Consider the following 144,179-nt stretch of genomic DNA (forward strand, 5'->3'; position numbering starts at 1 on the left):
TACTCTGCATATAAGTTAAATAAACAGGTGACAATACACAGCCTTGACGTACTCCTTTCCCAATTTAGAACCAGTCCATTGTTCCGTGTTGTTTCTTAACCTGCATACAAGTTTTGCAGGAGGCAGGTAAGCATGCTATCACATACTAAGCACAAAAATAGGGCTTGAATGGGAGTCCTATTGCATACTTCATATAAGCAACAAAATTTTTGAAAGCAGAAAGTTGGTACTTTGTCTCAATATACTTTAGGAAGGAGAAGAGACAAGAAGGAATAGAGTTCAAGGTCCTGGTTAAGGTATAAACCAGATTTCTGAACTTCCTAATATTAAGAATGGCATCTGCAAATTAGACTCCTCTATTCAACTTCCTACTTGACATAACTGTATGTTTGTCAAACAGGGTAGTATAACATACGTATACCTGAACTTCTTGATTCTGATCTCAAACTCCCAAACTGACTTTTCTCTCAGTCTTCCCATCTTAGTAAATGCTACCATTATATACTTAGTTGCTCAAGTAAAAAACTTACAAGTTTACACTGTATGCAAAAGTTAACCTCAAGTCAATCTTAGATTTAAATGTTGAATGCATGATTATAAAATTTCTAGAAGAAAACATTGAAGAAAATCTGCATGACCCTGAGTTTGGTGATAAGTTTTGCAACTACCAAAAATATAATCCATGAAAGAAGAAACTGACATTAGATTTTATCAAGTTTAAAAGTCTGGGGACTTTCCTGGCAGTCCGGTGGTTAAGAATTCATCTTCCAATGCAGGGGATGCAGGTTTGATCCTTGGTCGAGGAACTAAGATCTCACACGCTACAGGACAACTAAACCCACCGGCTTCAACTAGAGAAGCCCACACACCACCACTAGAGAGCCTGTGCCCCGCCATGAAGAGCTTGTTCACCACAATTAAGACATAGCGCAGCCAATTATTTATTTACTTTTATTGAATAAATAAATAAAAGTCTGCCCTGCAAAGACACTATAAAGAGAATGAGAATATAAGCCACAGGCTGAGAGGAAATATTGCAAAACACATATCTAATAAAGGATTTATACCCAAAGTCAAAAAGAACTCTTGTACCCAAAATTAAAAAATAAACTCTTAAAACTCAACAATACAGAAACAACCAAATTTAAAAATAGGCAAAAGATCTGAGCAGACACCTCACCAAAGAAGATACATGCACAGCAAACAGACATATGAAAAGATGCTCATTACGGCAAACGAAAACAGAACTCCAGCAGCAGATATTTCAAAATATTTATTCTTCTAAGTGGTTTCTATAATAAGTCATGAATACACTGAAACAGTCCCTTTTTAATTTTTCATATTTATGCTCTTACAGTTCAGAAAAAAACAAGAATTGAATTTTATTGAGAAGTTTTTAATTGTCCTTCTGCCTTTTGCTTTATACAACTGAATTCAATATAGATGGTTTTTTGCTCTGAAACTGAATTTTTTGAGAATTTCAGTTTTTCTTATGCATCCCTCAGATATTTTTACTTGCTTTACTGTTAAAAAAACTGTTTTTGAAAAGTAAAATTATTAGCTTTATCTTAATATCTTTCTTTTTCCATGTTATGTTCTTATCGTGGTCCATATGCATTCATACTTTAAATAGTGGGAAAATGTCATGTTATAAATTATCCACCTCTGTTCTTATTGCCTATTTGTTTCAGCTAGTATTTGGGTATACTTTTAAGTCCAGTACAATGCCCCATATTCCAGTAGTTTTCTAGCTTTAAGAAAGAACATGGAGACTGTTTGAGTCTATACTCCCTGGAGTTTTCATGGCTCTCAGTCTTGCATGATGAGAAAATTTGAATGGCTAGGAGCACAGGGCATGTCCATCCCACTTATAAGAAAGAAAGCGGAGTTGTTAGTAATTTCCAACTTTTCTTTTTATGTTATCTCCCCTTGCAGAGTTTTCCCCTTGTGAATTCACAGTATTATTGGCTATTCTTATTTCCAGTGAAAGAAGTCAGCAAAGTTTAGAGTTCTATTCTCTCCCTGGAGAGAGCAAGACTTCAAAAGAAGAAACCACATGATAGTGAAATTCTAGGCATTATATGATCTGGGTGGTAGAGATATTTTGGAGATGTCCTTCTGGCACCCTTCAGTTGCCTGCCAAAGTATGCAAAGTCTGCTGCAAGCACATATACAGCAGTGAATTGTCTGTAATTACAGAAATAGTAGTTCAATTAATTCTCTCTTTTTATCATTAATTGCTCCTAAGTGGATCATAAATTGGGAACTGCCACTTATTTACATATTTGTTGGCTTGATAATTAATACATGTGACCCAATAGACACTCCTATAGATCAAGAAATTTTCTTCTTTGTTCACCAAGCACTTTCTCCTTAAATTTTGCTAAATACATTGACAGAAAATGTTTTCCTACTCTGCTTTTTACATCCTCTGCTCTGCAGTTTAGTACATATTGGGGCTTAGTTTTAATAAGAATTGCAAACTTCCCAAATTGTATTCTCTTCTCCCAAGCGTGTGAAAAAAAGACTGCTTCTTAGTATTGGCCTCGTCTGAAGTTATTTACTTTCTGCAGTGGATGCTTTGAGTGGGCTAATCGTACCTCTCACAAACCCGGAGAAAATGTTTCTCAAATTATAAAAAAGGGCATAATTATGAAAATATAATAGAGATTATAACTTTAATATATTGCGATTTTCAAAGTCCCAAACCTAATAATATCCTCTGCAACAAACATTCTCTTATATAGAGAAGAGGCTTGAACTTCCAGGGCTTGGTAGAGGAACATGAAAAATGCTTAACTTCCACAAATCAAAACAGATACTCTAGAATTTAGCCAGGCTTGATCAGTTTTCAAAGGATACCCTTCTAGGATAATAATCTGCTGTGGATAACAACCTGCAGAAAGAAGCAGCATAGCTGATGCCACCCCAACAGCTGCTGAGCTAGAGCAATGAGAAGCTGGTAGAGGGCAATGCATAAGAAAGTAGAGTATGAGGGGTCCAAGCTGGGTGGGTAGAGTTCTCCAAGAACCCACAAAAGCTAACTTTAATGCATCTGGCAGACAGAAGGCCTAAAGACAAATAACAACAGTATCATTTCCTCTTTGGCCCCTCCCTGTCCCAATGCTGGAGGTGAGAGCAGCGGTGATGAGGGAATAGAACAGGTGAAAAGGGGGAAAGGACAGATCACACCCTCTTTCTCTGCTGGACTACACAGTCTGGCCTGAGCTGAGTTGGGGGCACAGTGGGGGTTTGAAATGGGAGACTGAGGTTTCAATTTAGATAGGACTTGTCTTTTTAATATACAAAAATGGACTATAAGTATAGATGAGAACAAGTAGCAAAAACTGTTCCCTACCCTAAAGTCTAATTTTAATACTCAAACACTGTTAATGAGATCTGCTTATAGTATTATCACTTTTTAAAAACTAGACAACAAAATCATTACCTTTAAATTTCAATGTCCCTTCTGCTTATGTTCCTTCATTTTACTTTCTCTTTGGCTTTTATAGATTCTATGGGAGTACTTTTCTGTTTATTTTTCATCTTTTTTTTCTTTGAATAGGGCCTGTTCCATCTAGACATCTGTTTGGCTATTTCTACAAATGTGGGATTAGGCAGGAAGGGTGAATTGTTGCCTGGAAACAGCGCAGCTACATTTCTCTTCTGTAGTTCTGAAGTCAGGAATGGCCTAGTACTACCATACTTCTTTCATCTTCTTCCTGGGAATAGAACTTACCTTGATTTTCAGAATTTAGGAGGTCAACTTCAGGGAAGTTCCTCACATCACATTCTCCTCATGTTCAATGTAGTGACGCTGCTTATCTTCCTTCAGTGCAGGCTATGTTAAAGATGACAGCAATGGTGTGCTGGGGACATGGTCCCTCCCCTTTACATCCCCAGCAACGTTGTTGTGGTTTCTGTGGTGTAGAGCTAAGTCTCTTTAGAGACATTACCAGGTTTCCACAGCCCTTTTTATGCTTTAGATCTTGTTGATCCAAACTAGGAAAAGAAGTATTAATCTTTCAGAACTGAAGCACTTCCTCTTAAAGACATCACCATACTTAGGATCTAAGAAGTTATGAATCATCTTTTAGCATCTCCTTTCATATATATCCATATTCACTAATCCTAAAAATGAGTGCATGTTTAATGAATGTTGGCATATTCTATCTATAACATCTTAATTATTTTCACAGTGTTCAGCAGATCGTCAATGGTGTGGAGTTGAGACAATCTTTGTTGTTACTATTAAGTCTTTGAATGATAAGGACAAATCCCATTTCATAAACAATGAGTATTGTTGTGTGTTGCTTATTTTATTGGGAAGCCCAAAATAATACACAGCCTCATCTTCTGACACTAAGCCAAATGAACATTTTGTTCTTGTCATACTTAGCATTTCCTAATTACTTGAGCAGACACAGTTCATGCTCAGGCCTTTGACCATGCTGCTCCTTCTATATGTGTTCCTTCCTAGACTTCTCTTCCTTCATGACATTTCAAGAGTTACCTCTTTGAGACAGCTTCTCTGATTTCGCTAGGAAGAGCAAGTCAGCCAGCCCCTCCTATATGTTCCTACAGCACTTCCTTCATGCTTTGCTTTTCATATCTGACCTTTGGCTGGGAAGGCTCTCTTTCCTGGCCCTGGAGATTCCAAGCTTTGGAACTTCTAGCACCTAAATAGTACCTTGTACACAACAGGCACTCAATAAATTTGGGGGAATAAAATTCAAACTAGTAAATATCAAATAACAAGAAAATATCTAGCATAATATATTCAATAACTTGTATTTTATACAACATGGAAAGTTAGACAAAATTACATAATAGTTCCTCACAAAATTATGAGCTAAAAATTAATATTTAAAGGGGATATAATTAATTTACATGAAAAACAATTAAGTGGAATATGAATATTGGAAAAATTAAGTATCATTACAAAATATTTACTCATATATTTCATTTTTCATAGTTTTAATAGAATTCCCAAAGCATGTTCAAGATATATTTCTACTAAAACTTTATACATCACTTTTCAGTGGAATAAATTCTATTAATATATTTCTAAAACAATTGCTTTAGTATATCTATTAATAACCATTTGTGCAGTTAACCAAAAAAATTCTTTGAAATGAACTGGAAAAGATATAGGATAATGAATGAAAACTGAAAATTATGAATTTGCTGTCTTCCATAATTATAGCAAATGTACACTACCAATTTTTTTTTCTAAGAATTCAGATTTAAAGATCTTCCTTTAGTGGATTAAGCCGTCTTTGTAGATATGTCTACCAAAAAAAAAAAAAATCTTTATTTGTTATTAAATATATATGTGCTTACTTAATGAATTTTAGCTTTATTTATCTATGACATTTTAATTTATTCTATCATCTAGTCATAGCAATTTCAATAAACATCTATTATTTGAAAGGTATGATGTCACATGTTGGAATACAAATAAAGAAGTGTGGTCATTGCTTTTAAGAAGCCACTTTTTAAGTGGTCACTATTCATTTTATTTTATATTTTTATTTTTTAATTGGATAGTTGTTTTACAGCGTTGTGCTGGTTTCTGCCGTGCAACAACATGCTGCTGCTGCAGCTGCTGCTGCTGCTGCGTCGCTTTAGTCGTGTCCGACTCTGTGCGACCCCATAGATGGCAGCCCACCAGGCTTGCCGTCCCTGGGATTCTCCAGGCAAGAACACTGGAGTGGGTTGCCATTTCCTTCTCCAATGCATGAAAGTGAAAAGTGAAAGTGAAGTTGCTCAGTCGTGTCCGACTCTAGCGACCCCATGGACTGCAGACCACCAGGCTACTCCATCCATGGGATTTTCCAGGCAAGAGTACTGGAGTGGGCTGCCATTGCCTTCTCCGACAACAACGTGAATCAGCCATAATTCTATACATAAGGCCTCCCTCTTGAGCCTCCCTTCTCCCATCCCACCCTTCTAGGTTGTAACAGAGCACCAGGCTGGGCTCTCTGTGGTGTAGAGCAGCTTCCCACTAGCTATCATTTTAAACATCATATATAAGTCAACACTACTTTCTCAATTCATCTTACCATCTACCTCCCCCATGCAGCTCACTGTTAACTGAAGATACAGTTACTTCAGCAGAAAAATCACTTTATGTGCCATTAAGAGATCTAAATATTGTCCCAAAAGAACCTAAAGGACATGAGCCTGTTTTTAATGCTCCTGGGATAGTCAGAAAATACTAATATGAATGGAGATATTTGAACTGAGTTTTAATAGGTAAGAAGCAGTTTGACCTAAAAGGAAGAAGGAATTTTCCTTCTTCTCTGACATTTTCCAAATCCAGTTCATCAACAGGTCTTGATTTTTACCTCCTAAATACAGCTAGAGTATTCCACTTCTCACCATTTCCAGTCTGACCACACTCCCAGGTTACCATACTTTCTCACCTAAACCAGTGCAACAGCACACCACTGTTTCTCATTGCATTCATTCACTCCTCTGCCTTCAATCTGTTTACAAAACAGCCAGATCCCATTACATCACACAGACTGCTGGGATGGTTAATCCCTTCAGTGATTTTCACTGATATTAGAATGAAGCCCAAAAAACTCACCCGAGACACCTGCACCCTGTATAACCTGTTCCACACCTGCCAGTCCAAGTTCAGCACCAATGATTTGCTCCCTTTCTCTCTGTGTTCCTACCACACAACTCTTCTCTCAGTTTCTCAAACAGATCATGTTCATTCCCATTACACAAGGTCTTTGATCACACTATTCTCTTTATCAGGAATGTCCAATTACAAAGGCAAACTCTGGGATTCTGTGTAAGGCCAACTTCTCCACTTGGGCACTGGATCCCACCTCCTTTCACCTACTCAAAGAACTTGCTTCTATGATTATACCTTCTCTCTCATCATCACTTTTTTCATACTCTCTATAGCTAGTTTTAGAAAAGGCAGAGGAACCAGAGATCAAATTGCCAACATCCGCTGGATCATCGTAAAAGCAAGAGAGTTCCAAAAAAACATCTAATTCTGTTTTATTGACTACGGCAAAGCCTTTGACTGTGTGGATCACAATAAACTGTGGAAAATTCTGAAAGAGATGGGAATACCAGACCACCTGACCTGCCTCTTGAGAAACCTAGATGCAGGTCAGGAAGCAACAGTTAGAACTGGACATGGAACAACAGACTGGTTCCAAATAGGAAAAGGAGTACATCAAGCCTGTATATTGTCACCCTGCTTATTTAACTCATGTGCAGAGTACATCATGAGAAACGCTGGGCTGGAGGAAGCACAAGCTGGGATCAAGACTGCCGGGAGAAATATCAATAACCTCAGATATGCAGATGACACCACCCTTATGGCAGAAAGCCAAGAGGAACTAAAAAGCCTCTTGATGAAAGTGAAAGAGGAGAGTGAAAAAGTTGGCTTAAAGCTCAACATTCAGAAAATGAAGATCATGGCATCCGGTCCCATCACTTCATGGGAAATAGATGGGGAAACAGTGGAAACAGTGTCAGACTTTATTTTGGGGGGCTCCAAAACCACTGCAGATGGTGATTGCAGCCATAAAATTAAAAGACGCTTACTCCTTGGAAGGAAAGTTATGACCAACCTAGATAGCATATTCAAAAGCAGACATAACTTTGCCAACAATGGTCCATTTAGTCAAGGCTATGGTTTTTCCTGTGGTCATGTATGGATGTGAGAGTTGGACTGTGAAGAAAGCTGAACGCTGAAGAATTGATGCTTTTGAACTGTGAAGACTCTTGAGAGTCCCTTGGACTGCAAGGAGATCCAATCAGTCCATCCTAAAGGAGATCAGTCCTGGGTGTTCATTGAAAGGACTGATGCTGAAGCTGAAACTCCAATACTTTGGCCACCTCACGCAAAGAGTTGACTCATTGGAAAAGACCCTGATGCTGGGAGGGATTGGGGGCAGCAGGAGAAGGTGACGACAGAGGATGAGATGGCTGGATGGCATCACTGACTCGATGGACATGAGTTTGGGTAAACTCCAGGAATTGGTGATGGACAGGGAGGCTGGCATGCTGCAGGTGGGAGAAGGGGACGACAGAGGATATGATTGGATAGCATCACTGATTTGATGGACATGAATTTGAGCAAGCTCCAGGAGTTGGTGATGGACAAGGAAGCCTGGCATGCTGCAGTCCATGGGGTTGCAGAGTCAGACACGACTGAGCAACTGAACTGAACTGAACTGAATTGACTTATTACAATTATCACACAAATATGCTATAATGTTTCCCATTAAAAAACATCCTTCCTGAATTCTCTGCTGCTGCTAAGTCGCTTCAGTCGTGTCCGACTCTGTACGACCCCATGGACTGCAGCCCACCAGGCTTCTCCACCCATGGGATTTTCCGGGCAACAGTACTGGAGTGGGTTGCCATTGCCTTCTCCGATGCATGAAAGTGGAAAGTGAAAGTGAAATTGCTCAATCGTGTCTGACTCTTAGCGACCCCATGGACTGCAGCCTACCAGGCTCCTCCATCCATGGGATTTTCTGGTCAACAGTACTGGAGTGGGGTGCCATTGCCTTCTCCCTCCTGAATTCTCTACGTTGTTCTAACTGCCATTCTGTTTTCAATCCCCTTTCTAACACTATTCCTTCAGTGTTGCCCAAATTCTAAACTACTTCACCACTTTGCATATCCTCTCAAACCTGGCCCCTGTAAAGACATCCACATTGCCAAATCTAACGATCAATTCCTTCTTACCCAACTATCCCACAGTATATGACATAGTTAATCACTTCATTTTACTCAAAAGTCTTCACTTGACATTGAGGATGCCACAAACCTCTGAGTTATTTCCTACTCAACTCATCACCCTGTTAGCCTCCTTTGCTGCATCTTCTGTTTGTTGTTTAGAGGCTAAGTCATGTCCAACTCTTCTGTCACCCCATGGACTGTAGCCCGCCATGCTCTTCTGTCAATGGGAAATCCCAGGCATTTCTTTCTCCAGGAATCTTTCCGATCCAGGGATCGAACCCACGTCTCCTACATTGGCAGGTGGATTCTTTACTACTCAACTACCAGGGAAGCACATTTTCTATTTACATTCTAAATTTTGCTGTCCCTGAGGACTCAGTCTTTGGACTATTTTCTAGCCATGTTTAATCCCCTCACCTGCCATTTACATAGAAATATCTCAAATTTTTACCATCACCCCACATCTCCCACCCTACACTCCTTACTTTTTATCCAATTCTGCACCTCTACCTGAATTTATAATAAGCATCTCATAGTTAATAAGTTCATATCAGAATTCTTGATCCCACTCACCTGTAGCTGGTGACCATGGATTTAAAATGAGATCAGTCAGAATAATGTTTTTTTGTTTTTCTCCAAATTTCAGCTCAAATAATTCAGTCTTAGAGTAGACAGACATTTTTATTTAATTAGAATGTGATGTTTCCAAACAATTGCAAAGAAACAAAAGAGAGACCAGACAGTTAAAAGTGCATGTGTCTGTGTGATCCTGACCTGCAAAGTGTTTGATCAACTGACTCCTGGCTGCCTCTCTGACCTAATTTCCTCCCACTTTCTCCCTGCCCATTCCCTTCCAGACATCCAGTTTCCTTGTATATTCCAATTTCTTAAGTCTTTGGACTTGCTGAGCATTCTTCCCTGAACACTCTCACCCTAAATATTCATCTGCACCTCTACTCAAAAGGAACCTCTCTGGGGAAAAAGTCCCTTATTAATTTACCTGGAATAGCAACCACATCACTCACTATCCCATCACTCCATTCTATTTTCTTTTATTTTATGTCTTGCTACCTATAATATTATGTACTTATTTATTTTCTGTCTTACTTAAATAATTCTTAACTCCTTATCAGTCATATTACTTGTGAGAAGTTTCGTCTCTCTTATTACCTAGAATTTAAATAGGATATCCTATATAGCTAACATTCAATAAATGTTTGTTGAAAAAATAAATTCTGACTCAAAATATCTATTTTATCTGTTTCATGATAATATTCTTACAGAAATAAGTATGGAAGCTTCTGCTAATAACAACTGAAATTCCAAGCGAGAAAATCTACGTAGACTATTTAAAACAGCATCTGACAAGTAATAATCATTTAACACATACTAATTGTCATAATTATTGAATAATAGAAATAACACTTTAAAACTCAAAAGCACTCAAGACATATTTTTTGTTTTATGTGTCCTAATATTTTTGATTAATAACAAAAAAAAAAGGAAACTTTAAAATAATCATTTTCTGGTTTTCTTTTAGTTTATTCTAGCTTGTTTTTGAAGTTATTTTATAAGTATTATGCAGAGCTTCAAAAGAAGGACAATGATGTCTGCAATGCCTTTTGTATCATAAAGTGTAAGTACATCACGCCACCAGCTCCATCCAATCTTGTATGTTGTTCTCAAATCATTGCCTTGCATTCTCCCCTTTATCTCTAATGGAGCTGTGAAATGATGAAGAATTGTATGCTTTCCAATAGATATAGAGCAATCAAAACTCCTCTGAAAGTCAAAACTGCAATTATTTTTTGAGACATATACCGAGAGAAAGAAAATCAACCTAGAATTGACAATTTAATTATGATCTTCCATAGTTTGAGGATGTGGTGTTATATAGCATTCACTCTGGGCTGCTTCAAGTCTGAATCATGAGACCACTAAATTGCCTGGTTTGTCATTACCGTGTTGCTCAAAAACCTTACATTTAGTATGTATTGGCTGAAGTAACAACACATGTTTTGAAATAAATATGGCATTTTTATTATGAGAAACCAAAAGAAAAATAATAAAAATCTTATATCTTGTGTAATTTCATTGAATGAAATGCATTTTCTATAGTGCCAAAGAAAATTTAAGGAGTGAAGTCGAAACTCCAATTCAGAATCCCATCAAAATTAGAAATGAAAATGCCTACTGTACTTCTTAGTGTTTAAAATATTGATTTCCATTGCAGCTCTTAGAACAATTAGAACTGTTCAGTACCTGTTAAATCATTTCCCATGTGTTGAACCCCTTGTCATCTTCTCCTTGTGGTCCCTTTCATTCTCTGTAGAGACAGAGATTAAAAAGCTATGGATTTTGTCAAGGTGAATTTTTATTTGCATCTTGGCTTCATATAGCCAAAGGAGAAGGTTTTGTATTATAATATGTCACCCTTTGTTCATGGATTTATAAATCCTCCTCTCAGAAGTTAAGTGGGCAGGATGGTACTCCCCGTATCATTTCAAGACCTATAAGGTCAATATGTCATATTAGTCATGCACAGTTGCATTGTCTTAGAGAAAACTGCAAGGGAATTCTAGCAGTTTAGTAAATCACACATTATCAAGATAAGGTTAAGAGAGAGTCTAGAGGGATGGGATGGAGAGGGAGGTGGGAGAGAGGTTCAGGATGGGGAACACATGTACACCCATGGCTGATTCATGTCAATGTATGGCAAAAACCACTACAATATTGTAAAGTAATTAGCCTCCAATTAAAATAAATTTTAAAAATATATATATATATAATAAATGTAAAAAAAAAAGTATTTTTTTTTTTTTACACACACACACAAAAAAAGAGAGTCTAGACCATTCAATATTAAACAAATTGGGAAGTTTCTCTAAAGCTTGTTTTTCTCACTTACAAACTAGAGTCCCATTTTACAACAGTACAATAATACATACTGTTTTAGTCATTTAGGACTCCTATAACAAAAATACCATAAACTAGGTAGCTTAACAACAAATATTTGTTTCTCACAGTTCCTGATTCATAGACAGCCATCCTGACTGTGTCCTCATATCTTAGAAAGGGAGAGAGAGAGACTGCTCTGGTCAGTTTTGGAGGGGCACTAATTCCATTCATAAGGCTCAACCCTTATGACCTAAACACCTTCCAAAGGCCCCATCTCCCAATATCATCACATTGGGGGATTACCATCTCAACTAGAGAATTTGGGTGTGATACAAACATTCAGTCCCTAACACCTCTTCATGAAGTTTTCAGATTTTAACAATGCTTTACATAGAGCAGGAGCTAAATACATGGTTGATTCAAATGAAATATTGCTATTCCAAGTTTGATGCATGAGACAGGGTGCTCAGGGCTGGTGTGCTGGGATGACCCAGAGGGATGGGATGGGAAGGGAGGTGGGAGGGGGGTTCAGGATGGGGAACACATACACACCCATGGCTGATTCATGTGAATGTATGGCAAAAACCACCACAATATTGTAAAGTAATTAGCTTCCAATTAAAATAAAAAAAATTTTAATTAAAAAAATAATAATGCTCTATTGTACATTTGAAAGAGCTACGAGAGTAGATCTTAAAACTTCTCATCACAAGAAAAACACTTTTTAACACCATACACAAAAATAAACTCAAAATGGATTAAAGATCTAAACATAAGACCAGAAACTATAAAACTCCTAGAGGAGAACATAGGCAAAACACTCTCTGACATACATCACAGCAGGATCCTCTATGACCCACCTCCCAGAACATTGGAAATAAAAGCAAAAATAAACAAATGGGACCTAATTAAAATGAAAAGCTTCTGCACAACAAAGGAAACTATAAGCAAGGTGAAAAGACAGCCTTCAGAATGGGAGAAAATAATAGCAAATGAAGCAACTGACAAACAACTAATCTCAAAAATATACAAGCAACCCCTACAGCTCAATTCCAGAAAAATAAATGACCAATCAAAAAGTGGGCCAAACAACTAAATAGACATTCCTCCAAAGAAGACACAGATGGCTAACAAACACATGAAAACAAGCTCAACATCACTCATTATCAGAGAAATGCAAATCAAAACCAGTATGAGGTACCATTTCACGCCAGTCAGAATGGCTGTGATCCAAAAGTCTACAAGCAATAAATGCTGGAGAGGGTGTGGAGAAAAGGGAAGCCTCTTACACTGTTGGTGGGAATGCAAACTAGTACAGCCACTATGGAGAACAGTGTGGAGATTCCTTAAAAAACTGGAAATAGAACTGCCTTATGATCCAGCAATCCCACTGCTGGGCATACACACCAAGGAAACCAGAAGGGAAAGAGACACATGTACCCCGATGTTCATCACAGCACTGTTTATAATAGCTAGGACATGGAAGCAACCTAGATGTCCATCAGCAGATGAATGGATAAGAAAGCAGTGGTACATATACACAATGGAGTATTACTCAGCCATTAAAAAGAATACATTTGAATCAGTTCTAATGAGGTGGATGAAACTGGAGCCTATTATACAGAGTGAAGTAAGCCAGAAAGAAAAATACCAATACAGTATACTAACACATATATATGGAATTTAGAAAGATGGTAACAATAATCCTATATACGAGACAGCAAAAGAGACACAGATGTATAGAACAGTCTTTTGGACTCTGTGGGAGAGGGAGAGGGTGGGATGATTTGGGAGAATGACATTGAAACATGTATAATATCATATAAGAAACGAGTCGCCAGTCCAGGTTCGATGCACAATACTGGATGCTTGGGGCTGGTGCACTGGGATGACCCAGAGGGATGGTATGGGGAGGGAAGAGGGAGGAGGGTTCAAGATGGGGAACACGTGTATACCTGTGGCGGATTCAAGTTGATATATGGCAAAACCAATACAATATTGTAAAGTTAAAAAATAAAATAAAATTTAAAAAATAATAATAAATAAATAAATAAAAATAATAATACTCTATTGTACATTTGAAAGACCTACGAGAGTTAATCTTAAAACTTCTCATCACAAGAAAAACATTTTTTGGCCACTGGTCACGGGTGATAAGTAGACTTATTGTAGTGATCATTTTGCAATGTATACAAATATGGAATTACTATGTGGTATACCTGAAATATGGAGAAAGCACTGGCACCCCACTCCAGTACTCTTGCCTGGAAAATCCCATGGACCGAGGAGCCTGGTGGGCTGCGGTCCATGGGGTCGCTAGGAGTCAGACACGACTGAGCGACTTCACTTTCACTTTCATGCACTGGAGAAGGAAATGGCAACCCACTCTAGTGTTCTTGCCTGGAGAATCCCAGGGACGGGGGAGCCTAGTGGGCTACCATCTATGGGGTCGCACAGAATTGGACACAATTAAAGCAACTTAGCAGCAGCAGCAGCATACCTGAAATCAATACACTGCTGTCAATTTTACCTCAATAAATAAAACAAAATCCAAAATACAAACCCCCCAAAAAAAAATTTTGCACAAGCCTGGGCCACAGTAAACACCCAAAACATGGTAGAAGTAGTAATAGCAATGATAGTGATGTTAGCATTAATACTGATACTTATGTTAGTCATAATTCAATATTAATATTGATTTCTTTTACATTGGATTGCTAAATCATTCATCCAGTGCTGAGAGTAACAAGAAGGATATTCCAAACAATCAAGAGATACGATCTATGTGTTCTCTGCCAGCTCTTCACTCATCTTTTTCTTTTTCATATAGATTTACCAAATTAAACCTCATGCTGTATTCTTCTTCTAGTTTCCTCTTTTCTTCAAGCCATCCTGCAAATAATGGCAACCCACTCCAGTATTCTTGCCTGGAAAATCCCATGGACAGAGGAGCCTGGAGAACTCCATGGGATTGCAAGGAGTCAGACACAACTTAGCAACTAAACTACTACTACTACTACTACCTGAGTAATATTAAAATATGGCCTAAACATCCATCTCAACAAGGAAATAGGATAAATTTTTTATTGATTTATTCATTTTACTAATAAATAATTACATTTACACATTAATTATCCATGGGATCAGAGAGACTTGGGTTTGAATCCTGACTCTACTGTGCATAAAATCCTCAGAAAATTAGTCTCTGTCAATTTTCTCTTTTACAAAATGGTGATAACAACCCACATTGTTAGTTTATTATGAAGGTTAAATTAATAAAATGTGGATTATTATCAGAGGTGCTAATAATGTTTAACAAACAGCATTCTAGTTGATTTAAAAAAAACATGATTTGTAGCATTTATAAATTTCTGGGATATAAATCCTCCCACCATGGTTGATCTCAAATTACCAATATAATGCCACTAAACACAGAATTAGAGATGAGCACCATCAACTCTTATTATAAGATGACTCCAGTACACCATGGGTTGGTAAAAATTTGTCAAATAGCTGCAAACAATTTCTATTTCTCTTTGGTTCATAAGATAAAATGAGATAGGCAAAATCCTTATAACTGAGCCTAATGTTTTATAAGTAAAACTTTACTGCTTTTTGTGAAAGACTAGTCTATAGCCAACTGAAAATGTAAATGATTCTTTTTTCCAGGATATCCTACTGACAATTTTTACTAAACCACTGAGCACTAATTAGAGACAGCTCTCTTGTTATCTATATTAACTATAAATTAATTTAGCATTAGTAAACTTGCTAATATCCAGAGGTTTTAGGTATTTTTGAAAATTAAAAATGTGTTCTAATAAAGAAATTTGTATACAAATAAAAATTTTATTTCATCTTATTTTATCTTTGACTAGCTATGTAAAATATATTATAACCTGAAAATGGTTTACATTCTAGAGCAATGTCCATTCCAGCATGTTTTATTTTGGTTTTTGTCATTGAACATTTAACATGACACTTTCTAACTATATCACTGTCCTCATTAAAAATATTATTTACTAATCAGAGAAAATTTTGATAGCATATTAAATTATGCAAAAATATATAATGCTTCAATTTCTTCAGTGGAAATCTTTTATTATTAAATTCTTAATATACAAAAGCCTAAATATTTGGTTTTGCTCATTGTGTTCACAAGTATCTATTCCATTATCAGAAACTTAGAATGCAATTTCTGATTTTTCTGTCTTAATAAAAAATTCTAATATCATTTCTAGAGTGTAGTACCAGAATGTAATAGGAAGAGCTAATAATAAATAACACTAAAAAGGCATGGGCTTTAGAAATAATTCTGTATTGAGTTTTTCATAAAAGCCCAATTGTAATCAAATAATCAGAGTATAGTATTCCTGTGACAGACAAGACCTAAGCCATAACAGATAAGAAGATCGGCATTTTTCCAACCAGCAAAACGTGAGTGCCTTGTAAAGCACTTGTGGAATGACTGAAGTCACTGAGAAAAAAATAGTTATCTATCTCTAGGAACCAGTTAGGCTTAGGTAAGGAAGATGTAGGGTGGCTACAGCTATGATTTTAGTGTAGAAAACTTAAAATAACATTTGAGCAAACTAATGCATAAAGTAGTTATCTGGAAACACAATGTTAGGAATCAATCCAGAAGCAAAGTGATATTGATATCTGATAAGATTTCTGAGGCAACGTCAAGATGAAATACAGCAACCTGGAGCTTTAACAATATGCTAAATATAGAACTCAAAAAAAAAAAAAAGTCAACTCTGTCAAATGTGCTGTGTGCTATTGAAATTGATTGTAAATGAAAAAAAAAAATTTAAACAATGGAACCAATAATTAGTCCACAGATTAAAGAGCCAATTCTAACTTCTTTGGGTACCTTTTAAGGAATATAGATTTCCATAAAAGAGTATGAAGAAGAATGAAAGGAGTATGTAGAAAAAAATTACTTTTAAATAGTTCTGAAACCTCCAACATCCTTTGACACTTAACATACTAAAGAAAAAAAATTGTACAAAAATCTTCTTTGTGTTAATTCACACTTTCTTTATTAAGTCTTTAATGGATATCATGAGAAATCCTTTTATAAGAATTTTTAGTGTTATTAATATTTATTTTACTGATATTTTAGTTTAAGAAAATGTTACATATAGGAAGTTTCAGTAACTGCTTAACTTTAATTAATATGCTAATTTTTAATCAATTTGATAACAAAAATTTTACTATTATTTTACCTAAGGCATGAAAAATCAAACTATAAAATTTAACACATAATACATATGACTCATATTAACAGAAGTAACAAAAATACAAAAATGAAAATAAACATAATTGAAGGTGTAATAACTTAATGAAGAAAATTAAGAAACTTTATTGAAAGAAATTAAAGGAGTCCTAAATAAATAGAGACAAAATAAATTCATTGCTGAGAGACAGAAAACTGTAAAAATATCTATTTTTCTCTAAAATGATTATTAGAATCAATACAACTCCAATTAAAATTCCTATTATTTTTTGCTGCTGCTGCTGCTAAGTCACTTCAGTTGTGTCTGACTCTGTGCGACCCAATGGATGGCAGCCCACCAGGCTCCCCCATCCCTGGGATTCTCCATGCAAGAATACTGGAGTGGGTTGCCATTTCCTTCTCCAATATTATTTTTTAGATCTTGACAAACAAATTCTAAAATTTATATGGAAGAACAAGGGACCAAAAATAGCATGGATTTTCTTCCTAGACATTGAGACTAATAATAAAGCTTTAGTAATTAAGACAGCCTTGTCTTAATTGGAAAAGACAGCTGAGAATCTAGAGACATACTCAAACCTATATGGAAATCCATTGTTCCACAGACTTGGTACTGCCAAGTCCAATAAATAAATGCCCAGTGCTGGAACAACTGCTAAAAAAAAGAAGCCACAAACTGGGAGGAGACTATATAAAATAAACAAAATGGTAGTTTCTAAAATACATATATACTTCTTTCACATTAATAAGAATAAAAAGACAAGGATGCAATAAAAATTATTAGGGCAACAACTCTATTAAAATGGGAAGATTTGAACAGATACTTTAAATAAGGATATTTACATGGCCAAAATGCATGCTTAATTAAATAAAATTTTATTACCAAATTTCATGGATGTGCAATTTTTAAGAATCTCATTGTTCTGAGAATTATACCACCTACAAAGAAAAATGTAAGCAGTAATCTCTTTTCTGAAAAGCAAACTTGAAGAAATGTATGTGAAAATTCTATTGAGAAAAAAGGCTAAAAAACAGAAAATACATTTTATCAAAAAATGTGATCCATAATGACAGGTCATTTTAAAAGGGGGAAGGTAAGGATTTGGATTTTTTTTTTTATATAGATAGGGTATAATAAATTCTTTTAAAGACTTTGAGGGCTAAAATGTCATTGCTGCTACTGCTACTGCTAAGTCGCTTCAGTCATGTCCGACTCTGTTCGACCTCATAGATGGCAGCCCACCAGGCTCCCTCATCCCTGGGATTCTCCAGGCAAGAACACTGGAGTGGGTTGCCATTTCCTTCTCCAAAATGTCATTACCTATGATTTAATCCTCTTTACGAGCTGTTTATCTGTCTAATTTGGAATTATACCCAAGGAAAGAGTCTATTTTTTGGTCTCTTTCCATACTCTCCTTTCTTTATGGGCAAGTCTTCCTGACTCAAAACAGGGGCAGTAGACCAAGGACAGGAGCAGAGATAGAACAAAACAAGTATCATAAAGACGTTCTCTGAAAGCTTAAAAAGCCCTGGTCCCAGCAAAAGACAGATAGCTCACCACAGCCGGGTAATAAAGGACTATTTACAAAAGTTGGTACAGGATATAGGGAAATCAGAACATATGGTGTAGTACCTCCAGGGATGGTAACAGCAGAAAGCTGTTACCACTGACCTCAGTCCTAAAGAGTGAGCAGAGAAGACAGTGTGTGCCAGGCTGCCCAACAGGAGCTGTGGTGGAGACAAGCAGCCAGCCCACTGTGGCTGAGCAAGGGTTCTCCCAAGCCAACACCTCGTTCACTTTCCCTTCTCCTAATCTCCTACTCGGGAGAAGGCAATGGCACCCCACACCAGTACTGTTGCCTGGAAAATCCCATGGATGGAGGAGCCTGGTAGGCTGCAGTCCATGGGGTCACTAAGAGTCGGACACGACTGAGTGACTTCACTTGCACTTTCCACTTTCATGCATTAGAGAAGGAAATGGCAACCCACTCCAGTGTTCTTGCCTGGAGAATCCCAGGGACGGAGAAGCCTGGTAGGCTGCAGTCCATGGTGTCACACAGAGTCGGACACGACTGAAATGACATGGCAGCAGCAATCCCCTACTCAAGCTCCCAGTTGAGGCCAGAGAGCAAAGGAGCCCATAGACAGAAGACAGCTGCCTAGTGTGAAGAGAGGGGTAAAGAGGGTAGAGGGTATCTGGTGCACAGTTTAGTTCAGTTCAGTCTCTCAGTCGTGTCTGACTCTTTGCAATGCCATGAATTGCAGCACGCCAGGCCTCCCTGTCCATCACCAACTCCTGGAGTTCACTCAAATTCACATCCATCTAGTCAATGATGCCATCCAAAAATCTCATTCCATGTCGTCCCCTGCTCCTCCTGCCCCCAATCCCTCCTAGCATCAGAGTCTTTTCCAATGAGTCAACTCCTCCCATGTGGTGGCCAAAGTATTGGAGCTTCAGCTTCAGCATAAGTCCTTCCAAAGAACACTCAGGACTGATCTCCTTTAGAATGGTCTCGTTGGATCTCCTTGCAGTCCAAGGGACTCTCAAGAGTCTTCTCCAACACCACAGTTCAAAAGCGTCAATTCTTCAGTTATCAGCTTTCTTCACAGTCCAACTCTCACATCCATACATGACTACTAGAAAAACCATAGCCTTGACTAGACGGAACTTTGTTGGCAAAGTAACGCCTCTGCTTTTGAATATGGTATCTAGGGGTTGGTAATAATTTTCCTTCCAAGGAGTAAGCGTCTTTTAATTTCATGGCTGCAGTCACCATCTGCAGTGATTTTGGAGCCCAAAAAAATAAAGTCTGACACCGTTTCCACTGTTTCCCCATCTATTTCCCATGAAGTGATGGGACCAAATGCCATGATCTTCGTTTTCTGAATGTTGAGCTTTAAGCCAACTTTTTCACTCTCCACTTTCACTTTCATCAAGAGGCTCTTTAGTTCCTTTTCACTTTCTGCCATAAGGGTGGTGTCATCTGCATATCTGAGGTTATTGATATTTCTCCCGGCAATCTTGATTCCAGCTTGTGCTTCTTCCAGCCCGGCGTTTCTTATGATGTACTCTGCATATAAGTTAAATAAGCAGGGTGACAATATACAGCTTTGATGTACTCCTTTTCCTATTTGGAACCAGTCTGTTGTTCCATGTCCAGTTCTAACTGTTGCTTCCTGACCTGCATATAGGTTTCTCAAGAGGCAGGTCAGGTGGTCTGGTATTCCCATCTCTTTCAGAATTTTCCACAGTTTATTGTGATCCACACAGTCAAAGGCTTTGGCATAGTCAATAAAGCAGAAATAGATGTTTTTCTGGAACTCTCTTGCTTTTTCCATGAACCAGTGGATGCTGGCAATTTGATCTCTGGTTCCTCTGCCTTCTCTAAAACCAGTTTGAACATCTGGAAGTTCACGGTTCACATATTACTGAAGCCTGGCTTGGAGAATTTTGAGCATTACTTTACTAGCATGTGAGATGAGTGTAATTGTGCAGTAGTTTGAGCATTATTTGGCATTGCCTTTCTTTTGGATTGTGTTGAAAACTGACCTTTTCCAGTCCTGTGGCCACTGCTAAGTTTTCCAAATTTGCTGTCATATTGAGTTCAGCACTTTCACAGCATCATCCTTCAGGATTTGGAATAGCTCGAATAGAATTCCATCACCTCCACTAGCTTTGTTCGTAGTTTCTAAGGCCCACTTGACTTCACATTCCAAGATGTCTGGCTCTAGATCAATGATCACACCATCATGATTATCTTGGTCATGAAGATCTTTTTTGTACAGTTCTTCTGTGTATTCTTGCCCCCTCTTCTTAATATCTTCTGCTTCTGTTAGGTCCATACCATTTCTATCCTTTATCGAGCCCATCTTTGCATGAAATGATCCCTTGGTATCTCTAATTTTCTTGAAGAGATCTCTAGTCTTTCCCATTCTGTTGTTTTCCTCTATTTCTTTGCATTGATCTCTGAAGAAGGCTTTCTTATCTCTTCTTGCTATTCTTTGGAACTCTGCATTCAGATGCTTATGTCTTTCCTTTTCTCCTTTGCTTTTCGCTTCTCTTCTTTTCACGTCTATTTGTAAGGCCTCCTCAGAAAGCCATTTTGCTTTTTTGCATTCCTTTTCCGTGGGGATGGTCTTGATCCCTGTCTCCTGTACAATGCCATGAACCTCCATCCATAGTTCATCATGCACTCTATCTATCAGATCTAGTCACTTAAATCTATTTCTCACTTCTCACATAAGGGATTTGATTTGGGTCATACCTGAATGGTCTAGTGGTTTTCCCTACTTTCTTCAATTTCAGTCTGAATTTGGCAATAAGGAGTTCATGATCTGAGACACAGTCAGCTCCCGGTCTTGTTTTTGCTGACTGTATAGAGCTTCTCCATCTTTGGCTGCAAAGAATATAATCAGTCTGATTTCGGTGTTGACCATCTGGTGATGTCCATGTGTAGAGTCTTCTCTTGTGTTGTTGGAAGAGGGTATTTGCTATGACCAGCCAAAAATAATACAAGGTATATCAAAATACCACTGTGTGGCAATGTAGCGGCCCTGGTGAAATTTAGCACACTGATGGAATTGCACACCAGGAAGAAGTCTCTTCTAATTGGAGTAATTGAATAATCAGGGACTATTTCAAAAATAAAGCAGTATTCTGGAGACAGAAAATAGAATGGTAGCTGCCAGTGGTTGGGGGAAGGGAAAGGAGAGTTGTTAAATGGGTATAATTTCAATTTCGAAAGATGGAAACAGTTCTGGAGATTAGCTTCTCAACAATGTAGATGTAGTTAACACTATGAACTGTGTTTTAAATGTTTTAACACTTAAAAATAGGTTAGATGGTAAATTTTATGTGTATTTTATCACAGTTTAAAAGGAGGCAGTATATTTTAGTTGGATTTCATTAATATGGCACAAGATTTGCTAAGTAGAAATGGAAGAATGAGGAGGAGATGGAATAAAGAGCAATCCAAACACAAGACTTTCTGTTCAAAGCTGAAGGGGAAAAACATATAAGAACTCCTGAGTACCAGCTGCAAATTTTCAAAGGAATTGAGGAGAAAGTAAAATACACTTTTCATTTTAAAAGATTAATGGGGCAGAGGGCGGAGTTTTCTGTAATACAAGCAAGTGTTTTATATTGGTGTAGAAAACAAAACTATCAGCCAAATAGACTCTGAAAATGAATTTAATCAGGATTTCAGGTATGAATAACTTATGTTGTTTAGTTAGGAGTTAAAGTCTCAGGCAAGGGTATTAACTTCCATTGCTCTAACAAGAAAATATCACAAACAGTGGCTTTAAAGGACACAATTTGTTATCTTACATTTCTGGAAGTCATAAATTAAAAAAAAAAAATTATACTCAAGGGGCTAAAATCAAGATGGTGGCAGGACTTCTGGAGGCTCTAGAAAAGAACCCATTTCCTTGCCTTTTCCAGTTGCTAGGGATCATCTGAATTTCTTGGTTTGTGGCCCCCTTCCTACTCCAAAGACAGGAATGGTTGATTGAGTATTTCTCACATTACCTCCTTCTAATACTGACACATCTCCCTCTTCCATATTTAAAGGACCCTTGTGATTACCCTGGGTCCACGTGGATCAAATCCAGGAACTTTAAGGTCAGTTGATCAGCAACCCAAGTGCCATACCTGCAACATTAATTCTCCTTTGCCATGGCATAACATATTCGCAGGTTCACAGGTAAAGATGTGAACAATTTTGGGTGCGGAGGCACATCATTCTGCCACCAACAGCAAAATCACATAAGAAAGGTTCAAATTATTTTGCTTCCCTAAGTGTTTTGTTAATGAAGTATTTATCTAAGTACAGCTACATTTTTACTGTCTATTTGAATTGCTCTGCAGTCACTAACAGAGAAGGCGATGGCACCCCACTCCAGTACTCTTGCCTGGAAAATCCCATGGACGGAGGAGCCTGGTAGGCTGCAGTCCATGGGGTCTCGAAAAGTCAGACACAACTGAGCGACTTCACTTTCACTTTTCACTTGCGTGCACTGGAGAAGGAAATGGCAACCCACTCCAGTGTTCTTGCCTGGAGAATCCCAGGGAAGAGGGAGTCTGGTGGGCTGCCATCTCTGGGGTCGCACAGAGTCGGACACGACTGAAGTGACTTATTAGCAGGAGCAGTCACTAAATATATCAGAAAGGTGGCAAAGAATAAAAATTGAGTTTCTAAACCCTTTCTCACACAATGCTGAGTTGGAATTTAATCAGAAATCCAGTTTCTTCAGTTTTCACTTTTGAGAAAATTCTTAAACCTGTCTGTGGGTAGCCTTTATACCCACAAGAGAAAAAAAAAAGAAAGAAAGAAAAATTAGCATGCCTCAGTATGGTTGTTAGACAAATGAGTTTCCAACAGCTAGAAAAACAATTAACTATATTTGCATACCAGATGAGCCCTTGTGTCATTACACCACTGTCTTACAACTGGATAGAACTTTGCAGATTACAACAGCTTTTGTGTGCATTGTTTTGCTTCAGTCTTTGGACAGATCAGGAAATATGGCTATATTAAGATGACTTTCTGGGGGAAAAAGTTTGCCTTTTAATAGATTGTTGCTGCTTTACTACTAAAATATGAATTTCAGATTTAATCATCTTGAAATAAAATAAGGAAAAGGATATTCATTAGAATACTTAGCCCATGCTTGTGGCTGACTACAGTGATCTTAGTCAGTTGAGATGGGTTTGTAAGACTCCCAGGTTTCATGACTGAATAATAGAAAGTATAATATTAATGGTGGATAAACTCTAACCTCAGTCAGTTCTGCAGAGCTTGCTAATGCTTTTTTGAACAACTGCACTATCTGATGGAAAACGAAATAGGTGCAGATGCTTTGATTAAGGTTTTCTGGAAAAATAGAACAGATATCAAACTTAAGACAAAAAGAAGATACTAATCTTTAGTAATTTAGTAGTCAGGGGACAAGTGACTGTCAGAGCACAGTTCAAGGAAGCAAACTAATAAACTAGCTCCTTTTTATAAAAAAAAAAAAAGAGAGAGAAAATAGCATCCTATTATATTGATAATTTAAAGCAGTACATGATAGAGTTATTGAAGGACAAGTGGGATATATATATACATATATATATATATATATATCATTGGCTAAATTTCTATTTTAGACCTTGAAAATTTTAAGACTAATTGTATATCCCTCCTCTATTTTATATATATATATATATATATATATAATTAGTCTTAAAAATTGTCAAGGTCTAAAATAGAAATTTTGGAGAAGGAAATGGCAACCCACTCCAGTGTTCTTGCCTAGAGAATCCCAGGGACGGCAGAGCCTGGTGGGCTGCTGTCTTTGGGGTCGCACAGAGTCGGACACAACTGAAGCGACTTGGCAGCAAAATAGAAATTTAGCCAATGATAGACTATATTTTTATAGATTTGGACCTGAAGAATTTAGAGATATTTTCAACATCATTAAGCTGGCTTGAAAGAGCTAATGACATTTTTGAGAGCTTATTAAGTGCTAGACAACGCAGTACTTTATATGTGTGCATGCGTGTGTGCAAAGTCACTTAGTTGTGTCAGACTCTTTGCACCCTGTGGACTGTAGCCAGCCAAGCTCCTCTGTCCCTGGGATGCTCCAGCAAGAATACTGGAAGGGGTTGCCATTTCCTCCTCCAGGGGTCTTTCAGACCCAAGGACTGAACCTGCTTCTACGTGTCCTGATTAGCAGGCAGGTTCTTTACCACTAGCGCCACCTGGGAAGCCCCATGCTTTATGTGCATTAGTTATTTAATTCTCACCTAAAAACTAGGTAATGGATACTATTTCTACTGCCATTTAGTAAATGAGAAACGAATGCTCAGAAAAGCTGTATAAAGTAACCAAAGTCAGACCAATACTGGTAGATAGAGCTATGAATCAATTTTGTCTGGTAGCAATGCCCATTCTCCTACATACTCATATATTATTCAGATTCCAATACCCAATTTCTATACTTTACCCATTAAACTACATGAAAAAAAAGTCATTCTACATTATTAAACATCAAAAATAACTTAAATTATGAATACTTAGCTGTCCTTTCAAGATACTGAGTGATTAACAGTGAGAGAGTATATACTGAAAATGCTACTCTATAGCATTAAATATAAATTGGAAGTTTTTCATACTTGCTGGATTACAACTCAGTGAATAAAATCAACCAAACTAACTCCTTCTTAGAAAAGAAATAGAAAATAGTATCCCATTATATGGATTATTTAAAACAATATGTGATTGAGTCACTGAAGGATAGGTATTCAGGTAATAATTAAGGCAGTAGTTTATAAAAACATTTTTCTGAACTTAAAAGTCCAGGAATAAAGTTACCAAATCAATTTCAAAAGTACATATTGTCTTATATTGTCTCACTTTTCAATCTCTATTGAAGTATTGTGCATAGACTAAACATTAAACATTTCTGATATCACATATGTTGACTAAGACCAATATAACACTTCACTGCGGTCTATGCACAAGGTTTCTCAGCCTTGGTGTACAGACTCAGTGATTCTTTGTTATGGAGGGAGGGGAGGGAGGCTTTCCTAGGAGTTATAGAAGGTTTAGGAGCACCCCTGGCACCTGGAGGCTAAGCAGTATCCTTCTTCAGTTTTCATCATCAAAAATATCTCCAGACATTGCCAAATGTCCTGAGATGGGGTGGACGGAGGCTGTTCATAATTGCTCCCAAGTGAGAATCATTGATCTTTAGGAATGAGGTATATAGTCCAGCTCCTGCCCATGTATACTGCTCTGCTTCTTGTTCAATTCTTTCTAATCCCACAGATCCTTCTGTCCTTCGTATCTACCACAGATAGCCCCTTAAGAACAAGGACCTAACTCAGCATTTCCCATACTTGATGCATTCCACACTTTACCCAGTAGGACAACCCTGCACTGTAGGCTCAATTTCAATATCCATTCTACATAAATGTGTTATTAAAAAATACCCTTTGGAATCATTATTTTCTCCTCTCCTTTACTTTTATTTCATTTAATTACTTTGTTCCTATGACTGCTATACACTATGCAAGAAAATAAAACAAGTCACACCAAAATACTGCACACACAGTAGACTGCCCTGAGTAGGCATCCCTGTTCTAGAAGATCTTAATTGTTCCTTCTTCTCTTCCCTTTTCATTTCTACTCACAGCAGTTCCTTCCTACATTTTAAGATCCAGTCATGCCTTCTGCTGTTATCCTGCTCCCCCCAGGTTCTTACTCTTATTCACTCTAGAAGGCAAAAAAATAAATCATTTCTTCTTATAGCTCTTTCTTGGAACTCTCTTATCTCTCAAAACTGTTCCATATCTCTACATTTCTCCTCTCCCCAAATCATTTCTTCCAAAACATTGTGGAATTTCTCCCAAGAGAAAAATAATTTCATTTCATCATTATGAATCAGTATTATTTCATTTACTGAGTTTGCTTTTCTAGAATCATAAAATTAAACAGCAGTAAGGGGAGGATTAAAATAACACTCCATTTATAAACACTCTTACTTTCGTCAGTGCCTACGTGAGTCCTTTGTTTTGTATTATAATATGTAACTATGCCAACAATCCTCTGCACTTGATTATGGCCTGAACTTATTCCTATGAGCTCACAGACAAAAATCCCTTTAGTCCATTTTACTAAAGCCCTTTTTGCAAGCTTAAATGCACTTAATACAAGGGAAGGAAAGAGCATTATTCAAAGCAAAGCAAGATTTGAGTGTGGGAATGGGGCAGAGGGTATAGAAGCAGAAGGAGCTTAAAATAGGAAGTTCATTCATTCATTCATTCATCAAAAAAACACTGACCACCATAAATGCACCAGGGTCTGGGTGCTGGGAGCACATCAACAATGAAAGTTGGGGGTATTATAAAGGATTTTTTACACAGTGCTCTCGGAAGTTCAGGCTTTTTCTTCTAAATATTAGAAACCATATAATGGTATTAAAGAAAGAATGTGTATGATCTCATTTTTATAATGAGTGGCTATATTGTGGAGCAGGAATTGGAACAGAAAAGATTGTAGTAAGACAGAATAGTAAAGTTACAATTTATACAATCACTGTAAAGCACCAATGAGAAGACCAAACAATGACTGTGGCAATGAGATTAGAGCTGAGAAATGTTTAAAAGGCATACATAGTAAACAAAACTGCATGATTAAATAAATGATGGGGATCTGGGAATACAGGCAAATTTTTTCTTAATTCCCACATAAAGTTAGTAAGAGGATTTAATCCGATTGAATTAAACAATTTTACTAACCATTTAATAATCATACACCAGTAACTAGTATAATTTTGTAATACATTAAATTTTTAAAAATATGAAAATCATATTAATGGATTCAATTGGGGGGTTAGTAATGTCTTATTTATTTCCACAATTCATGACAAGAGAGAATAAATAAAACCAAGAGTAAATTGAAGATGCTTTCAGGTAATTGGCAGCTATTTGGGGGAGAATTAAGAATATAATCACTAATGGTGATATTATATCCTGATTTTAACTATTATATATAATCAAATCAAGTCTCTCTTTTTCTCCTATATTTTATAAATAATTCATTAACAATAAAAACCATCATTGAAACAAATTATCTCTAAATGTCTTCAATAAATTTAACACTATCAAATAACTTTGCCCATGTTAAAGACACACCTAAATTATAATTACCTTGTTTTAGCTAATTTAAGTAAATTTGTCTTTTAAAGTTTAAAATATACATACTACTCATTATTTTCTCAAAGATGTAAGTTTTTACCCTTTGACTTTTAAACACCAAGTAGCTCAAGAATAATATTAATACAACAGACAGCTATGAATATAGATGTTCTACAGAATTGAAATTCTTATACCTAACACTTCCTTCCAGTGATGTTTTGTGTCACATACTTCCACAGGCACTGTCTTATTTAATCTCCACAACCATCCTGAGAAAGAGGGTCTTACAAAAGAAGAAACTGAAATTTCTAAGAACTAAGCTATTTTCCAGATCACATGATTCATAAATGGCAGAAATAATCATTTCAAGCCTTGTGCCATTCTATACTACTGAGATATCTTTGAAAATACCAATATTGTAATGTACAGTGATATAGTAACAGCAAAAATTAAGGGGAAAAAGGAGTTCCAGAAGAAAAATGTAACAAATTAAATGGAAGGCAAAACGATCTCCTTTTTTGGTGTGTGGGAAATACTCTGCTTCCCTGCAATCTAACATGCAGTCATTATGAGGGCCTAAACTGGGTCCTTTTTATTGCAAGTTTACAATCATCTAACTTATTACTATGACCCTCCAGAACCACTTAGAGCAGGAGCTTCTAGACTATCTTTCAATAAGATAATAGAAATGTTCTTCAGAAAACATTCTTTTCTATGCTGTAGAGATGTCTCAGAACATATGGCCAGTCTCTGGCTTAGTTCCAGGTTCTACCTTGCAGTTTAAACCACCCTCTGAAGAATTAATCATCAATATTGTTAAAGTGCAGATGGGGCCCTGTAGGATAGAGGAGGCTGAGTAGAGTAGACAAGTTAATAAGCTAGGAAAATACGGGCTGATACTGGTATTCTTGCATACTCACAGGCAGGATGGAGAACAACAGAATTACCAAATGTTTACCAAGGTTATATATTTAACAAATTAAATAACACAAAGTAAAGAAAAAAGTTTAAATATCTCTTCTTTTCATAATAAAAATAAGATTTGAAAAGGAAAAATGAAAACAATTTCCCTCTAGTATCTATATAAGAAGTCAAATAAACTTCATTATTATATTCATAGCAGGAAAATTCTCCAAAAGATTAACATAAAGAAACAAAGGTACAAATGGCCAAGAGGCACATGAAAAAAGGTTCAACCTCACTAATTATTAGGGAAATGTAAATCAAAACTATAATGAGGTAGGTATCACATCACATCTGTCAGAATGGCCATCATCAAAAAATCTACAAACAATAAATGTTGAAGATGTGGAGAGAAGAGAATCATCTAACACTGTTGGTGGGAATGTAAATCAATATAGCCACTATGGCAAACAGTATGGAGTTTCCTTAAAAAACTAAAATTAAAACTATTAATACCATGCTATGCTATGCTATGCTAAGTCACTTCAGTCGTGTCCGACTCCGTGTGACCCCATAGACGGCAGCCCACCAGGCTCCCCTGTCCCAGGGATTCTCCAGGCAAGAACACTGGAGTGGGTTGCCATTTCCTTCTCCAATGCATGAAAGTGAAAAGTGAAAGTGAAGTTGCTTGGTCGTGTCCAACTCTTAGCGACCCCATGGACTGCAGCCTACCAGGCTTCTCCGTCCATGGGATTTTCCAGGCAAAAGTACTGGAGTGGGGTGCCATTGCCTTGACCCAGCAATCCCACTCCTGGGCATATAATTCCAAAAGATACATGCACCCCTGTGATCAATGCAGCACTATGTATAGTAGCCAGGACATGGAAGCAACCTAAAGGTCTGTCAACATAGGAACAGATAAAGATTTGGCACTTATATGCAATGGTATATTATTCAGCCATAAAAAGAAATGAAATTGTGCCATTAACAGAGATGTGGTTGAACCTAGAGACTGTCGCACAGTGAAGTCAGAAAGAGAAGGACTATCAAGGATGAGGAGACTGAGAAAGAGGAAGTAGTCTAGAGAATCAAGTTTTTAAGGAATGAATGGTGAATCATATTGAATGCTGCTGAGTGGTAGAGCAATATGAGTACAGGGAAGGTTCATTGAATCTGGCAATTTGGTTGTTATTAGTGGTAAGAATGGGTTGGTGAGAGCAAAAGGCTGGTGAAGAATGGAACAAACAAGACAGCAATGTTTTGAAAACTTGGAGCAAAATATTTAGGGAAATATGAAGTCAAGGAATAAATTTTTTAATGAATGACATATGAGCAGATCAAGTAAAAGTGGACGTAATCCACTAGAAAGGAAGCCTGTTATGATACAATTAGTTCAAAGGGTCTAGAACACTTGAGAGAAGCTGGTGTCTGTACCACACACAGAAGCATTGGTCATGAAGGGCTTAAATGGATGATAAAGAATATGACTCAAATTCTGTTATCAAAATGGTGTTACAGCTATGAGCTAAGAAGAAGAAATGGACAAATTCTTAAAAAAAGACATACTTTCTAAAATTAAAAAACAGTACCTGTAAAAATGACTTCTAAACTAGTTTGTCTAACTCCCCCTGCTGCTGCTGCTGCTAAGTCGCTTCAGTCGTTTCCGACTCTGTGCAACCCCATAGACGGCAGCCCACCAGGCTCCCCGGTCCCTGGGATTCTCCAGGCAAGATCACTGGAGCGGGTTGCCATTTCCTTCTCCAATGCATGAAAGTGAAAAGTGAAAGTGAAGTCGCTCAGTCGTGTCCTACTCTTAGCGACCCCATGGACTTCAGCCTTCCAGGCTCCTCCGTCCATGGGATTTACCAGGCAAGAGTACTGGAGTGCGTTGTCATTGCCTTCTACATTATAGTGCTAACGCCCCCTATTGGATCCTGAGTCACTTATCCTGGACCTACATCTGTTTCTTACAGAGGAAGCAATCAGAGGCAAGCTAAATCTCAGAGCACAGTGATGTGTCCTGCAGGAGTCCCAGCCATGACAGAGCCCAGCATCTTTTCTTTCTCTCCACGCTGTAGGCCAGTGCCTGTCACCAGTGGGCCCTTTACTCAGGAGTCTATCAAACTCCCTCCGCTGAAGCATAATTAGGAGCTTAGGTCTCATGGGCTTATTTCATCTAAGACCTACAAATGAGAATAGCAACGAGTTATAACTTTTTTCCAATACTCTGACTAACTAGGGAACAAAATTCAGTAGAACAGTTATTACTTAGACATTAAAACGTTCTTCTAGCCATCTCATTCTGATCCATGGAAAAGTTTCACTGATTCATTATACACCAATATTAAATCTAATCATAGTGAAAATCTTAGTACCCTTTTAGAAGATGAGATTATTGCAACATTTCTCTATAGGAAATTCCTTTTGCAGGTTTATAATTCATATCTTATTTTCCTAACCATTCCCAAATAATTTTAAAAACAGTACAAAACATAATTTTATACCCCTTATTGTGTTTCAGGTACCATTCTAACTGTTTTACATATATTAAATTATATAATATTTATAATGGTATTATGAAATAAGTACTATTATTATCTTTACTTTAAAAATAAAACTGAAGTTTAGAAAGATGAAGTAGCATTCCCAAGAAGGATCACATCAGATGCGATCCAACCATATCATCCTCTGTTGTCCCCTTCTCCTCCTGCCTTCAATCCTTCCCAGCAACAGGGTCTTTTCTAATGAGTCAGCTCTTCACATCAGGTGGCCAAATTATTGGAGCTTCAGCTTCAGCTTCAGCTTCAGCACCAGTCCTTCCAATGAATACAAAGGGTTAATTTCCTTTAGGATTGACTGGTTTGATCTTCTTGCAATACAAGGGATTCTCAAGAGTTTTCTCCAACACCACAGTTCAAAAGCATCAATTCTTCACCACTCAGCCTTCTTTATGGTCCAACTCTCGAACCCATACAAGACTACTGGAAAAATCAAAGCTTTGACTAGATGAACCTTTGTTGGCAAAGTAATGTCTCTGCTTTTTAATACCTGTCTAGGTTGGTCATAACTTTTCTTCCAAGGAGCAAGCATCTTTTAATTTCATGGCTGCAGTCACCATCTGCAGTGATTTTGGAGCCTAAGAAAATAAAGTCTGCCACTGTTTCCATTGTTTCCCCATCTGTTTATCATGACGTGATAGGACCAGATGCCATATTCTTAGTTTTTTTAATGTTGAATTTAAAAACCAGCTTTTTCACTTCTCTTTCACTTTCATCAAGAGGCTCTTTAGTTCCTCTTTGCTTTCTGCCATAAGGGTGGTGTCATCTGCATATCTGAGGTTATTGATATTTCTCCCGGCAGTCTTGATTCCAGCTTGTGTTTCATTTCACATCAGCTCAGCCCAGCATTTCACATGATGTACTCTGCATATAAGTTAAATAAGCAGGGTGACAATATACAGCCTTTCCCATTGGGAACCAGTCAGTTGTTCCATGTCCAGTTTTAACTGTTGCTTATTGACCTGAATACAGATTTCTCAGGAGGCAGGTAAGGTGGTCTGGTGTTCCCATCTCTTTAATAATTTTCCAAAGTTTGTTGTTATCCATACAGCCACAGGCTTTAGCATAGTCAATGAAACAGAAGTAGATGATTTTTCTGGAATTCTTTTGCTTTTTCTATGATCCAACAGACATTGGCAGTTTGATCTCTGGTTCATCTGCCTTCTCTAAATCCAGCTTGAACATCTGGAAGTTCTTGGTTCATGTACTGGTGAAGCCTAGCTTGGAGAATTTTGAGTATTACTTTGCTAGCATGTGCTGCTGCTACTGCTAAGTCACTTCAGTTGTGTCCAACTCTGTGCGACCCCATAGACGGCAGCCCACCGGGCTCCCCCTTCCCTGGAATTCTCCAGGCAAGAACACTGGACTGGGTTGCCATTTCCTTCTCCAATGCATGAAAGTGAAAATTGAAGTCGCTCAGTTGTGTCTGACTCTTCATAACCCCATGGACTGCAGCCTACCAGGCTCCTCTGTCCATGGGATTTTCCAGGCAAGAGTACTGAAGTGGGTTACCATTTCCTTCTCTATTGCTAGCATGTGAAATGAGTGCAATTCTGCAGTACTTCGTACATTCTTTGGCATTGCCTTTCTTTAGGAAAGGCAAAGAGTGAAAGCTGACCTTTTCCAATCCTGTGGACACTGCCAAGTTTTCCAAATTTGCTCGCATATTGAACGCAGCATTTTCACAGCATCATTTTTTAGGACTTGAAATAGCTCAACTGGAATTCCATCACCTCCACTAGCTTTGCTTGTAGTGATGCTTCCTAAGGCCCACTTGACTTCAGACTCCAGGATGTCTGGCTCTAGGTGAGTGATTACACCATCGTGATTATTTGAATCATTAAGGTTTGTTTGTATAGTTCTTTTGTGTATTCTTGCCACCTTTTTTAAATATCTTCTGCTTCTGTTAGGTCCATACTGTTTCTGTCCTTTATTGTGCCCATCTTTGCATGAAATATTCCCTTGGTATCCCTAATTTTCTTGAAGAGATCTCTAGTCTTTCCCATTCTATTGTTTTCCTCTTTCTTTGCATTGCTCACTTACGAAAGCTTTCTTATCTCTCCTTGATATTCTTTGGAACTCTGCACTCAGAGGGCATATCTTTCCTTTTCTCCTTTGCCTTTCACTTCTCTTCTTTCCTCAGCTCTGTAAGGCCTCCTCAGACAATCATTTTGCCTTTCTGCATTTCATGAAGTTTAGAAAGATGAAGTAATATTCCCAAGATCAGATCAGATCAGTCACTTAGTCGTGTCCGACTCTTTGTGACCCCATAAATCGCAGCACACCAGGCCTCCCTGTCCATCACCAACTCCCGGAGTTCACTGAGACTCACGTCCATCGAGTCAGTGATGCCATACAGCCATCTCATCTTCTTTCGTCCCCTTCTCCTCTTGCCCCCAATCCCTCCCAGCATCAGAGTCTTTTCCAATGAGGCAACTTTTCGCATAAGGTGGCCAAAGTACCGGAGTTTCAGCTTTAGCATAAGTCCTTCCAAAGAAATCCCAGGGTTAATCTCCTTCAGAATGGTCTGGTTGGATCTCCTTGCAGTCCAAGGGACTCTCAAGAGTCTTCACCAACATCACAGTTCAAAAGCATCAATTCTTCGGCACTCAGCCTTCTTCACAGTCCAACTCTCACATCCATACGTGACCACAGGAAAAACCGTAGCCTTGACTAGACGAAACTTTGTTGGCAAAGTAATGTCTCTGCTTTTGAATATGCTATCTAGGTTGGTCATAACTTTCCTTCCAAGGAGTAAGCGTCTTTTAATTTCATGGCTGCAGTCACCATCTGTAGTGATTTTGGAGCCCCCAAAAATGAAGTCTGACACTGTTTCCACTGTTTCCCCATCTATTTCCCATGAAGTGATGGGACCAGATGCCATGATCTTCGTTTTCTGAATGTTGAGCTTTAAGCCAACTTTTTCCCTCTCCTCTTTCACTTTCACCAAGAGGCTTTTGAGTTCCTCTTCACTTTCTGCCATAAGGGTGGTGTCATCTGCATATCTGAGGTTATTGATATTTCTCCCGGCAATCTTGATTCTAGCTTGTGTTTCTTCCAGTCCAGCGTTTCTCATGATGTACTCTGCATATAAGTTAAATAAGCAGGGTGACAATATATAGCTTTGACACACTCCTTTTCCTATTTGGGACCAGTCTGTTTTTCCATGTCCAGTTCTAACTGTTGCTTCCTGACCTGCATACAAATTTCTCAAGAGGCAGATCAGGTGGTCTGGTATTCCCATCTCTTTCAGAATTTTCTACGGTTGATTGTGATCCACACAGTCAAAGGCTTTGGCATAGTCAATAAAGCAGAAATAGATGCTTTTCTGGAACTCTCTTGCTTTTTCCATGATCCAGAGGATGTTGGCAATTTGATCTCTGGTTGCTCTGCCTTTTCTAAAACCAGCTTGAACATCAGGAAGTTCACGGTTCACATATTCCCAAGATGGATCACATTAATACTGAAATTCTAACTTAGGCATTGTGGTTCCAAATATAGTCATAACATTCAGAATACAGTTAAAAATACAGTAATGTATATGTGAAAGTGTAAATCACATCATTGGACCATTTTGTTGTTGTTATTGTTACTGTTGTTCAGTTGCTAAATTGTGTCCAACTCTTTGGCACCCTATGGACTGTAGCATGCCAGGCTCCTCTGTCCTTCACTGTCTCCCGAAGTTTACTCATATTCATGTCCATTAAGTTGGTGGTACTACCTAACCATCTAATCCTCTGCCACCTGCTCTTCTCCATTTGCCTTCAATTTTTCCCAGAATCAAGGTCTTTTCCAATAAACTGGTTCTTCACATCAGGTAGCCAGTGTATTGGAGCTTCAGCTTCAGCATCAGTCCTTCCAATGAATATTCAGGGTTGATTTCTTTTAGGATTGACTGGTTTGATCTCCTTGCATTCTGAGTGACTCTCAGGAGTCTTCTCCAGCACCACAATTTGAAAGCATCAGTTTTTCAGCACCTGGCCTTCTTTATGATCCAACTCTCACATCCACACATGACTACTGGAAAACCATAGCTTTGACTATATGGACTATTGTTGGCAAAGTGATGTCTTGGCTTTTTAATATGCCATCTAGATTTGGCACAACAGGAAAATATTGGACCATATCAGTTGGCTTTATCCAATAAATTTATTTTAGATAAACTTATTCTATGTATAATTTGGGCTTGAAAACCTCACTGATCTGATACACATATACAATGAGGAAATCAAAGTAGAAATTCTACTTTTCAAAGATAAACTATAGATTTTATACAAAATAAAAGATTTTTTTTAAGTTCTACCCAAAGCAAATCAAACAAAAAAGGAGATTAATATCAAAGATTGACAAAGTAAATATTACAAAGAACTACAAAATTAAATTCCAAATGTACAAGGTTTGATATTAAAATTCCAGGTTTTCCTGTGACATTTGGAAATATTAAACACTTTTAAGAGTGTGTATGATAACATTTGCCAACTTTTAATCTAGCCGAAGACAATGGCAACCAACTCCAGTACTCTTGCCTGGAGAATCCCATGGACGGAGAGCCTGGTAGGCTGCAGTCCATAGGGCCGCCAAGAGTCGGACACGACTGAGCGACTTCACTTTCACTTTCAAACATTTTTTTATTTAAAAAAAAATGCCAGCAATATGCCAGCAAATTTGGAAAACTCAGCAGTGGCCACAGGACTGGAAAAGGTCAGTCTGCATTCCAATCCCAAAGAAAGGCAATGCCAAAGAATGCTCAAACTACCACACAATTGCACTCATCTCACAGACTCGTAAAGTAATGCTCAAAATTCTCCAAGCCAGGCTTCAGCAAAATATGAACTGTGAACTTCCAGATGTTCAAGCTGGTTTTAGAAAAGGCAGAGCAACCAGAGATCAAATTGCCAACATCCTCTGGATCATCAAAAAAGCAAGAGAGTTCCAGAAAAACATCTATTTCTGTTTTATTGACTATGCCAAATCCTTTGGCTGTGGGGATCACAATCAACTGTAGAAAATTCTGAAAGAGATGGGAATACCAGACCACCTGACCTGCCTCTTGAGAAACCTGTATGCAGGTCAGGAAGCAACAGTTAGAACTGGACATGGAACAACAGACTGGTCCCAAACAGGAAAAGGAGTGTGTCAAAGCTATATATTGTCACCCTGCTTATTTAACTTATATGCAGAGTACATCATGAGAAACACTGGGATGGAAGAAACACAAGCTGGAATCAAGATTGCCAGGAAAAATATCAATAACCTCAGATATGCAGATGACACCACCCTTATGGCAGAAAGTGAAGAGGAACTAAAGAGCCTCTTGGTGAAAGTGAAAGAGGAGAGGGAAAAAGTTGGCTTAAAGCTCAACATTCAGAAAACTAAGATCATGGCATCTGGTCCCATCACTTCATGGGAAATAGATGGGGAAACAGTAGAAACAGTGTCAGACTTTAACTTTTTGGGCTCCAAAATCACTGCAGATGGTGATTGCAGCCATGAAATTAAAAGACGCTTACTCCTTGGAAGGAAAGTTATGACCAATCTACATAGCATATTGAAAAGCAGAGACATTACTTTGCTAACAAAGTTCCGTTTAGTCAGGGCTATGGTTTTTCCAGTGGTCATGTATGGATGTGAGAGTTGGAGCTTTTGAACTGTGGTGTTGGAGAAGACTCTTAAGAGTCCCTTGGACTGCAAGGAGATCCAACCAGTCCATTCTGAAGGAGATAAGCCCTGCATGTTCTTTGGAAAGAATGATGCTAAAGCTGAAACTCCAGTACTTTAGCCACCTCATGCAAAGAGTTGACTCATTGGAAAAGACTCTGATGCTGGGAGTGACTGGGGGCAGGAGGAAAAGGGGATGATGGCTGGATGGCATCACCGACTCAATGGATGTGAGTTCGAGTGAACTCCAGGAGTTGGTGATGGACAGGGAGGCCTGGCGTGCTGCAATTCATGAGGTCGCAGAGAGTCGGACATGACTGAGCGACTGAACTGAACTGAACTGAGCTGAAACATTTGTTTAATAGTTAAACCACTTATGTTGCACCTTAATGATACCATCGGAGAAGGCAATGGCACCCTACTCCAGTACTCTTGCTTGGAAAATCCCATGGACGGAGGAGCCTGTTAGGCTGCAGTCCATGGGGTCGCTAAGAGTCGGACACGACTGAGCGACTTCACTTTCACTTTTCACTTTCATGCATTGGAGAAGGAAATGGCAGCCCACTCCAGTGTTCTTGCCTGGAGAATCCCAGGGATGGGGGAGCCTGGTGGGCTGCCGTCTATGGGGTCGCACACAGTCGGACACGACTGACGTGACTTAGCATAGCATAGCATAGCAATGATACCATCAATGGTAGTTCACAAACTCTAGTATGTTACATATATGTATAATAATAAAAAATTTTGAATTTGCACATTATTTCTGTCTTGAGACCGTACTAAAGCTGTTTACGTAGCATTATCTAATTTAGACTAGAGTTGGTGATGGACAGGGAGGCCTGGCCTGCTGCGATTCATGGGGTCGCAAAGAGTCGGACACGACTGAGCGACTGAACTGAACTGATAGAAGATAAAGTTTGTTTGTTGCTCAGTTCAAAAATACTCGGAAACAATTCCATTTACCATTGCAACGGAAAGAATAAAATACTTAGGAATATATCTACCTAAAGAAACTAAAGACCTATATATAGAAAACTATAAAACACTGGTGAAAGAAATCAAAGAGGACACTAATAGATGGAGAAATACACCATGTTCATGGATTGGAAGAATAAATATAGTGAAAATGAGTATACTACGCAAAGCAATTTATAGATTCAATGTAATCTCTATCAAGCTACCAACGGTATTCTTCACAGAGCTAGAACAAATAATTTCACCATTTGTATGGAAATACAAAAAACCTCGAATAGCCAAAGCTATCTTGAGAAAGAAGAATGGAACTGGAGGAATCAACCTACCTGACTTCAGGCTCTACTACAAAGCCACAGTCATCAAGACAGTATGGTACTGGCACAAAGACAGAAATATAGATCAATGGAACAAAATAGAAAGCCCAAAGATAAATCCACGCACATATGGACACCTTATCTTTGACAAAGGAGGCAAGAATATACAATGGAGAAAAGACAATCTCTTTAACAAGTGGTGCTGGGAAAACTGGTCAACCACTTGTAAAAGAATGAAACTAGAACACTTTCTAACACCATACACAAAAATAAACTCAAAATGGATTAAAGATCTAAACGTAAGACCAGAAACTATAAAACTCCTAGAGGAGAACATAGGCAAAACACTCTCCGACATAAATCACAGCAGGATCCTCTATGACCCACCTCCCAGAATATTGGAAATAAAAGCAAAAATAAACAAATGGGCCCTAATTAAACTTAAAAGCTTCTGCACAACAAAGGAAACTATTAGCAAGGTGAAAAGACAGCCTTCAGAATGGGAGAAAATAATAGCAAATGAAGCAACTGACAAACAACTAATCTCAAAGATATACAAGCAACTCCTACAGCTCAATTCCAGAAAAATAAATGATCCAATCAAAAAATGGGCCAAACAACCTAATAGACATTTCTCCAAAGAAGACATACAGATGGCTAACAAACACATGAAAAGATGCTCCACATCACTCATTATCAGAGAAATGCAAATCAAGACCACTATGAGGTACCATTTCACATCAGTCAGAATGGCTGTGATCCAAAAGTCTACAAGCAATAAATGCTGGAGAGGGTGTGGAGAAAAGGGAAGCCTCTTACACTGTTGGTGGGAATGCAAACTAGTACAGTCACTATGGAGAACAGTGTGGAGATTCCTTAAAAAACTGGAAATAGAACTGCCTTATGATCCAGCAATCCCACTGCTGGGCATACACACTGAGGAAACCAGAAGGGAAAGAGACACGTGTACCCCGATGTTCATTGCAGCACTGTTTATAATAGCCAGGACATGGAAACAACCTAGATGTCCATCAGCAGATGAATGGATAAGAAAGCTGGGGTACATATACACAATGGAGTATTACTCAGCCATTAAAAAGAATACATTTGAATCAGTTCTAATGAGGTGGATGAAACTGGAGCCTATTATACAGAGTGAAGTAAGCCAGAAAGAAAAACACCAATACAGTATACTAACGCATATATATGGAATTTAGAAAGATGGTAACAATAACCCTGTGTACGAGACAGCAAAAGAGACACTGATGTATAGCACAGTCTTATGGACTCTGTGGGAGAGGGAGAGGGTGGGGAGATTTGGGGAAATGGCACTGAAACATGTATAATATCCTGTATGAAACAAGTCACCAGTCCAGGTTCGATGCACGATACTGGATGCTTGGGGCTGGTGCACTGGGACGACCCAGAGGGATGGTATGGGGAGGGAGGAGGGTTCAGGATGGGGAACACATGTATACCTTAGGCGGCTTCATTTCGATATTTGGCAAAACCAATACAATATTGTAAAGTTTAAAAATAAAATTTAAAAAAATGCTAAAAAAAATACTCCCCAAAAAACAAAACATTGTGAATATATCTGAGTAAAATTTTGCTCTTCTTTTAGATTTAGGTTGACAGTAACCCAAAGGAGCAGATTAATCTTGCAGATCAGCTCCAAGTAGAACTTAATAAGGGGTGTGAGGCACATCTTTCCTTTGAGCACACTCTTCAAAATATGCCAGATTTGGGAGATCCAGCTTATATATATTTTTCATGGAAGTCTAGACCAGAAAAGCCATTATTTTTTCAAATACCTCAATAGACTAAAGAATTAGAGTATGTGTTCATTTAACAGAAAAATACAGTAGTTTATAGACTGGCAATATGTGTAAATATTATTTATGTCTAAAATGAGAGCAGGCAGAATTGAGAAAGAAGTGAAAAAATTGTTAGGACATTATGCATTTATTCATTGATTCATTTATTTAAAAAATATTTGAGTATTTTAATAGCTAGCACAAAATGCTATAGATTATTAGTGGGAAGAGTATAAAAAAGTTGAAAGGAATCACACAGGAAAGGAAGAGGCTAAGAAATGTTATCTAGTCCCTCAAACCTCTGAAGTCTCAGCCTTTCAGACAGGAAATACATGCTTGAGGCTACTGATGAATTGTTTAGTTGACAATATTTATGTGTCAATAACAGCTACTTCTAAACTAAATGGACCTCTCTATTCTGAATGACCTAGTGTGTTTTCTTGCTCAGCTCAGGGTCTAGCATTCTGAAAATCTATTTATGTTTAGCTGAAAGCATCTTCAGCATTCCAGAGTATCAGGAAAGGTTTATACCAGTAACACTTTAAAGTGGGAATGCAGACTAACAGTTACTTAATACTTCCTCAGTAAGAGGGCATAATACAACCATCAAAAGGTCATCATAATAACAGATCAAAATAATTACAAATCAAAAACTCAGATTCAAAAACACAACAAGTGTAATAAACCTGTTTTAAAATATAATGTACTTTATACTAAAGGGTGAGAAAAAGTTGTAAAGAAAGTTTATAGGAGAGCTATAAAAATATTACACTTTGGAAACCCTATACCTTGGGTTTCCAAAGATTATGTGAGCTGAAAATTTTCAGCGTGAAGAGTCAAAGGTTGGAAAATAACTATGTTTTAAAATATAGTACACAGAGTCTTTAAAACAACAGATGGCAACAATCATTTTTTAATTCCCTAAATGACAGAGTCAACAAACATAAATACCTCAGCAAAACTGGTATCATTTTTATCATAATTGAAGAATGTACTAACTGTTTGGTATATACCAGCACTGTGCTAAATGCCATACATATTTTGCCTCATTTATGCTCAAAAAACCCTTAGGTTTCAATACTCCCTTTTGAAAAATTAAAAAAGTGAAGCTCATAAATATCATATAACTTGCCCAAGTTCACACTGCTGGTAAGGGGAGGAGCTAGAATGAAATATTTAACTCCAGCACCAATACTATGAATCATTACACTAGGATTTAGTGTTAGTCACTCAATCGTGTCCAGCTCTTTGCAACGACATGGACTGTAGCCCACCACGCTCTTCTGTCCGTGGCTGGAGTGGGTAGCCATTCCCTTCTCCAGGGGATCTTCCCAACCCAGGGACCAAACTCAGGTCTTTTGCACTGCAGGTGGATTCTTTACCATCTAATCCACCAGAAGAGCCCAAGGTTATTCTAAGAAAGAACAAACTGAATTGTTTTAAAGTTTAACTCCAGTTTCACAATTCTGTCCCTCCCCATCCATGGAACCTTGATAAGCCACTTAAAGGAAGATAATTTTCTTATCTATAAAATTATCAATAGGAGTAATAACCTCTATGATTTCTTTCTATCCTACAATTTGGAGGCTCCAAGACCTAAAGAAACTAGTTGGCATCTACCTAGACATAGAGAATATATAAAAGACTGTGGGGTATTCCATGAAACTCAAAATGGTTTACTGTTATTTCTTTAATCAGAAGTTATATTGTGGTTAGAGAGATGATAAGTATGTGAAAAGTTGGCATTGAAGTTACATAATTATTCAGGATGGGAAATAGACCATGGAGAAATAAGTTCTACAGCAGTTCAGAGAGGAGGGAGTGGCTTGACAGAGAAGATGTTGAGATGAAGATAGAACTTGAATGAAATAATTAAAAATGAGAGCTTGAATCTATACATGCAGGAGCATGTTTTATTGCATACATATTATGTGTCACCTGGGCTTCCCAGGTGGCGCTAATGGTAAAGAACCTGCCTGCCAATGCAGGAGACATAAGAGACTTGGGTTTGATCCCTGTGTCAGGAAGATCCCCTGGAGAAGAAAATGGCAGCCTACTCCAGTATTCTTGTTTGGAAAATTCCATGGACAAAGGAGACCAGTGGGCTACAGTCCATAGCATCACAAAGAGTTGGACACGACTGAAGCAACTTAAACTAAGACTATTACATGTCAAGCACTATGTTAGGTGTTTAAGTACATTATTTTACTGAGACTTCAGAATGATAATCCTATTGTCAGGATTCTAAGATCCAGAGGGATGAAGTAACATAGCTAGAAGCTCAAAAAGAGAGTATGACTGAGCTAGGATGAAAACACAAGTTTATCTAAATCAAAGTCCAGTCTCTTTGCACTATGTGACACAGTTGTAGATAAAACTTCAGGAGCAAAACTGTAGGACAAAACATGGCCAAAGCTGTTCAATTAATGGCAAAGATGATACTTTAATAGGAGGAGCAAGCTTGAAGGTAGAATGGCAGGATGAGACCAGAGCACAGAGGGTGGCTCAGACAGAAAGCCCAGACCTAAACAAAAATATGGCTAGAAAAAAAAAAGTGAACCCAGGGCAGGGGAAGAATAGAGTGTACTCAACCAGAAAAATAGTTCCATCTGCCCCATTTTACTGTAGTTGCAAAGAGGCAGACCAACAGCTGCCTCTGGCCTACCAACAGGTTTAATTTAACCTACAAAATGAAAGGTCGAAGTGTTAGTCAGTCATGTCTGACTCTGCAATCCCATGGACTATAGCCTGCCAGGTTCTTCTGTCCATGGGATTCTCCAGGCAAGAATACTGGAGTAGGTAGCCATTCTCTTCTTTAGGGGATCTTCCTGACCCAGGGATTGAACCCAGATCTCCTGCATTGCAGGCAGATTCTTTACACTCTGAGACACCAGGGAAGCCTTTAACCTATAAATTGTAAGTAGCTGAAATGTAACAATATAGAAATAAAGACACCAACATTTCTGTCTTTCCTTTCAAAAATCAGGCTACTTAATACTACTCAACATTCACTCGTTGCCATTCCCAGATGACAGCATGCATTTACCTTCTATAAACAAGGCGTGAACTCAGTCTAGACAGAGTGCCCACTCTAATGGGGGAGCTCTCTAATCTCTTCTGCTGGCACTGGAGGCATTTGACTTTGCAAACTCTGTTTAGAATCTATTAAATTAGCTTTAAATATTAGAAGGAACTATTCTGAAACTGGTGCTTTGAAATTAAGTTGGATAGACAAAGAGAGAATTGTTTGTATTTGTTTTATAATTATGACCAAAGGAAAACATAACAGGATTATGGGGAAACTGCTGTTTTTGTTTTTACCATAAGAAAAGGATAATGCTTTAATCACCTGTTAAGAGAGTATGGGGAAAGGGATGAGGGTAAGGTTTAAACCGTGTCTTACTGTTTTAATTATTTTTAAAAAGTCAAGCATAGGTGAAATAATTTCATATCTATTTAATTTGCTAATTTGGTATACAAGAGATACAACTCAATATCAAACAACAAACAATCTGATTAAAAAGTGAGCAGAGAACCTGAATATATATTTTTTCCAAAGAAGACATACAGATGGCCAACAGACACATGAAAGGCTGCTCAATATCACAAATCATCATGGAAATGCAAATCAAAATCACAGTGAGATACCACCCTACACCTGTCAGAATGACTATTATCAAAAATACAAGATATACACTGTTGGTGGGAATGTAAATTGATACAGCCAATATGGAAGATGGTATGGAGATTCCTTAAAAAACTAGGAATAACATCACCATATGGCCCAAGAATCCCACTCCTAGGCATATACCCTGAGGAAACCAAAATTGAAAGAGACACATGTATTCCATTGTTCACTGCAGCACTATTTACAGTAGCTAGAACATGGAACCAACCTAGATGTCCATCAACAGATGAATGGATAAATAAGTTATGGTACATATACACAATGGAATATTACTCAACCATAAAAAGGAATGCATTGAGTCATTTTTAATGAGGCAGATGAACCTAGAACCTATTATACAGAGTGAAGTGAGTCAGAAAGAGAAAGATAAACAACATATTCTAACACATATCTATGGAATCTAGAAAAATGGTACTGAAGAATTTATTTACAGGGCAACAATGGAGAAACAGACATAGAGAATAGACTTATGGACATGGGGAGATGGGAGGAGAGGGTGAGATGAATGGAAAGAGTAACATGGAAACTTATATTACCATATGTAAAATAGATAGCCAACAGAAATTTGCTGTATGGCTCAGGAAACTCAAACAGGGGTGCTGTATCAACCTAGAGGGATGGAATGGGGAGGGAGATGGGAGGGAGTTTCAAAAAGGAGGGGATATATGTAAACCTATGGCTGATTCATATTGAGGTTTGACAGAAAACAAAATTCTGTAAAGCAACTATCCTTCAATAAAAAATAAATTAATTTAAAAAAATAACAATAAATAACAAATGTTGGCAAGGATGTGGACACAAGTGTACCTTCACACACTGTTGGTGGGACTACAAATTGATGCAGTCAATATCAAAAACAGTATGAAATTTTCTTGAAAAAAATTAAAAACAGAACTACCATCTGATCCAATAATTCCACTCCTGGGTATTAATCCAAAGAAAATGAAAACACTAATTCAAAAATACATATGCATAATCAGCATGCTGATCATGATGGATTATTTTAGTAATAATAATTTCTGCCACCCTTATGGCAGAAAGCAAAGAGGAACTAAAGAGCCTCTTGATGAGGGTAAAAGAGGAAAGTGAAAAAGCTGGCTTAAAACTCAACATTCAAAAAACTAAGATCATGCATTTGGTCCTATCACTTCATGGCAAATAGATGAGGAAACAATGGAAACAGTGACAGACTATTTTCTTGGGCTCCAAAATCACTGCAGATGGTGACTACAGCCATGAAATTAAAAGATGCTTGCTCCTTGGAAGAAAAACTATGACAAATCTAGACAGTATATTAAAAAGTAGAAATATTACTTTGTTGACAAAGGCTTATATAGTCAAAGCTATGGTTTTTCCAGTAGTCATGTATGGATGTGAGATTTGGACCATAAAGATGGCTGAGCACTGAAGAATTGATGCTTTTGAACTGTGGTGTTGGAGAAGACTCTTGAGAGTCCCTTGGACTCCAAGGAGATCAAATGAGTCATTCCTAAGGGAAATCAACCCTGACTGTTCATTGGAAGAATGATTCTAAGCTGAAGCTTCAGGACTCTGGCCACCTGATGTGAAGAGCCGACTCATTGGAAAAGACCCCGATGCTGGGAAAAATTGAAGGCAGGAGGAGAAGGGGACAACAGAGCACAAGATGGTTGGATGGCATCACTGACTCAATGGACGTGAGTTTGAGCAAGCTCTGGGAGACAGTGAAAGACAGGGAAGCCTGGCGTGTTGCAGTCCATGGTGTGGCAAAGAGTTGGACATGACTGAGTTACTGAACAACAACAATTAGACTGAGCAAGTGAACTGAAATGAATTGAACTGAACTGAATGGCCTTTAATGAATGACACCTCCTTGTACCCATGTTCTTAAGTCCCTCCCACATTAACTCTGAGCTCAGCCAGTGACAACGTGACATGTTTTGGTTGATGCTATGCTGTGCTGAGCTTAGTCACTCAGTAGTGTCCAACTCTTTGAGATCCTATGGACTGTAGCCTGCCAGGCTCCTCTGTCCATGGGGATTCTCCAGGCAAGAATACTAGAGTGGGTTGCCATGCCCTCCTCCAGGAGATCTTCCCAATTCAGGGATCAAACCCAGGTCTCCCACATTGCAGGCAGATTCTTTACCAGCTGAGCTACCAGAGAAGCCCTTTGGTTGATGAGATATCAGCTAATGTAATACAAGCAGAGGTTTTAAAGATCCTTCACTTTCTCCATCTTGGCTGCCTTATTGTTCATTGGGAATCCTTCTGGCACCATATAAAGGAGCCAAGCTAGCATCTTTGACAATTAGACCGTGTGGAGATGAGACAAGTTATCTCCTCTGAGATCCTTTAGACCAACCAGCTCCCAACTTCACCACTTGCTGACTACAGGTGCATGAATAACCCCTATGAAACCAACAGAAAAACCACTCAGTTGAGTTTACTTCCCAAGTCCAAACTGCTGGTCCACAGAATCATGAGCAAGTGAAATGGCTGTTTGTTAAACCACTGAGTTTTAAGATGATTTGTCACAGCATAATAAATAACATATATATGTTTTGCTCTCCACTATATCACCAATAAGTACCACAAAATTAATAAACAAATAGCACAATAAATATTTTTAAATGAGAAAATGAATAAATTGATGATGAGGATGTTTCTAGTTATGCCTTCTTGAAGGATGCTAATGTTATAATAACCTAGACATCAGCTAAGGTTGACTATACTTGTAAGATCCTTAATAAATATTAAGAACTAAAAACCATATTTTATATCCCTAGAAAGTCAAACCTCACAAAAATGTATATAGATTTCTGGGATACAAGTTCTCATGGTTATGCTTTTGCTGTCTTTAGCCCTGAAAGACTTCACCTAATCATGAGCATTAATCTTCAATGGGACTACACACATACACCTACACACACACACTTACAAGCACACACAAACGCATGCCCAGAAGCATGCATACATATAGGCACACATGTACCTATGCAAGATAGAAAACACTCACACAATCACATATATACATATGAAATGGACTTTAAAAAATATAAAAGGGTCAGAAGGAGGTCTCAGTAAAAATCCTAAAGTTGTCTATTAGATACTGTTCTCCTCAAAGGTCATTTCATTCAAGGAGAGTCATCCCTTGGTATCCACGGGAGTTTGGTTGCCAAGATGTCCAAGGATACCAAACTTCACAGATGCTCAAGTACCTTAAATAAAATGGCATATTCCATACTCTCATTTAAATTTTTAATTACCAAAGTGTTTTCCAAAGTATTCACAATATTATCAATCTATGAGTCTTCCAGTTCCTCCACATCACTGCCGATATTTATTGCTGTTAGTTTTTTTTTTCAATTCTAACCATTTTAATAGATATACTATTATTCAATTGTAAACACTAAAAATTTAATTTGCATTTATAAATTAATTATAAATGCATTAATTTATATTTATTTAAATGCATTAATTTTTTACACAAATTTAAGTCTCTTGTACAGTACAATCTTTTTTTTTTCTAATTTTATTTTATTTTTAAACTTTACATAATTGTATTAGTTTTGCCAAATATCAAAATGAATCCACCGCAGGTATACATGTGTTCCCCATCCCGAACCCTCCTCCCTCCTCCCTCCCCATACCTTCCCTCTGGGCCGTCCCAGTGCACCAGCCCCAAGCATCCAGCATCGTGCATCGAACCTGGACTGGCAACTCGTTTCCTACATGATATTTTACATGTTTCATTGCCATTCTCCCAAATCTTCCCACCCTCTCCCTCTCCCACAGAGTCCGTAAGACTGTTCTATACATCAGTGTCTCTTTTGCTGTCTCGTACACTGGGTTATTGTTACCATCTTTCTAAATTCCATATATATGCATTAGTATACTGTATTAGTGTTTTTCCTTCTGGCTTACTTCACTCTGTATAATAGGCTCCAGTTTCATCCACCTCATTAGAACTGATTCAAATGTATTCTTTTTAATGGCTGAGTAATATTCCATTGTGTATATGTACCCCAGCTTTCTTATCCATTCATCTGCTGATGGACATCTAGGTTGCTTCCATGTCCTGGCTATTATAAACAGTGCTGCGATGAACATTGGGGTACACGTGTCTCTTTCCCTTCTGGTTTCCTCAGTGTGTATGCCCAGCAGTGGGATTGCTGGATCATAAGGCTGTTCTATTTCCAGTTTTTTAAGGAATCTCCACACTGTTCTCCATAGTGGCTGTACTAGTTTGCATTCCCACCAACAGTGTAAGAGGGTTCCCTTTTCTCCACACCCTCTCCAGCATTTATTATTTGTAGACTTTTGGATCGCAGCCATTCTGACTGGTGTGAAATGGTACCTCATGGTGGTTTTGATTTGCATTTCTCTGATAATGAGTGATGGTGAAAAGACAGCCTTCAGAATGGGAGAAAATAATAGCAAATGAAGCAACCAACAAACAACTAATCTCAAAAATATACAGTACAATCTTGAAAGACTTTTCAGAAGTCATCTTAGACTCACAACCTATTCAAAGTCAGATATTTAAAAAGTTATTCTCCCAAAAGGGAAATCAGCATCAAACATCTTTTAGAAAAGGTTTTCTCTCATACACAAGTATGAATTTTGTTCTGGAGTTTGAAAAATTTGTAAAAATTATTTCCTCTTACATTTAAGAGTCCACTCAAATACCACACATTCTAATTTCTTTTTCAATTCAAAATTTTCAGGACCTGCAAAACTCCCCATGCTTCTCCTAAGTTTGTCTTAATGGTTAGGTTTCTTGACTTTTGATGATCTAGTATTATATTTATTCCTATATACTTTATTTTAAATCAGTAGCCACTGGTTAAATAATTTAAACATTTCTAAATGTTCCAAATCCAATTTAAAGCTTACTTCAACTGTTATTAGGTCTAACTTCCTTAACTTTAATTCTTATTCCAAATATTAAAGGAGAATTTTAATAATCCACCCTTCACATACGTAGAGATTTTTATCCCAAAACTCTGAGCTCAGAGAAACACAATTTCAGATTTGGAGGTCATCATGACCAAAGTATATCTTTTGAGATCTTAGGGATTCCAGACTGAGAGGAAGAAAACAGGAAAAAAAAAAAAAAAAAAAAACATCAATTATTGTTCAAGCCACAAGGATGCCAAAGGAGGGCAAATATTCTCCAATTACCATCCCCCCTCCCTGCAAAAAAAGTAAAAGTACTTGGAGTCTAAAGAAACAGATTCTAACCCTAACTCCGTCATTAACAATTGGAACATAGATAAATTACTGGATCACTTTACCTCTTTTTCCCAATTAAACAAAAATCTTATGTGTTTGGTACTGACATTGGTCTACATGGTAGACATCCATCAAATGTTCTGATAATCCAAAAACATTCAGAAAGAAGAAAGATCCTTACAGGACTCAAGGAAAAACATGTGAAGCCCAGTCAATAATAAGTGTTCCCTAATAAATCTTAGACGAAGCACAGAAAAGTAGTATTACAGACTTACCATGGATTTTCCCAATATCCAGAGTCAATGTCCTGATCAAAACTAACAAGTAGCATCAAGTTAATAGGGACAACTGTTTGGCTTTTAATGGAATACTATTAAGTAAAAATATTCCATAGAAATTATAATTGTAACATTTTAACTCTCCTATTCTTTGTTATGATGGAAAAGAATACCTCTAAAATATTTGGCTCAGATGGTAAAGAATCCACCTGCAGTGCAGGAGATCTGGGTTTGATCCTGGTTTGGGAAGATCCCCTGGAGAAGGGCATGGCAACCCACTCCAGTATTCTTGCCTGGAGAATCCCTACAGACAAAGGAGCCTGGCAGGCTACAGTCCATGGGGTTACAAAGAGTCGGGTACGACTGAGCGGCTAAGCACAAAATATTTACCACACAAATCTATGTTATACAACAGTCTGGGAAGAAATATAGAAAAATTTGAAGGCACAATTTTTTTTAAGTTGAAGACAGGAGAGAAGCCCAAACAATTTTGTCCAATAATTTACAAAAAAAATATGAATAGCAAGAGAGAGATAAGGAAAAAATAAAGGAAGATTAAAAAGTTTGGAAACGAATAGGCCCAAAATCTAAAATCTCAAGAACTATAATATAATATTCAAGGATGTTAATACTATGGGATTGCATCTTTCTGAAGTACTGAAAGATAATAGGGATAGTTCATTAATCCACACAGTCATTCATTCAACAAACATTTCTAGACACTACTGTAGACACTGAGTACACAGAGCTATAAGGGGCATCTTTGTTTTTGCTGTTTATCACTCAGTTATATCTGACTCCTTGCGAACCCATGGACTGTAACCCTCTAGGCTGCTCTGTCCATGGGATTTCCCAGGCAAGAATAATGGAGTGGGTTGCCATTTCCTTCTCTAGGGGATCTTCTTGACCCAAGAATCAAACCCACGTATCCTACATCAGCAGGCAGAGTCTTTAACACTGAGCCACCAGTGAAGCCCAACAGGCATTTTGGACAGTATTAAAAATGCCACTGGCTCTGTGGAGAGAGGCTGGTAACTCATGATTGAACTAGAATCTAAAGGTAAGAAAGAAAGCAGGATATTCAAGGCCAGATTACCTAGGTCCCTGGTGTTCTCTATTGTCTTCCACATGTGTTCCAAGACATTAAAGCATGTGATTTAAATCATTAAACTTTATTTTTTTACTTTTGGATATATTTTAAAGTAGAAAACATATCCTTAGGAATGTGGTAGAAATAATGAGAAGTCCCAGAAGAGAAAAAGTCATCGTGTTAGGGACAGATTTTGCAGCCAGTTGCCAGCATCCCCAACCACATTTTCATCTCCATTACCTGTCAAGAATATTCTTCCCAATCCATTTTAAGACATTCTGTCTATTTACATTAAAAATAATTTGTGTATACCATTGTGGGGTGTATTTGCATTTATCTGTTTTCTGTTTCATGCTCTTCATGTTTAAGTAGTCAATTCTTCAATAGTTTTCCTTTAATATAAAACCAATCAAACTGCTTTCAAATTTTATGATGCTCTGATGATAATTACAGTGTCATTGGAAGCCAAAATTCCTCTACCTTACCATAAACATTTATGGATCATTGATTTCATATTGTTCCATAATTTCACAATTCCTTCTTGAAACCATCCACAATTTATATTAATTCTATATCTAGCTTCTTGATACTATCTTCTACATTTGTTCCATCTCATCACCGTCCCCTGGTTATTTCTATGTTTTTTGGTACTCCTTTTCCATTTCCATCATAGATTCCCCTTCTTGTGACAATCTTTAAATTGTGGCATTGCTGATATTTCATTCTCAGTATCCTATTTTTTGTAATTCACTTGTTCACACATGCCCTTAGCTTCAGTTAACACCTACTTGCTGATGATCTCCTAATTTAAGAGAATATTTGGCCATTGGTCCTGAGACTGTCACTTCCAATAGCCAGGGCCAGGTCTTAAATTCAATGTTTCTTTTTGTAAGGTAATAAGTAAATGTTTCAAAAGTTCAAGGGACAACTCTCCATGAGATTTTTTTTCTTTAAACAAAATATATTTTACGATTTTATATTTTAGTATTTTTTGCATATTTTATTTATTATTACAAATAGATGGAAAAACAGTGGAAACAGTGGCTGACTTTATTTTTCTGGGCTCCAAAATCACTGCAGATGGTGACTGCAGCCATGAAATTAAAAGACGCTTACTCCTTGGAAGGAAAGTTATGACGAACCTAGACAGCATATTAAAAAGCAGAGACATTACTTTGGCAACAAAAGTCCATCTAGTCAAAGCTATGGTTTTTCCAGTAGTCATGTATGGATGTGAGGCGACTATAAAGAAAACTGAGCGCCGAAGAATTAATGCTTTTGAACTGTGGTGTTGGAGAGGACTCTTGAGAGTCCCGTGGACTACAAAGAGATCCAACCAGTCCATCCTAAAGGAAATCAGTCCTGAATATTCACTGGAAGGACTGATGCTGAAGCTGAAACTTCAATACTTTGGCTACCTGATGCGAAGAACTGACTCATTTGAAAAGACCTTGATGCTAGGAAGGATTGAAGGCAGGAAAAGAAGGGGAGGAGAAGAAGATGAGATGGTTGGATGGCATCACCGACTCAATGGATATATGAATCTGAATAAACTTCGGGAGTTGGTGATGGACAGAGAGGCCTGGCGTGTTGCAGTTCATGGGGTCGCAAAGTTGGACACAACTGAGCAACTGAACTGAACTGAGATTATTCTTCTTACTACATATGTTTTATTATTACTAACATAAATAACTACATATATTATTAATATTAGCACTGGTTTCTCACTTCAAAATCTGAAAAGGCACACAATGCCCCATTCATGGTTTCTAAATAGTATTCACCAGTAAATGGAATCAAGACTCGTGGGCTAAATGATTGATTCTAGAGTTAGGGCAGGGAATACACAAGAGGAATCTAAACCATCCTGTCATGTCAGAAAGTAAAGAAGTCTTCATAAGTCAAAAGGAAAATGCATGTCCAAAACCACAGGAGCCAATCTGAAGGAACTCCCAATGACTGAAGCTGGAACATTTGTTGCAATAAAACAATGTAATATTAGATTGTAATTCAAATTATAAATTATCTTACCTGTGTCCATGCCAAGGAAAAATAATTTATTATGCACAAATAAATGAAGGGAGGGAGGAAAAGAAAAGAGGGAAGGAAGTAGGGAAGGATGAAGGAAGGAGGTAAAAGAGATATATCTCTAGTGCAGAAGAATTCCAAATTATACAGATTCCTTCTCCACTCCAGGAATTAAGCTTAACCTTCCCTTTCCCACCCCCCAGGCTTGAGTGTGTTCTGTGCTTATTGACTTGCTTCCAACAAGTAGCGAAAGTCAGGAAGGTGGGCAATAACTTTGCTGTAGAGAAACCTGACAATCAGTACTTCTGCCCGTTTATCAAGGTTAAGGTCCTCTTGATAGTATCTGATGAGAATGCAACTCGCCTCTGTCATCTCCTTCCTTAAGCCTCTAACCTAATTCTAACAAAAGAAAAAAGAAAAACAACAAGGAAATGAAAACCAAAACCACAAGGATATATCACCTCACACCTGCCAAAATGGCTATTATCAAAAAGACAAGAAATAAGAAGTGCTGGTGAGGATATGGAGAAAAGAGAAGCCTTGTGCAGTGTTGGTAAAAATGTAAATGGTGCAGACATTATGGAAAACAGGGTGGTAGTTCCTAAAAAAAAAAAAATACAACTACCATATGATCCAGCAATTCCACTTCTGGTTATTTATCTGAAGAAAACAAAAATACCAGGTCCAAAAGATACATACACCCTTATGTTCACTGTTCTTTGCAGCATTATTTACAATAGCCACAATATGGAAACAACCTAAGCATCCTCAATGGAGAATGGATAAAGCAAATTCTTTCTATATATGCACACACACGTTTATATACAATATACAAAATAATTCAGCCATAAAAAAGAAGGAAATCTTTCCATTTGCAACAACATGGATGGACTTTAAGGGCTTTATGCTAAGTGAAATGTCAAACAGACAAATACAGCATGATCTCACTTATATGTGGACTCTACAACAGACAAACAAAACCATGCTCATGGATATAGAGAACAGATTGGTGGTTGCCAGAAGTGGGGGTGAAGTTGCTAGAGATGTGTGAAAGGGGTCAAAAAGGTACAAACTTCCAGATATAATGTGATTAAGTCATGGTGATGAAACATAGAGGGTTGACTACAGTTAATAATACTGTATTACATGTTAGTAGCTCAGTCATGTCTGACTTTCTGCCACTCCACGGACTCTAGCCCACCAGGCTCCTCTGTCCATGGAATTCTCCAGTCAAGAATACTAGAATGGGTAGCCATTCCCTTCTCTAGGGGATCTTCCCAACCCAGGGATTGAATCTGGGTCTCCTGCATTGCAGGCAGATTCTTTTACCATCTGAGCCACCAGGGAAGTCCCAATATGTAGATCTTAAAAGACTTCATCACAAGAAAAAATATTTTTGTATCTATGATGATAGGCATTAACTAGACTTATTGTTGTGATTGTTTTGCAATTTATATAAACATCAAATCATTATGCCTCACACTTGAAACTAATATATTTCAGTTACATTCAATAAAAAATTTAGAATCTTGAATGAATATATGCCCTTACAGATAAAATAACAACATGCCCTTACATCAGCCTTTCAACCCTAAAGAAGGGAGCGTCTTAACAAAGATATCAATATTTGAAGATACCTAAACAGAAAGAACATAGGGGGAATTTTTTCCCTGTCTTGACTAAGAAAACAGAGAAAATACATAAAAAGTGAAATGATTAATCAATGAGGTGCTCAGAAGGAACACGCAAGGAAAAGTCTCTCTAAAGATTAAGGAGTGCTTCTTAGAGGATTATGGAGATAAATGAGTGCTTAGATATTGAATATTCCTAAAAATCCTTAGAAAATAAAGTCATTGAACTATTACTTGCAGTATGCTAAAAAAAAAGAAAGAAAGAAAGAAAAGAGAGTATTCTCATTGTCTCAATGTCTTAAGAACTCAAGTTCCCATACTTTAGGTAAAATTTTGCAAATAAGACACCTTTTATTTCTATTTAATAAAAATAGCTATGCCTTCTCTGATTTTCAGCATTAAGTATAACATGAGTTTATACATTTTTACTCTCTTTGAGCATGTTCTTCCTAAACTTACACAGAACTACTGATGAAATAAATTGCTGCTACCTCTGCGTAACATGTAAGGTTTTCAAAAATGTAAACTGGAATTTAACCAGATCAATCCATTATCTGAAATTTTTATTTTAACAGTAATTATATTTTATATTATGTAAGCTAGATTAATATGTTATTAGCCACATGTTGGACAGGAACTCACTACCTTAGCAAACTTCTACTGCTTTCACGATTGTCTCGCACATCATTCTGGGTCCATTTTGGGCCACTTGACTTTTCTTTTAAGAAAAAGAGATAAGTATGTAATTTAATTCAAGAAGGGGAAAACCGAGCTCTGATTCAAGAACTAAAATGCTTACTACAGTGAGAAATTTTGAGAAAATAATGGCCAATTTAGATAATGCCACTAAGGCCAAAGAACTCCTCGACCAAGAAGTTCATGCAGTTGAACACAGGTGGTTCAAATTAGAGTTGCAGTAGATATAATATGGGCCTCTTTAGGGGTGTTGTTCAGTCACTTAGTGGTGTCTGACTCTTGACTCCATGGACAGCAGCATGTCAGGCTTCCCTTTCCCTCACCATCTTCTGGAGCTTGCTCAAACCCATGTCCATTGAGTCAGTGATGCCATCCAACTATCACATCCTCTGTTGTCCCCTTCTCCTCCTGCCTTCAATCCTTCCCAGCATCAGGGTCTTTTCTAATCAGTCAGTTCTTTGCATCATGTGGCAAGTATTGGAGCTTCAGCTTCAGTATGAGTCCTTCCAATGAATATTCAGGATTGATTTCCTTTAGGATTGACTGCTTTGATCTCCTTGCAGTCCGAGGGACTCTCAAGAGTCTTCTCCAACACAACTCAAAAACATCAATTCTTCAGTGCTCAGCCTTCTTTATGGTCTAGCTCTCACATTCATACATGACTCCTGGAAAAACCATAACTTTGACTATACAGACCTTTGTATGCAAAGTAATGTCTCTCTGCTTTTTATTATGCTGTCTAGGTTTGTCATAGCTTTTCTTCCAAAGAGCAAATTTGGAAGTCTTTTAAAATTAAAAGAAAGAAAAGAAATTAAAGAGTCTTTTAATTTCTTCAAGGGTAATATGTGTTATTTTAGGGGAAGAATTTTGTACTTGCATCCCTGCAGACCTCTCTGAGATTTTTAATAATACTAAAAGTATCTGGGAAGTAAACAAAGAACAACAACTGTTTACAAGTGTTAAAAAAAAAAAAGACTTCTCCTTAGAAGGCTGCCATGAGTACACTTAATACCTCACTTGGTGAATTCTGACCTAGAACTCTATACTCCCAAATGCTTTGTAACTATTATAGGAAATTAATGAGGGAATTTGTATGTAAAAAGACTGCATATTCTGAAGTTATTTGTCAAACTGTTTTATTACATTCATTTCTCCAGGCCATCAGAAACACTGAAGAGAATTTTCAACCCCAAATATGTATTGTTTAAGCCTAACATTAAAATTGAGTTCTAAAGCTGAATTTTAAAAGTTTGAGCCTGTCAAGTATAGGGAGCTTTAATTCACTGTCCATAGAAGTAGCTAAGGAAATTATATCAGTGATTACTCCACTCTACTTTAAAATTGGCTTACTTGGCTAACAAAACAGGATCTTGGAAACGTATCTGGGACACAAGTTCACATTTCATTCTCCTGTTTGCTAATATTAAATTGGCCATGCGTCTGATGGCACAAAATCAACACAGCATGCTGCTATGAAAATGACTCCATGGCAGTAAAACCTCAAGTTACCTGGATGATTTATTTAGTTGAACTGAAAGACATTAACAGTCTTGGCCTAAGTTGTTAACCACTCCACACATTAAGTACCAATTATAAAAAGTAAATTGTGCCAGTGAATTAAGAAAGACCATTATAATTAAGCAATATATAGCTTATATCAAGAAAAAAGTAAAAGGCATATTCTCTCATGTCTTCTGCAATTTCTCTGATCATAGAAAAACCACTGGTATCTTCATTTAGAAAAAATCTGCTTCTTATGGACTGGCTGGCTTGGGCTCAGGATTCTTTGTTTATAACAAGTGTCCCAGATATTTTGTGGTCAAAGACTTCTGGAAAATACCTCTAAAGTATATTTTATATTTTCCTGTTAGTTCCTAAAATTTCTAATCTTAAATTCTTACGCATCTTCATGTTGCTCACATAACCCTGGCCCATGAGGTTTAAACATCTAGGACTTCCACTTGAATTTATGCCTATAGCACTTGACATATTGAAAACTTAAAATAAACTTCAAACTAATAATCCCCTCTCTCTAGGCTCTTATACAGATGCCAAACTAATCTTCCAAATGTAATTTTGCAATTATGTTAATTTCTTGATAAAATATTTTGAGAGCACAGTCAATTAAGTGCAGGCTCTGGATTAGACTTCTGGGTTTGAACCTTCTCTTGACCATTGACTTCCTAGCTCTACAAGCTTGTCAAAGTATTTAACTCCTCAGAGTTCCACTATGTTTACTCAAAATATATAAAAGTGCATAACATTTAATACTATACTGATTAATCAAATCACTAATTATTTAATTAAGATGAGATAATCCATGTGTATTGTCCCAGGTCCTGGCACAGGCTATGCAGTGTTGGAGAAGACTCTTGAGAGTACCTTGGACTGAAAGGAGATCCAACCAGTCCATTCTGAAGGAGATCAGCCCTGGGATTTCTTTGGAAGGAATGATGCTAAAGCTGAAACTCCAGTACTTTGGCCACCTCATGTGAAGAGTTGACTCATTGGAAAAGACTCTGATGCTGGGAGGGATTGGGGGCAGGAGAAGAAGGGGACGACAGAGGATGAGATGGCTGGATGGCATCACTGACTCGATGGACATGAGTTTGAGTGAACTCCGGGAGTTGGTGATGGACAGGGAGGCCTGGCATGCTGCGATTCACGGACTCGCAAAGAGTCGGACACGACTGAGCGACTGAACTGAACTGAACTGATGCAGTCAATAAATATTACTATCACTATTATGTAGTGAGAAAATGGTTTGAAATATTACTCTTTATATCTTATTTCCTTATGTGTAATTCTCCAATCAGTCAGAGATTAGAATTATGAAGTAGGAAGAAAAATTTAAATAAACTGCCAATGTTCAATTTGTAGTCTTCTCGTTTTTTTTAATTGTAAATAAGGTCCTGAACTCACAACAAAAATAAAACAAAACAACCAATGTTTTTTTTATTTGTAAGAACCAAGATTATTAAGGGAAGAAGAGACTCTCAAAAATCAGAAAGGAAGACAGAAAGAAGCAGAGCACAGAGTTCATGCCATAAAAATAGACTCATAAGATGCATAAAAGACTATAGGATTACCCTGACTATCTGACTCAGGCAAGACTAAATGAGAATTATTGCACTCCGGAGGAAAGAGGATTCAATGACATAGGAACTTGTAGAATGTCTATAGATCTCGGAATGAGATGCCAAAGACAAGACCTGGGGACTCTAGGAAAGGATTGAAATCACATCTAGGCACTGCTAAGCACTGTCTGCCCCCCCCCAGAAATGTTAGACAGAGGGAGCCAGATGAGCCTGTTGTCCATCCCAGTGTTAGGAGCACTGTAAGATGTGCTCTTTGTAGCTGCTTGGTGCAGGCCTTCCATCGACCGTGATCTGTCTCCATGTCTCTCAGCAGAAATGACACCCTCCAATAGCTAGGAATTTACTTAGTCCCATCCAAACTCTCCCTTGTGGACTAATCTTTTTCAATAGTCTAGAACATTCATAAGCTTCCTAAAACGGAGCTCAATCCTCAGAGAAATGGTGGAATAGAGGGAGAAAACTCAACAATTATGCCTGGGCTAACACTGAAACCTACTGATTTTATTATTATAATAATTCCTTATTGCCTTTTATGTCATATAAAACCCTAAGGCCTTCATAATCTCAAGTCCAGAGTCAGATTATGCACATTATTTCCCCTCTAGCTGCAAGCATAAGTCATTCATCCAAATCAGATCAGTCTCTCTAAATGTCTATATAACACAATGATGCCAATTGATGTCTTCAATCATGTTTAGGCTATTCCTGTTGCTTCCCCTTTGTCTTTTCAAAACCTATCTACTTTCCAGTGCCCAGCTTAAATCCAATCTTCTCCACATGTTTTCTATAACTAAACCCAACCAACTCATCCATCTCTAAGCTACTATTATGGTTAGAAACTATGCAGTTACACCCTGAATATATATATTGCCTTGTGTTAATATCTCTTCGTATTTTGTGCATTTTTCTTATACCTCCAAGTAGTTTAGATATTCATAATGGTTAAAGATTATATCTTTAAAGATATAATCTTTTGTATAAAGATACAATCTTGTGTAAAGATTATATCTTATTTGTCTTGTGTACACCATACAATGACACTCCAAAGTCTGTCTTAAGTATCTGTTGTTTAATTGAAATGTTCTGAACATCACAGGTTCATTAACCACCTTTTTTCCAAAGTTTATACCTTTTATTTTGCATTGGGGGTATAGCCGATTAACAATGTGTGGTGGTCAAAACCACTTTAGACCATGTGAAATATCTATTTCACTGTTCAGGTATAGATGAAAATGTTTCTGAAAGAAAAAAAATCTGTAAATCAATATAGTCCTGTGTTTTGTATCAAAATGTGTTACATATGATTTTCATTTTTTCCACAGGCACAAAAAAAATCAGTTTCTGACTTATAAAACTCTCTACCAGCTATACATCTGCCTTTTTGTTAGGCTGATCCATCTTTTATACTATTCTTGGTAATACAGTCTTTAACCTACTAAAATTTTTATAAAATACTAATAAAATTTAAGATATGTTAAATATTAATAAAATAAAGCTTAGTGATACATGCCACCAAAGTTTCTTCTAGAGCTGATATCTAATTCCATTTAATGTGCTAGCCATACCTGTTGTGGGTAACTCAATGATCAGATAAATAAAGATCACAATCCAGTTCTTCTCTCAGAGGCTTTCTTGGCATTTTCCTACTTTGAACTATCTACCCTATAGTATTCCACAGAACCCACTGCAAACTCTCCCTTATTTTTCCCTTCTTTGTGTTTTCTACCCCAAATATGAAAAGGAAAAGGAAATTTTTTTAAAAAATTGTAAAAGTTCTTGAATGAACTAATAGCTCTCAACTATCAAATTTGAAAAAGTAATTATCACCTGGTAGAAAAGGGAAGTGTGTACGTATAGCCCTACTGCATGTTAAGAAGGAATATGAAATAATTTAGAAGTCTTATTGCAATCTTGTCAAATGTCTTGCAATGACTTTTCAAGTTCCTATGAGAACTGTTCATGTAACACCCCCAAGTATTCTCTCTGTGACATTATCTTACTTCTTCTCTGGTCACACAAACCGCAGGGGCCCTGCACAGCCTACTGCCCTCCACATGAACTTCTCTTCTTCTGGACATGTGCATGGTCACCTTCTCAGGGTTTTTGCAAATGGACCTATTCTTCTCATCTTCCCTAAAATAGCAAACCACGTCCATTATCAACTCCATGTATTCAAGTTTATATTTTTGTGCATTGCAATTATCATCTTCCACCATATTTTACAATTTCCTCCCTCATTTTGTTTATATTTTATCTTCACCAATAGAATAAATTTCCAAGGGGATAAGGATCATTATCATTTTATTTATTCATATGTTCCAAACTTAAAACAGTTCCTGGAATATAATAGGTGCTTAATATTCATTTAACTTATATGTAGAGTACATCATGCAAAATGCCAGGCTGGATGAAACACAAGCTGGAATGAAGATTGCCAGGAGAAATATCAATAACCTCTGATACGCAGATGACACCACCCTTATGGCAGAAAGCGAAGAAGAACTAAAAAGCCTCTTGATGAAAGTGAAAGAGGAGAGTGAAAAAGTTGGCTTACATATCAGTGTCTCTTTTGCTGTCTCGTACACCGGGTTATTGTTACCATCTTTCTAAATTCCATATATATGTGTTAGTATACTGTATTTATGTTTTTCCTTCTGGCTTACTTCACTCTGTATAATAGGCTCCAGTTTCATCCACCTCATTAGAACTGATTCAAATGTGTATACCTGTGGCAGATTCATTTTGATATTTGGCAAAACTAATACAATTATGTAAAGTTTAAAAATAAAATAAAATTAGAAAATAAAATAAAACCAACAATGAAAAAAAAAAAAAAGTTGGCTTAAAGCTCAACGTTCAGAAAACTAAGATTGTGGCATCTGATCCCATCACTTCATGGCAAATAGATGAGGAAACAATGGAAACAGTGACAGACTTTATTTTGGGGGGACAGCCATGAAATTAAAAGATGCTTGCTCCTTGTAAGAAAAGCTATGACCAACCTAGACAGCGTATTAAAAAGCAGAGACATTACCAACAAAGGTATGTCTAGTCAAAGCTATGGTTTTTCTAGTAGTCATGTATGGATGTGAGAGTTGGACTATAAAGAGAATTGATGCTTTTGAACTGTGGTGCTGGAGAAGACTCTTGAGAGTCCCTTGGACTGCAAGGAGATCAGACCAGTCAGTCCTAAAGGAAATCAGTCCTGAATATTGATTGGGAGGACTGATGCCACCCGATGTGAAGAACTGCCTCCTTAGAAAAGACCCTAATGCTGGGAAAGATTGAAGGCGGGAGGAGAAGGGGACGATAGAGGATGAAATGGTTGGATGGCATCACTGACACGATGGACATGAGTTTGAGTAGGCTCCAGGAGTTGGCGATGGACAGGGAAACCTGGCATTCTGCAGTCCATGGGGTTGCAAAGAGTCAGACATGACTGAGCGACAGAACTGAACAGAACTGAAATATTTATTAAATGAATTGGTAATTCTAAAGATGACAATGATGCAAAAGACACAGACATGGGACAACCAAGAAGAAAACACTAAATAACTTTAATTCTAGGTGAGAAAATGTATTATTCGCCTATGGAAATTTTACTAATTAATCCAATTTAAATCATTATTTAAAACCACACTGAAAAACCAATGCCATTTTTCACAGAATTACACACACACAAAATTGAAATTTGTATCAAAACACAAAAGACTCCAAATAGCCAAACCATCTTAAGAAAAGAATAGATCTTGAGTAATCAACTTCTTACTGAAGACTATACTATACTATACAAAGCAACAGTAAGCAAAAAAAAATATGCTGTAGCACAAAGACACACATATACGTCAATGGAACAACATAGAAAGTCCAGAAATAAACCCATTTACCTATGGTCAATTAGTCTATGACAAAGGAGGCAATAATATACAATGGAGAAAAGACAGTCTCTTCAATAATTGTGCTGGGAAAACTGAAAAACTACCAATACACATAAAATAATGAAGTGAGAACATTCTCCAACACCATATACAAAAATAAATTCAAAATGGAGTGAAGATCTAAATGTAAGCTTGCTGCTGCTGCTGCTAAGTCGCTTCAGTCATGTCTGACTCTGTGCGACCCCATAGACGGCAGCCCACCAGGCTCCCCCGTCCCTGGGATTCTCCAGGCAAGAACACTGGAGTGGGTTGCCATTTCCTTCTCCAATGCATGAAAGTGAAAAGTGAAAGTGAAGTCATGGGATTTTCCAGGCAAGAGTACTGGAGTGGGGTGCCATTGCCTTCTCCGAAATGTAAGCCTGGATACTATAAAACTCCTAGAGGAAAACATAGGCAGAACATTCTTTGACATAAATCACAGCAACATTTTTTGGGTCCATCTCCTAGAATAATGCAAATAAAAACAAAAATAAACAAATGGGAGTTAATCAAACTTAAAATCTTTTGCAGAGCAAAGGAAAACATTAATGAAACAAAGAAACAATTTATAGGGGGAAAAAAATCTATGGAATGGGAGAACATATTTGCAAGGCATTCAACCAACAAGGGATTAATTTCCAAAATATACAAACAGTTCATATAACTTAGTATCAAACAAACAACTCAATCAAAAAATGGGTAGAAGACCTAAATAGACATTTTTCCAAAGAAAACATGCAGAATGCCAACAGGCATATGAAAAGATGCTCAACATTGCTAAGTATTAGAGAAATGCAAATTAAAACTACAAAGAAGTATCACCTCACACCAGTCAGAATGGTCATCATTAAAAAGTCTACAGATAATAAATAACAGAGAGGATATGGAGAAAAAGGATCCTTCTTATACTGTCTGTTATTATAAATTGATGTACCCATGTGGAAAATAGTAAGGAGGTTTCTTTAAAAACTAAAAATACAGCTACCATATGCTCTTACAATCCCACACCAGGGCATATATCCAGAGAAAATGATCATTTGAAAAGGTACATGCACCCTAGTGTTCATAGCAGCACTATTTACAATAGCCAAGACAGAGAAGCAGCCTAAATGTCCATAGATAAATGAATGGATGAAGAAGATGTGGTGTGTATGTATATGTATACACACACACACACACACAATGGAATATTTCTCAGCCAAAAAAAAAAAAAAAGAATGATATAATGCCACTTGCAGCAATATGGCATTATCATAGAGATTATCATTAAGTGAAGTAAGTCAGAGAAAGACAAATATCATATGATATCACTTATATGTGGAGTCCAAAATACATCACAAATGAATGTATTTATGAAACAGACTCATATATACACATAAGAACAAGTATATGTATAACTGAATCAATTTCCTGTATACTTAAAACTAACACAACATTGTAAATTAATGATATCTCAATTTTTTTAAGTTAAAATAAAACCATACAAAAGAGTTCAGTGCATTGAGTATATCTCTCCCTTGTGGCTCAGATAGTAAAGAGTCCGCCTGCAATGCAGGAGATCCTGGTTTGATCCCTGGGTCAGGAAGATCTCCTGGAGGAGGGCATGGCAATCCACTCCAGTATCCTTGCCTGGAGAATCTCACGGATAAAGAAGTCTGGCGGGCTACAGTCCATGGGGTGGCATAGTCAGACATGACTGAGCAACTGACACACACACAGAACAAAACGTAAGCCATGTAAATGTTTTCAGTTCAGTTCAGTCACTCAGTCATGTTCGACTTTGTAACCCCATGAACTGCAGCGCACCATGCTTCCCTGTCCATAACAAACTCCCAGAACTTCCTCAAACTCCTGTCTATTGAGTCGGTGATGCCATCCAACCATCTCATTCTTTGTCATCCCCTTCTCCTCCTGTCTTCAATCTTTCTCAGCACCAGGATCTTTTCCAAGGAGTCAGTTCTTCGCATCAAGTGGCCAAAGTATTGGAATTTCAGCTTCAGCATCAGTCCTTCCAATGAATATTCAGGTCTGATCTCCTTTAGGACTGACTGGTCTGATCTCCTTGCAGTCCAAAGGACTCTCAAGAGTCTTCTCCAGTTCAAAAGCATCAATTCTTCAGCGTTCAGCTTTCTTTACAGTCCAGCTCTCATATCCGTACATGACTACTGGAAAAACCATAGCTTTGACTAGATGGACCTTTGTTGGCAAAGTAATGTCTCTGCTTTGTAATATGCTGTCTAGGTTTGTCATAGCTTCTCTTCCAAGGAGCAAGCATCTTTTAATTTCATGGCAGCAGTCACCATCTGCAGTGATTTTGGAGCCCAAGAAAATGTTTTAGCTTGGTCTGAATCCAATCTCTATCACTTTTGAACTAGATGAACTAGATCAGGTTCTTCTACTTCTTTAGCCTTGACCAATGTAGCTGTAAAATCAGATAATAATGCCTTTTTCTTAGGTCCACTCACTGTAGATGGTTTATATCAAGTAGTGAACCCAAGGAATGATTCAATAAAATGATAAAAATTACTTAGATTTTTTTGGGAAGAAATACAGAGAGGAGATCTTGCTTCTATCAACAAATATATAGTTATTTAAATATAGCAAGGAGGCTTACATAATTCAGTATGACTTAGATTTTCAGGTATATCTCCTTCATTTTGTTTATAACTAATCTATCTGCAAGACAGAAACTCAAATAAATTTGTACTCAGTTTAAATTTACTCTTACCCTTTAACTTAAAAGACCACACAATTTATCTCTTCATATTTTTATTAGTAAAAATATTTAATCTCCTATATAGCCAACCCATCCCATTTCCCTCCCTAAACTGACCCCCAGGGATATAAGGAAAGGAATATGGCTTACGTGTCCTTGAGGCACAGCAAGCAAGGACACCCCTCTTTTCATGCAGACACTGTTTTCTGGAGCAATGTCCTCTGTCTTCAGATCACTAGAGTCTAATGACCTCTGATAACCCAGCTACCCCTGGATCACAGTAGGCTCTTTGACTCATAGTGTCTTTATAGACTACCTACCTTCTTGGTGATCACCATTTACTTCATCCAGTCTCATGACCTGGAGTTTTCACCTGTCTCTGTTGTGGGGCCACCTAACCTCATCAGAAGCTTCCTGATGACAGGCTGGCTGGCTCTCCTCTCAGGGTACATGACACACAGGAAGGCCATCAGGGCACTCACTCTATCAGGAGGCACCCTATCCTCTAAAGTAGGTTGGCTATGCACACCTTCTTGTTACAGAGTAGTTAACCATATATACCAGTTGTCCAAAAAAATTTTTTTTCAATTCCCAAATGTCTCAGTGTGGTTTCTTTCACTCTAAAAAAGGTTGTGCTCTGGACCATAAATTGAATTGTCACCCTACAAATGGGAGAGCAGATAAAAATAAAAGTGCCCTGTTCTTTACCTCTCATTCACTTATCTAAGGTCCCTGTCTGTGCCTTGCATCATCCCCTTGGAAACCAGAGACAAGAGACAGGAAATCAGGATGCAAAATCCCTATGGCCATTCATGTTGATGTATGGCAAAACCAATACAATATTGTAAAGTAATTAGCCTCCAATTAAAATAAATAAATTTATATTTTTTTAAAAAGGCCTATGGCTTTACTTTCCTTACAGAGTTATTCCTTATCTTCTCTTCTCTTTTCTCCCCTCCAACTTTCAGACTCTCATCTCTTGTTAAGCTTTTATAACAAGCAAGGATATTTCTTCCACATTATAGGAGACATCTAGGAGCTGAGTCCTCCAGGCTGGATATCTGGTATGATTATAAGGCAGATAAACAAATTCTGCTTAATTCCTTCTTAAAACAATAGAGTTACAGATTCTATACTATTGCATAATCCTGTTTTTTAATGAGAGAAGCTGAACATTTGGCTCATACTCCCTGCTTTGCTAGAGCTTATTCTGTCTGTTGGGTCAGATCATAGATGTTAAGACTGTAATATCTGTATTACTCACCCTAAAGTGTTTTATTAATTTCTCTTAATGATTCTTTCAATCTTATATTAATTCAACTGAGATCTTCTTCAAAGAGATTAACTTCAATTACTTAAACACCAAAGGCAAGAAAGAATGCTCTGTAAATCATAAAGTGGGTACCTCTTAATCAAAAGGTGAAACCAGAGCTGAAGAGGAGTAAAACTGTCAACTTAATGGCTGGCCTCAGGAATTGCCTCCACATTTCTAATCAGCATCCTCCTCTCCGCAGAGGCACATTCACCTTCCTACCAACCATTTCTTGACCAAATTTTTTTCCCCCTTAAACTATGTGTTTTGTTCTTGACAAAATATTCTCGGGGTACCATTTTATCTTCTATAAATAGCTATGCCATAAAAATAAACAACTGGGAAAGCACTAACAAAATATTGGGGGGGGTGGTATTATATGTCGGCCTTCCCTTGCAGCTCAGCAGAAATCATCTGCAATGTGGGAGACCTGGGTTCGATCCATGGGTTGGGAGGATCCCCTGGAGAAGGGAAAGGCTACCCACTCCAGTATTCTGGCCTGGAGAATTCCATGGACAGTATAGTCCATGGGGTCACAAAGAGTCGGACACAACTGAGTGACTTTCACTTTCATATTATATGTCAGATGAAACAATGTGAGTCTGGAAAAATGAGTATCCAGTTTTTTTTAATGTCTAATAGGCAGCAATGGGAAGGACAGTTGGGAAAAGATTTTTAAGTTCATCAGAGAATAGCACCCACCACAAACCTCTTCTCACTCTTAATTAATGTCCCTGAATGTAATATGTCAGGAGAAATAGTACCAGTTAATTTTTTTAAGATGGATTAATTCTTTATTTTTAGATACTTTCTCAAAGAGGTTTTCATTAAACTTTCCAGTGGGAAGAGAGAATATGAAAATGAGCCTGCAGCCATACAGCTGCTCCATTTAGGACCTAGGCTTCTCGTTGTCCCAATGTGGAGGCAGAGGCATGTGTATCCCTTCTTTTACTAGGTGATCCTAATACCTCTCAAGGGCACTCACATCGTTTTCCACTGAAGCAGACATTTTAATGAAAAACAACATAAAGATGTTCAGTTCAGCTCAGTCGCTCAGTCAAGTCTGACTCTTTACAACCCTATGGACTGCAGAACGCCAGGCCTCCCTGTCCATCACCAACTCCTGGAGTCTACCCAAACTCATGTCCGATGAGTCAGTGATGCCATTCAACCATCTCATCCTCTGTTGTCTCCTTCTCCTCCTGCCTTCAATCTTGCCAAGCATCATGGTCTTTGCAAATGAGTCAGTTCCTCGCATCCGGTCTCCAAAGTATTGGAGTTTCAGCTTCAGCATCAGTCCTCCAATGAACTCTCAGGACTGATTTTCTTTACGATGGACTGGTTGGATCTCCTTGCAGTCCAAGGGATTCTCATAAGTCTTCTCCAACATCACAGTTCAAAAGCATCAATTCTTTACACTCAGTTTCTTTACAGTCCAACTCTCACATCCATATATGACTACTGGAAAAACCATAACCTGGACTAGATGGATCTTTCTTGGCAAAACTAGTAATGTCTCTGCTTTGTAATATGCTATCTAGGTTGGTCATAACTTTCCTTCCAAGGAGTAAGCATCTTTTAATTTCATGGCTGCAATCACCATCTGCAGTGATTTTGGAGCCCAAAAAAATAAAGTCTGACACTGTTTCCACTGTTTCCCCATCTATTTGCCATGAAGTGATGGGACCAGATGCCATGATCTTCATTTTCTGAATGTTGAGCTTTAAGCCAACTTTTTCACTCTCTTCTTTCACTTTCATCAAGAGGCTCTTTAGTTCTTCACTTTCTGCCATAAGGGTGGTGTCATCTGCATATCTGAGGTTATTGATATTTCTCCTGGCAATCTTCATTCCCACTTGTACTTCTTCCAGCCCAGCGTTTCTCATGATGTACTCTGCATAGAAGTTAAATAAGCAGGGTGACAATATACAGCCTTGACGAACTCCTTTTCCTATTTGGAACCAGTCTGTTGTTCTATGTCCAGTTCTAACTGTTGCTTCCTGACCTGCATACAGGTTTCTCAAGAGGCAGGTCAGGTGCTCTGGTATTCCCATCTCTTTCAGAATTTTCCACAGTTTATTGTGATCCACACAGTCAAAGGCTTTGGCATAGTCAATAAAGCAGAAATAGATGTTTTTCTGGAACTCTCTTGCTTTTTCAATGATCCAGCAGATGTTGGCAATTTGATCTCTGGTTCCTCTGCCTTTTCTAAATCCAGCTTGAACATATAGAAGTTCATGGTTCACGTATTGTTGAAGCCTGGCTTGGAGAATTTTGAGCATTACTTTACTAGTGTGTGAGATGAGTGCAATTCTATGGTAGTTTGAACATTCTTTGGCATTGCCTTTCTTTGGGATTGGAATGAAAACTAACATTTTCCAGTCCTGTGGCCCCTGCTGAGTTTTCCAAATGTTAGAAATTTGTTTTACAATTTTGGGTTTTTTTAAAAGTTCATCTTTGCAAATATAGTTCATTTAAGTAAATTTTTCAAAAAGGCAGAAATCCTGGAGGTTAGGACATTTCCATGAAAGATTCTAGCTACCCCCCATCTCCACAAATCATACAAACATAATACACACCCACCATTACATTAAATGTGTCATTTAACACAAAGAAGGAAAACTGTAAGGGTTTTCTTAGCTGAGCTCCTTCTATATGTCAAGTATTGTGATTACAATCATTGATAAGATCTAGAGATAAGTCAACATTTATCAAGCATTTAGAATATGCTTATCATGGGGTTATGTCAATTAACTTTTTATAGCAACTCTATGGGGGTATATTCCATTATTATTCACAGTTGACAAATGAAGATAGGAAGTTCTTCAGAAGTTAAATAACATGATGAAGATTACAACTGCTAGAAAGCAGCTCCTATGGGATTCAAACCAGAGCCATCTACCTCCAGAGCCTGAACTCCCACTACTAAACCATACTGTCAGCAGAGAGATGGAGTAAGAAATATTTTAGGAAACATCATGTGCAGGGCAAAAATGAAGAAGTGATACAAAAGTAAGATTCTGCAAGAACTTCAGGAAGCCTTACATGGTAGTTATGCTGCCTTTTCGGTAGTTAAGCTCACAGCAATCTTGTTCTTAAAGTGTCCAGCCCCAGAGACAGCAGGAATGAGATGATATTGTGGCAGACACCGTTCTTCAACCAACTCAAAAGTCAATTCCCAACTGTCCTTTCCAAGGCTGCCTATTAGAGAACCCAAAAGCTAGACTTTCATTTTCACAGACTCACAAAAGGTTGCCATGTGACAGAGTTCCAGTCAAAAAGTCATGAGTTAAAAGGGGCAATCTAGTAGAGAATTTCTGGAAAAGATTTCATTTGCTGACTTTTTTTTAAAAAAAGCAATTGATATAACTCTCTAACATAAATCACAGCAGGATCCTCTATGACCCACCTCCCAGAGTAATGGAAATAAAAGCAAAAATAAACAAATGGGACCTAATTAAGCTTAAAACCTTTTGCACAATGAAGGAAACTATAAGCAAGGTGAAAAGACAGCCTTCAGAATGGGAGAAAATAATAATAAATGAAGCAACTGTCAATTAATCTCAAAAATATACAAGCAGCTAATGCAGCTCAATGTACCAGAAAAATAAACGACCCAATCAAAAAATGGGCCAAAGACCTAAACAGACATTTCTCCAAAAAAGACATACAGATGGCTAACAAACACATGAAAAGATGCTCAACATCACTCATTATCAAAGAAATGCAAATCAAAACCACGAGGTACTATCTCACACAAGTCAGAATGGCTGCTAACAAAGTCTACAAGCAATAAATGCTGGAGAGGGTGCAGAGAAAAGGGAAGCCTCTTACACTGTTGGTGGGAATGCAAACTAGTACAGCCACTATGGAGAACAGTGTGGAGATTCCTTAAAAAACTGGAAATAGAACTGCCATATGACCCAGCAATCCCACTGCTGGGCATATACACTGAGGAAACCAGAATTGAAAGAGACACGTGTACCCCAATGTTCATTGCGGCACTGTTTACAATAGCCAGGACGTGGAAGCAACCTAGATGTCCATCAGCAGATGAGTAGATAAGAAAACATATAAATAATGGAATATTACTCAGCTATTAAAAAGAATACATTTGAATCAGTTCTAATGAGGTGGATGAAACTGGAGCCTATTATATAGAGTGAACTAAGTCAGAAAGAAAAACACCAATACAGTATATTAATGCACATATATGGAATTTAGAAAGATGGTAATGATGACCCTATATGTGAGACAGCAAAAGAGACACAGATACAAAGAACAGACTTTTGGACTCTGTGGGAAAAGGTGAGGGTGAGATGATTTGAGAGAATAGCATCGAAACATGTATATTACCATATGTGAAATAGATCACCAATCCAGTTCAATGTACGAGACAGGGAGCTCAGGGCCAGTCCACTGGGATGACCCTGAGGGATGGGATGGGGAGGGAAGTGGCAGGGGGGTTCAGAATGGGGGACACATGTACACCCATGTCTGATTCATGTCAATGTATGGCAAAAACCACTACAACGTTGTAAATTAGCCTCCAATTAAAATAATTAAATTTTTAAAAAATTGAAAAGCAACTGATAGTACCACCTTTTCCTCCTTTCTTTCTGCCTTGACTATTGACATAAAGCCAGGAATTACAGCAGCACCTTAGGTACTGAAGTCAATGAAAGAAAGCTGTGGAACAGACAGATAGAAAAGATTTGGATATTGTGGAGAGGCTGACCCAAGAGCAGCCCTTACTTACCCACATAAAGATTTGTTATATGAGAAAAATAAACCCTATTTGATTAATATAGCTGAATGCATTCCTAACAGGCATACGGCCTTAATAAACGGAATCAATCTTTATTTCATTTTCTCAGAGTAGAATCAGCCTCAGTTGGATTTTATGAGTTTCAACTAAATGATTAATGAATTGTGAATTGTTTATTACATTTGCTGCCCTCCCTTTTCTAGTGGGTTGTACACTTTGTGAAATTAAAGATAATGTCAGGAAACACTGAAGGAACTTTGGGTAGATTATGGATTTTCTTCATTTTTAAAAAATCAAACAAGTGTATTTTAGGACCTACATGTATTGTCCCACCAGATTTTTCAAAGCTTTATTTTTCATCATTTTCAAATCATGAAAAACAAACTTGTTTGTCACATTGCAAAACTAAAAAGTAAAGAGCAGTTCCTTTCTTTGTATTCAAAAATAACTCAAGATATTGCTTTTAAAACTGCAAGTAGTTAGGTTGCCATGGTGATTCAGTATTCTAATACATAAACACTCTGATTACTCATAGATATTAAGCATCTACTATGAGTTCATCCATGTGCTAAGCTATGAATGTAATAAAAAAGATTCATTGTCTAAAAAACTATTGTATTCACCATTTCATGTTCTGTTAATGTATGTTAATCATTGCTCACATTATGTATTGTGATTTCTGGAACAAAGTTTGTCAAACATAAGAGAGCATAAGAATTGTCTAAAGCAGTTATTAAAATGCAGATTCCTAGACTTAAACTCCAAATTTTAATTCAGTGAATCTGGGTGGCATTCAATCATCTGCTTATTTAATAAGCATTCCAGGAAACTGTGATGGAATGAGAATCAAATAATCGTCCTAAAAGGCAAGGACAATCTTTTTGGTTCTCTCTGTCCAGGAGGGTTCTTAATCACTTAGTATAGGACTTGCTGATGAAGGAGAATATAGTAGTTTTATACACAGTATTGAATAAGTGAAAGTAAAATATATATAATAAAAAGCATAAAATGGTTTTATGTTCATCCTTGCTGTCAGGATGCTTTCACAGAGTTTATATGATCCTACTCTGCTATAAATCAAAGCTGTCAACTATGATATGAGTTTTGACAGAAAGTAAAAATTTTAAAACATATTCTTTTACATCTATTGGTATTTATGGTACTTGTTGATATTTATTGGTAAGGTTAGTTATCTTAAATTGACAATTAAAATTTCCATTATAAACATTTAATCGTTAAAAGTAAAATTTCTAATTGTAATCATTCAATTAAAGTCATAATTTTATTAAAGTCTCTTCAGCATTCATTCACATATGGATCATTTCACAGAAAAATTTATGATTCAAAATTAACATTTGCCTAAAAATTAGAACTAACATAACAGCAGTGAATTACAATCTTCTTCAACCCTCTTTGATCTTCTTCCAAGTGGTAGAATTTTGGAGGATAGATCATTTTACTTGTTTCCTTTACTCAGTTTCTCTCATGCCTTTTCATTTGTTTTATGCAGTCTGATGTGTTCTATCATTGAGTCTAAAGAAAATTATTTATTATTACAAAGCACTTCACATCATAAAAAATGTTAAACTTTTACCCATGTGATGTGATAATGGTTGAAGTGTTCTAACATATAGTGTTACTGAATATAAAGCAAGGTAACAAAAAAGAAAGACTGAAATAAAAATCACTGACTTTGAATGAAATCTATATTAACATATATCAGAAACATGTCTTAGTGCCCTGTGAAATTAAATATTTCTATTTATCTCTTTATCTGTTTTAAATAAACACACCCTCCCAATTTTCCTCACCTCTCTGAACTGTCTCTTCCCGGAACTTAGAATTACATTTTCTCTTCTTCCTCTGTGTCTCCAGCACTCACTGCCCCTCTCTGCTGCCGCCAGGGATTGGCCTCTCTTTCCTTTCCCTCAGTCCTCCTCTCCATCAGAGGCTCTGTCACCCCACACACTTCTGACTGTCATGGCCTTTCCCAGGGGGCTGCTCTGTCTGCCTCCACTGCCTTCCCAGTTCACACCACAGTTCATTGTGTTCCAACCTGCTGATACAAAGTTGCTCAAAAATCACTTTTATAATATAATTGTCCTGCTTGAGTAACTGGTATCCACTCTCTGTACCTGAACTTTAACAGATTTGTCTCCTGCATAGATTTGCTTGTATCATCCATGCTATCCAAAAAGTATGGATAGCATGGGTATCTTTTTTTTAATATAAATTTATTTATTTTAATTGGAGGCTAATTACTTTACAATATTGTATTGGTTTTGCCATACATTGACATGAATCCACCACGGGTGTACATATGTTCCCCATCCTGAACCCCCCTCCCACCTCCCTCCCCATCCCATCCCTCTGGGTCATCCCAGTGCACCAGCCCCGAGCACCCTGTATCATGCCTCAAACCCAGACTGGCAATTCGTTTCACATATGATAACATGTTTCAAATCCATTCTCCCAAACCATCCCACCCTCTCCCACAGAGTCCAAAAGACTGTTTTATACATCTGTGTCTCTTTTGCTGTCTCGCATACAGGGTTATCGTTACCATCTTTCTAAATTCCATATATATGCGTTGAGCGATTGAGTGAAGTCACTCAGTCGTGTCTGACTCTTTGCGACCCCATAGACTGTAGCCTACCAGGCTCCCCTGTCCATGGGATTTTCCAGGCAATAATACTGGAGTGGATTGCCATTTCCTTCTCCAGGAGATCTTCCCGACCCAGGGATTGAACCCGGGTCTCCCGCATTGTAGACAGACGCTTTACCGTCTATATGTGCGTTAGTATACTGTATTGGTGTTTTTCTTTCTGGCTTACTTCACTCTGTATAATAGGCTCCAGTTTCATCCACCTCATTAGAACTGATTCAAATGTATTCTTTTTAATAGTTGAGTAATATTCCATTGTGTATATGTACCACAGCTTTCTTATCCATTCATCTGCTGATAGACATCTAGGTTGCTTCCATGTCCTGGCTATTATAAACAGTGCTGCAATAAACATTGGGGAACATGTGTCTCTTTCAATTCTGGTTTCCTCGGTGTGTATGCCCAGCAGTGAGATTGCTGGGTCATATGGCAGTTCTATTTCCAGTTTTTTAAGGAATCTCCACACTGTTCTCCATAGTGACTGTACTAGTTTGCATTCCCACCAACAGTGTAAGAAGACTCCACCAGAAAACTACTAGAGCTAATCAATGAATATAGTAATGTTGCAGGATATAAAATCAACACACGGAAATCCCTTGCATTCCTATACACTAACAATGAGAAAACAGAAAGAGAAATTAAGGAAACAATTCCATTCACCATTGCAATGAAAAGAATAAAATACTTAGGAATATATCTACCTAAAGAAACTAAAGACCTATATATAGAAAACTATAAAACACTGGTGAAAGAAATCAAAGAGGACACAAATAGATAGAGAAATATACCTGTTCATGGATCAAAAGAATCAATATAGTGAAAATGAGTATACTACCCAAAGCAATCTATAGATTCAATGAAATCCTTATCAAGCTACCAATGGTATTTTTCACGTAATTAGAACAAATAATTTCACAATTTGTATGGAAATACAAAAAAACCTCGAATAGCCAAAGCAATCTTGAGAAAGAAGAATGGAACTGGAGGAAATCAACCTGCCTGACTTCAGGCTCTACTACAAAGCCACACTCATCAAGACAGTATGGTACTGGCACAAAGACAGAACTATAGATCAATGGAACAAAATAGAAAGCCCAGAGATAAATCCACACACCTATGGACACCTTATCTTTGACAAAGGAGGCAAGAATATACAATGGAGAAAAGACAATCTCTTTAACAAGTGGTGCTGGGAAAACTGGTAAACCACTTGTAAAAGAATGAAACTAGAACACTTTTTAGCACCATACACAAAAATAAACTCAGCATGGGTGTCTTATTAGCCAAAAGAAGCAGAGTATAAGATGAAGACCAGAAGACTCAGGAGCAGAAGGTAGTGACATATTTTCGAAAATATTTATTTGTTTTACTTATTTGACTTAATTGTAGCATGCAAACTCATAATTGTGGCATTTGGGATCTCAATCCTTTACCAGGGATCAAATCTGGGCCCCCTGAATTGGGAGCACAGAGTCTTAGCCACTGGACCACCAGGGAAGTTCCTTGGAATCAGTGACACATTTTTAACAAATCTAGAATCCAACTATTTTTTGCAAAACTGCATTATATATGCTTATTTGTTAAAATTCATACTCTAAATCAGCCTTTCAATAAGCAATCCTAATTTTCCAGTAAGTAATGGCAGCATCTTAAGACTCATGACAGATAAGGAGGCAAATCTGGTCAGTATCTGAGACAGAAAAAAATAATACAATCTAAGCAGGTTAGGTATCTAAACAAGAAATTTTAACTGTAAAATTGCTAATTAGGCATATGAGAAAAGCAAAAGCAATGTAGTTATACTAGAAACATTCCAACATCTTCAAAATACCAAAGAATAAAAATAAACAGGGTACATATCAAAGGATAAATATCAAAGTATGGTATCATTCTGTAAAAATCATCACAGAAAGGCTAACACCATAATGAGCTGATTAGGAAGACAGCTGAAGGCCATAAAAATAAAGCTTTATAACATGTTGAGAAACAGTAAAAAAAAAAAAAGAAAAGATCTGCTTTGAAGACAGTGTCCTGCTGATGGCTGGCAGTGGGAAAGTAGCATTTTATCCTTTTTTCTCTGTCAATAAGAAAGATTATAAAACTGAAAACATAATGCTTGCCAGTATGCAGAAATCAAAGCCCAAAGGCAAAAATGCAAGAGAGCATCTAGCTCCTTAAAATAAGTGTCAGGCTTCTGTTTTAGGCAAATAGCATTTTAGGACTTCAAGATAATATCATGAAATCTTTTTTTTTTTCTTTGACAGATTCAAATTTTACTGAGTTTAACTTCATTTAATCCATGAAATAATCATTAAATATATTTCATACTATATTGATATACTAAAGATCCATTTAAAGAAAAGTCAAATGAGTTATTAATGCCTGAAAAAAATAATCAATAAATGAAAACTAGATTTTTACTGTAAGTTCACATTAGTTGACAATGTTCCATTTACCCATTGGACTTCTCAGGCCACTCAATTTTATTTTGATTATCTTTAAATATTTCTATTCATTTTTTATAGAGAAAAGAGGAAATTTTAATAAGTAAACATAAATTAAATATATTACCAAAAGAAACAGAGCAGGCTGCAAGAGTCTAAAAGGAAGAGAAAATAGAGGCTGGATGCTCTGTATGCATCAAATTGTCTGCAGGCAAATCTATTCACCCTTGCTTCACAAATTACTTATAGACATTCTAAAGAATAACAGGAATAAGCATGTTCAATAAAATGATCCATGGCACCGTGTCTTACTGAGCTCACTGGCTCTCTCTGTCAACCCACAAAGGCAGGAGTGAAAGGCAGTCACAACCCTTTCCCTTGTTCTTCTCAGACTCCTCCTTTGGGTAAAGTCTTTCTTAGCATATAACATAACTTATGTATGACTAAGCAGAAATGAGTTGCTCACAGATTTATTGTGGTTGTAAGACAAAGCACAGAGTGAAATGCAGAATATAATGACAAATCATTCACAATAGATAAAATACATCTGCAATTTTTCTCATTACTCCTCTGGGAGAGGGAGTGTTGAGATGGGTTTCTGAAAGGAAGTCAGGTAGAGTAGAGTGAGAACATTATCGCTAAATTCAACCAGAGACTGTACAGCTAAAAACTGTACCATAACTCTGGACCAGAAAATGCAAAAGGGCACATCACTCCCATGTTAACTTTTACAATGGGGAGGGTCTGCAGCACAGAGTTTTGAGATAATGAAGAATGTGTTGACTCCCACAAATCAAGGCAAGAAAGGGCTTATGCATTTAGTATGCTGACTCTTAACACCTGAAGGTATAAAAATGAAACAATTCTTTTCCAATTTCTGATTTTTAAAAAAATCCATTGACAAAACCCTCTTTCCTGTTCATTAATAATATTTTAAGTATTTTATTTGTCTCCAGGCACTTTTGATTATTAACGACTTAGTCTTGTCCATTTAACAACTCCAAGATCACATCCATTTCCAAGTTTTCCCTTTCCTCCAATGAGGATAGATCTGTGGCCATATGAACCGTATGGAAAGGAGGGGATGGTCTAGTCTTAACACTCCTCACCCTCCTCTTCAATTTTGGGTTTCAATGAAGTCATTTTGGGGACAGGTAGAAGAATCCTGGGAAATTAATATGTCCTGTGCTTACATGATGAGATGAAATCATGTAACTCTGCCTACAGGTCACTGATGCCCTGGGCTGGCACTGATAGCTGTGATTTCTCCTCCCTGTATGACAGATGTCTACACTCTAACTCTCACATGGGTTGCACAGGAACACTTCACAAGAGCCTTGCAGGGACTCCCCACTGGAGAATTCCCTGAAATAAGATCTGGTTCTGGATCACCTTCTTCCATCAACTCTCAGTCCACCTCTATGCTCTTTGGTGCACTACTGGTAAGAGGGCTTGAGTCCAGCTGTTATCTGCACAATCTATTAAATTTGTAAGAAACTTGTCACACATTTTGCCAGTCTAGTTCTGCCCCTTGTCCTCTCTTCAACTCTCTTTTCTTCAGATCAAATAGATACAGGAGAGGCTCAACCAGGCCACTCCCTAAGCAGATGAGCCACAGTCAGGAGATGATCTACTACATTCTCTTTTCTTGCAGCCATCTCCAATCAATCAGAGATTTCTCTAGGACCCTTTCTCTTTGTTTCCAAAATGGTAAGGAACAACCTCTTGCATAAGCATTGTATTCTCTACTGATGTATGTATTCCAGCATCCTCTCTTTTTCCTCCACAGACTTTTCCTTAAATGTTTTGGGGACTGAATGGAGGATGGGTGCAGGGTAGTTGACTCTAGTTAGGCTTTCTGCTTGATAATGGGGTGCTCAGTCCTTTTTATTCTCACTTTGGCATAAGCAGCAATTTAAGAACAGAGATGATTCCACTCAGCATCTTGTTAATTTAAATCAGTCCTAATGGCTTTGGAAATGGAGTGGGTTTTTAATAAAACATTTTTCAGAATCCTGCAAATCTCATTTTTGGAAAGCCTACATTCCTCCATAAGAGAAGCTCAGTGACTTGCCCACCTTGCAACCATGTAAATGATAAATTTAGACCTATCTTCTTTGCTACTTTCTTCCCTCTCTGTTATTTTAAGGTTCTAAACTGCCACTAACCACATCCATTCTTTAGTCGTGCTACTCCTGAGACTCTTATCCTTGACATACACCAGACTTGGGACTAAATCTTTAGACACTGGCAAAGCTGAAAAATCCACATCCAAATTGAAGGGGGAAGCTACTTGCTTATGTAAGGAAGATCCAAATAAATTGTGGGGCATACTTTCCTGACCTTGGTTTCTAAGAGTACAATCATAGCTTCATAGTGCTTCACAAACTCTAATAGAAATCTTTGTATTGGTGTTTGTGCTGCACTGAGCAACTGCCAGCACTGTCATGCCATTTGATCATTATATAAAAACAGCAAGAAACTCTGACACTAGACGACATCAAAATGACTCACAACCCATTGAATACAGATCTCTATCAATCACATGTCCAGAAGGCAAAGAGTTTTTCCTCAGTTTAGGCTAAATAATGACCAGAAGTGGAGAAGAGCATTGAGAAATAAAATAGAAAATCACAGAAACAACAGAACAACACTTTATTATAATTATCACAACATTTAAGCTGTACCTAATCACAATGTGCAACATAATAATACAAGCTCAAGTACTCTAATACATTGAACACCAACTCACAACAGACTCCTGTGCTATAACAAAAGAAAGATTGGTTGTTCCAACTACTTGACTCATTTACAAACTTATTAACCAATTCCCAGGCCACTTTTATAAGCACTCTTCAAGATTGTCCCTTTTAAGAAACTACTGAGGCTCCCTTGCCCAGAAAGTTTATATGATAAATAAGTTTTCCTTGTGTTCTTTGCATGGGGCTTCAATGGCATACAACACATAGGAAAGGATTCAGACATTACAAGGCATTGTTAAAGGCTGAACTGTGTCCTTCAAAATTCATTTGAAGTACCTCAGGATGAGACTGCATTTGGAGATAAAGTCTTTAAAGAAGTAATTAAGTTAAAATTATATAATTGGGGTGGGCCATAATCCAATATGACTGGTGCTCTTACAAGAAGAAAAGATTTGAATATAAACAAACACATACAACAGAAATACCATGTGAAGACAGCAATCTGTAAGCCAAGAAGAGAGGCCTTGGAAGACATTAACTCCATTAACAACTTTAATCTCAGAACTCTAGCCTCCAGAATTGCGAGAAAATGTATTTGTTATTTAAGCCACCTAGTTTGTGGTGGCAGTCATAGAAAACTAATACAACCATGTTAAGGATTTTGGTCTCTATCTTAACTATATTTGGAAAACCTCTTATCTTAGTCCATTCGTGCTGCTATAACAAAACTACCATGAATAGGGTGGCTTATAAACAGCAAACATTTATTTATCACAGTTCTAGAAACAAGGAAGTTCAAGATCATGGCACCAGCAATGTCGTTGTCTGGTGAGACCCTATGTCCAAGATAGATCTTCTCCATGTATTCTCACACAGTAGAAGGGAACAGCTGGCTCTGTGAGGTCTCTTTTGTTGCTGTTGCTGAGTTACTAAGTCGTGTTGGCTCTTTGTGACCCCATGGACTGTAGCCCACCAGGCTCCTCTGTCCATGGGATTTTCCAGGCAAGAATACTGGAGTGGGTTGCCATTCTTTTCTCCAGGGGATCTTCCCAACCCAGGGACTGAACCCGAATCTCCTGCACTGGCAGGCAGAGTCTTTACCACTGAGCCACCATGGAAGCCCCAAGGTCTTTTTTTTACAAGGGCACTAAGCCAATCCTGAGGGCTCTACCCTCATTTTTAATCTGAGGGAAGATAAATGCCTTATTGAACTAAAACAGATCTACAGGGCTCTGCCCTTGTAACCTAATCACTTCCCAAAGGCTCCACCCTCCTAATACCTTCGACCTGGGGGGCAGAATTTCCACATATGAAATTTGTGGGAGGACATTTACACCAATAGCATCTCTGTAGAATTTCAGCCTGGAAGAGGAGTAAGTAATAATCTGAACCAATTTATTTTCTGAAAACACTGATGAGACCAAAATGTGGAAAACATATTAGAGAAGGGTAGATTGGATTGTGTAGATTATTTAGGAAACCACTACAACAAAGAGTCAGACAGGACTGAAGTGACTTAGCACCCATGCAAGCAACAATTTAAGTGATCAGTTCAGAAAACAAAGATCATGGCATCTGGTCCCATCACTTCATGGCAAATAGATGGAGAAACAGTGGAAACAGTGGCAGACTAACTTTTTGGGCTCCAAAATCACTGCAGATGGTGACTGCAGCCATGAAATTAAAAGACACTTACTCCTTGGGAGAAAAGTTATGACCAAACTGGACAGCATATTAAAAAGCAGAGGTGTTACTTTGCCAACAAAGGTCCGTCTAGTCAAGGCTATGGTTTTTCCATACAAGGCTAGTCATGTATGGATGTGAGAGTTGGACTATAAAGAAATCTGAGTGCCAAAGAATTGATGCTTTTGAACTATAGTGTTGGAGAAGACTCTTGAGAGTCCTTTGGACTGCAAAGAGATCAAACCAGTCAATCCTAAAGGAAATCAGTCCTGAATATTCATTGAAAGGACTGATGTTGAAGCTGAAACTCTAATACTGTGGCCACCTGATGCAAAGAACTGCCTCCTTGGAAAAGACCTTGATGCTGGGAAAGATTGAAGGTGGGAGGAAAAGGGGACAACAGAGGATGAGATAGTTGGATGGCATCACTGACTCAATGGGCATGAGTTTGAGTAAACTCCAGGAGTTGGTGATGGACAGGAGGGCTGGCGTGCTGCAGTCCGTGTGGTTGCAAAGAATCGGACAGGACTGAGCGACTGAACCAAACTGAACTAAAGGTGGCAGGCTAAGGACAGTGCTGGCAGTGGTGGTGGTCAGGTTTGTGAAAGTAGAGAAGAGAGAGAAAAAAAGAACAGAGTTAAGAAATATAAAAAGAAAACATAAAAGAATTTGGTGCCAAATTTTACACAGTATTGGTTAAGATTTAAATTCAGATACATTTGGCAGAAAAACCAAAATGGCTTGAACAACACAGAAGTTTGTTTCTGTTTCTTTCTTTTTAGTAATAAAATATTTGTACTTTTAAAATTTTTATTTTATATTGGAGTATAGTTAATTAACAACATTGTGCTAGTTTTAGGTATACAGCAAAATGATTCAGTTATAGATATGTATGTATATATTCTTTTTCAAATTACTTTCCCATTTAGGTTACTACTGAATATTGAGCAGAGTTCCCTGTGCTATACAGTAGGTCCTTGTTGGTTACATATTTTAAATATAACAGTGTGTACATGTTAATCCCAAACTCGCATTATGTCTATTTCATATAAATTAAACCTGTGGATAAGTAATACCAGAATCCAGGATTCTTCTACTGCTACTGTAATATTCTTAGCTTGTTACTCTTCATTCAAGATGGTGACTCAAGCTCTGGCCACATTACAGGTAACAGGCAGGACAGTGAGAGGAAAGAAAAGTATGCAACCTCCGGTTACGACTTCTGAGGAATCCTACATAGTATTTCTACTTACATTTCATTAGTTAAAACTTAATCATGTGGCTATATCTAGCTGCAAACAACCTGGGAAATTATGGGTTTTAACTGGATTCACTGTAGCTCCAAATAAATTTAGAGATCTGTCAATAGAAAGAAGAGAAGAATGGATGTGGAGTTTGTCCCCACCTGAGAAGTCCTTCTACAGTGTTGTTGTTGCTTCTCAGAAGCAGTGAGTTGATGTCATTCTGACCCATGGTCACTGACTGCCATATAAAAGAGACTTGATGGAGTCCAATGATCACTCCACTTAAATAAATCCCTTGTTATTGTTGTTCTGTCGCTAAGTCATGTCCAGTTCTTTGCAACTCCATGGACTGCAGCATGCCAGGCTCCCCTGTCCTCTACTATCTCTCAGACTTTGCACAAATTCACATCCAATGATTCAACAATGCTATCTAATGATCTGATACTCTGCTGTCCTCTTCTCCCTTTGCCTTCAATTTTTCCCAGCATCAGAGTCTTTTCCAATGAGTCAGTTTTTCACATCAGATGGCCAAAGTATTGGAGCTTTAGCTTCAGTATCAGTCCTTCCAAAAAATAGTCAGGGTTGATTTCCCTTAGGACTGACTAGTTTGATCTTGCAGTCCTACACTATGTCAAAGTATATGTCCTTCATTGGGTGAGTTAGTGGCACCACTTTTGCACAAGAAGACATAAGGGGAAATATTAATGGGAACAATAAATTAAGGGTCTACCAATGCTTTAGGCATCTTCCTTCACTCCATACACCTTCCACCTGAACACTTACATAATAATTAATAATCAAACAAGTATGAAAATAATTCAAAAAGCCAACAGGAATCACATTTCAGGTTTAAAAAAATTTGAGGTTATAATACTATTGTAAAATGTTACATTGTCAGAAGTATAAATGGTATCTCAAAAATAGAGAACCAGCTCCTTGTTTCTACAGAGAAAGGAACCAATACTCACAGAAGATAAATGCATTTTGAATGTTAAACTAAAACAGACCTAGAGAGTGAACTCATAATTTCTCATTCAGTGCTTGCTTCATTGTATCACTAGTCTACTTGACTGATACTATTAACTTATTTGCATTGGTACAAAATGCCAAGCTAAAATGGAAAATATCTTCTTTTTATTCTTTTTCTTCAAAATTACTCTTAATTTGTTGCTGAAAAGAGAGAATATGGCACCGATTCTTACACATGGAGAACAGCTATCTCTCCTGGAGTAGATATATTTTGATGTACATAATCATTTACACTGAATACTTTTGACAGAAATACAATTTGAACTTTGCTAAAATCTCCTGCATTCTTTGGCTATAGCATTTAATATGCTCATACTATCCCTTCCTCCACCATACATCCAATGTACATTTGGGCCATATATTAAGGTACCCCCACATACACTGTGCATTTTTTTTTTATTTTCTATTTAAGAAAGTTCTCTCTTTCTGGAAGGGCCTATCCCTTCTTCTTTAACTGAGAAATTCCTATTCCTCCCACCACTCCAAACAGAACTGCTGTTGTCTTCCCTGTTATATACACATCACTCTGTGCCTGTATCATAAGTACTTTTTACCCAGTAACATACTTAATGCATACGTATTTTCCCAATGGGACTAAGTTCCTTAAGAGCAGGAGCATGTCTTCTGCTCTTTATAAAATCAGAACCAGCCACAAAATCTGGCGCATAGTAGGAATGCAACAAAAACTGTTAAAATCATGGTTTGGATCCAAACCTTTAGCAATAGATATAAATTGTTCTGAATCAAACATTTTTCATTTAGGGAAAGAAAACTTTAGAAGACGGTATTATTTAGGATTTTTTTTAACTTGTAGGTAACACAGAACTGAAATTAAATGGGTTAAAATTTACTATATATGAATGCATCAGTTTCCATGACTGTGAATTCCACACGTGAGGCAGTCCTCAGGAATAACCTGATCATAACCCGGGCTCCACTTGTCTTCTCACTGCCTTCTCCTCCAGATCAGCTTTATCTTCACGTTGGCCCCATTGTGGTACAAAATGGTTTCAGGAATTCCAGGCATCACATCTGTATATCTCAGCTTCCAGAGGATAGGTAAACTTATCTTTTCCATACCATTAACTTAGTTAACAAATCAAGCACCCAGCAAAGAAGAAAGAGTTCAGGGGATTGGTTTACACTATTTACAGCCCAGCAACTTGCAAATGATTATTTATAGCAAATCCTCTTGGCTGAGAAATCTGGTGTCCTATTTGAAGTGGGAAGTGGGGAAAAGAACAAGTGATAAATGATCAAAAATGTCTACTACAACTAGTTAATAACTACAGTTCCTTCTAACTCTTGGGGTTTATGTTTCTATTAATCTAATTGATACCCTTACCATTTAACTTGTGAATTATTAAATGTCTGTATATTTTACCTAATTGCTTTCCATTTTAAAGAGAATGAAAATAGAATGATTTTACTCTCAACTCTAATACATAATTGATACTTGAGAAAAAGTAACAGTCGATCCCTTCAGGAAAAGGTTTTTGCAATACTCACTTCATAAGAAAAACACACATACTTATAAAACCTGAAATTTTTTGCCTTGTTTCATTTTATTACTTTCAATTTCTTTTCATGTAAATTTAAAGCCTAAAGTACAATCCATGTATAGCATTTTGTCTTTTCTGAGAAACATTCTTTTACCTAGACAAAATGAAATTATTATTAATTATATCAATAACAGGTGGCTTTGGGGTAAATCACTCAACAATGATCGAGATGCTTATTTTATAAAATGAAAATTACAAATTAATCATTGGCATCTTGGCAGAGAAAGGCTATTTTCAAAGGCATATAGCATTATTTCCATTCAGTCATGTTATTGAAGATTTGTCTAAAAATGCATGAAAAGCTTATTCATTTTTCTGTGTCCTTATGGGAGAAAGTTCAGGCCCAAACAACATAAGCCAGTGAATGGGGGTGAAAATGCAGAGGGAGGATATGAAACCTAACACAAACACACTGGGTGACCTTGGAGAATAAAACCAGGATATCTAGGGCAGAGTGCACAAAGGTCATGGTGATTGTCCTTGGCTTTAAGCAGGTGGGAGCAGCAGTAGAGGAAGACCTTGTGATGCTCTGGTTCCTGGCAACCTGGCCATTTCTAGCCACACTCTGACTAGTGGATGCTTAACTTCATTATAAGAGTTCTGCTTCTGAAGAAAGGAAGGGAGGAAAGGGGGAAAGCAAGAGAGAAAGAAGGACAAAATAAAAAAAGAAAAGAGGGAAGGAAAGAAAATGAGACAAATCTCAGGGCTATGAGGATTATATAAATGAAAGATGACCAGTGCAAATGATGAGTTTGACTCCTTGACTTGGAAGGATACGTAACAGTGACTTGCTGGTAAATACTCAGCAACTAGGTTTCTGGAGGGGAAAAAATAACTCTGTTTTCAGCATCTGCAGATTCCTGTGGTATAAAAACTCCCACCATAACCCACTTCAAGCTACCAAAGTGATGTTACTGTACAGAGATACACAGTGATACACCAATGTGTGGTATTTCTACCTTGCATACAAAATGGATATAAAAACAACATGATATATGTGTAATTATAAATTATTAATATACATTAACATTTATAATTATATAATTATTATATAATATAATAATAGGAAAAATATGGTAAAATGATGAGGAAGTGATGAAACTTGAGCTTTCATTAACTTTGTGCTCAGTCACTCAGTAGTGGTCGACTCTTTGTGACCCCATGGACTGTAGCCTGCAAGGCTCCTCTGTCCATGGAATTTTCAATGTAAGAACACTGTAGTGGGTTGCCATTTCCTTCTCCAGGGGATCTTCCCAACCAAGGGATTGAATTCGATATACTTTATTTCATAAGAAGGCTATATAACTTTAATAATGGTTGTGCATATAACTGATTCACAAAATTCATGAAAATTAACTATTTAATTAATAATCAGCTCTGTAAGCTGACTTCCCTACACCACACATGATATCTCCACCCCCAGTAACTAGATGCAGAATTTATTGACAGCAACACATATTTCAAAACCATCTTAATGTTAGGAAGATGTTTGTCAAATTAAAAATTAGGTAAGATGCTGAAGCAGAAAATATGTGTTTAAGCATGATGGAATTAATGCACATGTTTTTTCTACTTGTCCCTAAAATCAACTAAAATGTCCATGAAGGAATAAAAAATATTAAAATTCACAGGACAAAGAGAATTGGAGATGACAATATACCACAAAATATATATATATTATATATATTTATATTATATAAAAATATATTTATATTTATATATTATATATAATATAAATATAATTTATATTATATATAAATATTATAATATATATAATAATATATATTATATAAAAAAAATATATATATATATCCCAAACTTTGGAAGCAAGGGGTAGAGACATGAAAGGCAACTGTTTTATTAGCAGAATGGAAAAACAGAACTTTATCTGTAGAGGAGCAGTTAGAAATCTGTATTTCTCATTCACACCTTTTATTTCACATGGTTATATGATCTTCTCTCCCCAGATACTTGCAGGTGGCAAAAAAAGGATGTATGTGGGAGGGTTGGTGGGTGGGTGTAGATGTACTCTGTGTGTGTGTGTGCACGTGTGTGTGCATGTGTGCGTGTGTGTGTGTGTATAAAATATGAGAAAGCATTTAGTCTTAAGACTGTACAGAGTAAAATCAGAGGCTGTCCACTGGCACTATTATATCTGAATTACATTAGTGTATCCTTGGAATAGCACGGTCTTTCTACAAACTGTATATCCTCCACCCAAATACAGCTGAGTCTGTCCATTTTGCTTGCCCCGTTAATTCAACAAATATTTTTTTGAGTGCCTGCTGTGGGCTGGGAAATTTCATAGGCCCTAGATACACAATGAAGAATAAGAAGTATTTAGTTTCAAAAGACACTTAAAGATTAATACAGAAGACATTCTTATCATAATAGCATAATTATTATAACATAAATTAGAAATATAGAAGTAATTAACGTAGGGATAAGAACAGAGGGGGCACAAGCTGGCTGACTCCTGAAAATTAAGTAGGTGTTGAGTAGGGTGGGAAATGCTATTCTGTCAGAAAAACAGATTATAGGAAGGGCAAGATGAAAGAATACTTCAAATTTGAGAATCAGCAAGTAGATCAGAAGGAAGTAAGTGTGGCTGAGGTACAAAGTAGTTGTAAGAAGTGAAGAAAGATCTAGATACAGAGGTAAACAGGGACCATATTATGAATGACATAAAAAATCAGGTTAGGAATTTTGGAATTTATACTAAAAGCAATTCAGTATATTATATTTTATATATTATATTATATTTTGATTTGAGAAATCAAAATTTACATTTTTTTCCATAACTTTGGGGATCCTGACTTAACACTTGCTATTCTACCTGCTCTAGCTGCAGTTAATAGGACTATGGTTACTTGTATTCCAACATCATCCCTCTATAAAAATCTCCTTATAATTCACACAAAAATGTATTACATTCTGTCATAATGAATAAGCTAAGCTAAGTTCTATTTAACTTTCTACAGATTGATTTTCAAAATGCGTTTGTATGATGTTTCAGTTCCGTTCAGTTCAGTTGCTCAGTCGTGTCCAACTCTTTGTGACCCCATGGACTGCAGCACGCCAGGCTTCCCTGTCCATCACCAATTCCTGGAGCCTACTCAAACTCATGTCCATCAAGTCGGTGATGCCATCCAACCATCTCATCCTCTGTCATCCCCTTCTCCCGCCTTCAATCTTTCCCAGCATCAGGGTCTTTTCCAAGGATGCAGTTCTTCCCATCAGGTGGCCAAAGTATTGGAATTTCAGCTTCAGTATCAGTCCTTTCAATGAATATCCAGGACTGACTTCCTTTAGGATTGACTGGTTTGATCGGAACTCTCAAGAGTCTTCTCCAGTTCAAAAGCATCAATTCTTCCGCGCTCAGCTTTCTTTACAGTCCAGCTCTTACATCCATACATGACTACTGGAAAAACCATAGCTTTGACTAGACAGACCTTTGTTGGCAAAGTAATGTCTCTGCTTTTTAATATGCTGTCTATGTTGGTCATAACTTTTCTTCCAAGGAACAAGCATCTTTTAGTTTCATGGATGTAGCCACTATCTGCAGTGATTTTGGAGCCCAAAAAGTAAAGTCTGTCACTGTTTCCACTGTTTATCCATCTATTTGCCATGAAGTGATGGGACCAGATGCCATGATACTAGTTTTCTGAAAGTTGAGCTTTAAGCCAACTTTTTCACTCTCCTCTCTCACTTGCATCAAGAGGCTCTTCATTTCCTCTTCACTTTCTGCCATAAGGGTGGTGTCATCTGCATATCTGAGGTTATTGATATTTCTCCCAGCAATCTTGATTCCAGCTTGTGCTTCATCCAGCCCGGCATTTCACATGATGTACTCTGCATATAAGTTAAATAAGCAGGGTGACAATATACAGCCTTGACATACTCCTTTCACAATTTGGAACCAGTCTGTTGCTTCATGTCCAGTTCTAACTGTTGCTTCTTGACCTGCATACAGATTTCTCAGAAGGCAGGTCGGCTGGTCTGGTATTCCCATCTTTTTAAGAATTTTCCATAGTTTATTTTGCAAATGCATACACCTATTCAAAAAAAGCCAGAATGAGAATGCAAATAAGATAAGGACCAAGAGACAATGCCAGAGTAGAAATTGGATAAATGTATAAGTTGGCTAGCAGTGAATGAGGAGAATCTAAAACAAATTCAAATTTGTATTTAACATTGATGTCTTTGGACAAAAAAACGAGTTTGTTTATGTCTGCATCTGTGTGTAACTCATAAAGACATAAAGTATGACAAGTGCTATGTCCTCCCTATGCTGCTGTGGCTCACAGGTCTGTCACGATCTCTACAGGGGAGACTGTGTTACTTTAAGTTTCCGCTGGAGCCTCTTTTTTCCCTGGATGGGCTTGCAGGTGGTCGCGAATCAGTCTAGATGTCTTTAATGAATATTTATTCTTCAAAGTCAATAGACTCTTCTTTAGCAAGAGCCATTCTTATCCGAATGTGGATGAGAGTGAAGAGCCTTTCTCTGAATTGTTTGAACAGTATTCGATCACAGAACCCTGTATCTTCCTAGGGGTTGTTGCTGCTGCTGCTGCTGCTAAGTCGCTTCAGTCATGTCCGACTCTGTGCGACCCCACAGATGGCAGCCCACCAGGCTCCCCCATCCCTGGGATTCTCCAGGCAAGAACACTGGAGTGGGTTGCCATTTCCTTCTCCAGTGCATGAAAGTGAAAAGTGAAAGTGAAGTCGCTCAGTCATGTCCGACTCTTAGCGACCCCATGGACTGCAGCCCACCAGGCTCCTTGGTCCATGGGATTTTCCAGGCAAGAGTACTGGAGTGGGGTGCCATTGCCTTCTCCGAGGGGTTGTTATACCTTTAAAACTAAGTGGGGCCATTCCTGAACAAAGCAGCTCCTGAAAATTCTGACCTCTCACGATCCATCTCTGATTATCCAAACCTCTAGTCTAGGAGAACTGTACATGACCAGCTCATCTTCTACATCATCCACCTCTCAGTTTTTCCAGTGTTCAGGTTTCTCAACCATCTGATCTGCATCTACTAGGCTTAGTAACTAACCCCAATTTCTCCAACAAGCTACTTACTCCAATAAGAAGCTCTAGACTTTATTCCTACCAATTTTCCTTATTCTTTTCTATCCTGCCTCCCATTTTCTGCTTTATATTTCTGTGGATAATAGCCAAAGTGCAATAAAACAGCACCTGCCTTGCATGGGAATTTGCAATTCAGAGTCCAGGCCAGGAAATACAACTTGAAATAAGAAATTAGGTTTGTAGATGCTGACTGATGATGAACTTAAACTACTGAGGATTAAAACCTCAAATAAAGAGGAACTCAAGCAGAACACAAGCACATCAAAGAGATTCAAGTTGGAGAAACTCAAATTAGTATTGCCCGATAAGAAGAGGTTAATAACTAAATCTGAATTTCATATAAACAACAGTTCAAATATAATTATATTTTTATTTGCTAAATCTGCTCACCCTACCTCCAGTGGAATTTTAATAACTCTCTAGAGCAGCATTCAAAACTCATCTTCCACCTTATTTAAGTGTGCAGACTTGGGTCAAAAAACTGTTGACCTTGAAAAAAGAGAAAGAGGCCAACATCCAGCTATAATTGCATCTCTTTGATTATATTTAGAAGCAAAATTTACAGGTATAATGTATATCAACAATGATTTCAATATAATTTAATTTTATTGAGTATCAACCTACACATGTACATGAACAATGACATGACTGCTTTACAAAAGAATCCAATATAGAGATACATAAAATTTATCAAGCTTTCCTAAGCAAGAGACGCAGGTTTGATACCTGGGTCAGGAAGATCTCCTGGAGGAGGAGGGCATGGCAACCACTCCAATATTCCTTCTTGGAGAATCCCACGGACAGAGGAGCCTGCCAGGCTACAGTCCATAGGGTCACAAAGAGTCAGAGATAACTGAAGCAACTTAGCATACATACATACATACATATATAAATCATTATATGAGGATTTAATAATATTAGATTTACAAAGGACTTAGCACAGAACCTGGTCTTTAGAAGTTGTCAATAAATATCAGTTACTAGCTAATTTAATCCACATTATTTTCTAGAATGCATCAATTGCATAAAACAAACCTACTAGCTACAATTATTTTTAAATGAATGTTATGTGTTTCTCTTCCAATTGAGTATCTCTGGAATTTTGGAAAATCCTATCCATCTTTCCATTGTTCAAATCTGTCCCTCTAACAAGGTTAGTTCAACAGAAATGAAAAACAGGATATGAGCTCTTGATTCCTGGCACTCTGCTGTACTAGGATGAGCTTGCCTCTTCTGAATCAGCCACTAATCAGATCTTTGCCTCTTCTATCCTACAATTTATGCAGTGACATTTTCTAATGATAATTGCTTTGTAAGGAGTGGATTGCTTCAGTGCTAAAATCTATTTGCTGAAACAGGAGAGACAAAGAGAAGATGTCTAGTAATGTTGTGAGCACCCAAAATTAATGCCCTCAAAATTATATTCTATATAGGTGAGATGCTTTGGCCAGTATTGCCATAGCCAACATTACCTCTGACATTTCCAAATGTCGTAGTTAATCCACTCTTAGCAGTAATGTTTTTAAATGTTTTCGAAGGAAGACTTCCAAAAGTCATGCCTAAGCTAGAGGAAGCATAGTGACTTTAGCTCAGGGTCTCTGTCTTAAAAATAATAATAATAAATAGCAGTTATTTAGACATGCATTTGGAAAGTTGATTATCAGTAGTCTCAGACTCTCCACAAAGTTCAACATAGAAAATGTTTAATGTTACTAGTGAGAAGCTGGTACTAACACGTTCATATGTTGAATCTAAATATGGCTGACTTAGTTTTACTCTATTCTGTAACTAAATATTTCCAGCCATGACATTTCACTAAACTCTTGTTATAGACCAAATGTTTATATCCCACCAAAATTCATATGCTGAAACCCTATTTCCGAGTGAGATGATATTAGAAGGTAGGACCCTTGAGTGCTAGCCAGGATTAGATGAGACCATGAGAGTGGAGCCCCCAGGAATGGGATTAATGGTTTTATAAAAGTCACCCAAGAGCTTGCTTCTACTCTCTGTTCTCTACCACATGAAAATAGAGAAGCTGGCAGTCTGCAACTCAGAAGAAGGCCCTCACCAGAACTTGTCCATACTGGCACCCTGATCTCAGACTTTCAGGTTCCAGAACTGTGAGAAATAAGTTTCTGTTGTTTATAAGCCACCCAGTCTATGGTACTTTGTTATAGCAGCCCAAACTGACTAAGACAACCTAACCATAGTAACAGATGTTGTAAGCTGAGTTTGACAAAGTATCCCATCCCCTTGACCACATAATTGACCTGAAAACTAGAAGGTGACATAACCGAGGCTGATCAGAATCATTCTGCTAAATTGTACAAATGGGCACCATCTCCTTTCTCAATAGTGGTCACTGAATTGGAATGACACAATTTTAAAGCTCTCTGTGGCTATGCCATCTTCTCCTTCACAACACAGAGTTGCCAGTCTATTGTAGGAAGCCAGAACATTAATAGAAATAGGACCAAGTGATGGAGAAGATATTGGACAGAGAGACAGACCAAAAAAAAAGAAAAAAAAAATACACACCCACACATATATATATATATTTGGACAGAGGAACTTGGCAGGCTACAGTCCATGGGGTTGCAAAGAGTCAACAAGACTAAGCACACACACACACACACACATACACATATATGTGTATGTGTGTGTGTGTGTGTGTGTATATATATATATATATACACATATATATGTGTGCTAAGTCACTTCAATCATGTCTGACTCTGTGACCTCATGAACTATAGCCTGCCAGGCTCCTGTGTCCATGGGATTCTCCAGGTAAGAATACTGCAGTGGGTTGCCATGCCCCCTTCCAAGGGATCTTCCTGACACAGGGATCAAACCTGGGTCCCCTGTGGTTCCTGCATTGCAGGCAAATTCTTTACCACTGAACCACCAGGGAAGCTCATATATATATATAATTCTTTGAATCTATAGTGTTCTTAGAGAGAATATCACCATCTTGGAATTCTTGGTTACATACATGATTCAATAAAGTCTCATTTAAAAACTAGTTTATTTGGGTTTCTGTCACTGCAATATAACAGTATCTTGATCATACTATTTAGCCTACCTAAACAAAAAAAGGATTCACATTTTATATTAAAGCAACCCTTAAATGTTGCTTTGAAGATTAACTCCCTATTGCCACATGATATTCTTAACAACATAAATGGATTTACATAAGCTCTTTATTTACAGGACAATAGAGTTCAACTGGAAAGTTCCATTGCAGTGATTATAAGCACACTTTTACCTGTGCCAGGATCATTCAAATAGTCCTTGCCTTTGTGCATGAATTTATATGACAAGATTTTGAAACTTTTACAAGGTAGAAACATGTGCCATTTCACCTTCATATACTCCTCAGGTGGACCAATTTGTAGGAATAACTTCTGAGTTCTAAAAGAATAAAATATTTTCTGGAAGAGTTTGAGTAGGATAGGTGTTAGCTCTACTCTAAATTTTTGGTAGAATTCAGCTGTGAAGCCTTCTGGACCTGGGCTTTTGTTTGCTGAAGATTTTTGATTACAGTTTCAATTTCCGTGCTTGTGATGGGTCTGTTAAGATTTTCTATTTCTTCCTGGTCCAGTTTTGGAAAGTTGTACTTTTCTAAGAATTTGTCTATTTCTTGCACGTTGTCCATTTTATTGGCATATAATTGTTGATAGTAGTCTCTTATGATCCGTTGTATTTCTATGTTGTCTGTTGTGATCTCTCCATTTTCATTTCTAATTTTATTCATATGATTTTTCTCCCTTTGTTTCTTGATGAGTCTGGCTAATGGTTTGTCAATTTTATTTCTCCTTTCAAAGAACCAGCTTTTGGCTTTGTTGATTTTGCTATGGTCTCTTTTGTTTCTTTTGCATTTATTTCTGCCCTAATTTTTAAGATTTCTTTCCTTCTACTAACCCTGGGTTTCTTCATTTCTTCCTTTTCTAGTTGCTTTAGGTGTAGAGTTAGGTTATTTATTTGACTTTTTTCTTGTTTCTTGAGGAATGCCTGTATTGCTATGAACTTTCCCCTTAGGACTGCTTTTACAGTGTCCCACAGGTTTTGGGTTGTTGTGTTTTCATTTTCATTCATTTCTATGCAAATTTTGATTTCTTTTTTGATTTCTTCTGTGATTTGTTGGTTATTCAGTGTGTTGTTCAGCCTCCATATGTTGGAATTTTTAATAGTTTTTCTCCTGTAATTGAGATCTAATCTTACTGCATTGTGGTCAGAAAAGATGCTTGGAATGACTTCAATTTTTTTGAATTTACCAAGGCTAGATTTATGGCCCAGGATGTGATCTATCCTGGAGAAGGTTCCATGTGCACTTGAGAAAAAGGTGAAATTCATTGTTTTGGGATGAAATGTCCTATAGATATCAAAGCTGGAGAGGGTGTGGAGAAAAGGGAAGCCTCTTACACTGTTGGTGGGTATGCAAACTAGTACAGCCACTATGGAGAACAGTGTGGAGATTCCTTTAAAAACTGGAAATAGAACTGCCATATGACCCAGCAATCCCACTGCTGGGCATACACACTGAGGAAACCAGAAGGGAAAGAGACACGTGTACCCCAATGTTCATCGCAGCACTGTTTATAATAGCCACGACATGGAAGCAACCTAGATGTCCATCAGCAGATGAATGGATAAGAAAGCAGTGGTACATATATACAATGGAGTATTACTCAGCCATTAAAAAGAATACATTTGAATCAGTCCTAATGAGGTGGATGAAACTGGAGCCTATTATACAGAGTGAAGTAAGCCAGAAAGAAAAACACCAATACAGTATACTAACACATACATATGGAATTTAGAAAGATGGTAACAATAACCCTGTGTACAAGACAGCAAAAGAGACACTGATGTATAGAACAGTCTTTTGGACTCTGTGGGAGAGGGAGAGGGAGAGGGTGGGATGATTTGGGAGAATGGCATTGAAATATGTATAATATCATATATGAAACGAGTTGCCAGTCCAGGTTCGATGCACGATGCTGGATGCTTGGGGCTGGTGCACTGGGACGACCCAGGGGGATGGTATGGGGAGGGAGGAGGGAGGAGGGTTCGGGATGGGGAACACGTGTATACCTGTGGCGGATTCATTTCGATATTTGGCAAAACCAATACAATATTGTAAAGTTTAAAAATAAAATAAAATTTTAAAAAAAAGAAAATATTTGTCATCTCTTTTCAGAGGCCAATCAATATAAAAATGTTTTTATCAGTAGTATAGTATAGTGAGTTGAACAATGCTCCCCAAAAGTTTTGTCCACATAGAACCTCGGAACATGAACTTATTTGGAATAAGGATCTTTGCAGATATTTGGAATAAGAATCTTCGCATCTTAAGGTAGGATCTTAACAGGAAATGATCCCAGACTAGCGTGCACCTCTTATAAAAAGACAGAAAAGAAGACACAGAGAGAGACAAAAAAGAAGGCCATGTGAAGATGGAGGCAAGATTGAAGTGATGTAGCTAGGAGGTAAGGACCACCAACAATTGCTGGGAGCCACTAACAGTTAAGAAGGAAATAAGAATTCTTCCCTAGAGCCCTCAGAGGGAGCATGGCTATGACAACATCTTGATTTTGGAAGTCTAGCCTCCAGAACTGTGAAAGAATAAATTTCTGTTGTTTTAAATCATACAAGTTTGTGGTAATTTGTTATGGCAGCCCAAGGAAACTTTTCATATAGTAATACATATTTCTTATAATTAATTTGAGTGTTCTTTCTGTTGGTTTCCTGGTGGCTATCAAGACTAGGGTTTTAATACTATTCTTAGAAAATCTGCCATAACAGATTTTGCCATGTGTGAAAGTTTCTGAGAGTTTTGACCTATTTTTCCCTGGATGATTATTTTAAGGAAATGAAAGAGCATTGACCCACCTATATTCTGCAACTAAACTGCATTTATCAATTACATTTCTATAACTGGTTTTCATAAAGTTTATATTTGAACAAGACATCTGCTGAATATTAATTAATACTATCATTCAGAAAATATTTGTTAAGTCTTGGAGTTAACAATTCCATAATCAATTTATTTTTCTGCCTTAGCTCATGTCTGTTGTTGGGTCCCTGTGAGTCTGTAAATCTTCTTCCCTATGTGAAAGTCTCGGCTTCTTTACTCACTGTGATGTTATTGGCTTCAGTTTCCCAACACTGAGATAAAAATTAAAATATTTGAAGGATATTTTAAAACTTATGAAGCATTTCTGCATACAACATGCTACTCAGTATAAGTAAATGTACCTAATATAAATCCATCTTTATAACACTTTGACTCTCTGGTTTTTAAATAAACTAACAGTGTTGATAGAACTTCTGGGTTTCTTTGATAATCTTATACGTCATATGCCCCCCAGTGACAACAAAAGTGCTTTTTGTATAATAACTATCCTCTATTTGTTTAACAGATGGATTAAAAAAAGTGAATGATTTTCAACTTTCATTCCAGAGAGAAATGAAGCCTCAAATTAAATACTTCCCTTCCATCTCCACATTGTTTGCACAGCACTAAGAGAGGAAGAATGAATGCCATGGATGAGGCAGAGCGAGACTGAAGGCTGTTGCTTTTCCCAGACCTTTCAAACCAACATGAAGAATCATAGATTGTGAGCAGAGTTACCTAATTTGAAGTCTGACAGGTGCTCCTGGGAATAGTCTATAAGAAATTTGCTACATAATTTACATATACTCCTAGAGAGGAACTTCATAACTTTCATCAGATTATCAAAAGGGTTCTTCATCTAAAAACAAGTTTAGAACTAACTACTGATTCATAGGCTTTGGCAATACAAATCAAAGAGAGAAATGTATAATGTATGCATCGAAGACTTTTTTTTATTGCTCAGGAAAAAAGCTATAAAGCTATGAAGTAGGTATCTCTGTAACTAGCTAAAAGAGTCTTAGTGTTCAAGTCATATTCTGTCACATTATTTTCTTCATAGATGGACATCCCATTGCAAAACTGCTGTCAGAACCAGTTACCTGTCAAATATTTCCAGTCTCATGATAAGAAATTTATACTACACGTAACTGCAAACACAAGAGGTTTGATTTGACCAGCAAATAGGTACATTAACTTTACAGTTAGATACTTTACTACAGATCTATTCATAATTTATTTCCATATTTGTTACTTTAATAGTCTCATCTTTATTTGTATTTAGATATAATTGACATTATAGAGTACACATCCATCTCTACTTAAAATCCCCATATATTCAAAATCACCTACTAGAATTAGCTTAGCTGTTTTAATAAGTATTTGAAACAAAAATATTGATTAACTACAATATGTGCTTAATATGTCCACCACTCCACCATCCTGGAGATTTTTTCCTTTCTAGACTTCCTCTCATTTCCTGGAGCTGGCTCTTCTTTTCTGAGTTTTTAATCTAGGTCCTTCTGGTTCCCCCAAACCTGATAACAGGAAGAGCACAGCTCCCTTAGAAGAAATGCAACAAGAAATCAGGGGCAACTCTAATCATACTTTCAACGTCTCTTGCATCCTCCCACATTCCTACACAAAACATAATAAATATCTCAGAGCATTTCCTGCTTCTGCTACACTTGTGGTAAGAAACAAGTCACAAAGGACAATGTCCAACCTGACCAATACCAAGAACAACAAAATTTGCTCAATACCTGCCTAAGTGTAAATTGACTCATGATGTCACTGAACGGGGTTACACATTTTTTCATGTTGAGTACAAAAGTATAATTTTCAAAAGATGTGAAGTCAAGTAAAAAAACACATGTTTTAAAATCCTAAAACAGGAGAATTCTTCCACACCTGCAACTTTCCATTTAAATGCAATTTGCCTGTTATAATTTTCACACTCGACACTTTCTTTCTTCACCACTCCGCATACAATGGCATTCATTTTGTAGGGGCACCTCAGGAGAAGACGCACATGCTAAGCTTACTTTAACCTTCACTGTAATAAGCTTACAATGGGCATTAAGCAATTTTTAGTGAAATGAAGTGTGAAATTTCTCTAAGAAATGTAGAAACAAAGGAGTCAAGAATGCACCTGGTAGATAAGTAGTTACTCATGTGATCTACAAAGGCACCCAAAAGCAAAAACAAAAGGCATTAATACTCTTAATACTTTCCAATGTCCACTTTTGAAGTCTGAAATCAATGAGGTAATGTCTGCAGTAGCAAAGAATTACGGGAACAACTTTCTACTGAAAATATCCAAGTAGTCAAAAGCTTTTTCCAAATGTACCTTTCTAACCAGTCTTGTATTTGATACTTAGTTCATAACATAAAATTTACTCATTTATTTCTGAGGCAAGTTACTCAATTACAACTTTTCCTTGATACAAAGGGACATAATCTTTCCTCCAAGAATCCTGGAACAATTAAAGAGGCAAAAAAGAAAGAAAATTTTAGATACCCATGAAACCACCCCCAAAGAGAAACACTCAATGCTTATCATTTTAAACTTTTTAAAATACAGAGGCATTGTGAAATGATAAAATGATAAGAATGATCCATTGGCTGCATGCAACCTTCCATATGCTTTTCTCATTCTACACATGCCACATATTCAAGATTGCAGTGCCACAGAAGTAAGAAGCTGAGCTCTTCTATTACCACAGGGAAGGTTACCACCAAACATCCAATTAGACTGTAACTGCATGTGTGCTAAGTCACTTCGGTCCTGATTGACTCTGCGACCCCATGAATTGTAGTCTGCCAGGCTCCTCTGTCCACGGAATTCTCCAGGCAATAATACTGGAGTAGCTTGCCATGCTCTCCTCCAGGGGATCTTCCCAGCCCAGGAATCAAACCCACGTCTCTTGTTTTTCTTGCACTGCGGGCGAATTCTTTACTGCTGAGCCACCAGGAAAGCCCCCAATTTAGACTGACATGTGAGTAAAAAATAAGCATTAGCTACTGAGATTTTCACATTGACTTACTTCGCAACAATTTAGTCTACTCTGACTAATACAGCAATTGGTACTCGGAAATGAGATGTTGCCTTAACAAATCCTTAAATATCCATCATTAGCTAAGCAGTTGGATGTTGAGTGGTGGGACCACTGACATAGGAGGGTAAAAACAATGAGCCTTATACATAATAGAAAGTAGTTACAGAGAATAGAGTAGCAGTGTGTGCTGGCTACCATCATATGGGGGCAGCTAGCTGTTACAAGAAATAGATAAGCCCAGGAGAGAATTTGCTGACTTGCAAGGAAACAGTCAACAAATTTTGAACCCTGAAAAATTGGAAAATCTGATCACTTCCAGAAACCAAATAGTAAGACATAACATTGAGAAAGTTGTTGAAGGACCAAAGCCCTTTAAGACATAGCCTTGTAAAAAAGACAGAATAAGGAAGTGAATTTTTAACTTTAGGATGTTAGATTGCCTATATTAGAAAGAAGATGAGAATGAAAGTAGAATAAAATGTATATTTAGTGACTAGAAGAGAAGATAGTGGAAGAAACAATGCAATCTGTTCATTAAATAATTCTATTCCCCTTTTGAGCACACACATTAAAAAAAAAAAGTATTTTCAAGTCTCCTTGTGTCAAAATGGAACCTTTATTTTTCATCAAAGAGAGTGAGCAGAAGTTCTATGTTTCAAGTGGTCAAAATCCCTTCTCTACACTTCTTTTTTATTTCTCTACTGATTGGGTGATGCAGTTATAACTTTAAAGTTATGAATTTGGCCTCATGATAATGAGTGAGAGATCTCTGAATGACTACATGGAGCAGACACTCCTCACTCTCCTCCCACCACACACACACACTAATCCACATCAGATTGTGAAATGAGAACTCAATAACCTTGTATTATATTCAGCAACTGTGATATTGAGATTGTAACAGGAATTAGCACTATTTCCTTGACTAATAAAAATGAATAAATAGATCATGTTGTATTTATGTAATGGAATACCAACAGTAATGTAAATGAATGAATTAATGAATTATAGGTGCCCACAATATCAAGGTGAATCTCAGGAATAAGATTACTGAGATGAAAATAAGTAAATAAACAGCCAAATAAGCTTAAGAATAAGTGTGGGTAAGAAAACAAATTCAATATCTCTGAGAATAAAGAAAGGGGTATGCTTTCCCTGCATCCTTCCCTCCCACTCCCAGCAACCATAAGTTTGTTCTCTGAGTCTGTGAGTCTTTTTTGTTGGGGGGAAGGGACAGTTAGGGAGTTTGGGATGCATAGGTACACACTGCTATATTTAACATGGATAACCAGCTGTACAGCACAGAGAACTACTGTTTAGCACAGGGAACTCTGCTCAGTGTTATACGGCAGCCTGGATGGGAGGGGAGTTTGGGGGAGAAAGGATACATGTTTGTGTATACATGGCTGATTCCCTTACATGTTCACCTGAAACTATCACAACATTGTTAATTGGCTATACTCCAATACAAAATAATTTTTTTTTAATTTTTAAATTAAAGAAAGGGGTATGACACTGGGGAGAACAGACATAATGCTCAATGACAAAGGCATTGTTTATGCCTTAAATTAAGTGGTCCTCGTATCATTTTTTAAAATATATTTCCACATTTTATAAAAGTAATTTACTATTCAATTAATATTTACCTTAAAAAACTTAAAGCCAAAATAGTTAGTAGTCACATTTTTTTAATTTTATTTTATTTTTAAACTTTACAATATTGTATTAGTTTTGCCAAATATCGAAATGAATCCGCCACAGGTATACCCGCGTTCCCCATCCTGAACCCTCCTCCCTCCTCCCCCCGCCCCACCCTCCTTCTGGGTCATTCCAGTGCACCAGCCCCAAGCATCCAGTATCGTGCATCGAACCTGGACTGGCGACTCGTTTCATACAGGATATTATACATGATTCAATGCTATTCTCCCAAATCTCCCCACCCTCTCCCTCTCCCACAGAGTCCATAAGACTGATCTATACATCGGTGTCTCTTTTGCTGTCTCGTACACAGGGTTATTGTTACCATCTTTCTAATTTCCATATATATGTGTTAGTATACTGTATTGGTGTTTTTCTTTCTGGCTTACTTCACTCTGTATAATAGGTTCCAGTTTTATCCATCTCATTAGAACTGATTCAAATGTATTCTTTTTAATGGCTGAGTAATACTCCATTGTGTATATGTACCACTGCTTTCTTATCCATTCATCTGCTGATGGGCATCTAGGTTGCTTCCATGTCCTGGCTATTATAAACAGTGCTGCGATGAACATTGGGGTACACGTGTCTCTTTCCCTTCTGGTTTCCTCAGTGTGTATGCCCAGCAGTGGGATTGCTGGATCATAAGGCAGTTCTATTTCCAGTTTTTAAAGGAATCTCCACACTGTTCTCCATAGTGGCTGTACTAGTTTGCATTCCCACCAACAGTGTAAGAGGCTTCCCTTTTCTCCACACCCTCTCCAGCATTTATTGCTTGTAGACTTTTGGATCGCAGCCATTCTGACTGGCGTGAAATGGTACCTCATAGTGGTTTTGATTTGCATTTCTCTGATAATGAGTGATGTTGAGCATCTTTTCATGTGTTTGTTAGCCATCTGTATGTCTTCTTTGGAGAAATGTCTATTTAGTTCTTTGGCCCATTTTTTGATTGGGTCATTTATTTTTCTGGAGTTGAGCTGTAGGAGTTGCTTGTATATTTTTGAGATTAGTTGTTTGTCGGTTGCTTCATTTGCTATTATTTTCTCCCATTCTGAAGGCTGCCTTTTCACCTTGCTAATAGTTTCCTTTGTTGTGCAGAAGCTTTTAAATTTAATTAGGTCCCATTTGTTTATTTTTGCTTTTATTTCCAATATTCTGGGAGGTGGGTCATAGAGGATCCTGCTGTGATGTATGTCGGAGAGTGTTTTGCCTATGTTCTCCTCTAGGAGTTTTATAGTTTCTGGTCTTACGTTGAGATCTTTAATCCATTTTGAGTTTATTTTTGTGTATGGTGTTAGAAAGTGTTCTAGTTTCATTCTTTTACAAGTGGTTGACCAGTTTTCCCAGCACCACTTGTTAAAGAGATTGTCTTTAATCCATTGTATATTCTTGCCTCCTTTGTCAAAGGTAAGGTGTCCATATGTGCATGGATTTATCTCTGGGCTTTCTATTTTGTTCCATTGATCAATATTTCTGTCTTTGTGCCAGTACCATACTGTCTTGATAACTGTGGCTTTGTAATAGAGTCTGAAGTCAGGTAGGTTGATTCCTCCAGTTCCATTCTTCTTTCTCAAGATAGCTTTGGCTATTCGAGGTTTTTTGTATTTCCATACAAATTGTGAAATTATTTGTTCTAGCTCTGTGAAGAATACCGTTGGTAGCTTGATAGAGATTGCATTGAATCTATAAATTGCTTTGCGTAGTATACTCATTTTCACTATATTGATTCTTCCAATCCATGAACATGGTGTATTTCTCCATCTATTAGTGTCCTCTTTGATTTCTTTCACCAGTGTTTTATAGTTTTCTATACATAGGTCTTTAGTTTCTTTAGGTAGATATATTCCTAAGTATTTTATTCTTTCCGTTGCAATGGTGAATGGAATTGTTTCCTTAATTTCTCTTTCAGTTTTCTCATTATTAGTGTATAGGAATGCAAGGGATTTCTGTGTGTTGATTTTATATCCTGCAACTTTACTATAATCATTGATTAGTTCTAGTAATTTTCTGGTGGAGTCTTTAGGGTTTTCTATGTAAAGGATCATGTCATCTGCAAACAGTGAGAGTTTTACTTCTTCTTTTCCAATTTTGATTCCTTTTATTTCTTTTTCTGCTCTGATTGCTGTGGCCAAAACTTCCAAAACTATGTTGAATAGTAATGGTGAAAGTGGGCACCCTTGTCTTGTTCCTGACTTTAGAGGAAATGCTTTCAATTTTTCACCATTGGAGGATAATGTTTGCTGTGTGTTTGTCATATATAGCTTTTATTATGTTGAGGTATGTTCCTTCTATTCCTGCTTTCTGGAGAGTTCTTATCATAAATGGATGTTGAACTTTGTCAAAGGCTTTCTCTGCATCTATTGAGATAATCATATGGTTTTTGTTTTTCAATTTGTTAATGTGGTGTATAACATTGATTGATTTGCGGATATTGAAGAATCCTTGCATCCCTGGGATAAAGCCCACTTGGTCATGGTGTATGATCTTTTTAATGTATTGTTGGATTCTGATTGCTAGAATTTTGTTAAGGATTTTTGCATCTATGTTCATCAGTGATATTGGCCTGTAGTTTTCTTTTTTTGTGGGATCTTTGTCAGGTTTTGGTATTAGGGTGATGGTGGCCTCATAGAATGAGTTTGGGAGTTTACCTTCCTCTGCAATTTTCTGGAAGAGTTTGAGCAGGATAGGTGTTAGCTCTTCTCTAAATTTTTGGTAGAATTCAGCTGTGAAGTCGTCTGGACCTGGGCTTTTCTTTGCTGGAAGATTTTTGATTACAGTTTCAATTTCTGTGCTTGTGATGGGTCTGTTAAGATTTTCTATTTCTTCCTGGTCCAGTTTTGGAAAGTTGTACTTTTCTAAGAATTTGTCCATTTCTTCCTCGTTGTCCATTTTATTGGCATATAATTGTTGATAGTAGTCTCTTATGATCCTTTGTATTTCTGTGTTGTCTGTTGTGATCTCTCCATTTTCATTTCTAATTTTATTGATTTAATTTTTCTCCCTTTGTTTCTTGATGAGTCTGGCTAATGGTTTGTCAATTTTATTTCTCCTTTCAAAGAACCAGCTTTTGGCTTTGTTGATTTTTGCTATGTTCTCTTTTGTTTCTTTTGCATTTATTTCTGCCCTAATTTTTAAGATTTCTTTCCTTCTACTAACCCTGGGTTTCTTCATTTCTTCCTTTTCTAGTTGCTTTAGGTGTAGGGTTAGGTTATTTATTTGACTTTTTTCTTGTTTCTTGAGGAATGCCTGTATTGCTATGAACTTTCCCCTTAGGACTGCTTTTACAGTGTCCCACAGGTTTTGAGTTGTTGTGTTTTCATTTTCATTAGTTTCTATGCAAATTTTGATTTCTTTTTGGATTTCTTCTGGGATTTGTTGGTTATTCAGCAGTGTGTTGTTCAGCCTCCATATGTTGGAATTTTTAATAGTTTTTCTCCTGTAATTGAGATCTAATCTTACTGCATTGTGGTCAGAAAAGATGCTTGGAATGACTTCAATTTTTTTGAATTTACCAAGGCTAGATTTATGGCCCAGGATGTGATCTATCCTGGAGAAGGTTCCATGTGCGCTTGAGAAAAAGATGAAATTCATTGTTTTGGGATGAAATGTCCTATAGATATCAATTAGGTCTAACTGGTCTATTGTATCATTTAACGTTTGTGTTTCCTTGTTAATTTTCTGTTTAGTTCATCTATCTATAGGTGTGAGTGGGGTATTAAAGTCTCCCACTATTATTGTGTTATTGTTAATTTCTCCTTTCATACTGGTTAGCATTTGTCTTACATACTGCGGCGCTCCCGTGTTGGGTGCATATATATTTATAATTGTTATATCTTCTTCTTGGATTGATCCTTTGATCATTAGGTAGTGACCATCTTTGTCTCTTTTCACAGCCTTTGTTTTAAAGTCTATTTTATCTGATATAAGTATTGCTACTCCTGCTTTCTTTTGGTCCCTATTTGCATGGAAAATCTTTTTCCAGCCCTTCACTTTCAGACTGTATGTGTCCCCTGTTTTGAGGTGGGTCTCTTGCAGACAACATATATAGGGGTCTTGTTTTTGTATCCATTCAGCCAGTCTTTGTCTTTTGGTCGGGGCATTCAACCCATTTACATTTAAGGTAATTACTGATAAGTATGATCCCATTGCCATTTACTTTATTGTTTTGGGTTCGAGTTTATACACTGTTTTTGTGTTTCCTGTCTAGAGAATATCCTTTAGTATTTGTTGGAGAGCTGGTTTGGTGGTGCTGAATTCTCTCAGCTTTTGCTTGTCTGAGAAGCTTTTGATTTCTCCTTCATATTTGAATGAGATCCTTGCTGGGTACAATAATCTGGGCTGTAGGTTATTTTCTTTCATCGCTTTAAGTATGTCTTGCCATTCCCTCCTGGCTTGAAGAGTTTCTATTGAAAGATCAGCTGTTATCCTAATGGGAATTCCCTTGTGTGTTATTTGTTGTTTTTCCCTTGCTGCTTTTAATATTTGTTCTTTGTGTTTGATCTTTGTTAATTTGATTAATATGTGTCTTGGGGTGTTTCGCCTTGGGTTTATCCTGTTTGGGACTCTCTGGGTTTCTTGGACTTGGGTGATTATTTCCTTCCCCATTTTAGGGAAGTTTTCAACTATTATCTCCTCAAGTATTTTCTCATGGTCTTTCTTTTTGTCTTCTTCTTCTGGGACCCCTATGATTCGAATGTTGTAGCATTTAATATTGTCCTGGAGGTCTCTGAGATTGTCCTAATTTCTTTCAATTCGTTTTTCTTTTATCCTCTCTGATTCATTTATTTCTACCATTCTATCTTCTAATTCACTAATCCTATCTTCTGCCTCTGTTATTCTACTATTTGTTGCCTCCAGAGTGTTTTTAATTTCATTTATTGCATTATTCATTATATATTGACTCTCTTTTATTTCTTCTAGGTCCTTGTTAAACCTTTCTTCCATCTTCTCAATCTTTGTCTCCAAGCTATTTATCTGTGATTCCATTTTGATTTCAAGATTTTGGATCAATTTCACTATCATTATTCGGAATTCTTTATCAGGTAGATTCCCTATCTCTTCCTCTTTTGTTTGGTTTGGTGGGCTTTTATCCTGTTCCTTTGTCTGCTGGGTATTCCTCTGTCTCTTCAACTTGTTTAAATTGCTGAGCTTGGGGTGTCCTTTCTGTATTCTGGCAGTTTTTGGAGTTCTCTTTATTGTGGCATTTCCTCGCTCTGTGTGGGTTTGTACAGGTGGCTTGTCAAGGTTTCTTGGTTAGGGAAGCTTGTGTTGGTGTTCTGGTGAGTGGAGCTGTATTTCTTCTTTCTCCTTTCGAAGACTTGGGTTGCTTTTCTGGGTGCCTGATGTCCTCTGCCGGCTTTCAGAAGTTGTTTTGTGGAATTTACTCGGCGTTTAAATGTTCTTTTGATGAATTTGTGGGGGAGAAAGTGTTCTCCCCATCCTACTCCTCCGCCATCTTAGCTCCTCCCCCTCAGTACTCACATTTTTGAGATCACAAATATATATCTGTACCTACAAGGTAAATGAATAAACAACTGCCTAAATAATATAAAATATATACTGAGGCTTTTGAAAAGTCTCTAGTGACAGCACTGGTTGGGCTACACAGTTTGGTCTCAAAAAAACTTACAGTCAACATGATGTTCTCTGGACACCTGTTAGGCACCCCAGAAAGTGACTCTAAACAATGAAAACAAGTTATGGATATAAATATGTAACTAAAGTCTTTGAATAAAATTATTAAAATGTGAAGAGGCAACATTTATATTACAAATCATATCATGTAATATATGGTGTAAAATATGTATTTATAACTAAAAAGTAAATATAAACAGATATGTAACTGTGGATAGTATGATTTATATATATATTTTGGTATTGTTCAATACTTTGAAGCTTTTTACAATGAGCATATGATCATTTTTACAAAAGCCCTTCCCCACCCAGGGATCGAACCTGCGTCTCCTACGTCTCCTGCATTGGCTGGACAGTTCTTTACCTCTAGCGCCACCTGGGAAGCCCCAGAATATGACATATGGGGGCCTTATTAGAGCGATAAACCGCGTTTTCTATGTTAGCCATTCTGCAAGATTTTCATACAACATTAAGCAGCAGAAAACTTCACTTGAAGACTTAATAGGCACTTCAAATTTAACATGGCCAAAACTGAACTTCTAATTCCCCTCTCAAATTGCTCTCCCCACATTGCTTCCCCATCTCAGTCAATAGCAACTTAACTGTTCAGACTACTTGGGACAAAATTCTTTACGTCACCCATAAGGGACCCTTCTCCTCCCTTAGTCAATCTAAGCAGCTTTCCCCGCAAAACATGTCCTGGACCTGGCTCCCTCTTACCACCTCTACCATCAGAACCCCAGCACAAGCCATGGTGGCCGTCTAACTGATCTCATTGCCTCCATCCTTCCACGCTATAGGTGTTTCTCTACACAGAGAATTAGAGATCCCTTTAAAACAAGGTCAGAGTAGGTTACTCTTCTGTACAATTCCTTCAGTGCCTTTCCATCTCACATCTCACATCTTACTCTTAAGTAAAAACCAAGGTCTTTTATACTGGCCTAGCCTCTTATCCCAGAGAAAGCAATGGCACCCCACTCTAGTACTTTTGCCTGGAAAATCCCATGGACGGAGGAGCCTGGAAGGCTGCAGTCCATGGGGTCGCTGAGGGTCGGACACGACTGAGCAACTTCACTTTCACTTTTCACTTTCATGCATTGGAGAAGGAAATAGCAACCCACTCCAGTGTTCTTGCCTGGAGAATCCCAGGGATGGGGAAGCCTGGTGGGCTGCCGTCTATGGGGTCGCATAGAGTCGGACACGACTGAAGTGACTTAGCAGCAGCAGCAGCAGCAGCCTCTTATCCACTTATCTGCTCTAATCTCCTGCCACACTCTTCCTGTTCACTCTACCCTGGCCACACCAGCTATTCCTCATTGATTTGTTCCTCAAACACGCCACACATGTTCCTGCTGCAAGGCTTATGTCTTTGCCATTTCTTCCTAGGCACATTCTTCCATCAGATACCCACATGGCTCACTCTGACACTTTGTTCACAACCTTGCTCAAATACAATCAATTCCTGTTATTTACAGTAGTAATATTCTATGTGTTATGTTCCATGATATAGTAGTGCCTAGATCATAGAAGGCACTCAAAACATAATTGTTAAATGAATGAATGATATTGGTCAGGCGGGAGGAAGCTGTTTTCTAGCAACTGTTCAGAAGCAAAAGACATCATTAAGGAAGACTGCAACCCAGCCTAAATGCCAAGTCAGAAACCTAGGAAACTAGATGCTCTCAGCCATGAAGAACTCTTAGAGAGGGGCTAAGGAAAGAACTGGTAAGATCAATTATATCTTACCAAAAAACAACAACTTTTATTGTCAGACAAAGTATCTGAGGGGAAAAATTGCCATGATCTGTCCCTACACGGAAAGCTGAGGTCCCCACTACTTTACAACATCCTATGTTACCTAACTCTTATAGGCTTAGATGGAGGGAAAGATATCTAAACATCTAGTGTAAAGCCCTAGAAAAATTCATTCAGCTTGTAAAATTCAAGCAATAAAATATTTCTCCCTTAAATCCACACACACATGTGCTACTCAGAACCCCTTATACTTCCTGCCACCATTTTTTTCCTGTTAAACATTCTCAAAATTCTACCTTTCCAGAATGGCTACATTCATAACAAATTCTTATCTCACGGAGGCTTCAGCCTCCCCAGGAAAGGCTTGGAGTCAGATTCAGAGAAGCAAAGCAGCAATACTGTGATTTTTCTATTTTCAGATGCACATCTCTGAAAAAGAGATGCAGCTTAAGGTTAAGGTCTTAGAACACTTAGGTCTTAGTATTGTCATTTTCTTCTATCATATACATTAAATAATGCATAATCTTAGAACCACTGGCATCTTAGATTCAGTGAAATGTGTTTAAAGCAAATTTGAAGGATCAGCCAGAGCCAGATGAGTTATGCTAATAGAGCCTTTTGTCAGAGCCTCATCTGATGAGGATTTTTTGTTAGATGCTGACCAGAGTACCTGATCTGAATGGAAGTAGACACTGTTTTCCTCAGGCTAAGAGATTTTAAAATCTAGCTGAAGAAGGAGCCATCTCCATCAGCATGGAATCCTGGCCAGATGAAAGCCAAGTCCTTGAAGCTCTCTGCTTCCTTGCAGCCTGCCACCAGAATCAGGGTTCTTGTAGTAGGTTTTTAACTGAGTCTCTAACACCCATGGTAACAATTTCCACATATCCCAGTTTTGCTAACAGTAAATACTTAGCGGCTAGAGCTCCTTAACACATGGACATCATCTTGTTTCCTTCTCAACATTCAAACTCACACATTAGAAAGATGATTTTAAATGTCTTCATATATTACTTCATTAACATTTTAAACTACATAATTTTAAAAGTCTTTTAAAGATAAGAAATGTCATTCAAGGGAAGAATAATAAAAACATCTTATATACTTAATATCTTTCATATTTATCTTCCATATTTATACTAGTCTGAGCTGTAAATTTTAATCTCAGATTTAGTAGAAAGGTACTACTTACTAAAAGGAGGTGGGTTTATACAATCTTTTACTTAAAATAAGATGTTCAAATTATATCTCACACAGACTAGTATCTATTTTCAGAAAAAAAGTCATTCTTATGAGGAAATGTCTTTAGTACTTCTCAATACTTTCATGACCACATTGCATGGCGACCTCCCAGGAAATCAGTCATGAAAGAAACAGGCTAAAATCTCATAAGCCTGCACAAGCTAAAGCCAAACCCATGGGAAAATGTGCTCTCCCAGCCTGACACTGTCCTCCTGTATCTTGGCAAAGTATTCAAGCAAAGCAGGCAATTAAGAGATTGTTCAAGAATCTGGATACAGCGATCGAAATCCTTATCACTGAATTTCAATACAGTTGTTACCACCGCAAGGGACAGAGTAAGGAAATAGGACAGAAATAGGCTCTACAGAATATTCAGAGGGCATTTAAACAGTCAACTTTCTCTCAAAAAAAGAATGATGGCTTCATCTTCTCGACAAAGGCTCTAAATAGTAATCACTGCAGATGAGTCTTGGCACTGTAACTCCCTTGAGTTATCTCATGTTGCTCAATAGATGTGCAGTTAAAAGGCATTTTTAAAATCTCATATTGGATGGTACAATCATATCAGAGCTTCCTTAATGGACCAAAGAAGAAGCAACATTTTTTATTGGGAAGAAAATGCCTCATGAAGAAATAAAAGTCTCCAAACTATGTCTTTATTGGTGGCTATTCTATGGTGTTTTTAAAATAGCTATTTTATACCACTAATCCATTTGAAGATGAATAAAGATAATTTTCTAGGGTAATTTAAAAGTAAATACTGAAGAGCAAAAATGAAGATCACATGTTTTTCTTTCTTATTCTCTTTCTATAACATCTCTTAACTTCTATGGAGGGATTAATGTCCTCTGTGCATGTGACTTTTTTTTTAATCAAACAGTGAGAAACTTATTTTGGGGGCTCCAAAATCACTGCAGATGGTGACTGCAGCCATGAAATTAAAAGACGTTTGCTCCTTGGAAGAAAAGCCATGATCGACCTATACAGCATATTAAAAAGCAGAGACATTACTCTGCCAACAAAAGTCTATCTAGTCAAAGCTATGGTTTTTCCAGTAGACATGTATGGATGTGAGAGTTGGACTATAAAGAAAGCTGAGCGCCAAAGAACTGATGCTTTTGAACTCTTATGAGTCCCTTGGACTGCAAGGAGATCCAACCAGTCAATCCTAAAGGAAATAGTCCTGAATATTCATTAGAAGGACTAATGCTGAAGCTGAAACTCCAATACTTTGGCCACCTGATGTGAAGAACTGACTCATTTGTTTTGTTTTAATATAAATTTATTTTAATTGGAGGCTAAATACTTTACAATATTGTATTGGTTTTGCCATACATCAACATGAATCTGCCACGGGTGTACACTCATTTGAAAAGACCCTGATGCTGGGAAAGACTGAAGGCAGGAGGAGAAGGGGATGACAAAGGATGAGATGATTGGAATGCATCACTGATTCGATGGACATGAGTTTGAGTAAGCTCTGGGAGTTGGTGATGAACAGGGAAGCCTGGCATGCTGCAGTCCATGCGAGTCCATGCGACTCTTTGCAGTCCCATTGCAAAGAGCCAGACACAACTGAGTGACTGAACTGAACTGATTTGGCCTTCATTTGATGAACCAACTTTTTTCCTCTACTTCATTCCTTTTGAAATTGTTACAAGAAAGCAATTTCTTAGTATTCACTCTAGGAAATTAGTTTTGGATCAAAACAGTTCTAAGGCCTGACCAGGCAGTTCAAGTTTCCTATCATGGCCTTTCAAGATAATGTCCATTTAAGTCCAGCCAGTTAATTAGCTGGCAGTCTTCTCCCTCTTATTTGATCATTTTTCAGTAAAAGCCAAGCTTTCTGACTCACTAGTTATGGAATTTTTCCTTGAATCTCAGTGATGCAAGAAAGCCTACAGTACTTAATATGACACTTCTATTAACACAATCATAACACATGCTGTCTCTAAAATTTCCTACTAAGGAAAACAAGACTTGCTTTTCCTAAACAAATTCTCTTTCAAAGTCTTCAACATCTCTAATCTAATTAAATAATAAAGCAAGATGTTCTTACATACTCAAGTCTGGCACTTCATTTTCTTTCCACCATCACATCCTTCTATCCCCATTTTTCAATTTTACAAATAGACAACTTGTCAAATTAGGGTTCTCATCTTGATGACATATGCTGAACAGGCTTTGGTTCCTTAAAGGTCATTTAGACACTATATAATAAACATATGCACATGGTGTATGTGTACGTAAATTCTGTATTAGATTAGCTATCATTTAATTCTGTTCTTTAGACAAAAACTAATTGGCTTTTGTACAAGAAATTACATTTCATAAGATATTCGAAGCATTGCTAATTTATTTTTCACAGTGGTTAAACCTGACAAAAGCCAACTGTGGTCATTTGTAATTGTATATCTCATCTGTCACAATTTTATCACCAGTCTTCTGACCATTATGTGAAGCAAACTTGTTTGTACATACACAAGTACGCCAACAAAGAGACCTACATAAGTAGATATTTTCAAAAAATTTTTGCCCTCATAGCTACTTGTAATAGTCCATCTATAAATAAACACAGTACTTCAAGCAACGACATTGTACCTTTCCAGTGAGCACCTCACGGAGCTGAATAATGTCAGTTCAGTTCAGCTCGGTCGCTCAGTCATATCCAACTCTTTGCAACAACATCAAATGCAGCACACTAGGTCTCCCTGTCCATCACCAACTCCCAGAGTTTACTCAAACTCGTGTCTGCTGAGTCGGTGATGCCATCCAACCATCTCATCCTCTGTCGTCATCTTCTTCTCACGCCCTCAATCTTTCCCAGCATCAGGGTCTTTTCAAATGAGTCAGCTCTTCGCATCAGGTGGCCAAAGTATTAGAGTTTCAGCTTCAACATCAGTCCTTCCAAAGAAAACCCAGGACTGATCTCCTTTAGGATGGACTGGTTGGATCTCTGCAGTCCAAGGGACTCTCAGGAGTCTTCTCCAACACCACAGTTCAAAAGCATTAGTTCTTCAGCACTCAGCTTTCTTTATAGTCCAACTCTCACATCCATACATGACTAGTGGAAAATCCATAGCCTGGACTAGACAGACCTTTGTTGGCAAAGTAATGTCTCTGCTTTTGAATATGCTGTCCAGGTTGGTCACAACTTTTCTTCCAAGGAGTAAGTGTCTTTTAATTTCATGGCTGCAGTCACCATCTGCAGTGATTTTGGAGCCCCAAAAAATAAAGCCAGCCACTGTTTCCCCATCTATTTGCCATGAAGTGATGGGACCAGATGCCATGATCTTTATTTTCTGAATGTTGAGCTTTAAGCCAACTTTTTCACTCTCCTATTTCACTTTCTTCAAGAGGCTCTTTAGTTCCTCTTCACTTCCTGCCATAATGGTGGTGTAATCTGCATATCTGAGGTTACTGATATTTCTCCCGGCAATCTTGATCCCAGCTTGTGCTTCCTCCAGCCCATTGTTTCTCATGAAGTACTCTGCATATAAGTTAAATAAGCAGGGTGACAATATACAGCTTTGACATACTCCTTTTCCTATTTGGAAGCAATCTGTTGTTCCATGTCCAGTTCTAACTGTTGCTTCCTGACCTGCATACAGGTTTCTCAAGAGGGAGGTCAGGTGGTCTGGTATTCCCATCTCTTTCAGAATTTTGCACAGTTTATTGTGATCCACACAGTCAAAGGCTTTGGCATAGTCAATAAAGCAGAAATAGATGTTTTTCTGGAACTCTCTTGATTTTCCCATGATCCAGTGGATGTTGGCAATTTGATCTCTGGTTCCTCCGCCTTTTCTAAAACCAGCTTGAACAACTGGAAGTTCACGTGTTGCTGAAGCCTGGCTTGGAGAATTTTGAGCATTACTTTACTAGCGTGTGAGATGAGTGCAATTGTGCGGTAGTTTGAGCATTCTTTGGCATTGCCTTTCTTATGGATTGTGTTGAAAACTGACTTTTTCCAGTCCTGTGGCCACTGCTGAGTTTTCCAAATTTGCTGGCGTATTGAGTGCAGCACTTTCACAGCATCATCTTTCAGGATTTGAGATAGCTCAACTGGAATTCCATCACCTCCACTAGCTTTGTCCATAGTGATGCTTCCTAAGGCCCACTTGACTTCACATTCCAGGATGTCCGGCTCTAGGTGAGTGATCACACCATCATGATTATCTGGGTTGTGAAGCTCTTTTTTGTACAGTTTTTCTGTTTATTCTTGCCACGTCTTCTTAATATCTTCTGCTTCTGTCAGTTCCATACCATTTCTGTCCTTTACTGAGCCCACCTTTGCATGAAATGTTCCCTTGGTATCTCTAATTTTCTTGAAGAGATCTCTAGTCTTTCCCATTCTGTTGCTTTCATCTATTTCTTTGCATTGATCACTGAGGAAGGCTTTCTTATCTCTCCTTGCTGTTCTTTGGAACTCTGCATTCAAATGGGTATATCTTTCCTTTTCTCCTTTGCTTTTCACTTCTCATCTTTTCACAGCTATTTGTAAGGCCTCCTCAGACAGCCATTTTGCTTTTTTGCATTTCTTTTTCTTGGGGGATGGTCTTGATCCCTGTCTGCTGTACAATGTCATGAACCTCCATCCATTCCATTGCTATAAGCATTTTCTCAGCAAGTTACCTTTTAAGACTAAGCTGCAGTTGGAAAGGCATTTTTATGCATTTACATTTTGAGCTCACAAGTTCTTCAGGTAAATACAAAGCAGTAGAAAATAATGTCTTCACCTTCAAGCACAGAGGATAATTCTAACCTAAAGGAGCATTGTGGGTTCAAAAAAAAAAAAATAATAAAAACTAACCCTAAGGAATAAGATAAGGAATATTGCTGGACGACATTAATGGTCTCTTCGGCACGTTAAGTCACTTCAGTCGTGTCCAACTCTTTGTGACCCTATGGACTGTAGCCCGCCAAGCTCCTTTGTCCATGGGGATTCTTTAGGCAAGAATACTGGAGTTGGTTACCATGCCCTCTTCCAGCAGGATCTTTCTGACCCAGGATCGAACCCTTGTCTTTTATGTCTCCTACATTGGCAGGCAAGTTTTTTTTTACCACTAGTGCTACGTGGTCCCTTACTTAATCACATCTGAGAAACAACTAATCAAACACAACCCTCTACATCACTTTGCTTGAATAGATATAGTTTGTACAGATAATTACCATGACCTTCCAAATTATAATTAAAGTTATTTGATACCTAGGTAGCAGTTCACATGTCTTCTGTCTTTTCTAAATCCTAGAATCTTCACTTACGCAGTATGTATTCGAGACATTCTGAAAGCTATCACCATATAAAAATAATGCTTAACTCTTCTCTTTGTCTCTGAATGAGGGCCAGAAAAAACAAGATTCTGTCCAAGTCTGCTGTTTGTTGCCTGGATGAACTTAGTTATCAAATCTTTACAAGCAAGTCTGTTCTCATCTGCTCAATGAGGATAATTTTGCACAGAACTCAGAGTTCTGATGAGTATAGAGTTAAACAATGAACAAAGAAGATCTTTGAAAAGAAATACAAAGTACTATAATCAGTCACTCAATCGTGTCCGACTCTACAATCCCATGGACTTAGCCCTTCAGGCTCCTCTGGGATTTTCCAGGTAAGAATACTGGAGTGGGTTGCCATTTCCTTCTCCAACAAAGTACTATATCAGTGTAAATTATCATTTTTCATAGTTATATGCCATGAGTAAATCACATACAACTCTTCAAATACATGCCTAAATGTTATTCAGATCTAGTATTATCTAAAGCAAATGTCAGATTTTGCTACAGTCACTAGAGTAAAATAAACTTCCTGGATCTTTTTCTAAAGTTTTTCTAGACAACAAAGAACAGATTCAGATATATCAGATATATTACTATTATATTTTTAAAGATAGTTGAACTTTTTAAATGAAATAGAAATATGTTTGAACATAAACATTATGAGATTTATTTAATACCAACTGGGTAATCCATCACAGGTGCACAGAAAGATCATTTAGGAACCAGATGTCTGTGCCTTTCACATGAAGGAACCACATCTTGATTGCATCCCTTTCCTCACTTATCTTTTTAATAAATGACCAAATCCTTCTAAATACATCTTAAATATTAATATGTTTGTCTCTCTTCATCCACTTGAACACTACTCCTAGCCCTGGGAACAGTGTACTGGGTTCAGGTCCAGTATATCATCACACAAATTGCAGATATCCAACTATTTTATGATAAGAAAATCTACCTTCCCAAACTTTGCCAATCAGTTCTCCACCTATTTTTAAGGCAAGTATTAAGAATCTCTTGATTGTGCAACACTATAATAGCCTGACTCAGAGTTGTTCATTGTCTTCAAATAATCACCTCAATTTTACCCAGGCATAAACCCATATAAAGCTATCTTTCAAGTTTATATATAGTATCAGAACTTAATCGGTATATTGAAGAACCAGTAGGATAATCATCTTTATTTGTGAAGAATAATACTAGCACCGTAACACTGCCCATGATTCTCAGGCTTGATCTTATTTTTCATAAGCACTAACCTCAGTAAACTCTCTCTAACCATCACAGTTAAATACAGAAGAAAGGTATTTGATGCTTCTCCAGATTATCTCAGCCACTTTCATTTCCATATTTTATATTTCAAGCACCCAGAAAGATTTTCAATTTTTCAAATGTTCTAAATACACTGTGTTTCACTGTAAATCTTTTTACAAATGCTGATATCTTTAACTGGACACTTACTACCCAATAGCCCTCCTCCATCAATTTATTTTAATTTACACATTGTTCTGGTTGTTTCTCAAAGACATTCCTTTAGGAAGCCCCACCTGACTGTTCTTTTTATGTTTTAATCTGAGGAAAATTGCTTTACAATATTGTGATGGTTTCTGCCATACAACAATACAAATCAGCCATAATTATACATATATTACCTCCCTCTTGAGCCTCCTTCTCCTCCCCCCATCCCACTCCTCCAGGTCATCACAGAGCACCTGGCTGGGCTCCCTGTGTTATATAGCAACTTCTCACCAGCTACCTATTTTATACATAATAATTCCCAACACAGGGATCAAACCCAGCTCTTCTGTATTGCAGGCAGATTCTTTACTACCTAACCCACCAGGTAAGTCCATGCCTATGCTATATGTCTATGCTACCTCCTCCACTTGTTCCACTTTCTCCATCTCCAGCTGTGTCCACAAATCCGTTCTCTGTATCTTGAGTCTCCATTCCTTCCCTGCAAATAGAACCATCAATACCATTTTTCTAGATTCCATTTATATATGTTAATATACAATATTTGTTTTTCTCTTTCTGACATACCTCATTCTGTATAACAGGCTGTAGGTTCATTCACCTTACTAGAACTGACTCAAATTTGTTCCGTCTTTATAGCTGAGTAATATTTCACTATATATATGTACCACAACTTCTTTATCCATTCATCTGTCAATGGATATCTAGGTTGCTTCCATGTCCTAGCTATTGTACATAGTGCTACTATGAACATTGGGGTGCATGTGTCTTTTTCAATTATGGTTTTCTCAGGGTTGCTGGATCATATGGTAGTTTTATCCCTAGTTTTTTAAGAACTCTCCGTACTGTTCTGCAGAGTGCCTGTATCAATTTATATTCTACCAGCAGTGCAAGAAGGTTCCTTTTTCTCTACATCCTCTCCAACATTTATTGCTGTACATATATATATTTTTTGATGATGGCTATTCTGACCATTGTAGTTTTGATTTGCATCAAATCAAATAATTTCTAATAATAATTATTTCTAATAATTTCTAATAATTATCTCTAATAATTATGGATGTTGCACATCTTTTCACGTGTTTATTGGCCATCTGTGTGTTTTCTTTGGAGAAACATCTGTTTAGGTCTTATGCCCATTTTTTGGATTGGGCTGTTTGTTTTTCTGATATAGAACTATATGGGTTGCTTATATATTTTGGAGATTAATCCTTTGTCAGTTGTTTCATTTGCAATTATTTTCTCCCATTCTGAGGGTTGTCTTTTAATCTTGTTTACTGTTTCCTCTGGGGCTTTCCTGGTAGCTCTAATGGTAAAGAATCCACCTGCAATGTAGGAGACCCCAATTCAATCCCTGGGTTGGGACGATCCCCTGCAGAAGGGAATGGCAACCCTCTCAGTATTCTTGCCTGGAGAATCCCATGGACAGAGGACCCTGGCGGGCTAGTCAGACACTGTAAGTCGGACATTGCAAAGAGTTGGACACAACTGAGCAACGAACACCTTTCACCTTCCATTGTTTCCTTTGCTGTGTAAAAGCTTTTAAGTTAAACTAGGCTCCATTTGTTTATTTTTATGTTTATTTACATTGCTCTAGGAGGTGGGTCAAAGAGGATCTTGCTGTCATTTATGTCAAAGAGTGTACTGCCTACATTTTCCTCTAAGAGTTTTATACTTTCTGGCCTTACATTTAAGTCTTAATCCATTTTTAGTTTATTGTGGTGTTAGAGAGTGTTCTAACTTCATTCTTTTACATGTAGCTGTCTCATTTTCCCAGCACCACTTATTGAAGAAACTGTCTTTCCTCCATTGTATATTCTTGCCTTCTTTGTCAAAGATAAGGTGCCCATAGGTGTGTGAGTTTATCTCTGGGTTTTCTATCTTGTTCCATTGGAAAATATTTCTGTTTTTGTGCAAGTATCACACTGTTGTGATGACTGTAGCTGTATAGTATAGTTTAACATCAGGAAGGTTGATTCCTCCACTTCCATTTTTCTTTCTCAAGATTGCTTTGGCTATTTGGACTCTTTCATGTTTTTGAAATTGTGGAATTTCTTTTTCTAGTTCTGTGAAAAATACCATTGATAGTTTGATAGGGATTGCACTGAATCTATAGATTGCTTTGGGTATTATAGTCATTTTCACAATATTTATTTTCCCAAATTGTGAAATTTCTTATTCTAGTTCTGTGAAAAATACCATTGGTAGTTTGATAGGGATTGCACTGAAGCTGTAGATTGCTTTGGGTATTATAGTTATTTTCACAATATTGATTTGCCCAGTCCAGGAACATGTCATATCTTGCCATCTGTTTGTGTCACCTTTCATTTATTTCATCAATGTCACCTGACTGTTCTTGATGAAAGTTCATGTTGTATTCTCTTATTCCCCCAATAGAGCTGTTACCAGAGCTCTTGTAATGATGATTCATTTCTTTTTATTAGACAGTATCCACCTGCAATGAGTCGGACACGACTGAGTGACTTTACTTTCATTTTTCACTTTCACACATTGGAGAAGGAAATGGCAACCCACTCCAGTGTTCTTGCCTGGAGAATCCCAGGGACAGAGGAGCCTAGTGGGCTGCCATCTATGGGGTCTCACAGAGTCGGACACGACTGAAGTGACTTGGCATCCACCTGCCAATGCAGGATATGCAAGAGATGTGGGTTCAATCCCTGGGTTGGAAAGATTCCCTAGAGTAGGAACTTGCAGCTCACATCTCTCTCTTCTGTGAATCTAATCCTTTTTTTTTTTTTTCAGCTCTGTATATCTCCTTTATTTTAAATTAATGCTGCTGCTGCTGCTGCCGCTAAATCGCTTCAGTAGTGTCCGACTCTGTGCGACCCCATAGACGGCAGCCCACAAGGCTCCCCCGTCCCTGGGATTCTCCAGGCAAGAACACTGGAGTGGGTTGCCATTTCCTTCTCCAATTGATGTCAACCTAAAATGTTGGGTTTTACTATTTTGTTATTCACTACAGGCACGATAGTTTCCAGCCTTTTATATCAATCAATGTCCTTAGTTACAAGCAATAGAAAGTGATTCTCACTATATTAAATGTTTTTAGTAACTCACAGAACCTGAAAGAGCCCAGAAACTACTCAGAGAGACTTCCCAACCAAGGAAATGCCCAAATTCATATCTTAATATTGATTTCATGAAGACATCACAGCTACCATCCAGGGATGCAGACATCTTGCTTGTCCCACTAACCCGTAGTGCTAGCCATTAGGCATGTCCACTCTCCCTTCATCACTACTGGCAGTTGCTTCTGGAGAGAGGATGCAGTGGCAGCTACTGCCTCACCTCAGCAGAGTGTATTCTGAGTGATCCCTCTAATATCTGGGGATGTGTGTCTGCTTGTCAGATGTCATGGGGGCTGGGAAGGCAGGTCCTCCAGTGGGAGGCACATATATCTCAGGAGGTGAAAGAGGCTTCACCTGAAGCCTGCTGAAGGTGGTACTGGGACAAAAAGGGGAAATGTCTACCATATCCCACATGATACTTTCATGAGTTAAGATGAATGAATGGAAACAAAATCCTATCTTGTTGCTGTGTGGTATCTCTCAAAGTGCCCATAACAATGCACTGCATACAGTAGAATGTAAATGATCAACATTTTGAAACAGTAATGGACTTTCAGGAAAAAAATATTGATTAAACTCACATCAAACAATACCACTGAGATAGGGCTTCAAAAATCCCATTTGAAAGCTGAGTCAAATTTTACCACAATCCATGTGACCTTCTTACTTTATGACACCCAGGGATCGAACCCAGGTCTCCACATTGCAGGCGGATTCTTTTTGCAGCTGAGCCACCAGGGAAGCCCTACTTATGCCACACCGTCTGTGATATTACAAAAATCTAGGCCTAGTCAACTGTAGTGCAAAATAAGTAAAGCAAATTCTCCTTTAAGCAGCCAGCAGGTTCTGACTGCTTAGCAACATGGAATAATGATGTGATTAAGGGACACCATAAAGAATATTGTAGATTTACACAGTATTAGGAAGAAGACATCACATGTCATGCAGAAAACCCTCAGTAACAGATTCTCAGACAGCTGGTCACCAGCATCATTCAAAGGAATGCCTGGTAGAAAAAAGTCATAAAAGTGAACTCATTTATCTTTGAAAGCAAGCATTTCACCAATGAAGCAATAACAGAGAGATCAAAAACAGACTGTACATAACCACATGGTCTTTGAGTAATAAAACAGTTATTTCTTTTTACTAAAGGAATTCTTCAAACTAGAGAATACTTATTAGGTTTTAAAACTTAATTTCACAAAGCCAGGATTAAAAAAGATTCACTGACATGGTATTATTGATGTGAACAAGATTTCACTTTCTGACAGAAATGTTCAAGTATGCATATTTGAATGAGCTTTCTGTAGCAGGTTGTGACCAGACTAGACAAAGAACAATTATATTACTAGGTTGCTTTTTAGCTCTAAGCTTGGATATAAAATTTAATCTATGTAGTAGCAATTTTTAAAAAATACACATAAAAGAGATTACCATGGCTTTTCTCTTCACACACAAATCTGTTGAATAAAATCTTAATATCTGGACTGTAGTAATCATTCAGAAAGAATAAATAAAGAAAGTTTCGAAAAAGAAAGACTTCTGCTGTCTAATAGTTTACACTGTGGTGGCAGGATTTCACACATAGCTTTCACAGATTTAGAAGACCTAAATAGTGTTAAGACCTTTGAAAAATCTTTCAGCCCTTATCTCCATATCCTTTTGGAAATGATTAAGACTTCAACCCATGTCCAAAATATAAGCTCCAAAAGTTTTCTTTAAATGTCTGCACTAAGAAAACTCAGTATCTTTCAGAAATATTTTTAGTCCTGAACAGAATACCAAGTTGAAAAAAAAAATTAGGCATAAATCAAACCAATAAAAGATATGAATTTTCACAGCTTTCACATGCCTTACCTTAAAATAATTTCTCTAAATAAACAGAAGATACTAATAAATATGCTCAGAATGGTGCCACTTTTACAGCAATGATACTATTGAATATTCCTTTATGCTTATACATGGCAGAGGTTACCAGTAATCTCCTATATCAATTCCACTCTTTCTTTGGGGCTTCTCTTTCAATAGGCACTAACTTTTTCAGGTGGCTCAATGATAAGGAACTCATCTGCAAATGCAGGAGACGCAGGAGATGCAGATTTGATCCCTGGGTCAGGAAGATCCCCCAGAGTAGGAAATGGCAACCCATTCCAGTATTCTAGCCTGGAAAATTCCATAGACAGAGAAGCCTGGCAGACTACAGTCCATGGGGTTGCACAGAGTCAGAAGCGACTGAGCATGCACACACAACTTTTACCTATACACACAGCCACCCATCATAAGAGGTGCGTTTCTCAGCCTCCCTAATAGCTGAGTCCAATGACTAAGAATAAGATAGTGCAATACAAGCCAAAAATTTCAGAGCAACTTCAAGGAACATTACCGTAATACTGGCCAGTACATGCCCTTTTGGCTCCTTTGGTTTTATCCTTTTTTCATCCAATTGTTTGAAATGTATATAATAAATGTTTAGCCCATGGGAATGAGGCCCATTTTGTCTAGGGATGACAAAGTAGAATCTGAAAGGAATCTCACCCCTTGTACTACCTGCTCTGAACTCCTAGGAAGAAAAGTAAATTTCTCTCTTCTTTAAATCAGAGTTATCTGGGGTCTGTATTAGTAACAAGCAAACTAAGTTCTATACACACACATTGATATTAATACAATGCGTATAGAAGCTACTGCTAGTGACCAATTCAGTAGCCTTTCTCCTCTTGTTTCTTAAAAAAAAAAAAAGGAAAAAAGGAAGAAGAATTATAATTCTGTTCTAGGAAACAACTTTCCTAGACCAAGAAAAATCATAGTGGGTGAAAATATCCATGTCAACTCCATGACCCTCTGCCAGAAAATCATCTTCTCAGCTTTCTTTACAGCAAATAAGCCAAATATCTAGTTCTGACCAAGAGAGTAGGAGAGATTTGTGGAATTACTTTTTCTCCCTGATGAAGGTACTTTCCCTACTGAGCCTTTTCCTCCTGCCAGTAATGTTCCTCCTGCTACGTCTTGAATGAAGATGTAGCACTTGAGGTTGTGGCAGTCACCTTATATCCCCAACTAGGGGTGGAACCTGTGTGCCCTGCCATTCAAGTGTACAGTCAGCCACTGGACTGTCCAGGGAGTCCCTCTCTAGCATTTTTTTATAATTTTTATATGAAAGTCTTCAATACATCTAAAATTGATTCTGGTTATTAGTATAAAGGAAAGCTACAAATTGATTTGTTTTAGCATATCAATTTTCCCTTTCACGGCTTTAAATCTTAAATGTCCAACAGCTGTGAAAGAATATCATTGCCTAAATCTAATGAACCTAGATAAATCAAATGTTAGTGAAAAGAAAACAAACCATGGCAGAGGCAACAAACTTGAAGATCTTTTCAACTACTGCTGGCTGGTAAACAACTAACTGGGGACAGTGTTCTAGAGCATTTCAGTTCAGTTCAGTTCAGTCACTCAGTCGTGTCCGACTCTTTGCAACCCCATGAATCACAGCACGCCAGGCCTCCCTGTCCATCACCAACTCCTGGAGTTCACCCAGACTCACCTCCATTGAGTCGGTGATGCCATCTAGCCACCTCATTCTCTGTCGTCCCCTTCTCCTCCTGCCGCCACTCCCTCCCAGCATCAGGGTCTTTTCCAATGAGTCAGCTCTTCGCAGCAGATGGCCAAAGTACTGGAGTTTCAGCTTTTAGCATCAGTCCTTCCAATAAACACCCAGGACTGATCTCCTTTAAAATGGACTGGTTGGATCTCCTTGCAGTCCAAGGGACTCTCAAGAGTCTTCTCCAACATCACAGTTCAAAAGCATCAAGTCTTCGGTGCTCAGCTTTCTTCACAGTCCAACTCTCACATCCATACATGACCGCAGGAAAAACCATAGCCTTGACTAGATGGACCTTTGTTGGCAAAGTAAGGTCTCTGATTTTTAATATGCTATCTAGGTTGGCCATAACTTTCCTTCCAAGGAGTAAGCGTCTTTCAATTTCATGGCTGCAATCACCATCTGCAGTGATTTTGGACACCAAAAAAATAAAGTCTGACACTGTTTCCACTGTTTCCCCATCTATTTCCCATGAAGTGATGGGACCAGATGCCATGATCTTAGTTTTCTGAATGTTGAGCTTTAAGCCAACTTTTTCACTCTCCTCTTTCACTTTCATCAAGAGGCTTTTTAGTTCCTTTTCACTTTCTGCCATAAGGGTGGTGTCGTCTGCATTTCTGAGGTGACTGATATTTCTCCCGGCAATCTTGATTCCAGCTTGTGCTTCTTCCAGCCCAGTGTTTCTCATGATGTACTCTGCATATAAGTTAAATAAGCAGAGTGACAATATACAGCCTTGATGTTCTCCTTTTCCTATTTGGAACCAGTCTGTTGTTCCTTGTCCAGTTCTATCCTAAGAATCACAAAAAACACAGTGCAGTTTGAGTTGGAAATAATGTCACATTAATAAAAGAGCTGGAAATGGTTTTAATTCTAATGTTTTGGCTGATTCAGGTAATAATAGAGTTTATAAGTTATCACAACATAGTTTAGATTCCTAAACTATCTGAACATTGTTGGAATCTTCTAATTCATTCAGAGTGGAAAATATAGACTCAAAACAAAGCCAGAATTTTCTATGGTTTGGCTAGTTATGACAAGCTAAAGTTGATTTTTAATTTTTTTAATTTATGCTTTATTGGTGAAAATTTTATTCCACTTATTTAATACGCTTCCCTGGTGACTCAGACAGTAAAGAATCTGCCTGTAATGTGGAGACCCAGGTTCGATCCCTGGGTCAAGAAGATACCCTAGAGGAGGAAATGACAACTCACTCCAACTTGTCTGGAAAATTCCATGGACAGAGGAGCCTGGGAGGCTATAGTCCAGGGGGTCACAAAGAGTTGGACACGACTGAGCGACTAACACATATTTAACAAGCATTTATTTGTATGAGGCTCATATCCTCAATATTTTCTTCAGTGGAGAAAAAGAATAGTAAATGTGCCCATTTAAATAATAACAGAATGCTTGATAATAAATATTCATACTTCCACTAAACATTTCCATTTAACTAATCATTACTTATCTTATCAATAATACATGTCTTCTATGATAAAATATATATATATATATACTTCTCTTTCATACTGACTTATATAGAGAATCTAAAAAATACAACAAACCAGTTAATAAAACATTTTGCCCTTCCAAGAGCAGTATTTGAGAATTCCCTTTGCCTCTTTTTTATCTGCATATTTGTCATTTTGAATATATTCATCATGTTTTTGTGTAGATTCTGAGCTCCTCCTGATATCTTTTCCTTCTCTCTGTGAAGCACAACACTAACTTTTCTTTATAATGCAATTTTGATAATGTTAAATTCACTCCGTTCTCATGTCTGAAGATATCTTTAATTTGTATTTGTTTTTAAATTCTATTTTTGCTGAGTATATAAAATCTGGGTCGATAGACTTTTTCTTTCAGTAAAAGATGTCATTACACTGTCTTCCACTTTGAATTATTTCTCATGAAAAATCACTATCAGCCTTTACTTCATTATTCTGTATCTAGTGTGTTTTCTCTCACCCAGTCTGGTTGCTTTCAGATTTTTACTTCATCATAGCTTTTAAACATATCGATTTTGATGTGCCCTGAGAGGAATTTTCTTCATGATTCTTGTGCTTGGGGTTTCTAAAAATTTATGGATCCATAGTTTTTATCATTTGACAAAACTTTCAGCAAGTATTTCTAGAAATGCTTTTTCTGTCCTGGCTTCTACCCTCTTTTCTTTACAGGATTCTAATTTCCCAAGCATTAGGCCATCTAAAGTTGTTCTGTAGCTCACTGATACTTTGTTCACTTCTTTCCAGACTTATTTCTCTCTGTATAATGTTGGATCATTTCTACTGCAATGTCTTCAATTCATTCATCTTTTCTTCTGTAGTGTCCAATCTACTGCTAATTCCATCTAATGCATACATCTCAGACCATGTGTTTTGTTTAATCTCTGCAAGTGTAATGGGTCCTCTGTTACATGTGTTTATTTCTTAACATGCTTTCTCTCCTACTTTCCACTTTCTTGATTATATAGAAAGAATAGAGCTTTATTATGGTTTTAATGTTATTGTCTATTAATTTTATCATCTGAGTCAATTCTGGGCACTTTTTTTTTTTTTAATGTTTTAATTGAAGTATAGTTAGTTTTGGCTTCCCTACTGGCTCAGTCAGTAAAGAATTTGTCTGCAATGTGGGAGACCTGGGTTTGATCTCTGGGTCAGGAAGATCCCCTGGAGAATGCGATGGCAACCCACCCCAATATTCTTGCCTGGAGAATTCCATGGATGGAGAAGCCTGGTGGGCTACAGTACATGGGGTCACAAAGAGTCAGACACAACTGAATGACTAACACTTCACTTCATAGTTAGTTTACAATGTTGTTATTTACAAGGGTACTGCAAAGTGAGTCAGTTACACACGCATACACACACACACATTCTTTTTCAGATTCTTTTCCACTATGGGTTATTACAAGATACTGAATATAGCTCCCTGAGCTATACTTGTTGCTTAGCTCTCTTATTTACAGTAATCTGTATCTGTTAATTCCAAGCTCCTAGTTTATTTATCACCCCACTCTCCCAATATCCCCTTTGGTAACCATACATTTGTTTTAATTTTCTATGTATGTGAGTCTATTTCTCTTTCAAAGATAAGTTCATTTGTATCATAGTTTAGATTCCACATTTCAATAATATCAATAACCTCAGATATGCAGATGACACCACCCTTATGGCAGAAAGTGAAGAAGAACTAAAGAACCTCTTGATGACAGTGAGGAAGAGAATGAAAATGTTGGCTTAAAGCTCAACATTCAGAAAACTAAGATCATGGCATCCAGTCCCATCAGTTCAGTTCAGTTCAGTTGCTCAGTCGTGTCCGACTCTTTGTGACCCCATGAACCGCAGCACTCCAGGCCTCCCGGTCCATCATCAACTACCAGAGGTCACTCAAACTCATGTCCATTGAGCTGGTGATGCCATCCAGCCACCTCAAACTCTGTCGTCCCCTTCTCCTCCTGCCCCCAATCCCTCCAGCATCAGGGTCTTTTCCAATGAGTCAGCTCTTCACATGAGGTGGCCAAAGTATTGGAGTTTCAGCTTCAGCATCATGCCTTCCCATGAACACCCAGGACTGATCTCCTTTAGAATGGACTGGTTGGATCTCCTTGCAGTCCAAGGGACTCTCAAGAGTCTTCTCCAACATCACAGTTCAAAAGCATCAAGTCTTCGGTGCTCAGCTTTCTTCACAGTCCAACTCTCACATCCATACATGATCACAGGAAAAACCATAGCCTTGACTAGATGGACCTTTGTTGGCAAAGTAATATCTCTGCTTTTGAATATGCTGTCTAGGTTGGTCATAACCTTCCTTCCAAGGAGTGAGCATCTTTGAATTTCATGGCTGCAATCACCATCTGCAGTGATTTTGGAGACCAAAAAAATTAAATCTGACACTGTTTCCACTGTTTCCCCATCTATTTGCCATGAAGTGATGAGACCAGATGCCATGATCTTAGTTTTCTGAATGTTGAGCTTTAAGCCAACTTTTTCACTCTCCTCTTTCACTTTCATCAAGAGGTTTTTTAGTTCCTCTTCAGTTTCTGCCATAAGGGTGGTGTCATCTGCATTTCTGAGGTGATTGATATTTCTCCCGGCAATCTTGATTCCAGCTTGTGATTCTTCCAGCCCAGCATTTCTCATGATATACTCTGCATATAAGTTAAAGAAGCAGGGTGACAATATACAGCCTTGATGTACTCCTCTTCCCATTTGGAACCAGTCTGTTGTCCCATTCCTGTTCTAACTGTTGCTTCCTGACCTCAAGAGGCAGGTCAGGTGGTCTGGTATTTCCATCTCTTTCAGAATTCCCTGGGTTGGTAGGTGCCCAATATCCTACTGGAGATCAGTGGAGAAATAACTCCAGAAAGAATGAAGGGATGGAGCCAAAGAAAAAACAATACCCAGTTGTGGATTTCACTGGTGATAGATCAAGGTCCGATGCTATAAAGAGCAATATTGTGTAGGAACCTGGAATGTTAAATCCCTGATTTAAGGCAAATTGGAAGTGGTCAAATGGGAGATGACAAGAGTGAACATCAACATTCTAGGAATCAGTGAACTAAAATAGACTGGAATGGGTGAATTCAACTCAGATGACCATTATATCTACTACTGTGGGCAGGAATCCCTTAGAAGAAATGGAGTAGCCATCAGGGTCAACAAAAGAGTCTGAAATGCAGTACTTGGATGCAATCTCAAAAACGACAGAATGATCTCTGTTCATTTCCAGTCCCATCACTTCATGGCAAATAGATAGGAAAACCGTGGAAACAGTGGCAGACTTTATTTTTTTCAGCTCCAAAATCACTGCAGATGGTGACTGCAGCCATGAAATTAAAAGACACTTACTCCTTGTAAGAATAGTTATGACCAATCTAGATAACATATTAAAACGCAGAGACATTGTTTTGCCAACAAAGGTCCATCTAGTCTTGGTTTTTCCAGTAGTCATGTATGGATGTGAGAGTTGGACTGTAAAGAAAGCTGAACGCTAAAGAATTGATGCCTTTGAACTGTGATGTTGGAGAAGACTCTTGAGAGTCCCTTGGACTGTAAGGAGATCCAACCAGTCTATCCTAAAGGAAATCAGTCCTGAATATTCATTGGAAGGACTGATGCTGAAGCTGAAACTCTAATACTTTGGCCACCTGGTGCGAAGAACTGACTCACTTGAGAAGACCCTAATGCTGGCAGAGATTGAAGGTGGGAGGAGAAGGGGATGACAGAAGATGAGATGGTTGAATGGCATCACCGATTCAATGACATGACTTTGAGTACACTCTGGGAGTTGGTGATGGATAGGGAGACCTGGTGTGCTGCAGTCTGTGGGGTTGCAAAGAGTTGGACATGACTGAGCAACTGAACTGAACTGAATTTAGATTCCACATATAAGGGACATCACATGATATTTGTCTTTCTTTATTTGACTAATTTCACTTAATATGATAATCTCTAGGTTCAACCAGGTTGCTGCAAATGGCATTATTTCATTCTGCTTTCTGGCTGAGTCATATTCCAGTGTGTGTGTGTGTGTGTGTGTGTGTGTGTGTGTGTCAGTGCAGTCCAGTTCAGTCGTGTGCTCTGTGTGTATACATATATATGTATATATATCTTTATCCAGTCATCTGTCAATGGACATTTAGATCTTGGCTATTGTACATTGGGGTACATGTATCTTTTTGAATTAGAGTTTTCTCCAAATATATGCCCAAGAGAGGGACTGCAGGATCATATGATAACTCAGGTCCATTTCTGTTGTTGATTTTTCTCTTGATTGTGTGTTATATATTTCTGCTTCTTTTGCAAGCCAGATATTATGAATATTACTTTGTCAACTACTGAATATTCTTAAGTTTTATTCTAACAAAAGTTATTTGGAAAATTTTATCCCTATGAGGCTTGCTTTCGGGCTTTACTGGGTAAGAACAGTACAGTTTTTAGTCCCTACTGATACATTACTCTTCTGAGTACTTTCACTGATGTATCTTTCTACTCCGGCTGGTGAGAATACAAACTTTCCCGTCTCTCTGGGACCTCTAAGATTTCTCCACTAACTTCTTTCCAGTAGCTAGAAATTTCCTCACACATATGTAATACTCAAAACTCAGCTGAACACTCAAGAAGAATAAATCCTCTAGAGAACAAATCTCTAGAATATACAACTGAGTAACTCCCTCTTTCCTGGTATTCCATTATGTGAATTCTAGCTGTGTTGCTATTCAGCAATTTTTCAACCCTGTCTCCGCAATTCAGAGACATCTCCAGGTTCTATGTTGGTTTACCTATACTACTCCACAGACAGTAAGCTCTGTCCAGGCAATAACATGAGGAAGCAAAGGCCCATCTAATTGTTTTCCTTCCCTCAAAGATTAGCCTTTTGCTGACCATATGCTAATGTGAAAAGTTTTGTTTTATATGTTTTGTCCATTTTTTTAATTGTTAGAGGCAGGAGCATAAATATGGTCTTTGTTACTACCTTATGACTAGAAGCTAGAAATGGGGATACTCCATTTTACACTGAAACATGGTTTTGACATTTCTCTGAAAAGAATTATCTTTGGGGATTGCTGTAGGATAAAAGAAAAATCCTGATAAGACAAGTCCTCTGCTACAAGCCAGAACCCCTACACTTGTATACTGCAGCATAAACTAATAGTTTCATTAGTACACTTTACTAGATTGTGTCCTAAAGTCTTAAAACTTAATCTGAAAAGAGAATTTTATTATAAGAATTCAAGTGCTTGCACTCACAATCTTTGTCAAATAAAGTATATTATCCATGATGCAAAGAGAATATTTTAAATAACATAAAAATCTTTTCCAAATTTTGAAGTAAACAAACTTCTGCCAACTGAATCACTTATTTACAATCAAAATTATCCACTGATCCTCTGAAACTGATCACTCAATTTTTTTTTTCTTTTTTTTTTTGGCTGCATCGGCTCTTAGTTGCAACACGCAGGATCTTCAGTTGCATCATGTGGAGCACAGACTCTAGTTATGGTACGTGGGTTCTATAGTTGCAGTGCACAGGCTCAGTAGTTCCATGGCCTGTGGTATCTTAGTTCCCTGATCAGGGATCAAAACCTTGTCCCCTGCATCTCAAGGCAGATTCTTAAGCACTGGACCACCAGGAAAGTACTATTTAGTAATTCTTGATTGATTGAAAAAGTCATACATATTTTTATTGTTGAAAATAATAGCCTTTGTCTTTTACTTAAGAATATATTTATATATTTTATATACTTATCCATATAATTACATAATTATAATTACATGAAATTTTTTCTGTATTCAGCTTTTTGACAAGTCACAGTAAACAAGAGCCTAAAAAGCAAAGAAATTGGCATGCTGAAGTTTGAGTAATCCAATTTGGAAAATATAAATGGAAACTGAGTTTTAGGGGTTTGGAAAAGATGACCTTTTTTTCAAAGTATCTATTTAGTGACTGTAAATCCTTTGTGGAAAAGGCAGGAATATAGTAAGTAAATGAATAGAGAATAAAAACTTCTGCTATTTTTATACTCTTAGATCTGATTATCAGGCACAGCTCACACATCCTATAGATTTTCTATGTATTTTTATTACTATTCACTGAACGTCTCTTATTTGAAAATTGAGGTCTCGTACACAAGTATTCTAGAAGTCAAATGGGAAATAGGGCATTGCTTAATAGTTCTGAATTCAATTAACTGGTATACTTCTAAATAAGCATACTACTGAAAAATCCGGAAAGGCCTAGGTCATTTAACAAGTAGCAGTTGCATCCTATAAGACATACACAAGCATACTTAACACACTGCAGAGTTAGTTTGGAAAACTTTGACAACTCTTTTTTTTGGGGGGGGGGGGGCGGCACTGAGGATTTTATTTATTTATTTTAATTTGCTTTCTCTTCCTGGTATCTTTAATTAAAACCCTTCATGCTCTCAAATCCAAAAGTATAAATATTGTATTGAATAGTTTCAGGTATTTTTTTCCAGAGAACCAAGTGAGTCTTTTCCACTTAGACACTGCCCTGTTTAACCTTAAAATTGCTTGTGAGATGAATTCAGTTCAATTCCAGTAGTTTTCTTGAGTGCCTAATTCTGTACTGAATGCTTGACAGAAATTAATATGACATGCTATCTTCCGCCAGCAAATAACAATAGCAAAAATTCCTTGAACCATCTAGACTATGCCACATTCTATTAAATGCTTTACTTACTAATTCTCACAACAATTCTCACAACCATTTTACAGAGAAGAAATGTGAAGCTTAAAAAGAAAAAAGTAAGCAATTGATTAAAATTACACAGAGGATGAGAGGTGGAGTTGAGTCTTAAATCCAGGCTGATTATGGAGCACAATGCATTCTTCCCATCCCCAAAAGACATAGAGCCACACATACAACAACTGTGCCATATTACCCCAAAACATAGCAAGAAAAAATGCCATGAAGGCATCGGGCTTTGTATATAATTCATTTCATTTAGAAAAATTAAGAACAGCTTAAAATAAGACAGTATTTGAGCTGAATGTTAAAGAAAGGGAATATCAACAGAGCTGAAAGCAAAAGACAGTCAAACCAAAAGCTCATCTTGAGGAGACTAGCATCCCTGTGAGAATGTTTCTCAGACTCCAGAGCACATACAAATCATACGTAAGACACTTCACAGCCATGCACATTTCCTTGGAATACACTCAGACACTAGTTCAGAAAGCCTGAAAATCCACATTCAGAAAGCCTTCAAATGTTCAAATTGTAAGTATTTTCAGGATTATATGAAGAAACACAAACCTTTTTTTTTTCCATTTCTTTTTTTAAATTAATTTATTTTGATTGGAGGCTAATTACTTTACAATATTGTAGTGGTTTTTGCCATACATTGACATGAATCAGCCATGGGTGTACACGTGTTACCCATCCTGAACCCTCCTCCCACCTCCCTCCCCATCCCATCCCTCAGGGTCATCCAGTGGACCAGCCCTGAGCACCCTGTCTCATGCATCAAACCTGAACTTGCGATCTGTTTCACATATTATAATATACATGTTTCAATGCTATTCTCTCAAATCATCCCACCCTTGCCTTCTCCCATAGAGTACAAAAGACTGTTCTTTACATCTGTGTCTCTTTTGCTGTCTCACATATAGCGTCATCGTTACCATCTTTCTAAATTCCATATATATGCGTATTGGTGTTTTTCTTCTGACTTACTTCACTCTGTATAATAGCCTCCAGCTTCATCCACCTCATTAGAACTGATTCAAATGTATTCTTTTTAATGGCTGAGTAATATTCCATTGTGTGCATGTACCACAGCTTTCTTATCCATTCATCTGCTGATGGACATCTAGGTTGCTTCCATATCCTGGCTATTATAAACAGTGCTGTGATGAACATTGGGGTACACGTGTCTCCTTCAATTCTGGTTTCCTTGGTGTGTATGCCCAGCAGTGGGATTGCTGGGTCATAAGGCAGTTCTATTTCCAGTTTTTAAGGAATCTCCACACTGTTCTCCACAGTGACTGAACTGGTTTTCATTCCCACCAACAGTGTAAGAGGGTTCCCTTTTCTCCACACCCTCTCCAGCATTTATTGCTTGTAGACTTTTGGATTGCAGCCATTCTGACTGGCATGAGATGGTACCTCACTATGGTTTTGATTTGCATTTCTCTGATAATGAGTGATGTTGAGCATCTTTTCATGTGTTTGTTAGCCATCTGTATGTCTTCTTTGGAGAAATGTCTGTTTAGGTCTTTGGACCATTTTTTGATTGAGTCATTTATTTTTCTGGAATTGAGGTGCAGGAGCTGCTTGTATATTTTTGAGATTAATTCTTTGTCATTTGCTTCATTTGCTATTATTTTCTCCCATTCTGAAGCCTGTCTTTTCACCTTGCTTATAGTTTCCTTCATTGTGCAAAAGGTTTTAAGTTTAATTAGGTCCCACTTGTTTATTTTTTCTTTTATTTCCAATATTCTGGGAGGTGGGTCATAGAGGATCTGGCTGTGATTTATGTCAGAGAGTGTGTTGCCTATGTTTTCCTCTAGGAGTTTTATAGGAGAAACCTAAACCTTAAAGCCTTTAAGCCCTAGCATCTACTGTCACACTTCCTTCATTCTGTAAGCTGAAACATCTCACCACCATCCTCACTCCAAACTAAATCTAACCTCCTGCAGATAAAATCTACGGAACCTTAATCTAATACTCAGAATTCAGCATCTATAATCCTCACTTCAGCATCTATAATCCTCATCTATAATCCTCACATCTATAATCCTTCTTCTAGTCCATCTCTGATCTTGTATTTGAAGTTAAACAACGAGACTATTCTCTTATTCTATTTTTGAGCCCTTGACTCTGCTTCATGCCAGTTTTTTCACTGGTATTAAATACAGAAGAGACTCTCCTTATTCTACATATTAAGTGAATTCAAATTTTGATTCTATAAAACACCCAGAACAACAGTATTTCCAAAACCAGGGGCCTGAATACTATATTCTTTCCAAGGACCTACATATGGACTGGAGTTCTGATCCTAACCTCTATTCCAGGGGTCAGAGAATACACGGTGAGTTTTGACACCAATGTCTCCTTGCCTATATTTCCAAGTGCCACTTGTTTCCAGGTTGCCAAGCTATACTGCACCTGTCAGCTAAGATGACTTCATTCATTCTGTATATACCCTATTCTGTTCTCCGTCATGTCCCCTAACCATAGGGAAATTTGATGTGCTGCTACTTACAAGGGGGAAAGGGACTATTCTTTTTATATTTTTTATAAATTGAAGAAGGGATCCCTAGATAGAGACAAACCTAGGGTTACACAGAGCTTTTAGAACTTTCATTAAATCAGGCAATATTTGTCTTCAACAAGAAAAGCCATTTTATACTTATATAATATAAAATTCTAAGCTTTTCACTGTCTCTTATGAATATTAAACTGGCTCTTAAAGACATGGCATTTATACATATTTTCCTAATTATATCATAAGTTAGGGAAGTATTTAGAGAGTGAACTAAGAAATAAGAACCAAGCTAGTGATAAAAACAACTAATTTACTGTTAGATTTTAAAAGCCAGAAAGTAAAAATATGTTGCTTTTCAATAATATATTTTAAGTTAACAAAGGGATATAGTCACCAAAAGTGAGAAAATGCATACAAGTTCAAACTAAAACACTTATAACCTCATCTTACCACCTCTTCACAGCCAATGTTAGTATTTTGAGGCACAAGCTTCTGTTTTTGTGTTATGTTCCCTAAAGTTGAATTTCAGTCAAGACCAAAACATGATTGATCTTGCATACCAGAGAGAAGGGCCAGACTCAAATGGACTTTTTAATTTTTAAAAAGTAGAAGAGGGATGAGTCTTCCAGGGCTTTCAGAATTTTTAACCACGTCAGGGAGGCAAAAATGAAACCCAAACAGGAGAGGAAATTTTCCAAAGAAAGATTTGGGGAGTTACTGAGATATTGGACATCCCCATCTCTGAGATATTGATACCCAACAGAGAAGCATTGGGAATGCCCATCCTACACCTAAAGCTCAATGATGAAGGAGGGAACCCAAGCTTCAGGAGAACTAATAAGAGAGTTTAATATGCAGCCCCAAAATGGGAATGTGGTGGGCTGGAGTCTGACATTCCCTTGGATGGTACAAAGGCTGAATGCTCAGGAGGAACCAGGTTGGCCCCAGGTGCATGACACTCGGCCTAGACTTCTTCTCTGAGTTGCTCAGGTTTAAAGATAAGTGAAAAGTTCCCATGTAAAAAAGTGCAGGGGTTGGAATTGTCTTGGGTCTGGAGAACTTCCCTGGTGGCTCAGACGGTAAAGCGTCTGTCTACAATGTGGGAGACCCGGGTTCGATCCCTGGGTTGGGAAGATCCTTGGAGAAGGAAATGGCAATCCACTCCAGTACTATTTCCTGGAAAATCCCATGGACATAGGAGCCTGGTAGGCTACAGTCCATGGGGTCGCAAAGACTCGGACACGACTGAGCGACTTCACGTTGGGTCTCTAGAAGGGTGAAGGGATTCCAGCAATGAAAAATTAGAAGTGGACTTAGAATTCCTAGGGATTGCTGGAAACATTTCAGAAGATCACATAGAAAGAGCAATGTGCCTACTGAGGCATGGCATCAAGAAGTCTCAGGTATAAGGATCTGAGGAATCCACCAAGGTACTCCATAAAAGAGTCATAAGTCAGCCATCTGCCCACCCAGGAGCCAAAGCCAGCTTACAGCACTAAGGATTCCACTGAGGACTTTCTTATCCCCTTTTCTTTCCTTTCTCCATGTGCACCAGTTACAGAAAGGCTTGACATCAGGTCAGGAAACATCAGACAAAGAACAGAAGGAGGAGAAGCTATGCATATACTCTTTCCAAAAACAGGGAGCCCACCTGAATACTGTGCTGGCTGAAAGAGGAGAGAAGATTTGATTTAGAAGTTTTCAGTTTTGATCATTAAAACTTCACATCCTATTTTCTAAATCAATACTGTGTTTTGTAATTTAGAGAATTCATTTTTAAGTTTACATTTAGGGGAAGAAACTTTCTACACTAAATTAATTTTAAAGGGGCTGAAGGAGACAAAAATAAAATTTCATTCTGATTCCATTCCTTTACCAATTTATTGGTCATATAAATATTATATAGAGATATATGATTATATTATGTGATACAATATGCTTATATTATATACATATATATATATATACATCTTTGGAAAATAGTATAACCATCTACACAATTTTGTCTCCTGTTTACCTTTACAAGTCTATTGTATTATACTTTAGAAGCAATTGTCATCCTATAATCTACCTGGCCAACTGCTAAAACTCTCTGTGCAAGTGGTCATTTTTCTACTATCAAATGCCTGGGATAATAAAAACAATCCACATTTTTAAAAAATATGGTATGTTAAAATAAAAATATGTGAAATCAGATAAAGCAAAGACTCTTAATAAGAGACCATACCAAGAGACTTTTCAGCATGTATTTATTCACTCAGCCTCTAATTGTAGCATGTATTTTGTTCAAATGCACTATGGTTCATGTTTAATTTCCCTTTCTACTCCAGGAAGTTATAAAATTTGGCAGACATCAACAATTTAAAGTCAGCAGAAATGAAGCAACAATGAATGTAGCAGTTAGCTCAGAGTATGAAAGAAGATTATAATGGAGGCAAAGATAACTGAAAAATATCAAGGCCTTGAACTATGGAAGAATACAGTTCAGTTTAATAAATAAATTACAAAGGGTGATTTGAACTACTATACAAGCCTATTCTAACAGGCCCTAAAGGACAGCACACAGACTAGACTCACTAATCATTAATGGCACTCGATGATTTCCATAGTATCCAAATGAGACAATATAGTGCTTCATAATCAACACAAGGATTGAACTGTGCCTCTGAGAGAGATAAATGTAACTATTTATGCTTTATTTATTATTCATATTTTAAGCAAATAAATTGAAATAATAAGCTTCACCAACCTCTCATTTTGCATTAAGACAAGCATAAAGTACCTGACAAAACAAAGAATACCAGGCTTATAGTTGGTTAATAACATAATTTGCATTTTAATAAGATTTTTATATGGTTTATATACCCACGAAGTTTAAAAAGCATTGCTTTAAGGGATGGCAAAGCAACATGATAGGGTTACTTAATATCCCTGGGCCACCTCGCAGAACAGAGCTGCCCTGCAAGAAGTTAAGATAGACTTGGGATTGACCTTCAAAATCCTGCACTAGTAGGGCTGTATCTGGAGACTTTTAAAATGTCATTCTTTAATTTGTCTCCTAAATCAAAGAAAATATTGAATCCAAGGATCTGAGGAGATATTTCATTCAATGAAAATAACAATATTCATGCTTGCTTATAATTTCTAGACTGTTAAATTAACACTGGCGAGAACAAGTATTAATTAATCAATTCGGCAAACGTTTATTGAATACTTACTCGATGTGAGACATAGCATCATATAAAGTAGAACTAAAGCTGTTGTTTAGATAAAGTCATGGGGGAGTCTTTATTTCAATCAGCTAGTATATTCAGAAGTAAAGTTTGAAAAGATCTAAATTATTCAAATGGTTGTACAATTGATCCTGCAAGAAATAATAAATATACAAATAATTTTTAAAATACCAAATAAAAGAGGAAACAAGTCTGTTTCCTTGCAGTCACTATTACATTTTACAGGGTATTGAAAATATAAATTATTTAATTCTTTGAAAAATGATTTCTTCTGAAACCTGAAAAAGCAATTACAAGTGTTTCTGTAGTAATAATACCTAAACAAACTGAAGTCTTTGTAAAATTATAAACAAAATAACTATGGGTTCTATCATTTATATGAATTAAAAACAAAACTGTTAATTGTATTTTATAAAATATATGTCAAGTAATTTTTATATTTGTACCCAAGAAATTTCTAACAATGAATGCATTTAATCAATCTACAAATACAATGCCCTGCTAAAAATACACAATAACACTGTGATATAGAACATACAGATTATTCTGTGTAGGGCTAATTATCTTTCTAGTATTAATTATAAATACTAGTAGTTGTCATTCCTTCAGATTAATAGAGGTTTTTTTTGCATCTATGTGGTATAATATGAATAATCTTCAAAGGGAATTCCATTTACATCCACAAAGGGATTACCTGAAAAAAACTGGCTCTGTTTCTATAAATGGAAATTATGGCTTTGGTGTTGACCAAGTTTCTCAGTTTCTCCCAGAAAAACAACTAAGTGAAGGGGAGATAGTAAACCTTCTGGAAAAATAATTCAGAATAATGATAGTGAAGATGATCCATGATCTTGGGAAAAGGATAGAGGCAAGTATCGAGAAGATGCAAGAAATGTTTAACAAAGACCTAGAAAAATTAAAGAACAAACAAACAGAGATGAACAATACAATAACTGAAATGAAAAATACACTAGAAGTATCAATAGCAGAATAACAAGAATGGATAAGTGATGCAGAAGACAGATGGTGGAACTCACTTCTGTAGAACAAAATAAAGGAAAAAGAATGAATTGAAATGAAGACAGTCTACGAGACCTCTGGGGCAACATTGAACACACCAACATTAACATGATAGGGGTTCCAGAAGGAGAAGAGAGAGAGAAAGGACCTGAGAAAATATTTGAAGAGAAAATAGCTGAAAATTTCCCTAGCATGGTAAAGGAAACAGTCATCCAGATGAGGAAAAATGCAGAGAATCCCAGGCAGAATAAATCCAAGGAGGAACACACCAAGACACATAGTAATCAAATTGGCAAAAATTAAAGACAAAGAAAAAATTATTAAAAGCAACAAGGGAAAAATGACAATATACAATGGAACTCCCATAAGGTTATAAGCTGATTTCTAATCAGAAACTCTATAGGCCAGAAAGGAGTGGCGAGATATATTTAAAGTGATTTAAAAAAAAAAAAAAAAGAACCTATAACCAAGAATACTCTATCCAGCAAGATTTTCATTCAAATTCGACAGAGAAATGAAATCAAAAGCTTTACAGACAAGCAAAAGCTAAAAGAATTCAACACCACCAGACCAACTTTGCAACAAATGTTACAAGAACTCCTCTAGGTGGGAAAGAGACCAGCAACCTAAAACAATGTTGTCCATATACAGACCGATATATTAAAACCTCATGGGAATAGCAAATCCCAAAACCAAGACAGATACACAACAAAAGAAAAAGCAACTAAAACACAACACGGAAGACAGTCATCAAGCCAAAAGAGTAGAGGACAAAAGAGGAAGGGATGAAAAAAGACCTACCAAAAATTAAATCAATCTTTTTTTTACCTAAAACAATTAGGAAAATGGCAAACAAATAAGAAAATAATAATAGAAACATACATCTCGATAATTACCCTAAATGTAAATGGATTAAATGTTCCAACCAAAAGACACAGACTGGCTGAATGGATACAAAAACAAGGTCCATATGTATGTTGTCTACAAAAGATCCACTTCAGACCTAGGGAAACATACAGACTGAAAGTGAGGGAATGAAAGAATGTATTCCATGAAAATGTAAATCAAAAGAAAGCCAGAGCAGCAATACTCATATCAGACAAAACAGACTTTAAAATAAAGGATGTTATAAGAGACAGAGAAGGACTGATGCTGAAGCTGAAGCTCCAATACTTTGATCACCTGATGCAAAGAACTGACTCACTGAAAAAGACCCTGGTGCTGGGAAAGACTGAAGGCAGGAGGAGAAGGAGATGACAGAGGATGAGATGGTTGGATGGCATCACCAACTCAATGGACTTGAGTTTGAGCAAGCTCTGGGAGTCGATGATGGACAGGGAAGCCTGGCATCCTGCAGTCCACAGGGTTGCAAAAAGTCAGACATGATTGATTGAACTGAACTCTCTGAAGAGACAGAGAAAGACACTACATAATGATCAAGACATCAGTTCAACATATATAACATTTATAAATATATATGTACCCAATATAGGAGCACCTCAATATAAAAGGCAAACACTAACAGCCATAAAGGGAGAAATCAACGGTAACACAATAATAGGGGGGACTTTAAAATCCATTTTCATCAGTGGACAGATCATCTCAATAGAAAATCAATAAGGAAACACAGACCTTAAATAACACATTAGATCAAATGGACTCAACTGATATTTATAGAGCATTCCATCCAAAATCAGCAGAATACACATTCTTCTCAAGTGCACAGGGCCCATTCTCCAGGATTGACCATGTACTGGGACACAAAGTAAGCCTTGGAAAATTTAAGAAAATTGAAATCATAGCAAGTATCTTGTCTGACCACAACACTATGAGATTAGAAATAAACAAAAAGGAAACAAGACAAAAATCTATAAAAATATAAATATGTGGAGGCTAAACATTATGCTACCAAACAACCAATGGATCACAGAAGAAATCAAAGGGGAAATCAAAAATATGTAGATACAAATGAAATTTAATTAAAGCACAACAATCCAAAACCTATGAATTGTGATAAATACAGTTCTAAGAGGGAAGTTTACAACCTCAGGAAACAAGAAAAATCTCAAATGAACAACCTAGTCTTAAACATCTAAAGCAACTAGAGAAAGAAGAACAAACAAAACCTAAAGTTAATAGAAGGGAAGAAATCATAAAGATCAGAGCAGAAATAAATGAAATAGAGAGAGAAAAAAATCGCAGAGACCAATGAAACTAAAAGCTGATAAAACTGATATGCCTTTAGCCAGATTCATCAAGAAAAAAAGGGAGAAGACTCAAATCAATAAAATTAGAAATGAAAAAGGAGAAGTTACAATTGACACCACAGAAATACAAAGAATCATGAGACTACTACAGGCAATCATATGCCAATAAAATTGACAACATGGAAGAAATGGACAAATTCTTAGAAAGGTGCAATCTCCCAAGATTGAACCAGGAGGAAATAGAAAATATGAACAGACCAATCACAAGCACTGAAATTGAAACTGTGATTTTAAAGCTTCCAGAAAACAAAAGTCCAGGACCTAATAGCTTTAGAGGTAAATTCTATCAAACATTTAGAGAAGAGCTAACACCTGTCCTTCTGAAACTGCTCCCAAAGATTTCAGAGGAAGGAAAATTCCCAAATTCATTCTATGAGGCCACCATCACTGTGATATCAAAACCAGACAAAGATACCACTCCCCAAAAAAAGAAAAAATTAGAGGCTAATATCATTATGAACATAGATGCAAAAACCCTCAACAAAATATTAGCAATATGAATCAAACAATACATTTTTTAAAAAATCATACACCATGATCAAGTGGAATTCATCCCAAAGATACAAGGATTTTTCAATATCTGCAACTGAATCAATGTGATACACCACATCAACAAATCGAAGAATAAAAACCATATGACCATCTCAATAGACGCAGAAAAAGCTTTTGACAAGATTCAGTACTCAAAAAAAAAAAAAAAAGATTCAGTACTCATTTAAGATAAAAACTCTCCAGAAAGTGGGCATAGAAGGAATATACCTCAACATAATAAAGGCCATATACAACAAACCTAGTCTGAGATTGCAATGAATAAAGAATCCCAAAGAAGACCTAGAAATTATATAGACTAGAAATTAAATGGAAATTCCAGAGATGGAACATATAATAACTGAAAGTTATACTTTAAAACAGAATTTTAAAAATCAACAAAGGAATTAAATCAGTACCTTGTAAATATATGTAGTCGTCTTACTCATAAGAACCAAAATCTAGAAACAATCCAAACATCCATTAATTGAGGAATGGATAAATAAAATGTGGCATATACAAACAAAAGACTATTGTTTCACAACAAAAAAGAATGAAGCAATGAAATACTAATACATGTTACAATACAGATGAGCCTTGGAAACATACTAAGTGACAGAAGCCAGACATAAAAGACTATTTACATGATTCCACTTATATGAAATATTTTGAGAAGGTAAATTTAAAGAAGCAAAAAGCATATCAGAAATTGCCTGTGACTGAGGTGACCAGAATTAGGCTTAACTGCAAGCAAGATTAAGGAAAATTGAGGAGTAACAGAAATGTTCTAAAAATGGATTGTGGTGATGTCTACACAGCTCTATAAATTTACCACAAACAATTGAAATGTATATTGTTTTTCTTGCACTAAACCCTAATCTTTAGTGAGCCCTTGCACCAAGCACTGCTTATCCATTCTACTATCTCTATGAACTTGCTTTCCTAACCTAAGCAATGGGCAATTCCAAATCACCTCTGAAGGCTTCAGTTTATGAGTCAAAAAAAAAAAAAGTATTTGGGGGATCCTGGTAATCCACTGGCTAAGACTTCACACTCCCAATGCAAGGAGCCTGGGTTCAACCCCCGGTCAGGGTGCTAGATCCCACATGCTGCAACTAAAGATCCCGCATGCTGACCTAGTGCAGTCAAATAAATAAGTTGGTTTTTTATTTAATTTTTATTTTCCTTGGATAGTCACTGTACTATGATATGCAGTGAAAGGACATTCTTTCTTTATTTTCATTTCAGTTCAGTTCAGTCACTCAGTCGTGTCCAACTCTTTGCAACCCCATGAATCACAGCACACCAGGCCTCCCTGTCCATCACCAACTCCCGGAGTTCACCCAGACTCACATCCATTGAGTCAGTGATGCCATCCAGCCATCTTATCCTCTGTCTTCCCCTTCTCCTCCTGCCCCCAATCCCTCCAGCATCAGAGTCTTTTCCAGTGAGTCAACTCTTCACATGAGGTGGCCAAAGTACTGGAGTTTCAGCTTTAGCATCATTCCTTCCAAAGAAATCCCAGGGCTGATCTCCTTCAGAATGGACTGGTTGGATCTCCTCGCAGTCCAAGGGACTCTCAAGAGTCTTCTCCAACACCACAGTTCAAAAGCATTTTAGTGTTGTCTTAAATTCTTACTGCCTTCACTCCTGCTAAATTCCAAGGGTTTCCTTCACCCTTGCCTTTGCACTATTGGTGCAAATGTTAATATAATAAAAGAGGCCCCAAAAAAACTATTATTATGAAAATAATTTTGATCTCATAGATTTCCTGAATCAAGGCTCACGGACCTTTGAGGTTCTATGGACCACACTTTGACAGCCACCTTCCTGGCTTCCCTCATGGCTCAGATGGTATCTTTACTGTCTGCCTGCAATGCAATCTGCCTACAATGCAAGAGACCAGGTTCAATCCCTGCATGTGGAAGATCCCCTGGAGAAGGGAATGGCAACTCACTCCAGTATTATTGCCTGGAGAATTCCATGAATAGAGGAGCCTGATGAGCTATAGTCCAGGACTGAGTGACTAACACACTTCCTGGAAGGAAAATGAATCATAATGAGGAAGGTATAATGAGTGCCTTCAAGCAAATAGTTGAATTGGATTTTGAGAAAGGAAAATAAGGAAGCATGAAAGTGGCATGATTTGGTAGGAAAATAAATGGTGATCGCATTTTCAGAACTAAATTGAAGAAACATTTTACCAAAGATTTCTTTTTTGTGATTTCTGAGAGCAAGAAGCAGGCTGGATATAAAAAATGTTGTAATTGCCAAGACATCTGGGTAGTTTACAATAAATGGGGCAGAACATTTGAAGTCCATATTTTTAAAAGACACATATATTTTGTGAGCACAAAGAAAACCTTTTTTAAAAAATTATTGTTCTGAAAGGCCCTAAGCAACCTATGTTCAATATTTTTCTCTCCTATAAAAACTAAAGGAAATAAAGAAATACAAGCAAAGTAAAATCCAAAGGAAAAAACAGAAATAAAGAAATTCAAATAGTGCATAAAATGAAATACTATCAACTTTTTGAGATTTTATATTTTGTATGTCACTCTCTACTAGACATTATGATTGCCACGTATCTCAGTATTTACCCAATAAATTTGGAAATCCAATTTTCTGACATTAAGATAGTCAACAAATATTGAGTACTAACTATAATAGGACCAGACACAACAATAAGCCAAGTGGTCTCAGTTTCTGTCCTAGCAGAACATAGAATCTAGCTGTCAGAAATAAACCTTCATATGTATGACATGATATTATTAAAGAGTGGTAATGAGATTTGAATTGCTATTTACAATAAAGAGAAGTCAAATGGCATTAAATATAAGCCTGAGCATAAATATCTCTTTGCACAAAAGTTATAAACCTACAAGCTACACACCAAATAAAGCCCATAAGTTTGCTTTGTTTGGTCCATGACATACTTTATTTTTAATTAGTTTTTTAAAAATGGAATATAAAACTCAGATTTCTGGCTACTCATAAATAACTGCAAGATATGGCAAAAAAAAAACAAAAACAAAAACACAGATTTACATTTTCACATGACAATTGGCATGCAATTCAACCCCAAACCCCAGCACTTCCTGTCCAAACCCCTATCCTAGCTCTTTTAGACTCATTGCTATTAATACTGATGTCAGTTAACTGGAGGCAACCAGAAATGGGGAGGATTTTTCCCTATTTTCCTACTGAAAATAAAAGGAACAAAAATAATCCTTAGTAAACCTTAAAAAGCCTCATTCTAGGGAATGGATCTAAGGGAAAACTGTGAGAATTGGCTTTTCTCCCCCATGGTGAGTTTGAGAAGATAAAAACCTTAATTTGAAGCAATTAATAATGAACAATCTTCCGTGGTAGCTCAGCTAGTAAAAATCTGCCTGCAATGCAGGAGACCCTAATTCAATTCCTAGGTCAGGAAGATCCCCTGGAGAAGGGATAGGCTACCCACTCCAATGTTCATGGGCTTCCCTGGTGGCTCAGACGGTAAAGAACATGCCCACAATGCGGGAGACCTGGGTTCAATCCCTGAGTTGGGAATATCCCCTGCAGGAGGGCAAAAAGCTTATTTGGGCTTCCCTGGTAGCTCAGCTGGTAAAGAACCCACCTGCAATGCAGGAGATCCCAGTTCAAATAGGGAACATGAAAAATACACAAATCAACTAATATTTTCATGAGCAAAATTCAGGGCCATGTGCAAAATTTGTGCCAAATACCATAGGGGACCAAAGCATAAGCCTGTGTCTAGTTAAGCTCATGGTCTAGTGTATGATTCCAAACTATGTGCAGCAAACCACTGAAGTCCATAAACCAAGCTTTAACAGTCAACTAAGTCACATTTGTCAACTAAGTCATCTTACGCATACATGCACAAACATGTTTTTTCAAATATAGAATGCTGCTATTTTGAAAACTAAAATTCAGACTTTTTAAATGCAGTGATATCACTACATGACAAGAAACAAAAACTGTAAGTATAATCATGTCATATACGGGACCGTGAAATTCTTTCTACTAAAAGAGATCCTTCAAAACAGGAGCTCTCTAACATTGAATTTAAATTATTATATAGGAAAATTTGGAACTATCTATTAAATTTTCTATGCATTAACTTTCAAATTTTTCACTTCCAGGAATTTAGTCTTCCGATATGTATACTTGAACCAGTACATAGAAATATTCATTGAATATTCTTTGTAATAGTAAAACTCAAGAAATGGTTAAAACCCATTAGGAGGTGAGGAAGCACAGTAGTCTCTAGAAGTTCTCTCAGCTATCTAAACTGGGATCTGCCAGAGGACCTAACCAAGGACCTCAACTCTCAGTCAAGGTTGAAAGTCTTTGATATTCCTGTCTAACATCATTTGCTCACTGTTATGAGCAGTGACTACTATCTTAAGATTCTACAAAATGAAACAGTAGAAAGTAAGGAGTTTGGGTGGAGTGGAAGAAATTTCACGAGTAAACTCACACTGATTACTCAAAGTAGTCCTCTTTACCACTAACCATCTATGGAATTTACATACAAGATCGATACACTAAATATGAAAAACAAAAGAAAAGAGTGAAATCACCTTCAACCTTGGAAAATCACATTCAAACCAGTTTTACTTGCTAAATGCCAATGCCTAAATTTAGCAATATAAAAAAAGAAAAAGAGCCTTCTGCAAAATGCAAACGAACTTTCCGCATACCAGTGTTCTAATTTTGCAATGCTTTGGTTTAACAGAAAACGTGATTTCTGTAAAACAGACTGGCAACTGAATTGTTAAAAGGCTTAATTAATCATAAAACTCTAATATAAACTAAGATCTTAAAATGCTGTTTGTTATCCAGTCTCTCACCAATATCCACCTTGAACTCCTAGAGAGAGTAAAATCTAAACTCCTTTCAATATATCTAATATATCAATATCTTATCCTATTGGGAAAGCCCCTCTGAAAATTATCAGATATAATGTCTCACTTCCAATACTATTTCTCAATGACCCCATTTCTACCTTATCTCTCCTCCTGACTTCAAAAGCTGAAAGAA

The sequence above is a fragment of the Bos indicus genome, chromosome 6 (genome assembly GCF_029378745.1).
Source record: "Bos indicus isolate NIAB-ARS_2022 breed Sahiwal x Tharparkar chromosome 6, NIAB-ARS_B.indTharparkar_mat_pri_1.0, whole genome shotgun sequence".
Lineage (NCBI taxonomy): Eukaryota > Metazoa > Chordata > Mammalia > Artiodactyla > Bovidae > Bos > Bos indicus.